At 43.0% G+C, this 121896-nt stretch overlaps 2 protein-coding genes and 2 long non-coding RNA genes across 7 annotated transcripts; 2 read left to right on the top strand and 2 right to left on the bottom strand.

Moving 5' to 3' along the window:
* Window positions 1–901: 901 nt before the first annotated feature.
* ARL14EPL (ARF like GTPase 14 effector protein like) lies at window positions 902–16916 on the bottom strand. 2 transcript variants are annotated; one of them, XM_082725074.1, is made up of 6 exons: window positions 16748–16836; window positions 9233–9357; window positions 8148–8266; window positions 7757–7861; window positions 4928–5067; window positions 902–1656 (listed from the first exon to the last, which is right to left on the bottom strand). In XM_082725074.1, exons 4-6 carry the CDS (start codon window positions 7850–7852, stop codon window positions 1434–1436), a joined length of 459 nt encoding a protein of 152 aa, XP_082581200.1. In that variant the 5' UTR covers window positions 7853–7861; window positions 8148–8266; window positions 9233–9357; window positions 16748–16836; the 3' UTR covers window positions 902–1433. The 2 variants fall into 2 exon arrangements, with proteins under 2 accessions (XP_082581200.1, XP_082581201.1); XM_082725075.1 differs by lacking the exon at window positions 9233–9357 and having other exon boundaries at window positions 16748–16916.
* Window positions 16144–29757, top strand: LOC309861814. 3 transcript variants are annotated; one of them, XR_014310216.1, is made up of 4 exons: window positions 16144–16378; window positions 23875–24088; window positions 26700–27960; window positions 28571–29757. It is a non-coding gene; the product is annotated as an uncharacterized lncRNA (long non-coding RNA). The 3 variants fall into 3 exon arrangements; XR_014310217.1 differs by having other exon boundaries at window positions 28568–29757; XR_014310218.1 differs by lacking the exon at window positions 28571–29757 and having other exon boundaries at window positions 26700–28198.
* Window positions 29758–32811: 3054 nt separating this feature from the next.
* On the bottom strand, window positions 32812–101709 carry LVRN (laeverin). Its single transcript, XM_082725073.1, has 20 exons — window positions 98187–101709; window positions 82404–82546; window positions 80166–80305; window positions 75567–75693; window positions 67362–67516; window positions 65818–65931; window positions 60617–60760; window positions 59991–60056; window positions 59812–59877; window positions 59408–59580; window positions 56951–57027; window positions 56449–56588; window positions 54206–54261; window positions 51221–51374; window positions 49393–49487; window positions 47254–47361; window positions 46006–46173; window positions 45457–45594; window positions 40370–40445; window positions 32812–34411 (listed from the first exon to the last, which is right to left on the bottom strand). Exons 1-20 carry the CDS (start codon window positions 98882–98884, stop codon window positions 34271–34273), a joined length of 2979 nt encoding a protein of 992 aa, XP_082581199.1. The 5' UTR covers window positions 98885–101709; the 3' UTR covers window positions 32812–34270.
* On the top strand, window positions 34105–39510 carry LOC309861815. The gene is made up of 5 exons (XR_014310219.1): window positions 34105–34192; window positions 34328–34434; window positions 37929–38124; window positions 38401–38567; window positions 39120–39510. It is a non-coding gene; the product is annotated as an uncharacterized lncRNA (long non-coding RNA).
* Window positions 101710–121896: the final 20187 nt, after the last annotated feature.

The following is a 121896-nucleotide window of genomic DNA, read 5'->3' as shown; positions in this document are numbered from 1 at the left end:
TCCCTTTGCAAGTGTAAAAATTATATGATTCTAAAAATAAGTTTTTTTAAAAAAGGCACCTATTTATTTGGTCAGCCACGGACAAAACCATAGTTATTCTTAAACCCAAACAAAATAGAAACCAAAAAAAAAAAAAAAAAAAGCACCCACTCCTTTCTCCCAGCACATTGCTGGTAAGCGTTTCAAAGGATCAGACTTGGGTAACTTGATCTCATGCCTTCTTTGCAGGGTAATGAACGGGAGGTCCTGAGCATCTCTGTTGGCTCACAAAGGTCAGTAGAGGCTCAGCAGAAGTGAGTTGAACCTAGAAAACCCAGAAAATTATGCAGAAAACAGAGTAAGTGCTCCTGCTACACATACAGGAAAACTGTAGTCATAGGAGGTCTTTTAGGATTTTTGTGACTTTAGCCCCAAAACCTACAGTCACGTAACAAGTCAAGAATTATTAGGAACCTTGCCTGACACCTAGGGACTGTGCAGAAATAAATAGTTTTGGAACTAAAGAACAGGGGTGCCTGGCTTAGTCAGTGAAGCATGAAAATCTTGATCTCAGGCTTGGGAGTTCGAGCCCCACATTGGGTCTATAGATTACTTAAAAATAAAAACCTTAAAAAAAAAAAAGGAAATCCAAAGAAGTCTTAGCTCAAATTTCTGTATACCTCCTACAATGTATCAGCATTGAAAAAAAAAATCACAACATGTGTCTAGTAAACTGCATATCAACTGCATACCGTCCCTGAACTAACATACAACAGTACATTTTTATATAATAACTCATTTCCTCCTTTAAAAAAAAAAACTGATCCTGAGATGGGGGGCAGGAAATGAAACTACTAGCTTTTAGGACATTCAAGTCCTAATTTCTCAATTTTACAAGTAAAACACAAGTTGTTCATAAAAATTTTGCCAAGTGTGACCAGATTTACTCTGAATATTATCAAAACAGTAATAAGAAAATAAGATATGCACATACGGTACAAAATCACAAGGTGTGAGACTATTTTTCATTCAGAGAGCACTTCCGACTTGGAACTGGGGTAAGGGTCAGCAGGTCTGATAAGCTCAGGATTTTGTGTCCTACGTAAGAAAAGCTCCCAGCTGCAGAATTCTGAAAATCATAAAACCACCTGGTCGCAGGTAGTAAAAGATGCAAGAGATTGTTCACCGAGAGCAGAGATAGGGGTGTCCCAGGGAGGCGATGCTGAGATCACGCACTGTCATTCTCTGGGTACAAGGTGAAGGTGTGCAGGATGACACAGGAGACGGGACAGCGTGACTGCCCCTGCTACATTGTTCTAACAGCTTCAGAGAACATAAGTCTTCGATATGCTTTCGCAGGAACTTCCCTACATCCTAAAATATAACCCCCCAGGAGAAAGAGGATGGCTTAGCTGTCAGGAAGGAGAACCAAGCCAGCCCGTGTGCAACAGCCCCTAGTCCGGGACCGGATAGGGCAGCGAGCTGACGACCTCCCCGGCTTCGGTGACAATGGCATCATAGACCCAGCGTCGGTTGCAACGGCACTCGGGCCCGCACTTGTTGGAGTTGCACTTGGGGCAAGGGTAGAAGCACCCCAGACAGTTCTTCTCCAGGCAGTCACACAGATCGGCGTCATTACAGATCAGCCTGCCACTCTTGTCATACTTCTTCCTAACTCTGCCGAGAGAACAGAAGACAGTACCAGTGTCCCCATCGGGAAGAATGAACCATTCGCCAGCCTCCTCCATAAATCCGATCCCTTTATTCCGAGGAACCAGTACCCGAAGGATTACCCAGCCACGTTTCCAAATAGTAGATGGCAGCCTTGTCCTAGGAAACTCAGCCCACGTGCCACATTTTCCAACACAGCTGAGCTAGTCACTGATGGGACCCTTTGTTTTGCCAGCACCCTGGGGAATGTGATATTCTATTGAAACCAATCAAAAAGAAGAGCTGAATAAAAGCTTCTTCCTATAAATTCCGGCCCTCCCCCCATCTTTCTTTATAAATATAATCATTCTTGATGGGGTTTTCCCTGATAAATTACACTCTTTTCTCTTTCTACCGAAAAGCACTCTAGTGAACACGATTATGGTTTTTAACGACTCAAGATAAACATGAGAATGGTCTGTGATTATGCTGTCATCATTAACAGAAGAACACACACACACACACACACACACACACCCAGAGACACACACACACTCCTTTGGTAAGAGTCTCCAGGCGCCATGCTTCTTCTGCTCCTTTCTGATTCTGTTTGCTACCCAGCGTGGAGCGACAGGGCAGGTGACCAAGATGGCGGGCTCCCTCAGACGCTCTAGGTGAAGGCAAGAAGTTCTGTACCAGAGGGTCGCACCAGAGCCTACACCCCACTTGAGTCCCCACCCTTTCTGTGTCAGCCCCTACAACGTGTCCGGGAGACGAAAGCTGTCACAAGAATTCTACCACCCTCTCACATTCGGGCCCTTTTGAAATAAACCTTTCAGAATTGAGCGGCTTGAAAGTCTGAGGAGGACCAAAGCGTCTCTAGACAGTTTGTATCCTTTATTAACAACTGGGAGTTTAAAAAAAGGGGAGGGGGGTTGCCCCTCAGCTGGTGTGGTGAGATTATGAACTTCTCCACCCTTCATCTTGAGACAGGTGTTCACGTCTCCCCCCAGGTCCATTTAAGTAACGCTGTTCCCTCTTCTTCCCTCTCCTCACAGAGCAGGGCAGGCTGAGGAACCCTATGGAAACTTGCTGCCTGACTTTCTCACATGGGCAGGATTTATATTTGACGCATTTCATCTGTGGGAAGAGGGCTCCCCACTCCCTCCCAAACCCACCAGGAAATGCAGGTGTCCACAGACAGGAGACTTAAAATCCACAATGGAAATCATAGTCTTGAAGCCATGAAATTGCCCCATCAGATTTTGTCCTTGTCCCTTTGTCTTAACCCAAATATTCTCTCGCCTTAACTCAGACATCAAGAGGCAAATGTTATCATTTCCTGCCCACCGTAGGTCATCTTTTATAAAATTTTGAATTATCATACACACAAGAGTGCAAAATGTACATGTACAGAAAAAACAATAAAGCCAACCTCCACATTCTCACCATCCAACTTAATAAAAGTTGGGTGCCTTGCCCACTGCATCTCTCAACCCTGCCTTCCAAGAGGAACCACAGCTTGTTCTTATAAAAACCATCTCCTTCTGGGCCCTGGCTGGCTCGGTCCGTTGATCTCAGGGTGCTGGGGCTTAGAGTCATGAGTTCAAGCCCCATGTTGGGTGTAAAAAAAAAAAAAAAAAAAAAATTTCACCTCCCGGTCCTAGCCACATTTGTGTGAATTCCCAAGCACACTGCATTTCCCTACATCGTTATCTGTGATTCAACCATGATGGTACATTTAGCTGTTACTGAAATATTTTCACTTCTATATGCATTCTGCTGTAAGAATATACAAGTTTCTCATCTTTTTTTCATTGTGGATGGGCATTTTAATTATTACTATCTTATTTTCTTTACTATCATAGCAATGCTATGAGACTTTTGAACGTGACTCCTGGTGTACCTCTACAGGAGCTTTTCTGGGATACATATCCAGGAGTGAAGATGTTAGGTCCTAAGGAAAACAGGTAATACCAGGCTTTTTAGAGGGGTTGTACCATATTACGCTCAACCCATGTCCAGTGGCTTCATCAACATTGATATCATCGGACTAAATGCTGTCTTTCTGCCTCTCATCATACTGACGAAATGCTATTTTCGAATGTTTATTAGCCTTCTCTACGAAATGCCTATTCATTGAGTGGTTCATTTTTTTCTTTGAATGCTTATCTTTTTCTTGTTGACTTGTGTATATTTTGGACACTGATCTTTCAAGTTATAAATAGCTTCTCCTGTCTTGTGATTGCCTTTCATTGTTTTTAATGAAATTTATGCCCATCTCTTTATGATCAAGAGATAAATACTTAATTTTCATTTTGTCAAATTCATCAGCCTTCTCCTTCATGGGTTGCTTATACTTGGGATGTGCCAGCAACGGATGTGGGAAACAAAGGCAAAAGAAAATTATTAAATTTCCTTACTGCCGACAGCCCATTGACAAGTCTTTGAAACAGGCAGAGTGACCTTCCTCTAGCGACCCAACTGCCTCCATGTTGATACTTTGCTAAGGGCAAAAGGCAATCTAAGCCCAATCCCCAGGACCCTGTTAGTCTACTTTCACATATAAAAATTCCTTTGGAAACTTCCTTTATCTCTACCACTTAAGATACGCTGGCAGTCACCCCCTAAGCATATGACCCACCAACAGACATCTGAAGGATCTCATGACTAAGGTTTGATTAGATGGTAATAAATGACCTTATCCCAACAATAGCTAGCTTCCTCAAGTCCTGAATACCTTACTTCCAAAATTCCTTAGAGACTCACTCTATCCCTAACCCCCTCCCAACTTGAAAGTATATAATGGACCTCTCCTCGTGACCCCAGTATAGCTCCTTCTGCCCACAGATCCTGTCCCCGTGTTTTCTTTCATAAAACCACCTTTGTGCACCAAAGACATCTCAAGAATTCTTTCTTGGCCATTGGCTCCAAACCCCAACATCTTTCCTACATCAGTTATCATTGTACTTATGACATATCTGTACACATTCGACACTGAATCCATTCCCACAGTTATTATTTCTCCTTCAAGTGAAAACATTTTTCTTACTTTTAATCATCTTTCTTACTGAAGCTATTACTCTAACCAAAGGGCTTCTGAAGCCTTTAAAAAAAATTGATTCCCAGCTTGGGATTATTGTCTATTTCTTGAAGTGCTAACTTCCAAACACACAGGACGATATTATACTTTAGAAAAGAGATTTTTAAAACATAAAAAAGGGGCAACTCTTCCTTTGCCAAGAACTCGTGTGTTTTGTAATCCCACAAATCAAATGTAATAAATCATGAATCTTACTTGTATTTTACAGAAAAATACTCATTCATCTTTGACATCCGAGCTTTCTTTTTCTGCTGCCTTGTTTCAGGATTAAAGTCGGCTACCTGTGGTCCCGGGTTTTGAAACGCCAAGCATTTTAACTGCCGCTCTATCTGTTGCTATGAAACAGACAACGTATTCAGAGTAAGAACAGGATAATTTTGTTTTATGTTGTATGAAAGTAAACGTTCCATAACTTTTGCCATAATGTCATGGAAGTACAGATGTTTCACCTACAGAAATAAACAGCTTAATTTGATTTTTAAAAGATGCTGTGAATTTCCTCAAATTAGATGATTCTGAATCAAGAAATCCATGGTATAAAATTTATATAATAAATATATATATAAGGGTAACTGGTATAAGTGAGGTAACAGTACCTAATATATATATAAGGTACTGAGTAGCTCAGTCAGTGAGCCTCTGACTCCTGATCTTAGCTTGGGACTTTCTGGATTGTTGTTGTTGTTGTTTTTAAAAAATTTTATTAATTTATTTTAGAGACAGGGAGGGGCAGAGGGAGAGGAAGAGACAGTTCTTTTTTTGTTTTGTTTTTAGATTTTATTTATTTATTTGACTGACAGAGATCACAAGCAGGCAGAAAGGCAGGCAGAGAGAGAGGAGGAAGCAGGCTCCCTGCTGAGCAGAGAGCCCGATACGGGGCTCAATCCCAGAACCCTGAGATCATGACCTGAGCCAAAGGCAGAGGCTTTAACCCACTGAGCCACCCAGGCACCCCAAGAAGAGACAGTCTTAAGCAGACTCCACACTGAGCGCAGAGCCCCACACAGGGCTCAGTGTCATCACCGAGATTGTGACCTGAGCCAAGATCAAGAGTTGGATGCTTAACCGTCTGTGCCACCCAGGTGCCCCTCAACCTGGGTATTGATGAGTATGTTGTATTGATGTTGTATTGGTGCAAGTTCAAGCCCCATGTTGGGCTTCATTCTAGGCATGGGCCTACTTTAAAACAAATACATATAAATATATATTTAGGCTTAAAAATATAAATATATATAAATATATAATATATACAAATATACATATACAATATTAAAAACAACCAAGCAGGGACACCTGGGTGGCTCAGTGGGTTAAAGTCAGGTCATGATCCCAGGGTCCCCGCGCTCGGGCTCTCTGCTCAGCAGGGAGCCTGCTTCCCACCCCACCCCCTAACCCCCCCACCTGTCTCTCTGCCTACTTGTGATCTCTGTCAAATAAATAAACAAAGTCTTAAAAAAAAAAAAAAACCAAGCTGGAACAGAATTCCCTTTATACTTGCAAAATACCAGTTGGCTTCTGAAATCTGATGGGGATGAAAGTCCCAATTAGCGTTTATGGAGGACAGGAACAAGGGAGTAAAACCTTTCTGCAGCTGTTGGCTGGACATTCTCAGGTGGATTGTCTGAAATGTCTCAAGGCACAGTGAGAATCCAGGGGGCACACAGCCCCCTCCCCCGCCCCTGCCTTGGGTGTTCTGAGGTTCAGTTTCAGAACAATCACGCCCCTGGGCGTGTAGACCCATCAGGGCTTTGCAGCTACCTGAAAGCTCTACTCTCAGTAAAAGCCAGATTTGAAAAGGAGAATTTTCCCAGAATGGCTTTCAAGAGCGTTAGTGGAACATTTCAAAAGACTTGACCTGGAGACATTTGCCATTGGAAAAGAAAGGGAGTGTAATGGAGAAGACAAGCCGCAAAGTAAACCCTGATAACTTATTTTAAAACTGTAGCACATGTATCAGGAGGGAAAAGAAGGTTCTTCTGAAAGATTTTAGAAGAATATAATCTGAAGGGCCCCCAAACACACAGGCTGACATACAAATGAAATACTTCACCTGGAAACAAAACTTTCAAAGTGTGAATTTCAGTGTAACAGATTAGTAACAGAATCTCAGCCTCATATGCTGTTTATTTAGCTTAATAATAGTCCAGGCTGTCCAAAATAATATAAATACATTTCTTTAAATTTTCACCTTGGTGTGAGGGCGGGGCGGCGGGGGTAATAAACTTAACCTTACGAGACAATTCAACTTTGTACCGTCTGTTACCATTTTCGGTTCCCATGGCAAAAGTTCAGGAACAGAGACACGAGGGTAAGCCTTTCTGTGTCCAGATCTTGGCTCTGCCACTTGCTAGTGGTCGGCCTTGAGCAAGCTCTTACTTCTCTCAGACTTAGTGTCCCCTTTTTGCAAAACGGGGTAACAGGATTATCTTGGGAGAAGGATTTGGTGGATTAATATATGCAAAGATTTAGAATTACAGGGCGCCTGCGTGGCTCAGTCAGTTGAGTGCCTGCCTTGGGCTCAGGCCATGATCTCAGACTCCTGGGTTCGAATCCTACGTGGGGCTCCCTGCTCAGCGGGGAGTCTGCTTCTCCTTCTGCCTCTGCTCCTCCCCCCCTGCTCAAGCTCATGCTCTCTCTCCTTCGAATAAATATAAAATCTTTAAAAACACAGGGGAGAAAAGTTAGGTTTTTTTAAAAAAATAAAAACACTGGACCCTATAAAAACACTATATTCTCCACAAATATTCTTCTCCAGGGGCAGGATTTTACTGCACAGAACACTGGGCTATAAAATCAAGGGAGGTGAGTGACAGAGAGAAGATGTGTGAAGTGTGACCAGCCCTGCAGGAGAAGAGTGAAAAGTAGTAGGGGGGTAGGGGAGCCCCATCATCACAGAGCAGCAGAGAACCTTCCCCGTGAAATCCTGAGGGGACCCACATTCCACCCAAGTCCAGGCTCACCTCAGAGATCCCCAAGTTGAGCCCTCTCCAAATACCATGAACCCCTAAGATCCATTTGCCATACCAGTTGCTTTTGTCCAATCTGACAGTTTTTCTCAGGAGAACTTTGACCTGTGTGTCCCTCGTGAGTGGAACTGTTTTTGTCTGGTTGTTCATTCATTTCTGTTCACTGAAAAAAATTAACCGGAGGGGGCAGGTCGGGTAGAGGGGAAGTAGGACGTATTAATAGCATATGTCCGCGGTAACTTCATCCTATAACTTTCTGGCTCTTTCCCTGTAGCTTTCTCTCTTGCAAAGCCAGGTTTCCTGAAAAAGCCATCAGCCCTGCTGGTTGCTTTTTTGCCACTCACTCTAAGATCTGGCATACCCCGCTCCCTCCCAACCCCGCCTTGCTCACACAACCACTTGACTGACATTCTTCTCTTCTGGGTGTCCCAGGAGCAAATCAAACGTACCTTTTACAGTTCTTGGCATTGAAGACCTTGCTGGAACAGGCAACACAGGGACCATCCACTTCTCTTGAAGAGGAGTATGAATTCTTAGACCTCCGTTCTTTCCCCCTTATGCTCAGTCCCTTGAAAAAAAGGAAGGTGCACTGATGTCCGACATCCCCGGTAACACTGTGAAAATCTTATCCACTCCGGTGGTTTCGGTGTCACCCTTTTGCAGACAGAGTTTCCCAGGGGGTCTCAAAAATCCCTGACCTCCTCACTCACATTTTCTGACAAATTTCTAGTACAGTGGGAGCTCAAGGGAAGGCATCGATTTTCCATAAAACCCAGCTGCGGACACGCCTGGAATTTACTTTGTTGTACACACAGGACACCAAGACGTGTGTGTGACTCACATGAGGTCAGCACAAGATGCTAATCTCAAATTCACGGCCCAGGCTGCTCTGCAGTGCTCTCTCAGAAAGGACCAAGACCCACAGCCCTCTGATATTCTTCTCCCATATCCGCTACTGGTGCCGACCTCAGGGCACTGTTTCTACCAAAGGAGCCTGAGTTGTGATTTACCAAGGAGGCCTGGGTCATATGGTGCCCCACTTGCCTGTCCGCTTGACGTTCCTTCTCTGTACTCCCAGGTTTGGGTCAGTCGACATTGACCGCCCACTCTCCAGTTTCCAGTATTAGGTCAAGAAGCTGATTTTTCTGGCTAAAATTAACAAGTCAGGAAATGACAGGTGTTGGCGAGGATGCGGAGAAAGGGGAACCCTCCTACACTGCTGGTGGGAATGCAAGCTGGTGCAGCCACTCTGGAAAACAGCATGGAGGTTCCTCAGAGAGTTGAAAATGGAGCTATTAGAGCAATTGCACTACTGGGTATTTACCCTAAAGATACAAATGCAGTGATCTGAAGGGGCACGTGCACCCGAATGTTTATAGCAGCAATGTCCACAATAGCCAAACTATGGAAAGAACCTAGATGTCCATCAACAGATGAATGCATAAAGAAGAAGTTTTATAAACACACACACACACACACACACACATACACAGGAATACTAAGCAGCCATCAAAAAATAAAATCTTGGGGGCACCTGGGTGGCTCAGTGGGTTAGGCCGCTGCCTTTGGCTCACGTCTTGAGCTCAGGGTCTGCTCAGCAGGGAGCCTGCTTCCTCCTCTCTCTCTCTGCCTGCCTCTCTGCCTGCTTGTGATCTCTCTCTGTCAAATAAATAAATAAAATCTTAAAAAAAAAAAAAAACTTGCCATTTCCAATGACATACATGGAACTAGAGGGTATTATGCTCAGCAAAATAAGTCAGTCAGAGAAAGACAATTATCATATGATCTCACGGATATGATGAATTTGAGAAGCAAGACAAGAGGATCATAGGGGAGGGAGGGAAGAATGAGATAGGACGAAACCAGAGAGGGAGACAAGAGAGGGAGACAAACCATAAGAGATTCTTAATCTCAGGGAACAAACTGAGGGTTGCTGGAGGGGAGGGGTGTGGAGAGATGGGGTGGCTGGGTGATGGACACTGGGGAGCGTATATGCTATGGTGAGCGCTGTGAATTTTGTAAGACTGATGAATCACAGACCTGTACCCCTGAAACAAATAATACAATATATGTTAATAAAAAAAGAAGAAGAAAAGGAAGCTGATTTTTCTTTCCTAGCATCCCTAACATTGATTTTCCTTGTCTTCTGCATGGGACAAAATCCACCCTCCAGATAGGATAGTAGAATTAACATTACTTACCCTTGACAAGGACAGCCTTAATGTTCCTGTCAGCTCGACAAAACCCCAGCCCAGGCTTCTCTTCCTGACTCTTGGCCCTGACCTCCTTTTCCTTAGAGCTTTTACTTGAGAAGACTCATCCCTGAGAATTCTTTCTCTGTCCCATTGAGATGTAAATCTTCTCTGAGCCTCTTGGCAGGTTTACAACCCAGGAATGTCTTCCTCAAAGATGAGGAGGCGTCCCTTTCTAATGTAATCCGTCAGAAAAATGGTGCCTAAGTTCACCAGTCTCTGTGGGAAAGGCAGAAGCCTAACTTGCTAATTGGTGGGTGCCAATTAGCACACACAGGTGGCTTAATCACAGAGAACAACATTTGCAAACTTGGGAACAACTCCATGTGCTCCACACGTCCCATGATCTATCTCCCTCAAGTCCCTCAGCATTTTCCTTCCTTATTTTGTTTCACGCTGAGTTCACACGGACTTCTGGTCCCCCCAACCCCCATCATCACTGCCTTGAATAGAGTCTTCTTTGACAAAAGTTTAACTTTGTCTGGTGCAGTTGTGACTTTGATGACCGCCCGTGCCATTTCACATCTGATCAGCCAAACATTCTTGGGGAGCATTTTCCAATATGTCTAGAGATGAAATCACAGGGGGCTGTTTGAAAAATTGGAAATCCCCTGTTCAAGAGGATTTCAAATTGTCTCCAATGTGACCTCTGTCTCGACTTCCTAATTAAGCTCTCTTTTCTAGCTTAACTCTTAACTCAGGCAAAAGACCTGGTGGGCAAGGTGCCCCCTGATGGGAACAATACTACCTCCGTGAGCCAGGAAGACCCTGTGACTGACCCCAAGACAATGACACACTTGACCTCTACTGCCCACGTGCTCTTACCCACTAACCTTTGTCCCCCATTTTCCTCCTATAAAACTAAAAGTATCTCTAGCACTTTGGAGATGGGCTTTGAGATGTTCATCCACTGTCTTCCCGGGGTTTGCCTCACGGAAATAAATCCTTTCTTGTTGGACCACCACCCGTCTCTCTCAACTTTGTACTTGGTCAGCGGAGAGTGGCCAAACCTGGTCTGTTTGGGAACCCCAGAGTCACCTCTAGGGCCCAGTTACCCTGTCAAATTCCAGGCCTGGGGTTATAATGTGAGAGGAGAATCTTGGTAATCTGTATAATTAATGAGCCCCACAGGTGAATCCTCTCCCTAAGCCATGATGGGAGAAGATAGGCTAGGAAAAGTCGGTAGAATTTTCTGCATCCAATCTTGTCATCTGATCCTAAAAGTATTATCTGTGTTTTCTTCCTACACTCAAACACATCTGAACCATTGTAGTTGTGTTAATATTCCTAAATCAGATATTTCTTTATCTCATTCCTATTAGAAGGTCTCAGTGACTTCCTTCTGCTAATAATATCCCACAAGCTCAACAAGGCAGAGAAGGTCCCTCATGGCTACCCCCAACCCATCTGCCTAGGTTCAGCTTCCCTCACACCTCCTCTCGGGCCAACCTTATGGGACCTCACCACTCCCATTAACAAACACACCTCCCATCTCTTACCTAACTCAGCCCTCGGCCTTTGAACCTTCACCTGAGTTCCAGGAAGTCTCTAGAAACCTCCCCTCCCTCTCTAGTCCTTGAAGGCCCCTTCTTCCCTGGGGCTCTCTTTGGTGGTTCCTCAAGAAAATTCCTCCTCAAAGGGACCCTAAACACTCTACCATGTTCATGTAATACATTTTCCTCATTGTGGAAATACATACGACCTTATGACCATCTTTGCAATCTAGAATTTTTCCTAAGACAGCATCCATGTAACCACAAGGGGAGAAATGAATATCTTACGAAAACCTTCCACCTGAGAGGCTTTTTATTTAAGTCCTCTCTGGAATACAGTTCTCCACAAATAGGTTTGTGGGGGATGGATCTTGCCCCTTTATATTCCAAATAAATCAAAAGGAAATTATAATCGAATTTCACTGGGGACTGAAATTTAATTGGATTTTATTATAAGCCCAAATTATCTGTCCCACAAAAAATTAGTAATGAAAATGTGCAGAATTCCCCCCATTTTTCCCTGCTTAGCTTAGCCCCCTTAGCAAGACAGGGGTTCTTAACCAGAGAAGGAATGCAGGGCCCTTGATCTTGGATGAGGAAAGCATACAGTGCATGCTTCTTCCAACTAACCTCTAACTGAAATTCTGGCATTTCCTTCTATTATAAAAGGCAGACAACAAATAAAAACAATGCTAGCAGGACTTGTGAATTTCTTGCCTGAGAAAACGCAGATGTTTTCATCACCCATTAGAGCTGCTGTAGATCTATTTCAAAATGTTATTTACACTTCTCACTTCTTCAGAATGATGGTAGCTCTTAGGCCCGCTGCTCAGATGTATTTGATAGGTTAATAATGAAACACATGCATTACTGCCACAGATTGTTTCTAACCTTTGGTAAGTGTATTTCCAGATAATTGGTTTCCTTTGCAACCTTACCGATTTTATTCCCTATGCTTGAAAATAGCATCCCTGGGGCGCCTGGCTGGCTTAGTCAAGGAGGTTCTTGATCTTGGGGTCATGAGTTTGAGCCTCATGTGGGGTGGAGAGATAATGTATTTATTTTTTTTAAGATTTTTTATTTATTTATCCACTTGACAGTGAGAGAGATTACAAGCAGGCAGAGAGGCAGGGAGGGGTGGGGGGGAAGCAGGTTCTCCGCTGAGCAGAGAACCTGATGCAAGACTCAATCCCAGGACCCTGAGATCATGACCTGAGCTGAAGGCAGAGGCTCAACCCACTGAGCCACCCAGGCACCCTGAGAGATAATTTAAATAAATAAAAAAATTTTTTTAAAAATTTAAAAAGGGCACCTGGGTGGCTCAGTGGTTGAGGGTCTGCCTTCGACTCAGGTTGTGATCAAGTCCCTCACTAGGCTCCCTGCTCAAGGGGAAGTCTCCTTCTCCTTCTCCCTTTGGCCCTCCCCATGCTCCTGTTCTCTCTCTCTCTCAAATAAATACGTTCTTTAAAAAAATAATTAAAAAATAAAAACATTATTCTAAACAAACGAACATTCTCAGAAATTGTCCATAGATGTCACAGTTGATCAAAGGGGTCCAGGACACAAAAGTAACATGAAGAACCCTTGCAGAGATGCAGGGAGGCCCCCCTGCCCCAACTTCCACTGATTATAGAGTCAAAAAACCCCCACAGATTCTGGCCACAGAAGAGGCTCATCTTTAAGCCCAGGGTCGGCAGCAGCATGGTCTAGCCTAGGTTCCTGCAGTCAATAGAACACAAAGTAAAGGACGTCAATTTGACCAGCTCTGTATTTTGTCCTAACAGTACATCTGAATGCATCTGAAAGAACCGAAATACAGCCTAGCACAAAAAGAAGAGGCTCCCCTTAGGGCTGGGGTGGCATAGACTCTGGGAGCAGGGCTCCTACAAGCAGGGCCCAAGGATGAGACAACTCTTTAGTAGCAGGCTTGGGCTGGAATGGGAATCCACTGAGTCACTAAGAACATCAGGTAGAGTAGCAGACATTTTTTTCTTCATAGCAAGCTGGACTTCCTGGAGGAGGCAGTTCACCGGGAATACAAGTTCTGTAATTCACCAGATCAGGGACCTTGAGAAGCTCTGGAGTTCTATGAGGTCTTTAGCTCCAGAAGTAGTCTTGATACCTTTCCTTATCGCCGCCACCGCCCGCCCCCCACCTCCAGCAAGCCTGGAACAAGTACACAAGGCTCAGTAGATACCTCATGAATATTACGCTAGTGGATGCCAATGATTAGAGACCTACTATGTGTCAGGCACGGAGCTAAACATCCTACGTGTACTACTTCATTCAATTCCACGACAGCTGTGAATTAGATGATTTCTCTATCGTTCAGACGACCAAACTGAGGCCCAGAAAGTTCCTTCTGGCCCCGTAGGTACACATAGGCTACATGAGTTTGAAACCCAGATCTGTCTGGCTCTCTAGATGAAACTTTTTTCAGAGGGTTACACAGCGTTAAGGTTTGCTTTAATGGTGGCCATCACGTCTACACAGGACGATGCCAAAGGAGGGGATGCAGTTCATGCCAGCCACACAGAGCCTTTCCAAAGAGAAACGTGGAGAAGGAATAATGGAGGATATACTTCATAGAGCTTCTCAAAGTTGCCCCCACATCTCAAAGGGTGAGCTGAGAAAAGACTCCCACCTTAGGCACAGGAGCCCCACCTGATTTCAGGATGGAATTCTGAAGGCAGCACAAAAGAAGAAAGCCCTGAGGGGTGCCTGGCTGGCTCAGTCAGGAGAACACGCTCCGCTTGACCTTGCGGTCGTGGGTTCTGAGTGTAGAGATGAAGGAGAAGGAGCAGGACGAGGAGGAGGAGGAGAAGAAGAGGAAGAAGAAGAAAGTCACATGCCAACAAAATTACCTTGAAAATGCCTTCAGAAAATGCTACATAGGGAATAGATTGACCACAAATGAAGTAGTTGGCTTTTGCCAAGGAGCCATCACAGATAAACTGTTGACCTTTAAACCTCAGAATCACATCCCCTGGCAAGCTGCTCGCTCTGCAGGGGCTTCGGGTACCGGGTCGCCTCAGAAACAGCTCTGGGTCAGGGTCACTTTCCCGTTCACTCTGGGGCACCAGTCAACGATGAGAACAAGGGCAAAATGGCTCGTGCTTACGAAGCCCCCACCCCCGGCACCATACAGCTGGATTTTTGAGGGCTGATTATATCTTGCATAAAGTGGAAAAAGTATTTTTTTCGACTTTTATCTCTAATGACACTAGCAGATTATCAAAGCAAAGAAAAACCTGCATTTACATCCTCGCTGAAAAGTTGGCCTCTGCTTTTATTCAGGAGCTGATAAAAAGCCATTGATTCTGAGACACTCTCTGTAAGACACTCTGCAGAAAAGATTTAGAAAAGACTCCATGTCGACATCCACGGGCAACATTCAAATGCATCATGCAGTAGTGACTTCATGGAAAAGTTTTCATGAAAATGTGTGAATCAAAGAGCAGATTTAAGCTGTTTTAATCTCATCCGGTCTCCAGCCTTAGTTTCCTCTACTTGCTAAAAATGACAGGTCACTGAGGTAATTGACGGGTGAGATGGACCCCACCAGGGACGCGGGCGGGAGAGAGAAACAGCAGTGGTGCTGCTGATCAATTAAGCCATTCCCCTGCTGCTCCCTCCCAGCTCAGTCAGCTGTTTTCAAAGCCACAAAACCACACAAGAACCTCCCACAAAATCTTCCCGGCTATTTGTCTCTAAGAATGAATGGTAATTTGCATCCAAGCCTTTGGGAGTGCTCTTAAACAATGTAAATGCTTTAGAAACAGCTTGATTTACGAAATAGAAGTATAGATCCTATGCTGTATATTTTCTCTCTCTCTCTCTCTCTCTCTCCACCCCCCCCCCCACCCTTCTGTGGCTCAGTGTAAAATAATGTGAAAACAGGGATAACAGGGATGCCTGGGTTGCTCAGTCAGTGAAGTGTCTGATTCTTGATTTTGGCTCATATCATGATCTCCAGGTCATGAGATGGAGACCCGTGTCTGGCTTCATGCTGGGCAGGGAATTCTCTCCCTTTGTCTCTCCTCTGCTTTCTATCTCCCTCGCCCCGCCAAAAAAAAAATAAATAAATAAATAAAAAATAAAAAGTGAAAACAAGTATCCTGTATTTAAAGTAATTTGAGGGGATGCCCAGCACAGATGGGTAAGTGACAGGAGCACAGAGTGACCGAGAGCTGTTCTTCCTGCTGCCGGAATGTGGCAATCTGCCATTGCTCTGAGACCAAACCCCCTTGCAAAACCCATCGGGGTCACTGAGCAGATCCACAGCCATGAGGGCCTCTCCCCTCACGCCTTCCTCATAACCTGGATCTCCTGAATTATACATTTTCACCGTTCCCTGCAGTTTTAAAGATTATAAAAGCCAGAAACCTGCGTGTGTAGTCGGCCCCGTCAATGCAAAAGAGAGAAGGAAGGCGATTCTTTTAAGGAGATCAGATTAGTCCATTTTCAGCTGTAGGGGCCAAGGGCAGGCCACCCCTAAATGGGCAACTGGATCATGAACATTATTTGAGATAAAAGCCATCAAAACTCAGCAGATTCAAGAAAAGCTCTTTATCTCCCCTGTAACTGCCTGTTTGTACTAGGAAGAGAGCAATTAACAGACACTCCCCTCTACCTAAGAAACATACCTACATAACCAGGCAACCCCTTTGTTTTCCAAACATCTCCTCTCACCTTCCTGCCAATGGTCTTCCTCCTCTTGTATCTTCAGCCGCCTGCCCCTCTCTTAGCTCCTATAAATCTCCCATTGCCTCACTCTCTTTGGAATTCCCATGTCCATGTGAATTCTCTGTTTAAATACTACTACATTTGATTTTCTCCTGTTAATCGGTCTGCTTTCGATTTGATTCTAAGCCCAGCTAGAAGAATCTTGAAGGGTAGAGGAAATTCTTCCTTCCCTGACACAGCATTGTCCTGGTAAGTACACTTCCAACCAGTCCTCCCACATTTTAAGTGCAGAGGTTCTTTGCTCCAGACCCTGAACATTCTCTTAAGCTCATTTCTTTGCTTCCATTTTTATTTCAGTCCATGCTGCCACCAAAGGACCCCAATTCTCTTCCACTCTTAACTACAACACATTAATACGGCAATATATTTTCAGAGTCAACGTCTGGTGGCCACCTTTCGCCTCATCTCTCTCTCCCAGCCTCAGAGGGGATACGGTGTAAATGCACCCTTAGAAAAGGATCGTCTTTGCGAGGACTGATCTCCTGCCTCCGTCACCCCTTCCTAAGGACAGTCGCTCGGCAAGCCCCTTGGCCAGTAGCAGAGAGAAAGTGCACATACCTTTCTGCTGGATGAAAAAGAAGGAAGAAATCCTGGAAACAAGAGAAACTATCCTTCCTTGTTTCCTTTGTTTTGCTGAGAAACCGTAGAGCCCTCTGGGGAGAAAGCCACAAGGCCTCCAAGGTGCTCCTTTTTTAACAATGGCTGAGAGGCGGTGAGGTGGGAAGCCGGAGAGGTGGGGGCTGGTTGGTAGTGTCAACTCTCTCTTCCACTGAGAGCCTATTCTAAAATTATACCACATCAGGGAATGATCGTTCATCTGTTCCTTCTTCTGGTCTCGAGCTTTAGTTTTGACCCTACTTTTGAGTCTCATATGTTGACTTCAAATGTTCAACTAATATTAACACCAATTTCCCGCTGGCTGTAATTATAGTTCAGTGTAAATAGCACACACATCTCCACATAGATACACACACACACAGTATATAGAGAATAGAGTTTACATTATTATATTATTATATAATGTATATTATATAATTATATTAATACACTATCACTGTAAAATTGTATCTCTATATTATCTTTATTATTTATATTATTTATTTTATTATATACCATATATTATTTATATAATTTATATGTAACATATTTATATAATTTATACGATACATAATTATAGCATATATAATTTATATATGATATATTGTTTCTATTACATAATCTTTATGTAATATATTTCATATTATCTATACATTTTTGAAAAGATAAATGAATAAAATAGTGTTCTTGGAAAGAATAAGCAGAGGAAAATCTTCACTTATAAGAGCCTTCAACCCATCTGGCAATGCTATAAAACCTTAAGGTTGTGCCAGGATTAAATATCTTTGATTTAAACCTCACATCCATTAAGCAACTGCTCTGTTTTTGATATTACACAGTAAATTTTGCACATCAAAATTTAAAAATATATACATTTAAGCTAAAAACCATATAGGAAAGAACTGCGTTGTCCCAAGAGAAAATGAAATCATGTTTATAAGTTGTGCCTAAAATACATATTAATCTCTAAATCACAGCCCCCTCACTACTGGCCTCTGCTTCGAGAGCTAGGATATTGTGCTGTGAGTCATTAAAACTACTTCATGGCAGTTTCATACCCACCCCATTCATTTGTGAATTAGAGGGTACAAACAACCATTTCATTCTTAATTACTTTTGGTACAAAGAGCAAGGAAAAGAAACAAAATCTTCAGTTAGAAGAGTTTGTGACCCATCCGGCAATGATACTATTCCTTATATCCGTGAAGTTACGGCTACATTTTTGAGATTGCACAGGCATTTTTGCATATAAAAAGTTTGCCATCTTGCCATTTAAGGATTGCCAATACTATCTTGCAAATTAAGGACTGAAACACCTCAAAGCGGCTAAAAATCCCACCAGGCTTTTTTGCAATCACACCTTACAAATATACATTCTTTGGCCCACATTTGGCTTTGTTCTTACACACCCGACCGGAAAAGGGACTCCTCCCTGATTTTACCACACAAGATGAACACAAAGAACAAACACATTATGGGCCAAATGCAAGGATAGGAATCCTCTGAAAACCAGATGGCAGAAAGTCTTTTAAAGAATAAGGATTTTCACCAACCCAAAGTCCCAACTGAAAATTAAAAAAAAAAAAAAAAAAAAAAATATATATATATATATATACATACATATATATATATATATATAGTTCTAAGAAAGAACAGTGAACCAGAGGATTGAAAATTATTGCTTCCTCTTAGTTCTTCAACTTAAGAAGGAAAACAAATCATACAAAATAATTGTCCTGTATGATTTCCAAGTTTCTCCCGCAAAATCTACTAGCTATTCAGACTAATGGCTCAACTGGCAAATCTTCAGAAGAACTTTACATCATGTTTTCAGAAAGATAAACATTTAATCATAAAAGTTGGAGTATTTTTTAAAGTTAATAATATCTTGCAAATTTGCAACTCCTGAATTTATTGCAATTTTTTTTTTAAAGTAGGCTCTATGCCCGGCATGGGGCTTAAACTCGTGACACTGAGATCAAGACTTGTATCTCCACAGACTGAGCCAGCCAGGCATCCCATTAGTGCAATTTCAACATGACTTCTGCTAAGAAAATATTACTTTTTTTTCCCTTTAGATAATGCTCAGGGTTTTGGGAGTAGAAATGGAAGGTAAAATAAAACTGGTTGCTTTTTTTGAATGAAGGATTCACATACTAAAACTCCCCTCAGTTCACATACTAATTCCCGGGGAGTAAAAATCTTTACGTTTGTGAGTTGTACTACCTTATTATAGTAATTTGTAGCTAGCTGCATGTTAATGTGAAATATACACTGTATTTTACAAGCAACACGGCTCATAAGCTTATTTCTTGTAGTATCTTTTATTGTTGCAAAATATTGGAATGCCTATTTGTAGGCATGGGATACAATGCATCTGTGAGAAAAGAGTGAGGAAGATGTATTCCTATGCAGGGATATATATGCATATATCCCTATGCAAGGATATAGAGTGATTACAGACTATAATAATTAATGAAAATGACAGAGTACGGTAGAATATCTACCCTCCATGTACCTATGCTCTACTAGTATAATACATAAGGATATGAGACAAGTTGTTACTTGTAGCCAAATAATTCCAGTCAACTCAATCTGATGTAGGGTGTGGTTTGGGAAATAATTAAAAAAGCCACCGGCTCTGAGAGTCGTCAGCATCTAGGGAAGGGCTGCCATGGGAAAGGTTCCAGCTTTATCTGGCTAAATGTGTTAGCATCCTCAGCAGCTCCCGAACAACCTCTCATGGGTTTGTTAGCCGACTAATGAAAAAAAAAAAAAAACCAATTGAGAATAATTCTTATTGTCTGGGCACTATCGCGGTAGGTTCACTGTGGCTGGTGTTTGATTAAGTAAGGTGCTGTTACGCTATGAAACCGTGATGGGTTGTGCTTTTGAAAAGGAATCACCCAGGAGGTCCAGTGAGTGCATGGAACTCATAACCTGAGCCAGAAGCCAAGGCCCCCTCTCCCCAGGTGGGGAGGGTGGGAAGTGGTTATCCATTACTGCTACTCATCCCATCATTCACTCAGCAGGCATTGATTAAATACCTGTCATCGGTCAGGAACTGTGTGCAAGATAGCAACACCATTAAGACATGGCTCCTCTCCAGAGAGCTCACAAGTCTAGAAGGAGATATGTAATCAAAGACATACTACATGTGCATCACGATTGCTCAGGACACTGGGTGTTGGGGAGGGGGGGCAGGGGAGGGATTGAAGAGACACATGGCTTACCCTGGGGAGGGAGATGTCAAGGAGGGCTCCCGAGAAGAGGTGGCCATTGAGTGAATCTTGAAAAATGAATAGGGAAGGGGAACATGGGTGGCTCAGTCGGTTGGGTGGCTGTCTTCAGCTCAGATCATGATCCCAGGGTCCTGGGATGGAGCCCTGCTCTCTGCTCCATGGGGAGTCTGCTGCTCCCTCTCCCTCTGCCTGACTCTCTGACTACTTGTGATCTCTCTCTGTCAAATAAATAAAATCTTAAAAAAAAAAAAAAGAGAGAGAGAGAGAAAGAAAAGAAAAGAAAAAAGAAAAAAGAAAAATGAACAGGGAAAACCAGGCAGAGAGAGGGAATTCTAAGCAGATAGAACTGCTTGGAGCAGGAGCTAAATGTAGGAGAAGTCTATGTTTTCTGGAAGGGTCCAGTGGGAGGTGGAGTAGTTATCTGGGCTATGATAAGGCTGAAACCTTATCAGTAGGATCTGTGTATTTATACAGACTCTAATAAATGTCTTTCCCAAGATGAAACTGGAGGGGTTGGCAGGCAGAAGGCAAGGGAAAAGAAAGGAATCGGGGCATGTATGTAGTTCCAAGAGCTCTAGAAGTTCTGTTCTGGAAAACTAGGGAAATGATTTTACACCTTTTTCTTTTTTTTTTAACCTGAACAGAGATCAATGTAAGTTTATATCATGTGCAAGTGAATCATTTTTTCAAAAAAATCATTTTGCTGTTATTAGTGTTAAACTGACTACTATGACTATATATTTACCATTGCTATTAGTGTAACTATTAGGTAAATATTGCTGTGCTAATTTCAGGTGCTAATGTCATAGAACCTGTATTACTTCACGGACTACTTCCTATTCTCCAGACAGTTTGTATTTACCATACCTCAAATTGTTTCTATTCTTTTCTTTTCTAGAAATGCCTTCCCGTCATGCCTTAAAAAGATTATAGACATACGTAGAGCGTAAAACAGCTCTAAAATAGGCAGCTTAGCATCTTGTATTAATTGCTGGGTTAGAGAGTGAGGGAGAGTAAAAATTTAACAATCTTGGGGATGCCTGGATGGCTCAGTTGGTTAAGCAACCAACTTGGTCTCGGCTTAGGATAGTGAGATGAAGCCCTGTGCTGAGCCCTTTGTCATGCTCCAAGCTCCACGTGGAGCCTGTTGGAGATCCTTTCTACCTCCCTCTCCCTCTGCCCCACCTCCTGCTTTTACTCTCTCTCTCTTTCTAAAATAAATAAAATCTTTTTTTAAAAAGATTTTATTTATTTATTTGACAGAGAGAGATCACAAGTAGACAGAGAGGCAGGCAGAGAGAGAGAGAGGGAAGCAGGCTCCCCACTGAGCAGAGAGCCCAATGAGGGTCTCGATCCCAGGACCCTGAGATCATGACTTGAGCTGAAGGCAGCGGCTTAACCCACTGAGCCACCCAGGTGCCCCCAAAATCTTCTTTAAAAAAAAAAAATGTAACAATGTCATTATCAAACGCAGTTATGTAATACAAGGTAGCCATTAAAATGATACAGTGGAAAGGTACTTGTTGGCAGGAAGAAAGATACAGTGTGATTCATTTCAAAATGAAAATCTAGAAGGTATTTCTTTTTTCCTAGAGACAATTTTGGTAAATCACATTTTCTAGGAGTTTAACCATTTTTCCAGATTTTCAAAGTTATTGACATAAATTTGTTCAAAACATCATTATGTTTTCTTTTATGTCTGAAGTATCTGTAGTTATGTCTTCCTTTTTATTCCTATTGCTATATCGTGCCTACTCTTAAACATTTCTCATCCTGTTAAAGGAAAATCTTCCTTCCTTCCTCCCTCTTTCTTTTTTCTTTCCTCTTCTTTTTCTTTCTTTCTTTCTACATTTCTAAATTTCTGTCTGTCTGTCTCATCCTTCCTTCCTTCCTTCTTTTCATTCATTCATTCATTTCATTCTTAATTATTTTTTCTCTTTTATTCTTTCTATTTGGGGTATGTTTGTGTTATTTTTCTATTGTCTTAAGATGTATGCTTACCTTGTTAGTTCTCATTCCTTTTTTTTCCCCTAATAAAAGCATTTGTGGATGTATATCTCATTAGGTCTGCTTCTGCCAGGTCAATTTATTTCTTATCTTTTTCTCTCCTTTTATTTCTTTTGAGTCCTGCGTATAATTTGATCTCTGCTTTCAAAGAAGAAATGTTTTCTGAACTTTTTATTCCATGTCAAAGTTTGTTCCTATTTTCTTTGTCTCTCTGGTATATTTCTTCTCCCATGTGTTCTTTATCAGTTATTTGTTATTTATCTTCCAGTGCCTCTGTGGAGGTACCATACGGATCTTTTCAGATTATCTGGAGTCTCTGCATGGAGGCCATTCATTCTGGCTATTTGATGGAGAACGGGAAGAGGGACAGAGGGACTGGGGAGATGAACCCAGGGGGGAACATAATGGGAGAGGTATGTTCAGTTGGAAATTTTCCCACCGACCCCTTGCTCTGGGCATAAGGCTCTGTACGTACTCCTGGCTTATAGTTAAGCTTGGAATGCCCCTGGTCCTATCACTGATTAAGGCTGGTACTCAGAGGGCTGACTACTGTCTATCCTGCCTCCTACTCCCTACCATTCCAGTAGCAAAGTCGCTTGTCTCTTCATGTCCTATTCTGTTCCATTTTCTCTGTCACTCCTTGATGTCTCTCAGGCCCCAGCGATGCTCAGAAAGCCTGTATGAGGCTTGCAATTCCAAGGGTTTCCAGTTTCCCTCAGGGTGTCCCATGCAATGTGGAAGTGCGTATTGGTAAAGAGCCATAGAACCATACGTTTGCTCTCTGATGTCTTCCACAACTGGGTTCAAATTTGCCTTATTTAGCAGTAATTATTCTTGGACCGTGCTTTTCTGATGGCGTTCTGTTTCCTAGGTGCACAGAATAATGAGTTTTCAACTCTGTTTAATAAACCTGCCTATATCTACCAGCCCAGCTTCAGACTCAAACCCGGTTTCTCTGCCTTCAGTCCTTCAAATCTTCACATAAGCACACCATAGTCATAGCCTCCTAAAATGGGTCCCATTGTGTCCCTTTCCTTCTCTAACACCTCGGTGATGCTCTGTGATCCTCAGCACGTATTTCAGGCTTCTGTGATGTGACCTAAGTCTCCTTTCCTTCCATCAACCCGACTTCCATTATTCATTCCTAAATGCCAGGACTGTCCCCACCTCCAGGACACTTGCGTTTTTCTTGTAGTCCTGCTGCTCGATTAGGATAAGCCCCCCTGCTTCTGTGTTTCCAAGCTTATATTTCTAGTTAGTTCTATACACATGCTTGTCCCCTCCTGGATCTCCAAGGCCCCTATAATATGTGTCTCAGCAACTAGCACATTGGGGCTCAAGATACATCCACTAGCAGAGAAGCATGAGGTCACATTTACCAGTGGGAAGGGTAATGGGGGTGTGTGTGTCTGTTTCCTGTGATTTTGAGCAATATTAGGCACTTTTTCAGGATCTTTTCCACTCCCCTACCTCTATTCCACCTTGCCCAGTTAAATTGGAACCTAAAATTCCTGCCTCAGATAGGACAAGTGAATCACCCAATAGTCCCTCCCCACGAATCTTAGACCCACAGTGCGTCCTCTCCTTTCACCTCTGCCACAACCTAAACCAACACAGCGTTGATCTCAAATTTGTGTTAAAGAAGAAAAACAAACACTGACATAAGGCACAACGAAAAGACAACAGATTCTCATGTGTGTGTGTACAAGGAAATGTCATTAAGAGCAGCAGGTATCTCTGGGTTTTTGTTTTACCCTTTGTTATCTCCTACACGGACCCATTTCCTAGAATAAACGTATATTTTACAATTTTATAAGTAGTAATACGTATTTTTAAAAGGTCTCAGAATAAACGCTGTTCTCACGGGAGGTGCAAAATCAAGATGTCCAGCAGATGGCGCAAAACCTCAACCCAGAAAGAAAACATCCTTAAACCACTTCAAGAATGCGGTCTTGGAGGGCACGTTTCTCAGTGACCAAAGATCAGTCAAGACCGGCTCCAGAATTTTCATGTCCATTAAATATAATTTGTTGGACTGCTTCTACACCCACAGGTGAGTCATTTCATAGGTAAGTGATGGGCCTCTGAGAAGGGCATGTGTAGGACCTATGGATTCTGCAGAGCAAGGCCATGGGCGTAGAAGATCCTTGAGGAATGAACAAGTGAGATGTCAGTGTGAGGCTCTGGAGATCATGGAGTCCATTAGTTCTCAAACATCGTTTTGAGATTTTTCTCTAAATCCACCCCAACGTGTGAAACTGACAAAATGGGACCTGTCCTAATGAAATAGAGTTTGGGGACAAGAGCCATGCTGAGCCTTCCTTTGCCCGAGTCCTCCCACCCCCACTGCTGACTGACATAATCAAGAACTTGCTATACCTCGTCAACAGCTATGGAATCCATAAAATAGTTTCAAGAAGCCCTAGAGAAAATCATTAAGGCAGTGCCATACTTTCAAGTTACTAGCGAGAAAAAGGAGTACTCAGAGGAGGAGACTTCCCAATTAGAAATGGGAAATATAGGGGCGCCTGGGTGGCTCAGTCTGTTAAGTATCTGCCTTCAGCTCAGGTCATGATCTCCAGCATTCTCGGATTGAGCCCTGAATTGGGCTCCCCACTCAACGGGGAGTCTGTTTCTCCCTCTCCCCACCATTCCTGCACTCGCATATTCTGCCTCTCAAATAAACAAATAAAATTTTTAAAAATATATCCGATTCTTGATTGGCTCTTGATTAGGTCTTGATCTCAAGGTTGTGGGTTTGTTAGGTCCCCCAATAATGGGTCCGTGATTAAAGGAGCGAGACTGATACAAAGTGAAGGTCAAGCAAAGCTTTATTTCGCGTCAAGCATCGAGAATCAAACTGAACATTCGGGGCCATGCCTCTTACAGAGAGGGCGACCTTTCTCTGCTTCACAGACTAGCTTTTAAGGGCAAAGGCCATGTGGTTGGGCCTGGCCACGCACAGATGGCCAATGAAATTGTAACACACAGAGAAAGTTGCACAGTCATGTTAGGTTATACATAAGTGACCAATTGAATTACAATTTACCCTAGTGTATATTTGAATTAGCCTATCACCTTGGTCAGAATTGGCACCCAAAAGGCCCCCCAGAGGGCGGGGCCCATATTCCTTGGTAACTAGGGAGACAGTAAGCATCCCCCCACTGATCAGATGTCTCCACCTGGCCTGACCCACCCTTGTATTTGGGCTTTGTTACCCGGGACTGGTTTCCCCAGACTTGTTTTTGAGTAAGTCCCCTGGTGGAAGAAGGGAAGGGACAGTTTAAGGGTTAAACAACAAGGTTATTGCTTAACCTGGATGGAAGTGCTCTGGCTAACATAGGTCCTTACAGGTTTGGGCCCTGCCTTGGGCTCTGTGCTAGGTGTGGAGCCTACTTGAAAAAGAGAAAGAAAGAAAGAAAGAAAGAAAGAAAGAAAGAAAGAAAGAAAGAAAGAAAGAAAGAAAGAAAATATATACAAAGAAAAATATCATTACTAGCTCTCGAAGAAAAACTCAAAAAGGACACTCAAAATGCATCAACAAATTAAGCAGTCATATGTTGCAGGAATTTGACTTCTGCATTTAGAATTGCTATTAAATTAAATTTCTGATATTTTAAACTTTGGATTCACTTAAATCCTTTCTACGGCCGTATGGTTTATGAAAACCGCAGGAACAGAACATTTCAGCTAAAGCTAGCTTTCATGATTAATACGAGTGTATTCATGAGTTATATTTACATTAGTGAAGTTTATTTCTATCAAGAAAGTATCCTCAGGCTATATTTCCTGGATAATCTATAATTTCTTTAAAGTTTTATTTATTTACTTAAATGAATTTACTTAAATCGCTACACCCAGCATGGGGCTTGAACTCTCGACCCCAAGATCAAGAGTCACAGGTTCTTATGACTGAGCCAGCCAGGTGCCTCTGTAATCGACAATTTTCAAATTCACTTGTAAGCCAAAGCAAATCGTGATTTGACAGCATGAAACTTGTTATTTTAGAACTTTGATCATTCCCTAAAAATCTAGGTTAATATTGTTTGCAAAGTAGGTGCAACAACCTATTAAAATACATTTGCCTTAAGCTACTTTTCAATACAAGTCCAAATTTAACTTTCTTACACAAGTAATTCTTGGGAAGCGGTTTTTTTTTGTTTTGCTTTGTTTGTTTTGAATGGCCGCATCTGGGTGAAGCCCTGCCTGTTTTTCTGGGAGCTGACACCCTACTGCAGTTCCGGTCCACAGTAGGTGTGTGCGGATTAAAAGCTTTCAAATAAGGCTTGCCAGCATATAATAGTATCTTAACCGTGTCCTAAATTAAAAGGTAAAAGAAAATCCCAAAGTAAATGAGGGTTGGCAGGAAACAGAGTGGGTTTTCAGTTCTGGCTTCTGCTTCTGAGGGTGCTGAAGCCTTAAGCCTTCCTTCCCCCATGTCTTAAAATCCGAACAATTCCACTGGCCAGAGCCAGTTGTTTCCCCGCTGTATGATGTTAGGACAGGACTCTCCAAACACACCTCGGCTTTGTCATCTCTGCCAGCAGGGGGCGCTGTGGGTCACCAGAAGGCTGCCCTGGGGACAAGGGACTTGCCTGGTCCTCTTTGCTTCCAGCTCTACCAGCATCACCCCAGCAATGACTTTTTCTCTTTTACCTCTTCAGTTCCTTATACGTCAATTTTAAAAAATAATAAGTTCTTTCAGTCCGAAAAAAGCAAAGCCGGTTTGGGTTTTCCTGATTGAACCCTGACTGTTGGCGGCAGACTCCCAGGAAACAGACTGTCAAGGCGGGATTCTGATCATGCCCGTGACTTTGGACAGAGCACTGACACCTCCATCAGTCAGGTTAGTTACAAGGAGGTACCTACTGAACGAAGCAAGTGCCTCCAGGGCCCCAGTGCCTGCTGGGTTTGGCCACTGTCGCTGCAAAGATGTCAGGTGGCTATTTCTGAGTGTGCTGGACGCTTACGAGAAGACAATGACCAGCTCGAGTCTTAGAGAACCAGACACCTTCAAAGGCATTTCTAGAAGCAGCTCGTAATTCTGACGGGACCCAGAGTTTCAGCCCAAGTCTAATTCACAGCCTTCCAAGTCCAGACTGAGAGTCAGGCCACTGATTGAGGAGAACTGAGACCCTGAGATTTGCAATGAGGACACCCAGGGGGACTCCAAGGAAACAAAACTCATATTCCCGGCCCCAGATTCTGCATGCCGCTAACGGCAACCTTTGTCCTTTATCCCCCAGTCCTAGGGGGAGAGCGGATTTCCATGCTCTAACTTGGGGGTCTTTTGCTTTTTGACTTCTCTTAATCTCTAACATTAAAATCACATCTACTGGACACACACCCTCATAGGGTATTTTGAGGAGAAGAGGAAGTGTGTAGGGCACACAGCTCAGTAGCTGGCTCGTGAGGGTACTCACTGAGCAAGTGTTCTCCTGCTGGCCCCAGCTGGCTGTACTGCAAAACGTCACTTCCGGTGAGTGGGTCAAACTTCTCTTTACGTATTTATAATAGGAGTGTATTTTCTGTGAAGTCTGGGGATGTGTTGACCCAGGAGCAGGGAGAGATGAGACCACCCACCTTACAGAAGAAACAAGTACTCTCCCCTTGCCTGGCTTTTGCAGCAGTTCATAAATACTGAAGCCACATTAAGAAGGCTTTCTGCTCGCTGCTGAGGTCCAAGAAACACCTTCTGAAGAAGATCCTGTTTTCTGCTACGGGGCGTTCTTAGGACAATCTCCTAAAGGTGGCCTCACACCCTTGGCATCGCTAAGGATTGTTCAGTTTCATAGGAACCCATGGAACTGTCAGACTGTGTTGATCCCAAGTAAGTGATGATAATGTTGAGGGGCCATTCTAGATCATAGGACGCTCACCACTATGAGGGCAGCAAAGAAGAAACTCATGCAAACACCAAGCTTAGTAAGTACCCTCTTGCTTTACTGACCTGTATCTATGTACTCCCTGGGTACAGGGCGCAGCAAGTCTTCCAAATAGAATACATTCCGCAGCTTGGCATTGTTCGTGGGAGAAAGTAGAGAGAGGTCATCTTGGCCTTATCTCTGTGGCTGTTTCTTTTCTGGGGTGGGGGGGTGTGGGGATGGAATTAACATGCAGTTTAGCCTAGGACAGGCAGGTGTTCACATACACACCAGTTATGCACAAACCCCTACATATGCTGGGTTCCATTATACACACCTACACAAATAACCCTTTTTCACAAAATACGCTTTTAGCAAAGTAAGTTATAATATACTTTTAAGAATACAGTTTGGGGGCACCTGGGTGGCTTGGTGGGTGAAAGCCTGTGCCTTCGGCTCAGGTCCTAATCCCAGGGTCCTGGGATCGAGCCCCATATTGGGCTCCCTGCTCAGCAGGGAGCCTGCTTCCCTCCTGCCCCTCACCAGCCTCTCTGCCTACTTGTGAACTCTCTTGTCAAATAAATAAATAAAATCTTAAAAAAAAAAAAAAGAATACAGTTTGAATATGAAAAGCCTCTTTTTCTTTTTCTTTTTCTTTTTTTTTAAAGCAGGCTCCACGCCCAGCATGAAGCCCAGTGTGGGGCTCTAACTCACGACCCTGAGATCAAGACCGGAGCTGAGATCAAGACTCAGATGCTTAACCAACTGAGTCACCCACCTGCTCCAGGAAAATTTCTATTAAAAAAAAAATACAAAACCTGTCATTATTTAACATTTTAGAAATAAAAAAGAAATTAAAAAAGGATAATTTTATTTTCTAAATAAAATTTAGAAAAAAAACCATTTTAGAAATAAAATAAAAAAAGAGAAATGTTTAAGAAATGTTTATTAATTTTTAGAAAAGCAGCAGTAAATCCAGTATATGATAACATAAATAAATCTTACAAAATACTTTTTTACAAAAATATCCCCCACAAAATAGCAGAATGGCATTGTCTGGCTTCACAGAAGTGGCTGGAGTCTCAGATCTGCTTCTACATTCAATCTGCTCCTACATTCAATATGTGTTCTTTTGGTTGATGTATATGAAGAAAGTGTGACCTTAATTAAGAGTATTTTAATAGCTTTTCTAGATAATTATAGACACTCTTCTTTGAAACTATACCACAACTGGACACCTGTAGTTTTTAAAAGATTGGTTGCAGTGTACAATCTGAAACCATATAAATAAGTGTTTTCATGCTCTGCTACAGTAAAATCCAATGGAAAAATAAAAGCCTGTAATTTATTATTTGGAATATCCTGACCCAAAGATAGGATGATATGAATTTTGAAAATAGAGCAAGAACTCCATTTTTCATTCCCTGCCTCTAAATCCCATTTGGAATTCTTAAGTCATGTTATGGCACCCAAGTCAAACCAGATTTCATTCATCTAGTTCGATATTCTCCAATGAAAGGAATAGGAACCGATGTTTGCACCTTGCAGAGAGATTTTATTAAATCAAGATAGTCCTACTGAAACCTACATAGCTCTATGGCAGGCATCGTGTGCTATAACTTCTAACTGAAGTACCATTTATCAATAGTTGTGTGAAATGGCAATATACAATTTAGGTATTAATGTAGCATAGATTAAGTCAAATTGTTGCCATGGTGGCTTCAAGGTTACATTCATTCATGTATGTAAAAAGGCTTTTCCAAAAGACTCAGTTGAGTCTTAGGTTTTAATAACTTTGCAAGCCTAAGTGCTACATACTTACATACAAGTTTCAAATAAACTGCATTTGAAAATTTAACATTTGCATTTATTTTACATTTACACAGCTTTGTTAACTTTGAGTAACATTGTTTTCTATATTTTAAGGGTTTATTCCCTCTGGATTGTTTTTTATTCATTTGAGAGATGTGGGACTCGATCTCAGTATGCTGGGATCAACACCTGAGCTGAAATCAGACGCTTAATCGACTGAGCCACCCAGGTGCCCCAGTCCCTTTGGTTCAAGATGGAAAATATTGGCTGAAACAAGACATTAAGTCTTTGGGAACAACTTATATTTTCAGTTTGTGCTTATTGAAATGTTTAACAGATTAACTTTAAGACTTGGCTGTTACCAAGTTTAAATGAAAAAATGGTTTGAAAGAAAAATATATTGCAGTTTTGATTAAAAAATAATTCTTGTATTTATTTTTAAATTTAGTTTATTTAATCACACATTTGTAGAAAAGGTGAAATTACAAGAAAAATATTTTTCACCCGGAATCCTTCAAAGTAAGTTGTCCCTTGATGACCCATTCATTCACCTGTCCATTTGGAGAGGAGTGTTATAGTTAGGTAGAAGATATCCCTGACCTACAACCGGGGCTATCTTCTACCTAACTGTAACACACCTGTCCAAGTGGGAAAAGTAACATTGTACATTTCTAGCATCTAACCCTCAGACTCCATCCAAATGTTTCCAGTTGTCCCATTAATGTTGTGTATTATAAAAGGATCCACCTCAGAATTCCATGTTACTTTGTTTTTATGTATCTTTAACTCCTTCAGTCTAAAAATGGTCCTCTCTCTTTCCTATACTTCCGTGACCTTGTGGCTTTTGAAGACTATTTCGTGGCCTGTCCCTTAGTTAGGGCTTGTCTGCTGTTTCCTCGTGGTTAGATTCATGTGATACCAATTTGTCAAGGATCAGGATTTGACATGTTCCCATCAGACCTTGAGTACTTCCTTGTCTTTTGGTACAAAAATACGTTCCCTCTCAAATTGTCCCTTTCCTGCCAAGGCCCTGAGATCAGTCATTTGTCTGAGAAGCTCTGGTTCATATGGCCTTTAGTAGCCAACATCTGGGCTGTGCTCACTGTCAGTAGGAAGTTGCTGCCCCAGGCCCCCTCAGTTGAGAAGGTAAGGTCAATGTTGACATGTATATCTATATCCATTTCTGTACCTACATATATCTGCATCTCTTTGCCTATAGAGAAAGAGTAAGATGTGTCTACACACATTTCCGTCTCTGTGTATGACTCTATCCCTATGTTGAGAACGATGAGGACTGTTCACATCAGTACCTCCAATTCCAGCCCAGTGACGGAAGTTTCATTCCAGATCTCTCTTTTTCAGTGTTTGCTCTGCTCTTCTCCAATGGTGAGATACCCGGGTCCTATGATCATTTGCATATTTTGGTACTTGGTTCCTTCACCTGTGGTAACCGAGCTCCCATCGCTGCTCTGCCGCATCCCATGTGATGCCCTCCTCACCATCCTCAGGCTCTGATACCTCATGCTGGGACACTGCCCTAGCCCGGGAAGTCCTCTTCACCCCACCCCACTAGGACTTGGACTCCCCATTCTCACCCTGTTTGGGCTCTGACTCTCCATGTCATAAGCCCCCTCCCTCTGTGTGCTTATCCTACTCACTTCCTTGGGCTCTGCCATCTTGCACCAAGCTGCTCTCCACTGCGTGGACCCTCTGCTTTGTCCACCCAAGCTCTTCCACCCATTCCAGGTCATGGGGCTCCACAGCTCCCCCTTGGCTCTCCCTGGTGTAGAGACCTGTCTTCTTCTCACCTTAAGGACCAACCTGCTTATGAAAGGAGGAGAGGAGGAAAAGCCCAAGTAATTCCTAGATAATGTGTGTTGTAAAGAATACATTTGCTGAATGTTGTTGGACTCCAGAGAAGAGCTGGCTGGAGGCAATATTATTTCCATAGTCTCCAATGCTGATTCCAGATTCTCTGTGTGGGAAGGAGATAGTTCTACTTACTGCAAGTCCCACATAAGGCTTTGCTTTGGACTTACTATTTCTGCTAGAGTTTGGATGGAGACAAGATGCCATTTATTGAGGTAAAGAGGAAAATAATCAAGATTTCCCTCTTAAATCTCATCTCATTTTCCTTCTTCCTTCATTCCTCAGAATAAAATTGCTGTGCAGCTTGACCCCAGAGCTTTACCTTACCCACGATCTCTCGAGCCTGCAAGACCAAGGCCTTTGTTCTCTCACTTAAGAGTCAATGATGGGAAGTCACCGAATGGGTCTGAGCAGGAAAAAGGCAGGAGATTGTGAGGCAAACGTTTCGTTTCTAATTACTGAGTGGAAAAAAGGCATGACCATGTTGTCCATCTTAACGTTTTTCTAGGGCGAGTGGTTTAAAGCAGACAGTGGATGCATCAGAGAAACTGTTTTATAGTTGGGGCGCTAAATGATAGGCTGGTTCATCGGTTAAGAAATTATTTACACCATTTACACAACTTTGCCTCAGTTTCGCTCCCTGACTTACTGCAATCACTGTCATTAATCAATAATTACTCCATTTTATACTAAATCTAAGTATGATGTAAGAAAACATAATGCCTATCGGGAATAGCCTGCTTCTTCCACGTAAGAAAAAATGTTCATTATGCAAAGTTCTGTTCCCTATTTAGAGGAAGGACTATAAACCAAATATTTGGGCACTTGAGAAACACTTTCAGGGCTGTTAAAATATCACAGAAGCTACTATGTGACCATATTTTGATTTTCAACAGATGGCCTGGAGCTCCAAGCCTAGATGCTTCTCTGGTGGGATCAGTGTTGGCGTCACCCAAATGGGGTGACCACGGTCAGAGCCACTGAGGGCACAGCAGGGTGGCAAGACTGAGGAAGGGGGACACAGACAGCCATGCAGGAGGCAGGCAGGGGTTCTTGGAGAGGGAGAAGGAAGCCCAAGGGAAACAAGGAGGGAGAGGAAGACAAGGAAGAGAAAAGCAAGAGAGAAGGCATGTGGCATGGTTACTGTAAATTGAGACCATGACCGAAGGAATGATAGGAAATAGAGAACAAATGTTCTAGAAAACACCGGAAGATACCTCGCACACAACAGTTCGAAGACATGGTAATATTTTATTGCTTAAGTTTTACATTTCTAAATTTAGAGAAAAAGCTCTCTGACCTATGACCCATGGTCAAAGTCTGAGGGACCGGGGCTTTGGTTGGTTTTCAGGACCACATCCCAGACCTCCAACTCACGCAGGGAGCATCTTCTTGTGAAGGGGATCCAAAAGGCAACTCTGGTTTTTTGCATTTTCATTTGTGGCTGCATCAACTTACACAAGGGGGAGGGGAACCCGAGATCACAGGGCCTTGAGCTTATACAATGTATTTGAAGGTTTTTTTAACCGACATGGTTCTTAATCTTTACATCCCTCTGAGGTAGATCGGAGATCTGTAGTTTCTTCTTACCCCCATTCTATAAAAGCAGAATCCAAATGAAAACAGAATTACATCAAACACACACAAAGTCTAGAGTGGGACGATTTGCCTTGGCCATCCTGATTTAGTCCGGGGTAAGAGAACTCAGCCAATTCCTGATGTGGTAACCGATGAACGCGTTTCAAGTTGTCCCCACCACAAGCAGGTTCAACTTGGCCAAATGAAACCACGTTTCCAACTTCGTCCCCTGAGTGCATAGCTGAAGAGTGTGGTCTGGTTAGCCTTTTTGTTCTCTTTCTCTTTATGTGACCACCTCCCTTTATGTGGAAGTTCAGTCCCCCATGGCTACCATCTGTTGACATCCTTATGTTTGCTCCTAAACTTGGGCTGAGTGAGTGTCCAGCCCACAGGAAGGGATGAGGTCTCTGGCTTTAGGAAGTTTCCTTCTTGTCCATAACCCGAAGGGCACTTTATGGATCCTGCGATCTGGGTTCTTTTAGGGACACCCTAAACTTCAGTGGCCTGTAAGGTGTGGCACAATGTGATAGGCCCTGTGGGAAGAGAGAAATGGGCAGAAGACCCACGTCTGGTCCTTAAGGCACGTCATGTGGCTCCTACAACAATCTGTTCCTTCTTCTTAAAAGGTTTTTGCCTTGGCCTCTCTATGTCCTCGTGAGTATTATTTTTCTGGCTTCTCTTTCTTTGCCCTGTTGTGTTATTGGCTCATGACCCTTTTATATATTGAACTCCGTAAACCCCAGAGCATTACAAGTCTGTGTTTCCCTCGGAGAAGAATGTGTTCCATGGGCCAAGCATCTAATACTCCGCTGGCTTTCCCGACAGAATAAGCAAGGCTTTCTGAGGTGCATTTGGTTTCAGGAGGCACCCTGGAGTCAATTCTGTGGCTTCACAGCCCAGCGTGAAGAGAAATCTTCCCCTGGGTTGGCAGCATCCTCGGGAATCACGGAGTCTCAGGGCTAAACGGGACAGCCTGGGAAGAACAGGAAGGACTGGGAGGAGCGAACGTGACTGACAGAGGAATAACAACACATGTGGGTTTGCAGACTCACGAAGCCCTGGGAGACCCAAGTGGGAGCGGAATCCATCCACGCAGGCTGGAAGGGCGCCCGTTACGCGTTCCTCCGTAGCCATGCCGTCATCCTGGCGCTGCGCCTCTTGTTTTCCAGATTTTTGTTCTTTATTGTCTGTAATTTGGCATGGACCGTGAGCCTCTGGTGCTCTTCCAACATGTTGCCGAAAAACTGCTGTAGCTGCAAGCACCAAGGGATGGCGGGTCAGTGCAAACTCGTGTCTCGTCGACACAGAATAAGGCAATGTTCCCGTGGAGGAGCGATGGGACTTTTGTAAAGGGCGCGCGCAGGGCAGCCAGGGTGGGAAGGAAGGTGCAGTCCCCGGACTGTGGGTTCCTGGGGGAGGCCCTGCCTGAGAACGAGGAATGAAGACCACGCCTACCCTGAAGAATCAGGGGTAGACCAGAAGCCCCGTGAAGAGGGCGCTTCATCTCTTTGCTCCCAGCACTACACCCCGGGAGCCCAGAGCAGGTGCTCGGTAGCGACCCACCGAATGCATCCTGGATGTTACACCGTGTGTGTGGACGGACACACGGGGAGGTCTTCTCTTATCTCCAAAGAAATCCTGCAGCTTCCAGACCTCAAAACTGGCACCTGATATCCATGCCTTCACAAGTGTTATCGTTTATTTAGGAGAACTTAGAGACTGGGCTTGTCCACTGGCCAGAGGCCATCACTGACTCAGCTCTAGCATTTAGTTACAGGAACATCTGCCAGACCCCAGTGAACTAATAAGTCATATTGCACGAAGTCTACTTCTGTGTCACTGGATTCAAACTTATTTTTCTTCCCAATTTTTATTTAAATTCTCATTTGTTAACACATCGTGTAATAGTGATTTTGGGGGTAGATTTAGTGATTCATCACTTATATGTAACACCTTGGGCTCATCACAAGTGCCATCCTTAATGCCCATCCCCCACCTAGCCCACCCCCCACCCACCCACCTCCCTCCATCAACCTTGTTTATTGTCTATTGTTAACAGTCTCTTATGGTTTACTTCCCTCTCTCCTCTTTTTCTTTCCCCTTGTCATGTGCTCATTTGTTTTCTTTCTTAAATTATACATATGTGTGAAATCATATGGTACTGGTCTTTCTTTCTCTGCCCAACTTCTTTTGCTTAGCTGTATGCTCTCTAGCTCCAACCATACTGTTGCAAAAGGCAAGATTTCACTCTTTTTGATGGCTGAGTAATATTCCATTATGTATCTATAGAGACCACATCTTCTTTATCCATTCATCAGTCCATGGGCATCTAGGCTCTTTCCATAGTTTGGCTTTTGTTGATAATGCTGCTGTGAACATCAGGGGGCATGTACCCTTTAGAATCTGTATTTTGTATCCTTTGGGCAAACATCTAGTAGCACAATCGGTGGATTACAGGGTAGTGCTATATTTAACTTTTTGAGGAAACTCCATACTGTGTTCCTGCTTTGGAACTTAGAACATATGAGATGACAGTGTATCTACACCAGCTCACACATGTCACTTAAACCCTAATGTACTTGAAATTGAGGAGTAATAGGGCCATTCAGTCCAATTACCACATAAAAGAAAAGTAAGTTTCTTTTTCTTTCTTTCTTTTTTTTTTTTTTTTGACATTTTCTTTTTTTATTTGAGAGAGAGAGAAAGTGAGATCATGAGCAGAGGGAAAGGGTGGGGAGAGAAGCTGACTCCCCAGGTGAACAGGGAGCCCAATGTGGAACTCGATCCCAGGACTCTGGGATGGTGACTGAGCCGAGGGCAGCCACTTAACCAACTGAGCCAGCCATGTGCCCAAAAAGTAAATTTTGACCAAAAAGTAGTTGAAGGGACCAGAAACAAGTCTCCTGCCCTCTCTCCCACAGCTGCCCACAGCCCTGGACCACCTGTCATGTGGGGGAGGGGAGTCAGTGTTTGTGGGATTGTGGGTGGGGCTTCATGCATGCTGGGAGCATGAGGCCATATTCTCTCTGGGGGGAGTATGAAGACCAGAACAAGAGATGTGGAGAGTGTATAGACCCTGCACTGTTCTAGAAGGAGAAGGCAGGCATGCAACTTCTCATTTCCATCTTAGTCATTATTTTCAAGATGATCCCATCAACAGACAGATGATAGTGGGACTATAATCTATAGGTGATCAACAAGCTTTGACAAGAATATTCATAGTAGCTAATTTACTTGTTTTCAAAATGGCAAAATTTCACTACAGCTCCATGTACAGTTGCTTTTTTTTCTTTCTTTCTTTAAAGAAACTATCAGTGACTCTAGAGTTTTGGAACTCTGAGGACTGCAAAATTTATACGCACTTTGTTCATTCATGAAACGACAACAACAACAAAAATTCCCTGGGTTCTGTAGCTACAAAGATGAACTGAGGCCCTGTAGAAGATGTTGGCACAAACTCAGCCTTCCTTCCGGAGCCTTCCTTCTAGGGTGTCTGGCTGTGTCCTTCCGTCTCCTTTCTAGGGAATCCCTGATAATCCCTGAGGCAGCTCAGCCTCAGGCAGGCCAAAACCCACACAAACAGAATTCCTTCAGGAATTCGTGATTCTTCCTCTCTCATAACAACAACTGTATACTCCTGGGTGGCTCAGTCAGTTAAGTGTCTGCCTTTGGCTCAGGCTGTGATCCCGGAGTCCTGGGACTGAGTCTCACATCAGGCTCCTTGCCCAGCTCCCGGGGAGCCTGCTTCTCCCTCTGCCTGCTGCTCTCCCTGCTTGTGCTCTCTCTCTCTGACAAATAAATAATAATGGTAAAAAAAATAACAACGACATAGCTGACTGCTTCTCTCTCTCTCTTTTTTTTTGGCTCATGATCAAACTTCAGGCCTTTATGACCTACATGTTTATTGGTTTTGCTAGGACAGCATAGCTGACTTTCCTTTTTTTTTTTTTTTTTTCATTTTTCCTTTAAACCAGGTCACTGTGTGGAGTGGACCCAGCAAGCTCCTATTCCATCCATCTCCCTGCTCCAAAAATCCATTTAATATCTTATCCTTGGATAGAGGATACATCCGATATTAACCTGATAGGAACCCATACTCCCCTTGATCTCAGCCAAAAGGCCAAGAAGCGACTGATTTTTCCTTTCTTATTTATACAGGCCCTTTCTGTTTGTATTAAAGTTCCGGGCCATGGTGTTTAATTTGAGCTCAGACTATTTTTCAAAACAATTTACTGAACTCTACCAAGATGAAGCTGATGAACAATAAACTGTGTTCACTTAAAATGTGACAAGGGAACGGGTGGTGATCATCGCATATGCTCGTAACACAGAGCTGGGGTCAAGGTACAGTGAAGCACATTCCCATCATCCACATACTCCTTCAGGCCCTCTCCGATCCAGCTCTCCCTCCCTCCCAGGCAATCCCTGATCTTCTTTTTGTCCCGAGAGATTATATTGCATTTCCTAGAACGTGTCTGTTTTTTTTTTTTTTTTTTAAGATTTTATTTATTTTTTTTGACAGAGAGAGATCCCAAGTACGCAGAGAGGCAGGCAGAGAGAGAGAGAGGAGGAAGCAGGCTCCCTGCTGAGCAGAGAGCCCGATGCGGGACTCGATCCCAGGACCCTGAGATCATGACCCGAGCCGAAGGCAGCAGCTTAACCCACTGAGCCACCCAGGCGCCCCTGGTTTTGTTTTCTTAACGCAGCATCATCATCTTGAGATGTATTCATGTTATTACAAAAACTTATTCTTTTTCTTTTTAATTGCAGGATAGGATAACCTGGTGTGGACGTAGTATGTTTTCCTGATCTATTCACCTCTCGCTGAGTGTTTGGGTGGTTTCCAGTTTTTGGCTGATGTGATTAATGCCGCCATGAACATTTACGTAACAAGTCTTGGTGTGGATATGGGTTTTAGTTCCTCTTGAGTAAACACCCAAAGATGGAATTGTTAGGTCCTACGTGTGTAAGTAACACTTTAAAGACGGCCTGTTTTCCAAAGTAGTTGTACCATGTTAATGTCTCACCAGCAGAAAACGAGAGCTCTAAGTGTTTCACATCTTTGCCGGTGTTTGGTGTTGTAAGTCTTTCTAATTTCACCTATGCTACTAGATGTGTAGAGGTTGTATTAATAGATTACCCTTGTTTTAGTGTGTGTGTGTGTGTGTGTGTGTGTGTGTGTCTGTGTGTGTGTGTTAGAAGGGTATTTGCTTTGGCCCCTAAGTTTACTTTCTGGTTACAGGATCCCCTCTTCTTTCCGGAACTACTCCTCCCCTGAATCCCATGGCTATGGGTTCCAAATGGAGGCACACAACCCAGGCTGAGCCACTGGAGTATTTCATTCCACACCCCCAACCCCTACGGTCACTGGTGCATGTGGACCCGAGGAGGACCAACTAGAGTCATTCTGTGAGGCTGGAACTTGAAGCTGGGGGGTGGGGTGGCGGGCAGGGACTCCTCCTCCCGCAAGTAAGAGGGCTAAGGATGACAGAAACCTGGAGCTACGTTTACCTCCTGTGGAGAAAGTCCACCTAAGTAAGAAGAAATTCAGGCCGGGAGGGAGCAGAGCCCCAAAATGACAATTAGGGGTGGTTGGCTGGTTCAGGCAGTAGAGTGTGTGACTCTTGATCTCAGGTTTGTGAGTTCAAGCCCTACACTGGGTGGAGAGATTACTTTAAAAGTAAAATCTTCAAAAAAGAAAAAGAAATAGCCAGGTCTCTTCTAGGGTCTAGAATACAGGTCTGACTCAATTGTGATCTCCCTCCTCAGGGAGCTCCTGAGAAGTCTCAGGGAGCAGACCTATTTATACCCTAATTAGAGTATAAGGTGGTTAGTGCTATGATACAGGTACTCATAAGATAACTGAAGAGGGGTGGTTGGGTTTTGGACACTGGGGATGAAAGACCGCCTCTCCCCTTGCTAAAGGCTTGTTTAAGTAACCTGAACCTGATGTCCCCACAGCACCCCCTCTCCCCTTGCTGAAGGCTTGATTGTCCCCATAGCCGGATGGCAACACATACCAGGATGTCTATTGTCTGTGATCACCCGGTCTGTCAAAAGAAAAGACAAATGAGGAATAGAGTGTACCTGGGACTTTCCAGAGTGCTGAGCCAAGGCCCACCAGAACAAACCGTTGTGTCCTTGCCTTAAACCCAGTGCCTGACAATGCTTGATTTAAGTTAACCAATCAGATCCCTGTAACCAAGCATCTGCTTCTGTAAGCTCGCTTCCCGCCACCCCAACCCTGCCCTATATAATCTGCTCCCCAACTTAGCCCAGCGCGCTCAGCCCACAAAGGCTGATGCGTCCACAGGCGCCTGTGTAACCAATAAACCTCTTGCAACTTGCATCCAGTGGAGGCTTGGTGTCTGCTTCTTGGGTGCGAATCGAGGGTCTTTCAGGGAGGGTATGTGCTATGAAGTGCTGTGAAGTGTGTAAGCCTGACAATTTACAGGAGCAAATAATACATTATATGTTAATAAAAATAATTAATGAAAAAAAGAGTTTTACAAATACAAAACACAAACAAACAAACAAAAATCACTGAAGAGCACGCAGGAGGAGAGAATATAAATCAGTTAACTGAAAAATTCCTAGACTAGGTGGTTGGAGCAGGGCCTTAAGGGATAACTAGGAATTATCCAGCCAAAGACAGGCACGGGGAAGTCACCCAAAGCAGAAGATAGAATGTTTCCAAAACCCGGAAAATATGAAACAAGAATAATTTAAGAAAATCTAGAGGCAAAGTGTTGGGGAGCATCTGACACTCTCATTCTCCTACACTCGGTGGTGAGGTGGACAAAAAATGAAGCCAGAGAGGCAGGCGGGGTTATTATGAAAAGAGTAAAAATGTCTTCTCAACACTGTGATGAGTTCTGGAAGCTTCCACAGTGGGGCAAGGACTGGCGGCTATATGAGGGCTGGGGTGCAGGGAGGAGCTGCCCCAGGCAGACAGTGCTCACCAGAGTTCACTGCAAATCCAGGGAGGTGAGGAAGGATGGGGTCCAATCCTCTAGAAGCAAGAATGGTCTCTATTTCAGGAGCAAGATGGAATTAAAAACCATTTCCTGCACACAGTGAAAACCATCCCAATGGGAGCAGAGAGTATCATCATTCAAATAAGCCTGTTGCTTTCAGTTTTAGCAACTCCCAATTACATGAACAATGGCTTCTAAATTATCATTGTAATTCAAAATACCTACAGTACTCACCTCTGTAATCTGCAAGTCTGTACTGATGGTTCTCCCTATTATATTCATGAGAGTAACCAGTGATTGTGTTCCATACCTGCAAAGCAACAAGATGCTAGTCAGAGGTGGAGAATGGTTTGCAAGACAAAGCTGTGTTTTATTGGGGGGGAGGGGGCGGTTATATGCTAAGTGCACAGCCCCTGTTGATTCCTACCTCCCAAATCAAAGCAAAAATACATATGAACTAGTTTAGCTTCATCATTTAATAAGATATCTATTATACAGAAGATTTTATCAGCACTAAGTAAATAAAATAGAGGTAAATATTGATTTGTGTCCATAGAGTTCTGAAAGCTTTCTTTAAATATGAAAAGCTCCTCTTCAAAACTGCAACTGTTCTTAACTTTTTAAATGAGGTGTTCAAACAGAGGTCACGTACCTCAAACTAAGACAACTTACAAGGGGTAAGTAAATATGGAAATTACGCCCCTTAAAAAATAGTAATTAATATGGGATCAGTTTCAGAAACTCAGGCTAACCTACCCTGAGAACTTATGTAAAATTTTGCATTTGTATATGCTTTTTTGAAGAAAGGATCTACGTCCTTGAAGATTCTCAACATGTTGGTGATCACGGAAGGGCTAAGTACTCCAGCTTTACTTTCCCTCAAACACGCACCATGATTGAAACTTCCCCTCTAGTTTCATGCCCTTGAATGTCCAACAAAGATCATGCAGGAAAAAACAAAACAAAACAAAACAACAACAGAACAAAACAAAAGAAAACAACAACAACAAAACCATAAGAAATATTGTTGCGGAAAAACAACAGATACATACCCGCCCGAAGCCTTGCTGTGGTTAAAAAGGTAAATAAAGACTTTGGGATGCATTAAAGAAGAAAGAAAATTAAAATAGGGTTAATGTTTTGGACTGAACAAGAAAGGGTTGCCATTCTGTTCTACTGATAGACAGTTAATACACACGATTGACTGACTTCAAAAACGTACACTTGAAATTAAAAACTGCAACAGTTGATGTTGGCATAACACCTAAAGGTAAGAGAAAACGGTGTTTTTGGTCTTTTTTAAGTTCTCCACAGTAACTTAAGCTGTGTCCCTTGAGCAAAGGGAAGGATGAGGCAGTCTCCATATAAACACTGCTGTTTCCATAGGCAGAGAGGACATACTTCTTAGCTCTCCATTTTAATTGACCACGTATTAAAAGCCTGTGGAATGAGTCAGGAAATCTGGCAAAATTTGGAAAGAAAGGAAGGAAGGAAGGAGGGAGTGAGGGAAGAAAGAAAAAGAAAGGAAAGGAAAGGAGAAAGGGAAAGGGAAAGAAAGGAAAGAAAACTACTCAGGGCCCTAAACGTGTGATTTGCTACCAGACGGAGGAGGAAGACTACCCAGAGAGACAGGACTGGGTTTGAAATGACCTTGGGCAATTTGTAAAGGGACTAAGATATAGTGAGAAGAATCGTTCTGGAGAGGAAAGGGGATGCTGTGTGTTGAAGCACCGATCAGGGTCCCTGGCACACTTCATCTCTTCCTGTTTTGCAAATTGCAAGAAGAGGTATTTAAGATTTTATTTATTCATTTGAGAGTGCGAGTGAGAGAGAGAGAGAGAGAGAGAGAAAGCACGGGCGGGGGTGGGGGAGAGGCAGAGGAAGAAACAGGCCCCCCACTGAACAGAGAGCCCAATGCAGGGCTCCATCCCAGGACCCTAGGATCATGACCTGAACAGAAGGCAGACGCTTAACCAATGGAGCCGCCCAGGCGCCCCAAGAAGAGGTATTTTTGACACAGAGAAGATTTGTCCCTCTTGTTGAGAGAGCAATCTCTGAAATACTACTGCATAAAAATAGGCACATTTCAAATAGTTTATCTGCCAGTGGTCAGATACACGCTAATTCATATAGAGACCAGAGCCAACCTGTGTCAGTAGAGTTACTGTTTTAAAAATCTGGTAACATTCCATGCCAGTGTGGTTACAGGGATTTTGGGCCACTCTCCTCTGGCTCACCTTCTGTCTCTTTCCTCTCTCAAATTTCCCCTCCCTTGTGATCCCTTTCCCTGCCACGTCGTTTTTCCTGGGACAACCATAGCCACTAGGCAAGTATAAGGCCAAGGCATCCAGCCTGATCTAGGGACAGATGGTGGGCACCGGCCCCTTTGAGCTTGGGTTCACCTCTCCGTAACATCTGACTTTTCTCTGCTCGTGTTCCTATTTCTCTGTTCAGCTATATGCTCCCCATTAGGAAACCCAACAGAGAGGAAGCGGGAATGTGTGCAAGTTTTCATGCTTAGGACTCTCGCCAATATAGCTCTTGCATCTGAAGAAGAAATCAACGGTTTGGTGAAGAGGAAGGGGGTAAGATTCCTTTTGGGTCAGTTGAGTTTGAAAATGATCATACTTTATTCTACACTCAGGTAAAGCTGGGTTTTCCTGGAGACTGTGAAGCCTACATGGTTTTAAGAAAACCAGAAGCATGGGATGCCCGGGTGGCTCAGCTGGTTGGGCATCTGCCTTCAGCTCAGGTCATGATCCCGGGGTCATGGGATCGAATCCCATGTTGGGCTCCCTGCTCAGCAGAGAGCATGCTTCTTCCTCTGCCTGCTGCTCCCCTTGCTTCGGCTCTCTTTCTCTGACACATAAATAAATAAAATATTTGGGGGAAAAAAAAGCCAAAAGCACTTGACCAGATGATGGGACACAAACACCGTTTCTACCGTCTACAGTAACAATTCATACAAGTCCAATGCTTCCTCTCTATCCACACATTTTTCCATGAGACCCATCCACAGCTATGAGGCCAGACACATTTTTCCCTCAACTGCAAGATGTCTTTGAGCTCAATGAAGTTTCCCTCCCTAGGATCAGGACTCAAAAGGTCATCTTTGGCCCAACAAGGACCTTAGATACTCCATAGCAACCAGTGCAGGGGCAGGACCAAACCGAAGTTGTTTGCCTCCATACAAGTATTTCCAACCACAGTTTCAGATCAGGCTTCCTGAGAAGAAGGCGGAGCCTGGGTGAGGCGAGCAGATGTTCTTGCACTGTTGAGGACCAGTGTCTACGGCTCAAACACTTGACCAGCCCCGTTCCCTCTGTTCCAGAGCCCCAAGTTCCAGCCACCTCCTGTGACTGGTCCCAAGTCAGACACTCAGTCCTCCCCCACCCCCAGCCCCGGCATTTCCTAGCACCCTCATGGATGCAGAAGCTCATTTTTTCCCACTGCTTGTTCAAATCCCACTCAAGTCCCAGTTTTCTCTTTGGGACCCTACCCCTTCTCCAGCTCTTCTCTTATCGAATTTATCAGATAGCATACCTTCATCACTTTATACCCCCGACGAGAGCTTAAACTACCTGGATCTTGGCATGGAAAGACGAGAACTTTTTATAGGTGAAGGAACCTTGGGAACTGATCAAATATGCTACCTCTCAGCTTATACGAAGGGAAACCAAGGCCGACGTGTTAGCTAACAGGAAAACAACAAACAGTTGTTCTAGTTACATTCCAGATGGGAGTACTGGAGAATTTGGTTTCTCATCTGCTTCTCTCGCAGGACAACTGATCTCCTGGCAAAATGACCCTCCGTTTACAGGACACAGATGATAAGTAGCAGGATTACAGCCCTGAGGGGCAGGAAAAAGCATATGAAAAACTCTATAGATTTCGTTCTGCGGGGTTTCTTGGGGTCTTTATGATGCTAGCATATACTGTGAATTTGCAAAAAGTGGAGGTTAATACAAACTGCTCCCAAACTGATGGGGCTACTGTCTTTCTTGTTTCTAGAAAGCTTATCAGCGTGTTTTATGAATGAGGCTCGGTGGAATATACCAGAGCAACACGAATTTCATAGCTAACTTGCTAGTAATCAGTCACATTTCAGGAAGTTCAGAATGCCTTTTTCACATAATTAATGTAAAATGTAATTTGTCAGAGCCATTTGTGTATTTATCCTTTATGTTATCTTTATTAATATATGAAGACTGATAACATGCTAGTCTTCACATCAAATATAACTGTTCAAATAAGTGATGATTTAAATGTTCTGATTTCAAAGCACTTTTTTTTGGCGTTGTAAAGGAGTTCAATACATTTACAAAAGAAAAACATTTTGTTCTATAAGAAAGTCCTATTCATATATATATATTTTTTAGAGATGGGGGGCTGGGTACATGGTGGGAGAGAGAGAGAGGGTGGGGGAGGGAGAAAGAAAAAAACATAAGCAGGCTCCACCCCCAGCACGTAGCCCTACAAGGGGCTTGATCTTATGACCCTGAGACCATGATCTGAGCCAAAACCAAGAGTGGGAATGCTTAACCAATAGAGCCACCCAGGAACCACCCCCTGCATTCTCATTCTTAAACATTTGCATTCTAAATATACATTCTCTTCCAAAAGGATCAACTTATTTATAAAATTTATCTCCCCAGTTTACAGGTGTTTGGACCTGATAACAGACCCTTTCTACCTGCTAACTCTAGGATATGTAAGGACTTGGAGGATGCATTATTCTTTCCAGAATGTAGGATTAAGTCATGCTCTGGAAAGATCAGCCATCAGAGAAAGGCATGCTGTCGGATTTTTACATGTTCATGTATATTTCACCCAACAGGGGGCTATGAAGCAAGCAGATTTAATCTTAAAAGGTGAGAGATATGGCCAGTTCAAGAATATGGAACCCAGATATGTGAAAGGTCTCTGATAGGTAAGACAGAGCCACAGCCAGGCGGATGTAGTCATGAACACTGCTGTTTCTTGAAACACAGTGGTCTACCTCAGAAAATAAGTGAGTGGTTGGTGAGCACTCATGCCAATAAAACATGACTTGCTCTACTCTATGTCTCTGATGACAAACTTCTTAAGGGGCACAGTGGGGAAACTGAGGTAGGTATAATCCCAGGCAAACTCATTTTCATACAGAAAGCTGAAACTGAGGGTAAGTGTCCTTCTCTTCCACAGATGAGATGAAATGCAAGAAATAGCATCACTTCTCTGGTCAAGGCAAAGGACTTTTGTGAACTAGCCCAACTAAGGCTGAGCGCCTAGCACAGAACCAATGACCTGTACGAAAGAGAGGTCTCGTATTTCCTTCTTACCTTTCACTCACAGCTTGCCAATTGTTGACTAGAAAGTCCTTTGCAATGTACCGGCCCACTTCCGCCGCCGCCACCACTTCAATGACATTTGTCTCATTAAAAGCGAAAGGCGATGCAGTAATGGCATACTCCATGTACCTGCAAGGAAGCATTTGCAGAAAATAAATGTGCAGGGATGCCTGGGTGGCTCAGTGGGTTAAGCATCTGCCTTGGGCTTAGGTCATGATCCCAGGGTCCTGGGATTGAGTCCCACATCGGGCTCCTTGCTCCACAGGGAGCCTGCTTCTCCCTCTGCCTCTGCCTGACTATACTCTCTCTTTCTTGCTGACAAATAAATAAATAAATAAATAAAATCTTTAAATAAAGAAAATAAATGGGCAAACACTATTCAATAGAAAGAGTGAATTTCCGCAAGTTGACCTAAAATTCTATGTGGTGCCAACTCAGTAAGGCACAGACAGGTATTTTCTGAGTTCCTGTTTTTCTCCCTTTGGTTCATTAATTCCATTCCTCTACCAGGAACTTCCAAGACCAGTTGATCGTAATCACCTGTTGAGTATCCTTGGGTCTCTACTGCAGCTCATTGCATAAGCGAGTTGAATCCTTTCCTCTTCCCTTGTTTTATTCGCATACATGTTCAACAGGAAGTCCCATTCTTCCTCGCTTCCCAAGGCAATGCCATAACATAAGATGACACTTTTAATCGGAGAAGGTATTCTGTAAGGTAGAACATGCAATGATATTTCTCATAGTCGTTATGTTATGTATTTACTTAGGGTGTTCTACTTTTGGAAGGATATATCCAGAAAAAAATGTTGAGATCTCAGGTACGAAGATCAAAAGTAGGGCTCGAGAAAGTCAACTGCAGAAACGTCATGAGCATTAATATTGCGAGAAAAGAACATCAGATTGGTTTAGAAGCTAAGGGGTTCTAAGAAAGAAGGAAATTATCAGAGTTCGATCAATGTACGTTGATAATTCAGCTTGGGTGCATATCTTTTTTTTTTTTTTTTGAAGTAATTTCCATACCCAACACAGGGTTTGAACTCACAACCTTGAGATCAAGAGTCAGAGGCTCTACCAAGGGAGCCAGCCTGGAATGCGTCATCTCAGGTGTTACGATCACATTTCCTAAAAGTCCACCTGAGGTCATGCATTAAAGGTAATAGAGTAAAACCAGAAAGACAGTCTTCGTGTCAGCTGTCCGTGGGAATACAAACTCATAGAGAATGCGCTCCTTGGACACACTTACATATACATCACAGTAGTAAACCATCAAAGAACCACCAAAATAAGACTCCAGACACACGCAGCTGCTTCTTAGGGGATGTACTGACGATGAGTAGCCCAGGGTACAACTCACTGTGTAAATTCGAATCTGCTGTCATGTGCAGACCTACCGTAGGCAATGCCAAAAAAAGGGGGTGGGGTGGGGCTATTGGAAAACAAATAGGAGACAGACTACCCAAGAGAAAATGAAACCATCACTCCCAGAAAGAGAACATCAAAAAGGTAGAGAAATTATTGCTGTTGAAATAGGACAGAACCGGGACGCCTGGGTGGCTCAGTGGGTTAAGCCTCTGCCTTCGGCTCAGGTCATGATCTCAGGGTCCAGGGATCGAGTCCCATATCGGGCTCTCTGCTCAGCGGGGAGCCTGCTTCCCCCCCACCTCCGCCTGCCTCTTTGCCTACTTGTGATCTCTCTCTGTCAAATAAATAAATAAAATCTTTAAAAAAAAAAAAAAAAAGAAAGAAAGAACTAGGACAGAACCAAGGGCAAGCCAATGTGCGTCTTACTCATTCTCTGGCTGGTTCGTCCAGTCTTTGAAGAGTTCCCTTGATAGCTGAAGACAGTCTTCAAGGCCCAACCAGCATGCCGTTTCAAAAAGCTTCTCCAGGGCTACTCTTAAAGGAAAGCACAGAGAAAAACATTTTGTTTTGCTACGTTTACTGCACTTATTTTTTTTTTTCCTTTCTCCAACTGCGTGTGTTTCGTGAGAGGATGGGTTTATTTTAAAATATCCTTCTAATAACACCGGGTTTGTGAAAAAAAAAATTAGCTTTTGTGGATGGCAGACTTATTTAGGGCTCAGAGAAATATTTGCTGAGAAGCTCTCAGGCACCAAATAAACTCCAAAGACTGGTTTTTTTTTGAAAGTCGGAAATAAATTATCGCCATCCTCCATCTCCCTCAAACACACGCAGGAGTACACACAGTCCGCATCTGCTGTCAATTTATTTTTCCTCCCTTTTTACAATAATTGTCTTATGAAGAGAAAGAAAAAAGACTTGAGAGCATTTGATCTAATACCCTGAAAAATGAAGTTCTTTCTCTTTACACGGAAAGGAGAGGGAAGGGTTTCTTTTCTTTCCACAATGCGCTTTCCCTCGCTAGAACTTTTGTTCCTTCCTCTGCTCTGTCTGGCGAGTTATGTTCATGTCCAGATAAAGAATAAAGATTTCTGTTTTGTTTTGTTTGTTGTTTTGACAGCTGAGAAATGGTATACATTTTCTTTCGGAACAAAGTAAGTTCAAAAGGATACAGTGAAAAACGGTAATTGATCCAGAGAAGCGATGTCTGGAGGCATCGCTCTTCATAATCCTGAGTCTCTCCAACTTGGATTCAGAGGTAAAGGAATTCAAACCGGCCATAAGTTTCCAGAAAATGCAAGAGCCAAATGGGGTTGCTCCACCCTCCATTTGCAACCTCGGCCCCGCCTGACCTTCCGATAAGGAGAAGGAAGGATGGCCAAGGGTGGAGGACCTCCGAAAGACGGTTCTGAGCATTTCTACACCCTCCCTCTCTCTCCCTCCCCACCCCAAGTTGGATGCAGCAAGACGGGATTCTCTACAAGTACACAATTCTCCAAGGTTCCTCGGAAGACAAATGGCCCTGGGAAGCTACCAAAAGTAGGTCACTTGAGTCCAGTTCAGGGGAGCTAAGGATATGGCTGGCTAACATCTGTGGTGCCTGAGTGAGCACACTTCTGCCTTCCTGTTCAGGCACCCAACCCGACTGCCCACAGACTGTCCCACTAGTCCTCACTGTCTCCCATTTACATGTCTAGTCAACCCTGTGTCCTTCTAGTCACGTGCCTGAGCACGCAAATGTCTCCCTTCTCGGAAGGATACTCTTGAGAGAGAATAATCTCATTTTGTCTATTTTGTATTTTTTGCTCGGTCTGGTTGATTTCAGCCTGATTTTGATCAGAGCTGTAAATAGAATTCCTGTACCGTCGCAGATAACAAATTCCCTCCCTAAATCTAGAAGTTCTCCTCCAGTACCTCCCACTCCCTACAGATCTTGGGTCACGGGAAGGTCAGGGGTACCGCAGACCGATTTTTACCTTTCACCTCCTTCCCAGACCACTAGGACAACATGCTTACTGCCCTCACCAAACCAATCACATGGAAATTATTTGCAATACTTACTCGTGCTCACACACAAGTGACTGAAATATTCCAGGCAACTCCTCTCATATTTGTATAAGGAATGATAGAATTTTTGTCATTAATAACAAACAGAAGGGACTTTTTTCTCTGGTGGCCTTCCCATGCCTTCAGTTCATTGGTATCGGCTGGTTTTACTTAGTATAACCCCCTCACCAATGGCAGGACACACTCAAAATCTCAACCAGAAGCCTAAGAATTGAGAGGACAGAGCTATAGATTCCTGTGTGTCCAGGTGTGAGCCCTGCAGGTAAACTAAGATCCCAAACTATTATCTCTGAGTAGGAAACTTGTAGCTCACTCATCCCAAAGCCACTGGTCTCAAGGAGCATACAAAATCTCCCAGTTAAATCATAGGTATCGAGATCTTCCTAATATACATCTGGAAACCCACCTCTTAACATGGACCATTTTATTCAGTTATAAATTGAAATGAATAAATGGAATATACATATTCAATAGAGAGAAATTAAAAAAAATACTTACAGGGCTAAATAGTTGTCTTGTAACACTGCTGCGTTTTCACGGATAATAGTTGAATATACATTCCATATCGAGGTAAGTCTCTTCAACAGATACTTCTATGAACAATAAGGAAAATCTATGGTTAGCTTTGGCTCGCATCACTGAATTTGCACTGTATTGCCCTCTCTCTGAAAGGACAGGAATACAGGAGTGACAGGTGTCTCCTGAGAAGTTGTCTTTCTTTGTTACTAAACGTGTAACTGGTTGATTTTGTTGTAGCCTCCCTTCATTCAGGTTCCTCTTTGGTACAATGAAATTGCCGAGAATACCAATATAACCTTTTGATGAGGACAAAACAATATTACGTACGTGAGTACACTCCATAGTAGGTAGGAACTTGATAAATCATGGCTCTTATTACCATTTCATATCACCTGGAACATTTTCAGGTGTGTTCAAAATAGAGAAAGAAACGATGAATGTTAAAACTGTTGAACATTCTACCTTAGCATTCCCATGCTTTGTATCTATACCTCCAAGAAAAATAAGGATGACTGATCTATGCTTCAGGCAATTTTACGCCGTGAGTCGGAAATAAAGTTTCTTTGATTGAGCTCTCAGCTGGTGAACAGCAAGGTTATAAAAGTTATCCATTTATAATACATCCCTAAGAACAAAGTAGATATTATTCATTGACATTCCTTAAAAACAAATCCTAGGGCACCTGGGTGGCTCAGTCGGTTAAGCATCTGCCTTCAGCTCAGGTCATGATCCCAGGGTCCTGGGATCCATGTTCAGCAGGGAGCCTGTTTCTCCTTCTCCCTCTGCTACTCCCCTGCCCCACTTGTGTGTTCTCTCTCTCTCTCTCAAATAAATAAAAAAATTTAAATGAAGACAAACAAAAGCAAATCCTAGTTATTACTTCTTTATCCAGAAGCAGGAATCAGAGTTTATCAATGAGCCACCTCAATCCCACACTTAAGTGTCTTCTTTTCTGGGTCACCATCCCCACAGTCAAGGACATTTGGACCGGCACTCTGGACAGCTGAGGAAAGAAGTCTGGACCCATGAGGTATTTGTGATCTAGCCCTCCATCAGCCCCAGAAGCTCACTTGTAATTATCATCTGGACCACTCTATGGTTTGTTTCTGGTCCCTTGCTCTCTGGGTCCCTTACTCCCAGCTGTTCCTTTGGTTTGCCCTTGAGCCATCTTTCTTATGATCACTGTTTAAGATCTAATGAAGGAAGTATGATGATGTCCCATTGCTTGATGAATTCCTATTTCCCTCTGTCACTTGCCAGCAGCAAAAGCAGCTTCCAAGTGTTTACTTTTCCTGGAACATACCTCTCTGGTGAAGCCCTAGTCCTGTAGACCAGAGTACTTCAATGATGATGTTAAAAGTCTTTCTGTTTGATGTTAGACAATGTTAACAATGTTAAAAGTCTTAACTTTTCCTGGAACATACCTCTCTGGTGAAGCCCTAGTCCTGTAGACCAGAGTACTTCAATGATGACTATAGGGTTGCTAAAAGTCTTTCTGTTTGACTAACAATCAGAAGAGTGGCTGTTAGACAAAAAGCATACCATTTCCATCCACTTCTGGGTTCTTAGGGCACACTGTCGCTTCACCAAGAACTAAAGACTTTTCCAAACTTCTCTCATACTCATTTCCTAGACCAGGCCATGACTAAAGTATGACTAAGAGTAACCAGCCCTTCCTAAGAAAATGAATACATATTTAAAACTAATAGACTATGACTTGGGGAAGGATGTGTTCCACAGATGCTGTCTAGATATGGAAAGAGGAAGACAGGACTTTTTAAAACCACATAACAAAGAAGGAAATTACCTTTAATAACGGGTACATATCATAGCTGTTCGCATCAAAAACAAGATCCTTGGTTACCAGGTTCACCAAGACCGCATACCAGACTATGATTTCATCTTCTTCAGCAAGGTACTTGGTTAAATCAAGGGCTGTTTCAATCTCAATATAATTGTTTCTGTTTGGTTCAAAAAAATACACACTCAAAAAACCTCCACTCGCTAAATGATTTGCACACTTTCCATATTTGTTCCATGCTTCGATGCCTGACTTTAATAAAGTTTGTGGAATCAGATGAGGAAGTTGAGAAGCAACACGGAAAGTTTGGGGGAGTAGAAAAAGAATAAATGAAACAAGATGGGATCAGAAGGGAGACAAACCATAAGAGACTCTTGATCTCTCAAAATAAACTGAGGGGTGCCGGGGGTAGGGGGGTAGGGAGAGGGTTATTGGGATATGGACACTGGGGAGGGTATGTGCTATGGTGAGTGCTGTGAAGTGTGTAAGCCTGATGAATCACAGACCTGTACCCCTGGGGCTAATAATACATTGTATGTTAATAAAATAAATAAAATAAACATAAAATTTAAAAAAAAAGTTTGTGGAATCAGGAAGCTAGAGGTCTTACTTAGCTCCTTGATAAGATGGGAGCCAAGAAATGTGGAGAGGCCCTCCATTACAGTTTGGTACATTCAAGTGTCCCAATTTTTGGAGACTAGAGGAAAATCCAGGCCAACTGTTGGACTGCTCGTAGGGCAAAAAAAATCCTTGTGAATTTCATACATATTGTTATGGGAGTACAATTTCCATTCAACAAGTACTGATTATGAGTAACTGCTCTACCAGTTACTCGCGGGAACGTGAACTAGAATGTAGGCCACGACTCTTGCTTTCCACTGAGGAGTTTATTCCTTCAGTGAGGAGTGGAGCCTTATGCATGAGAAGCTGTTCATGAGTCTGAGAAAAGCCAACGAACACAATAAAAGTAGTGAAGAAGGAAAACCCATGCGTGTGATGGTGAAGTCAGGGAAGGCCTCCTGGGAGGAGGATGGGGAGAAGGGTAGTGAACGCTGGGTAAGATGGAAATGGATAGAGACAAAGAGGAAGGACACTTAAAACAAAGAAGATAAAGTGGGAATTTGTGTGAGAGCAGACCAAGCAGCTGAGGCACCGGATTTCTTCAGAGTGGAGTTGAGAGGTGGAGCTTGGGAAATACGTGGGATCAACACCGTAGAAAGCCTTGAATGCCAAGATGAAGAGTTTTCATGGAGTGGGAAGGTGTTTAAATAATGGCGGGGGAGTGACATTACGAAGTCGATGCTGAAAAATTTTATTGCCACTGTGCTGAAGAAGACAGAATGGAAATGAAAGGAACGGAAGGCTGGAAGCTAACGCAACAGGCAAAGTAAAAGATGAGGGACACTTGGCTTAGCATGGAAGCAGTGAAGGTGGTACGTAAGGTGGGAATCCAAAAGACATCCTCAAGAAAGAAGAGATAAGATAGGTTGGCTGGACGGCAGATGGAGAGCGAGAAAGAGAGGAGTCAAAGGGGTCTCGAGTTTGGGTTATGGAAAGAATTGTGGCACTCTTGACAGACAGAGAGAAACTGACAGCAGAAACAATTCAGAGACAGAAAAAAAATCCGCTGTGGAAGATCCTGAATTTAAATGACCACAGGATATGCAGAAGGCAGAAGGGGACAGGTGGAGATGTAGACTTAGAAGTCATAAACGTTTCCTTTCCTGAAGTTTTACTGATTAGCTTGTATCTGTGGGGCATTCTACGTGCCCATAATAAAACCATCCCTAAAACCATAAGAAGGCATGAGCCATCCAAAGGAAAGAGAGAAGAAAATGAGAGAAGATAAGAAAGGTTTCCCGGAGGATGTGGTCAATAGTTTGAAAGTCATGGTGGTCCTGGAGAGGGGTTTCAGCAAAGCGGTGGGGTGAGCAAATGTGCCGCAGGTCACAGAGGGAGAAGTGATACAGGAACAAAGGACAAAATAAAACAGACATTCCTTTGAGAAGCAGGACGGGGAAAGACAGAGAGAACACACTAGGTAGTTTACTATACAAACTCTTTAATTTTATTGTCTAAAATTTAAATTCTAGATACATATGAATTACCTGAATGAAAACATAGCACAGTTTCTACTGAATAAATGTAATAGAAATAAAATCTAGACTTCTATAGTATAGTAAAATACAGGCCATATCTCATTAAAATTTTACCTATAGCCATCACCCTAGAGTAACAAAAATCACTTCAAAATCTCAATAGATAGTCTAATTCTAGCAATTCTTTTTTTTTATATATATGTCAGCTATTTCCTTAATTTACAATATCACAGAAAAATACAAATGCATCTACAACCTTCCCAAATGTATCTGTTAATATTTAGGAACCTTTATAAATGCAAGCCCAAATCACCTTTATTTTCTCCTAAGTTCTTCTTGATGGAAATTTAAAAAAAAATAACAATTCTAATACTTTCTGTGATAGTCCCCTAAATATTTAAACATGATGACCTTTTCCTCAGTATATCTTCTCTACTGCATCTTTTTAAAACTTCTCCTTTAAAGGGATTCCTTTTAAGATGCTGACTTACGCTTTCATCTTATAAAACTGAAACTCAGTCCAGCATTAAACTAACTGCCTTACTCTGCACCCCCCAATCCCAACCCCCAACTACCACCCTTCCCTTTTGTCTCTCCAGGATTCTGACTACTCCAAGGAACTCATGTAAATGGAATCACATAATATTTGTCTTTTTGTGACTGGCTTCCCTTGTGCAGCACAATGCCCTCAAAGTACACCCATGGTGATGTCCATTCCAGCAACTTCTATGTTCTAAAATTCCACTGTGCCCACAGAACTTGATCCTAATCCGAATAACCTGGACCCTGTGTATACTAAAGAAGCAATTTCACTGCACAGTGACTAGGCTGTAACGTTTTATTACGTTCTCAATGTACTCTTAAAAGCCAGCGGTGAAGACAACATACTCACTTAGACAAGGAAAAGGCATCGTCAATCACCTGCAGCCTGTGGATAACAGGAATGGCCTGCAAATTAGATCCAAATTTGTGCAGGAAAAGATGAGAGCATTTCTTAGCCACAAAATAATTTGCAAAATCATAACAGTGTTTCAAAATCATGGTCGCTTATGAAGCCCCCTCGTGTGAATTGTCACACGAGCAGAGAAATGGTGATCACTGAGGATAGTCCCCATGATTTATTTATTATACATCTGTTTTTGGTAAATGGTCCCTCTGGACATCAATCATAAGCCTTTCATCTGGCAGAGAGTTTTGCCAAAAGACTGCCTGAAATAAAAAACGGCATGGTGACAACGAAAACGGGATGTCATGTTGAAAAGGCTCTCCAAGACAAGGAGTGTGTGCTCAATTGTGTTGCACTGTCCATATTGCTGTCAGGAGAAGTTTTGTCATGGGAAACCTTAAGTACTCATTATTTAGCCCTATTTTGATAATACTGAAGTCCTCTGAGCAGTGTCTGTCTTGTCAAGATTTTACTAATTTGACCCAATGCCACCAAGAGAGTCCTGAGAATCATGGAAAGGCAGCAGTCCATTGCCAACCCAACTGCTTAAGCCTGGGCTACAGCCCCATGGCATGGCCAGGCTACAGGAACCTGTCTCGGCTGGAGGGGACTCAAGGGGCTCAGAGGCTCCTATCCCCTTCCTTCAACACCTCACACATTTTCACAGGTTTGGTCTCAGAAAATCCATCATTTTGAGCCTCTCAGCAAGCTTCAATCTTTCCTTGGTCTCATTTCTTCTCTGGCAGTAATAACACTTCCATTTTTCTAAGTTAATACTAATAACAGACATCCCAGTCATGTATTAGGAATAACTGACCTCAGTTTTTCAATAAGTAAGTCTACAGTGGTTGCAAGAAAATCATTGCTAGAATGGCATGGCCTTACTTCCATGGCTTACAGTGCCCTCAGAAACCAGTAAGAGGGTAGCTACTCTGAAAAAAAATTGAAAATAAAATGTTACGATGTGTGGATTTTGCAACCTTATTCAAAAGCCTTATAATAATTTTTTTAAATTACTGAATATGTCCTGACAGACTGATCTGTGTCCAACCTCTGCTAAAGAGGATACATAGGGGCCCCTGGGTGGCTCAGTGGTTAAAGCCTCTGCCTTCGGCTCAGGTCATGATCCCAGGGTCCTGGGATCGAGCCTCACATAGGTCTCTCTGCTCAGCAGGGAGCCTGCCTCCTCCTCCTCTCTCTCTCTGCCTACTTATGATCTGTCAAATAAATAAAAATCTTTAAAAAAAGAAAAGAGGATACATATATCACCTTATCTAGTCTTCACAATTCTTTATTTAATGATGGTCTATCAAAGCATCATCATATAGATGCGAAAACCAAGGCATGAACACAAGGGTACCAGACACAGAAGCCAAGCTTTGGACTGATATACCATAGGTCATCTTCTGCTAGAGAGGCTGCTAGATACTTCCAGAGAACGCTCGAAGACAGAGACACCAAAGATATCTTTCAGTTCAACATTCTAGCTTAAAGAATGGTGCCTCCATGAACTAACTGTCCAGAGTTTCATGGCAGAGCCAACTCTAGAGACACCAACGCCAGCATCCTTCTCCAATAACGGAGATTTGGTTGAATTCAACCAATCAAAATCTGACTGACCAAAGCCAGCCAACATTTTAATTTTTCTATATGGCAGAATGACTTATGTTTGGTGATAAAGTAGTATTAGAGTCTATTGATATTTTGTGGCTTAAATTCTCCAAGGGAGAGTAAGAACATAATTTTTTAAAAATTCACACTTTCTAGTATAGACTGGGTACCCTTGATGGGCTTAGAAATTGCATGCGTATGATTACCTACATTGTATCTAATCCTCATGGTAAGTAACAAAGCTGTATATTATTCCCATCTAAAGTGAAGACAGGGAAACAGAATATTCAGGTAACTTGTCTGAGATCATAAAACTAATGGTGAGTAGGAAAATGTATTCTGATTTTTACCCAGAAAGGTAAAACGGCTGAAGGAAAATGATATTAATGCTCAAAAGCACAATACATTGTGCTAAATCTGCCCTTTCTAAGAATGAGGGGGGGAAAAAATCCAGTATGGTTTAGGGTGAGAGCTGGCAGTGAGGGCAAAGTCTCTTCTCACCAGCGGGGTTTATGAAAGCTTGACTCAAGAGTGCATTATGAATGACATTTAGTAACAGGTATAAAAAGCCATCTTACCTTAGGATCTTTTTCAAGCTGTTGATTGAGCTTCTTCCAACCTAATTGATCATAGTTAACTCTGTAATATCCAGTCATATTCAAATTTAGAATCACCCAGTCATGATCGGAAGCCGAAACTTGCATTTCAGGGAATATTTCTACAAAGGGATATGGGAAAGGTGTGAAATGGTGCACCTAAAAAATTTTTCCAGTTCATATTTACACTATATCCTCTTAATCCTCAACAATGAACCTAATCATCCAAAAAAAGTAGAAGAATTCTAAAATAGATACTGATCACACCATATAATTGTATTTTTTCACATATAATGGTTTTCGATTAGAAATTTTTCTTTAAAGCTCTATGTTAGGTAAGACAACAATGATATAATATTTTAGTTTTAAGCAAGACAGCTTTTCAAAGGCTATCTGCTCCAACATTTTATTCTCTGCCTTTATATATGTGTGTATTATATATTCATGCATATATGTGAAGATATTTTAAAAATCTGTTACTTACTGCTGCTTTTATCTAGCCAGACTAGAGACTGTGTAATTCCATTTTTTATCCAAAGAATAGGTACAATCCATGTGTCACTTATTAGGAAGAAACCAAAAATTCAATTAATTTTCAAACATAAGATATAAACTCTGAACCCCTATTAACTGAGATGATAAAATGACAGACAGGACTCAAATTCTTTGGTTTTTCACTCTGGATAGGCAAGGGTTTGCTCTTAGGATTATTCATTGTTGTTTTTTTCTTTCTTTTTTTCTTTTCTTTTCTTTTTTTTTTTTTTTTTTACAGATTTTATTTATTTATTTAGAAGAGAAAGCGGGGTGGGGGAGAGAAAGAGTCCAAGAGTGGGGTGAGAGACAAAGGGAGAAGCAGGCTCCCTGCTGATCAAGGAGCCCAGTGCTGGACTCGATCCCAGAACCCTGAGGTCATGACCTGGGCTGAAGGCAGATGCTTCACCAACTGAGCCACCCAGGAGCCTTTCACTATTGTTTTCATAAGCCAGTTTCTCTTTGGCCATTTGTTTACTCTCTATTAGTCTTTCTTCTTCTTTACTTTTTTTATAACTTAAGGTAGCTACGAAGAGAATGTTGTATCTGAATTCCTTCCTTCCTTCCTTTCATTCTTTCTTTTTCTTTCGTCTTTCTCCTTCCTTTCCTTTCCTTTCTTTCTTTTAACTCTCTCTCTCTCTTTCTTTCTTTTTTTTTTTTTAAGATTTTATTTCTTTGTCAGCGAGAGAGAGAGGGAGAGCAAGCGAGCACAGGCAGACAGAATGGCAGGCAGAGACACAGGGAGAAGCAGGCTCCCTGCCAAGCAAGGAGCCCGATGTGGGACTCGATCCCAGAACGCTGGGATCATGACCTGAGCCAAAGGCAGCTGCTTAACCAACTGAGCCACCCAGGAGTCCCTCTCTCTTTCTTTCAATCTTTCTTTCTTTCTGTATCTGAAACTCTCAAGACCTGTTTATATTTCAAGACCTGTTTATATTAAATTATAGCCACTTGGCCTCACTTGGGGGTTGTTCGAATGTTGCAGACAGACCTAAACCCCTCTGTGCCAAGAGAGGCAAAAAGTAATTTCAGAAGAAAAAGCTTGCAAACATTTCAAAATGCCTCTCTGCCTCAAGCTTTCTCCCCATCTGAAAAGCGTTCCGCATGGATCAGATGATTCACATTTACTGAATGCCGACATTCTTCCCACATTGGTGGACGTGACCTGGAAGATCCAGACGACCACAGGAGGACATTAGTCATCGGAAGAGGTACAGTCCTTGGAGTTTGGACCAGATTTGCAATCTTGCTCAAATGCTCACAAGTCTGGTTTCTCAAGGCCTTTGAATGGGGGGTCTGTGTTGATCTAATCGCTAAGGCACCCATCTTCGCAAAAGTCACGGAATCGTGATGAGCACATGGTGCCGCATGGAAGTGTTGAATCACAACATCGTATACTTGAAACTAACAGGACACCGTATGTTAACTAACTGGAATTAAAATAAAAACTTTTATTTAAAAAAATCACGGAATAGCAAAGTGAGTAGGGATGTTCCGTTCTGTTCCTTTTCTCTGGGGTTTTAAGGAAAGAGCAGTATGTCCTCCGTATTTGGGTGATACTCTTGGAAAATTACTCCCTTGTCTGTGCTAATACTTCACCGCAGTGCGATGCGAACATCACAACGCTATCCAATACTCTTGAACATCGTCTGACGAGTTAAGAAAGGGAAGGGAAGGAGAGAGGAAGCGATGAACACTAAGCTGCTTTAGGCTCAGCTTTTCATTTCCTTGTGACAACAATCCACTGGGACAGACGTTGTTGCATTTACGTTACTGATAAAGCAGCTAAAACTGAGAGATTTTCAATTAGACTTACCAAAGGTTTGAATTTTGGTGAGGTTGATATTTAAGCCCAGGTATGAGAGACTCTAAAGGCCATAATTCTAATCTGATAGGCACGGCTAGCAATACACACACACGCGTACCTTCGGACACGTGCGGAACTATTCCTCCGGGGCTGGTGACCATTCAGTTCCATTTCTACTGAAAAAAGACAACTGTGCACCAGGAACCCCTTTTCTCTTACCTGACAGGAGGCCAACCTGGTTCTATTTGACTGCCTCTCACTCAGGCTTCTGCTTGAGAGGCAGTCAAATAGAACAAAAGTACACTTCTGTCTGAAGGACAAAGAGTGTACATAACCCCCAAAGCTTTGGTTGCTTGATGTCCTGCTAATGCGGGGGATAGGGCACTGTCTCGAATCCCTCAGTGCGCGTCTCTGGCCTCGTTCAGGACATCGGGGGCTCTGCCTCATGTCAGCACCCCAGGAATACCCCTCGCAGAGCACAGAGCCCACTGCAGAAGAGTGTGTACCCAGCCTGCCATTATGCTTCCTCACCCACAGGCTGCTTTCCATTGGATCGAAGCTCAACCCCAGGGAAGGCAAGGACAGAGCAGCAAATGTACCTACTTGTGGGTTAGGAGAGTCCCGTTTTTAACCTTTCCAAGATAAAACGGCTCCTGTTTGACGGTGCCGGTGGATACATTTAAGGTGACCACTGGAAAGCCACTCTGGTGGGTCCAACTGTCCATTATGCTTTTCACTGTGGCTGGCAAAAGGGTTTTATTCTGGTCATCGATGACCTGTTTTTAAAAAGTATCACAGGAGCAAATATTGACCATCAAAATCTTTTCAGGGGCAGTCTCCCAAAAGAAACTACATGGCTGGCTATTCTATTTTTCATTTTTGATATTCTGGGCCTAATTCAGAACTCTGCTCAACTCTCTATGGGAATGAGTCCTTAGTTCATTCATTCATTGACTCACTCACTCATTCCTTCACTGAATGTGCATGTCAGGAAGTAGGACAATTACCATTTGAAAATGCCTCCATAGATCATCTTGCTCAGCATTTGAGTAAGAAAATGTCTTCAAATAGGACTGCAAAGAATGAAGAAGTTAAAAAAATGGAAAAGTTAAGGTTAAAATAAATAACATGTCCTAAACAATTTATGTTTCCTGCCTTCTATGTCACAACAATTTTGTAAACTCACCTTGAGTGCATTGATAAATAAATTCTCATTCAGGAAGCTAGAAAGCATTCGGGCCAAAGACGCCCCCTAGGACAAGAAACAGTCCATTGTTTGAGCAAATTCAATACATTCCATTTTGATAAGCAATATCACATTCCATTTTGACACATTCCATTTTGATAAGCAATATTCTGGGCTTTTCTTCCAATTACATTGCGTACTTCATTTGAATGTTTGGGTTATCCCCAAATATGTTGATAAAATAGTAGACTGTCATTAACTAATAGGTAAAAGTTGAACACATGCTTTATATATAAAGAATTCAGGACACACAAAATATTTTAAGCCGAGATGTTTACATGGTCAGAATAAATTTCCACCAAGCAGAAGGGTTCACCCTAAAAGTAACAAGTTGTCTCAGTGTTTTATAATGATGGGTGGTACTGAGCACCTAACATGGGCTTGAATAATATTTGCTAGATGAGAACTGATTTAACCGTAATTTCTGAAATCCATCTGCTGAACAAAATTACGATTATTTGTATCAAAGCCTGTGTGGTGTCATATTAGCCTACTATCCTTTGAATCCATTTTATGCACCTTATTGCAAGAGTGCAAAATAAAAGGCAATATACAACTGATTTTACCTTGTTGTAAGTAAACAAGTCAAAGAGCTCATTTATTTCACTGGTTTCTGTGAAATTTTCCGCCTTCAAGGACACAGCTCTAGACACCAGGACGTGATCTTCACTGAGGACATTACGTAAAATGTTAGAAAAAAAGATCTCATTCTAAAAGGAAAAGATTGAGCAACATTAATTTCTTCAGTGTCACAGAAGCACAAAATTCAAATACTCTCAAAATACTTTCAAAAACGGACACTGAAGAGGGGAAAAATCATTCAGATGTGCTCAGGAATAACTGAATAACTCAGGATTCCTTGAATAACAAAATATCTAAGATACTTCCCTTCCCATTTAATACCCTTCTTATTTCCATTTTTAAAAACCCCATTACAGAAGTCAACATGTTTTCCAAGAGAGCTGTCTACATTTCCCCAAACAAGGTCCTCAGTCACACAGACAGGACCCTCTAGGAACTAGCATCTCTAGGTGATTTTAATCCTGTAGAACTGTATTGATAATTTTATTAGTAACCCCTTAAAATGGGTCAGCCTCTCTTCAATGAACATTTACAGACCAAAACGCACCAGATTTACCATTTTGATGATGCTGTCCTAGTCTGTAATTGGAAATAAATTCATGGGCTGGATATGACAGTTTCTAGATCATGCATTAGGAAAAGGAAGTTTATTATATTTGAGTAAATACAGAACTCTCCAGAAAACTAGACCTCTCTCAGACACAGGACAAGGGCCATTTCTTTTTTGAAGAAAAGAGAGAAGGAAGACCAACATACAGCCAAAGAGGTGTGGGGCATGGCAGAGCCAAAGAAAGGATCCTGGCAAAGAAGCCACAGAGACAGCTGGCTCCTGCCCAGCAGAGCTGGGCAAACCCTCTCATAATCCAAAAGCAGCCTCACCTCCCTAGTGGTCATTTCTGGGGTCCCCCAGTTGACTCCTTCAAATTCTGCCCACTTCCATTGGCCAACATTCCAACCAACCCTCTCCTCCTCACATATTATTTTTCGATTTATTAACACCATTGATTAGGCTACTGTCCAACTTGGCTCTTCTAGAAACAAGACAGCCTTTCATCTAGAGCAACACATCTCCAACTGTAATGAGAATAGGGATCCTCTGGGGGTTTGATCGATTCATACATGAACGCAGTTGGTCTCAGGTGGGGTTCTGTACTTCTAATCGATTACCTGGAGATGCTAATGTTGTTAGTTTGATAGTCCCGCTTTGAGAAGCTAGGAGTGAGAGGAGACATCTGTGCAAGTCTGACCTGATTCATTCAGCATAGCTTTTATTAATTTAACCTTCAAGCATTCTTCAGAGTGCCTCACAGTTGACCCATGTATCCTCTAAGCCCAACGAGGAAAACAGAGGAGATAAAGAACACCCATATTCCTCCATCTCCAAGACAGTCACCATTAGAACATTAGCGCTCTGTTTTTCCAATCTCTTTCCCTATGTATTTATTTAGATGTAAACACTTCTATCCTTCTTACTCATTACGACATACGTTTCAAAATTCTGATACCTCATCTTCATAACTATCCCTAAAAAAGGCCACTGCATTATAAATGAAACATACATAAGTTGGATATAATAAGCCAAAGACTTAATAAGCCAAAACATAATAGTGAAGATCACAGTGTGGTCAAATCACATATGACATCGTTCTTCTCAAAGCAGAGCATAGAACAACACTCTGCAAAAGCAAAACATTAAAATAAATAAATGCGGGGCTGCGGAATGGCGCACTGAGGCCATGAACCATTACTGACTTCATCATTTCCCTATTAGCCAGGAATTTAAATTGCTTCCAGCTTCTTACTGTTTTAAACAATATTTTAACGAACACCTTTAGGCATCGCCTTTTCCATATTTTGTGAATTTCCCCTATCTCCCTCGGAATGGATAGTCTGTCTCTCTTCTCCCTGCCTGGTGTAAGATCTTTTATTGTCTTCTTGGTGTCACTGTCCTCACACAAGTTAACTGTGATGAATAGGACAGACACCTCCTCCTCAAGATCCCCAAGGTCTTTCTCCTCTGGGCCTCCCATGAGGTGACTCTTCTCCCCACCTGTTCCAGTCCTGCTGGAGGGAAACACTTATATGAAAAGTGATATTAGCCTTTTTAAAAATCGTATTTGGGCACTGAATACAATGGTTGGAGAAAGTGAGTCTGCATACCCACCATTACTTTCTTCCTGCAAGCTGCAAGATTCTAGAGAAAAATATCTATTCTTATTAAATGTATTATTATCCTAAGAAATATAACAGTATTCATCATAATAAATTTACAAGGCATATCACTGTGGTTAAAAGCACAGACTTTGGGGTGCCTGGGGGGCTCTGTCAGTGAAGCACCTGCCTTTGGCTCAGGTCATGATCCCAGGGTCCGAGGATTGAGCCCCGCGTTGGACTCCCTGCTCTACAGAGCATCGGTTTCTCTCTCTCCCTCGGTGTGTGTTCTCTTTCTCTATCTCTCACTCTTTCTCAACTAAATAAACTCTTCAAAGAAAAAAGGAAAGAGCAATTGAGAAACCGAAGATCAAAAGAAATAAACTGGTACAAAAAGCGGTTAATCTTATCATCTTTGCTTCAAAATCACTAGTAATATATCTCCATCAAATTTCCCCAGATACAATAATACCTTAGCCAATTTCAGTAGTATTAAGAGGTAACTGATGGGGGTGCCTGGGTGGCTCAGTGTGTTAAAGCCTCTGTCTTCGGCTCAGGTTATAATCCCAGGGTCCTGGGATCGAGCCCCACATCGGGTTCTCTGCTCAGCAGGGAGCCTACTTCCCCCTCTCTCTGCCTGCCTCTCTGCCTACTTGTGATCTCTGTCTGTCAAATAAATAAAATCTTAAAAAGAAAAAAAAAAGAGGTAACTTATGGCTGTTAATGATATATTCCATTCAACTGAAAAAATAAAGGGTGAATCTAATTGTTTCATGGGAATGAACTGGTTTTTTTATTGAACCCAAGCAGAGTTATTTTGGGATACAACCGAATTCTTTTATAAACAATTATAGATGACATGAACCGTGCATAGGTTCTATCTTATAAAACAGAGATACAAACAATTTTGTTGCTACAAAGTATATGGAGAGAACTTTTAAAAACAACTAATGCTTTCTCTATGTATATAAAATTCATGTAAATGAAGAGTCATATAATGAACTCCTCCACACACCCCATTAACTCTTGAGGGACAAGAACACTCCTATGTGTGTTTTCCGCAGAGCACAGTTAGGTGAAGGCATGATTGTAGAGTCAGAGACATCTGGAACTGAACCTCATCTCCAACACAGAGTAGCCATGAGACCTTGAACAACTTACTTAAAGCTCCTACACCTGTTTCCTCAACTAGAAGACAGAGTGACAACTACACTCAGATGATTGTTTTGGGAATCGAGTAAGATGATGTACGTACAAGACTCACACTACGTGGAACATAGGTCCTGAGTGCTCAGAGAACAGGAAACGCAGTATTACTGTTGTTACTATGGTTATTACCTTCATCATCAGACAAGACCTGGACAAATGGGCTATAATCACAGTTCTGTCCCTATCACGCAGATGACTTGGGCAAGTCACCCAACCATCCAGGACTTCCGTCTCCTCATCCACATAATGATGCCCAACCCAGGGGAAGAGGAGGGGCTGGACTGCAGGGGGCATGGACCATCTATGGGAACCCCGCAAAGCACAGTGTGGGGGTCATGGAACTGGGGTATGAAGAGGCTGCGACTTGACTGCTTCCCACAAACTACAATTTCACCAACACATTAAAAAAAGAGGATTTTTCGAGAATGTTTCAGAGGGGCCAAGTTAGGTTTGCCAACAGTGAATTCTGCCAAATAATCAACAAAACTGAAGTATCATGTATCTACCATCTTCATCCTTTCCTAAAGGGGAAATTTTATTGCCAGTGGAATAGGAAAAATATTGTCTTAGAATCTCCTTCAAACTGGGTGGTATTACATTTTGCCTGTGATAAAGATCTGGCCAGTGGAGATCAATCAGTCGTTCAAATATTAATATACTGAGCAATAATGGGGAAAGAAAAAAAAACAGCTCAAGAACCAAGCTTGGGGGGCACCTGGGTGGCTCAGTGGGTTAAAGCCTCTGCCTTTGGCTCAGGTCATGATCTCAGGGTCCTAGGATCGAGCCCCACATCGGGCTCTCTGCTCAGCGGGGAGCCTGCTTCCCCTCTGTCTCTGGCTGCTGCTCTGCCTACTTGTGATCTCTCTCTCTCTGTCAAATAAATAAATAAAATCTTAAAAAAGAAAAAAAAAAAAAAAGAACCAAGCTTGTAAACACAGGTGGGATGAGGCACAGCCAGGGAGCCGCAGGCTGAACAGCCTTGAGCATCAGAAAGGTGGAGAGAGGCAGGGACAGAGTGAAAGCAAGGATCTTGGGCTTGTTATCAAGAAGTGAGGTACACGTCAAAGAATGATGTTACCCCTAAACATTTAAATTTTTTAAGTCAAATAAAACCAATTCTGTTTCATCATGCTATCTTGAAAAGCACTGGTTAATCTACATAAATGACCAGAAATAGAACTTATAGTTGAAACCATCAGATTTGCATATTCATGAATTGATATTTTCATATTGCTATTTATTCAACATAGCAAAATGGCGTTGGGTATAATATATAAGATATCAGTTACCCAGCTGATCTATATTATATAATATTTTATAATATATAAATTAGCATATTACTTATCATTAAAATCATAGGCTACTGATTACAGTGGCTTTAGAATTGAGTCTAGGCAGGAATATGGGAAAATGACCTAAAATCCAGTAGTAGGGAAAGATAATAGGTATACACCTTATAAGGTGATAAGCTGATAAAAGGTGATAACACCTTTTAAGGGCTGCCTAAAATATTAGGCAACCCTTAAAAATCTTGTTTTCAAAAATGACTTAATGATTTGCAGATATGCTCTTGATATAATATGAAGTACACAAGGCATTACATGTTTCTGTGTAAAAAAGTAATACCCACTTTTATGAATATTTAATGAGTAAAAGCCTGAAAAAAGAAAACATTAAAAAAAAAGATAACACTGATCACCTCTAGTATTACAGGTAATTTAATATTCCTTCTATTTTTCTGTATTGTACACATATGAAACAGCAAAATGTACCCGTTTCATAATTAGAAGAAACAATTATAAGTAAATGTAACAGACATACTTACTCTTGGGAATTTAGGATTGAAGTAGTTAATTACTCCAAATTCAAAGTAAGATGCAAAACCCTCTTTGAGCCAGACATCATTCCACCAGTTCATGGTAACCAAATTTCCAAACCACTTTTGGAGATGGGAGAAAAAAAGAGCTTTCTTAAGTTTAATTTTAGGAATTCATTGTAATTGCATGTTTCAATATGTATAAAGTCAAAGACATAATGAAACTGTAATCCCTCAATAACAGAACTGGAAACAGGGCTCCAAAAAGCATATTGTGGCTTTCACGTGAAGAGATACCAGTCATGCATTTCTTTGAAAGAAGAATTTCACATCCAACAATTGAAAGCAATTTTTGTTTTTGAACGGTCATGCTCAAAGATAAAGGTAAGCTGGAGTAGCAGGTCTGAAACTGTCCGCTTCCCCAAGAGTTATATTAATTTAAATAAAGCAGAAGTCTGGAATGTTCACTTAACACCTACTGATTACAGCATCTTAGACTCTAGACTACATTAGAATTTTGCTGGAAGCAGTTGTGTTAAGAGCATGTTTTGATCTGTGTCATGTCCAAGGCACTCGTGCGTTCTGCTATAATTATTTTCTATTTGGGCTTAACAAAGTGTCAAATGGATGATGAATGGAATCAGGAAAAAAAAAACCAATAATTTCTAACACCAACTAATCTGTGCCCTAGTATTTAATCAAATTCTTGCAACAGCTGTCACACGTTAATAGCTAGCAGCTGGTCTTCCAGAACTATGGGCCGCTTGAGCAATCCTAAAAAATGGCATTGCTGGGCGGGGCAGGGACTGATCGAAACTTATCAAAGTTTGTGTTTACGCAACACGGTATTATTCTCTCCCAGTAAGTCGTTCTTTCCCAAAACTTATTGTGGATCCACGTAACAAGAAGAGAACAATTTCCTAGTTTAGATCACTTCTTTCCGAACAAACCTGTATTAACGAAGTCAAGGTCAAAAAGCAGATGTGAGAACCTCCATAAAACAAAACTAAAGTTCTAAAATCACATTATGGAAGCACAGATCTAATGAAATAAATCCTTGTTTACGTCCCTTTTGGGTATGTGGCTTGAGGACTAATGACTGCTCATCTCACTGACATGTTAACCAGTTCCCTGTATCCCTTGAGTTCCTCTTCAAACAAAGCAAAAACAAAGTTCATAACAATCTCCTGAGGAAAGGTGGGCATCTGTCAGTGGCCTTTTTGGACATCCCTTATGTTAAGATGGAATGAAAACAATCATAGCTCTGGTTGGCGTACTTCCCCTGAAGAGGGTTCTGGGGAGTGGCTTACTTTTGGATGTAAATACCTGACCTCCCAATGGGCCTGGAAGGTCTGATCCAACACCAACAGTTCACGTTCACGCAAGATCTGACTACACAGAACCTGCCTTCACTGTCCGACTTCTCGAATAGTTTTTTAAAATCAGGTGTACCATCGAGGTGTTGTTTAGTTTTTTTGCTCTCCTGGGCAGAGCAGCTGGGGATTCTCTTCATGGGAAATAAGTGAAGTAAGAAAGACCATTTTACCACGTGCCTGATGTCCGATCTCGTGGGAGAGAATGAAGGAGATCACAGCCTTTTTGTCTGTTACTTGATCGTTCGGTGGCATCAACAATAATGACTCATCGAATATCAATAGTCCCCAGTTTTCCATGGCGCTGTTGTCAAAAGTAGGCAAGGCAATTATATCTAAGTGGATTTAAATGGAGGGAAAAATGAAATCATCTCTTCCAAAAAAGTCTGAGATTCCCAGATATAATGATCTCCAAATGAAATCATAAAATTACTAAAAGAACATACAAGTGAATATTTATATTGTGAGGGAGAGGAGACGGATACCAAAGACAGAAGCCAGAAGACAAATGGTTTAGACTGTCTGAAAAGCGAATACTTTTGATAAAGGACCTGGAGAGAGAAATCTTAAAACGTCACCATAAAAAATAAGCTTTAGGGGCACCTGGGTGGCTCAGTGGGTTAAAGCCTCTGCCTTCAGCTCGGGTCATGATCCCAGGGTCCTGGGATCAAGTCCCGCATAGGCTCTCTGCTCAGCGGGGAGCCTGCTTCCTCCTCTCTCTCTGCCTGCCTTTCTGCCTACTTGTGATCTCAGTCAAATAAATAATAAATAAATCTTAAAAAAAAAATAAGCTTTACAAAATTGGCAAACAATCAATCTGGAGAGACATTTCTTTGCATAAGATAGGCAGCTGGCAAATACACGTGTGAAAAGATGTTCTGCATCCTGTGTCCTTGGAATATTGCAGATTAAAACAATGAGATACTAGTATACACCTATTTGGGTGGTTTAAATCCAAAGCACACTCCCGAAGGCTGGAAAAGATCTGGACTGGCAGGAACTCTCTCATTGATGGTGGGAAGGCAAAATGGTAACGGCCACACCAGAAGACAGTCTGCCAGTTTCTTATGAAATTTATAAATAAAGGCTGGCCCACATTCTAGCAATTGAGGTTATTTGCCCAAATGAGCTGGAAACTTAAGTCCACACAAAAACTGGCACAAGAATGTTTATAGCAGGGGCGCCTGGGTGGCTCGATGGGTTAAGCCTCTGCCTTCAGCTCAGGTCATGATCTTGGGATCAAGCCTCACATGGGGCTCTCTGCTCAGCAGGGAGCCTGCTTCCCACGCTCTCTCTCTCTGCCTGCCTCTCTGCCTACTTGTTATCCCTGTCAAATAAATAAGTAAAATCTTAAAAAAAAAAAAGAATTGCCTATATTTGCTGTGTCATTTTCCTTGAACCTACAAGTAGCTCTAAAAAAGAGTCTCGTTAATTTTTTAAAATATTTTATTTATTTGAGAGAGAGATAGTTTGAAAGAGCGTGAGCAGGAGGAGGGGTTAGAGAGAGAGAAGTAGGCTCCCCACTGAGCTGACAGGGAACCCCAACAATGCAGGGCTGGATCCTGGGACCCCAGGATCATGACCTGGGCCAAAGGTAGACACTTAACCAACTGACTGAGCCACCTAGGTGCCCCAGAAGTAGTCTAGTTAAAATTGAAATATTTAAGTTTACCAAAAGACACCATAAACAAATTTGAAAGGCAAATCACACACTGGTAAAAATATCTGAAGTGTTAGGGCCAATTTAATGTTAAAACCTGTTTAACTATTAGGGCCTGCTTAGCCAGAGCGACTCCATATTGCCTAGGTAGCCATATTGTTGTTTACATCCACGGACTTCATTCCAGGAGTAAATGCCCCAGTAGTTCCTGGTACTGGTTCCAGGTATCGATTCCTGGAGTAAACGTCCTAACAATAGAAGCCACGTGCCTTGAGGTCTACTGTTATGCTCTATAAAACCAGCCTGTGAGATCAGGATGGGGTCGCTCTCTTCAGAGGCGGCCCTGGCCAGTCAGTCTGACTTCTAATGCTTGGCACAGAATAAAGCTTTACATAACTTTCACTTTGTCTCAGTCTTGTTTCTTTGATAACAGACCCCAATAGAAGCATATATCACAAGTAACTAGATAACTTTTCTCATATCTAAAAAACTTTAACCTGTCAAAGAAAAACAAAAATGTGAACAATTCACTAAAGAAAGAATTCAAGTAGCCAAAAATCTTACTTACAATGTTCTGCTTCATTATCAGAAACATCAATTAAAGCAATGATATAACTTAATCTTTCAAATGGGTAAGAGGATTAAAAATTAGTACTGCTAATATTAATCTTAATAATGAGGTACAGGAAAATTGGCATATCACCTGTTGGTTACAGTGTGATTGCTACAATCTTTCTGGAGTGAGCAGAAAAACCCTTCATAATTTTTAAAAATGTTCCTACCTTTGACTAACTCACTCAACTTTGGGGATTTATAAGACAAATAGCATGGATATTTATAAACATTCTCTGCGCTTTTCTTTGGTGTTCTTAAAGTAGCCCCAAAATGGGAGAGGGTATGCAATTAGTCCAAATGTTTAACCAGAGGATTTAAATAAATTATTTTGCCAAATTGATATGTAGGCATTCTGTGTTTTAAATATGACAGTATAGGGGGACCTGGGTGGCTCAGTCAGTTGAGTGTCTAGACTCCTGGTTTTAGCTTAGGTCATATTCTCGGGGTCCTGCCATTGAGCCCCATGTCAGGCTCCCTGCTCACTGTGGAGTCTTTGGGACTCTCCCACTCCCTCTTCCCATCCCCTTGCTTACAAACACACACACACACACACACACACACACACACACACACACACACACACACTCTGTCTTTCTCTCTCTCTCTTGGAATAAATGAATACATCTGTTAAAAATATAAAAAAATAAAATGACAATACAAAAGAACAGTTATCTGCATCATGTTGCCACTTACAGTTACCTTTTAAAACAAAACAAAACAAAACAAAAGGCCATTAAAGAACAGTCTCGATACTATGGTTCCATTTTTGTTAAAAACGAAGACGCATATATAGAGATTGAGATTACTACAGACAGCAGGAAAACAGACACCAAAACATTAGCTGCCTTATCTCTGAGTGGTAGCCTTATCTCTGAGCCTGTACTCCATTATTAAGACTAATATTAGCAGTAGTAATTTTTAACCCTCTTACCCATTTGAAAGATTAAGTTATATCATTGCTTTAATTTGTGTTTCTGATAATGAAGCAGAGCATTTTAAATAAGATTTTTGGCTACTTGAATTATTTCTTTAGTGAATGGTTCACGTTTTTGTTTTTCTTATTTTGATGTGTTAGAGGTTTTTTTAGATATGAGAAAAGTTATCTAGTTACTTGTGATATATGCTTCAGATATTTTTACCAGCTTGTGATTTGCCTTTCAAATTTGTTTATGGTTTCTTTGGTAAACTTAAATATTTTGGGATATTTTTATCCTTTTTTGTGCGTTTTCTGATTTTTCCAAATTTTCTATGGTGTGATCGTTTATTAGTTTTAAAACTAGAAGAAGAGAGGCACCTGGGTGGCTCAGTTGGTTAAGCATCCATTTCTTGACTTTGGCTCAGGTTGTGATCTCAGGGTTGTGAGATCGATCGCAGCAATAAGCTGGGTATGGAGCCTGCTTCAGATTCTCTCTCCCTCTCCTTTTGCCCCTCCCCCACCCAAAATAAACCTAGAAGAACAAGAAAACATTTTAACTTGTTTTGCTAATAGAAGAAATTCCATTTTCATAGTGCACGCTAGGTTTGCCACAGGAGTGCTCTGTGCTGTGTTCGATATATTACGTTTATTTATACATGGTTGAAGTTGGTGTGTGCAGTAAAAGGTATCCAAGCCCTTACCTAGCCTCCTCTATCTAGTTCATGCTCTATTATCCTTGGGTGTACTTCATTGCTAAGCCTAGGTTGGCACTCTTCTACCTCCCTTTTCCTTAACAGGCAGCCACCCCCCTACTCCATGAACCCACCCACTTTCCTCGCAAACACCGCGGGCCTCCACTCAAGCCAATGCTTTTTGCTCTCTATTACAGCCGAACCATTCTCTGCTTGAGTTGTTTGGGACCCACACGCAACCTCCGTTTAATCTATGAATGCCCCCAGCCTCGCGGTCCAATCTTAACCAACTCTAAAAAAGATATTCCTTATTAAATCCTGATAATGTTTACAAAAAAAAAAAAAAAAAAGGTGGGGGGGGGGTTTACCTTCAATGCACAATTCTGGGAGTAAGCAAATTCTTGTTTCTTGATCAACTAGCAATGCTGGCTCACAGAAGGCCCTATTTTATTTTATTTTAATGATTACCTCATTATTTTAAAATAATGACACAGGGGCACCTGGGTGGCTCAGTCGGTTAAGAGCCTGCCTTTGGCTCGGGTCATGATCTCAGGGTCCTGGGATTGAGCCCCGCATTGGGCTCCCTGCTCGTGGGGAACCTGCTTCTCCCTCTCCTTCCCTGTTTATGCTGTCTCTCACTATCTCTTTCTCTAATAAATAAAATCTCAAATATAAAATAAAATAAAAAGTAAAATAATGATATAAATACCCATGAATCTGCCTCTCTCCCTTTAGAGTAAGGGCTGGCTAACCCTCTTTTAAAGAGCCAGATAGGAAATATTTCCAGCTTTGTGGGCCATATGTTTTCTGTCACATCTTTAACTCGAGCATTGCAGAGCAAAAACATCTGTAGACACTATGTAGGCAAATAGGTATGCTGTGTCCCAATAAAACTTTATTTATGGACCTTGAGATTTGAATTTCATATAGTTTCCATGTGTCACAAAATATTCTCCTTTTGATTTTTTTTTTTTTTTTTTTTTTTTTTTTTGCCATTTAAGAAACATGAACACCGCTCTGAGTTCGTGGGCCATCCAGAAAAGGGCAGTGGGCCAGATCTGATCGCTCGCCAACCCCTAATTGAGAATGCTGCCAAGAACTCATACTGTGACTCCCAGACCAGCAGCATCAGCACCACCTGGGAACTTAATAGTGATAAGAATTCTGAGGCCAACCACAGATCTCCTGAAACAGAAATTCTTGGGTCAGCATCTGTGTTTTAACAAGTCTTCTGGATGATTCCAAAGCTGCCGAACTTTGAGAAGAGCAGACTTACATCTCTCTTTGAGCTCCTTTTCAACTCACGCTATAGTGTCTTCTTCCAGCAGCTAAGTCATTATCCTCAAGGTTGGGGGGTTTTGTTTTTAAACTTTGGGAAAAAAAATGTTTCATTTTCATTGTTATAGAGGTTTTTTTTGTTATTGTTGTGTGAATGAAACATAATTTATCTACCCATTCTCCTAACGATAGCCATTTTGGTGGCTTTCTGTCTGGGGCTATATTATAAAAAGTATAGCTATGAATATTCTTGTACATGTCTTCGGGTACATGTGTGCTCAAATTCTTCTTGGAGATAAACTTAGAAATGGAATTACTGAGATTTAAGGTATTCTAATGATCAACATCACAAGATAATAAATACATTTCAAAGTTGTGACAATTGATACTCCTTTCAACAAGGCCATTTTTCTACCATTTGGCATTTGTTAGATGCCTTTTTAACAAGCGAGTAGACATAAAATGGTGCATCGCCGTGGCCTTGGGCATTCATTTCTTAGATTACTAATGGGGTTAAATAATCTGTATAAGTTTATTAGCCACATGTGTTCCTTCTTCCATAAAACATAAATTTGTGTGTCTTTTCCTTATTTTTTCTTCTGTATTTTTTTATTTATTTGCAGGGGATCTTTATATATTTAGGCTACTCCCATTACCACTTCTTAATCTTCTTTCTCTTAAGACTTTTATTTAGCCAGCCTATTGTCTCGTGCTTGGTGATTCGTGGCTTTTGCTTCTACATCCTGAAGCTACCACCCTCAACTCAGCTACTCAGAGTCCCAGTCACCTGCTTCTCTTGTACTAAAAAAGCACCAAGATGGGTTCCCTAGGTGGCTCAGACGGTCAAGCACTGGACTCTTGATTTTTGGCTCATGTCATCATCTCAGTGACCTGAGGTCGAGCCCTGTGTCAGGCTCCTCACTCAGTGGGGAGTCTGCTTGTCTCTCTCCCTCTGCCTCTCCCCCTGGCTCTCATGGATACACACACTGTCTCTCCCTCTCTCTCTCAAGTAAATAAATAAATCTTAAAAAAAAAACTAAAATAGTCTGAAAATCTTAAGAGCCCATATTTATTATTATTTTTTAAAGTATTTATTCATTTGAGAGAGAACAAGAGAGAGAGCCCGAGCAAGGCAGCAGTAGGCAGAGGGGAAGCCGATTCCCTCACTGTTTTGTGTTTTTTTAAATGGCTCGACCAAGAGTTAAAATAACTAGAAAACATTCATTTATGTTTCTCTTAAAGATCCAGTAATAGAAAATCTCCTTATTTTAATCACCTGTCATTTTGATGGTTGTGATCAAGGGCCACCTGTGTGTCACGTCGGTTGAGAGGCTATGAAGGATATAGAAATGTGCCAACTATAACCCTGATTTCCAGAAGCTGACAATCTAGTCAGAATTTACATGGAATTACTGAACAAATTGCACATATTTATTCCCTTCACACACACACACACACACACACACACACACAGAGTTTACTGTTTACTATTCTGAAAGAAGAATTATCCATAGACTCTGAGGGTACCAAAAAAAAAAAAAAAGAGTCAGATCCCAAGCCCAGGTTACTCTTGATCTAATGGAGAGCAGGCAAGGCTGGGGGTGGGGGTCGGAGTGACAATTAGGATCCAGTTAAGTCAAGAGCTCGAATAGAGAAGTGCACAGGATTCTGTGGAAGCATGAGGAAAAGGGAGTCAGGGAAAGCTGCCTGGAGGAGGAGGTGCTGAGTGGAGAAATATACGAATTAACCAGCTGGGGAGACTTCATCGCTGGATGTTCAAAGTGCCCATGTAAGAGAGCCTGGGAGAGAGGAGAAGAGGAAGGTGGAGGAGGGGACGGGGCGGGGGGTGGGGCATGGGGTGGGGGGAGGTGGGCACAGCCTCCTTCCAACTCTGAAGAATTGCTGAAAGCCCTGAGAGTGTGGCAAGAGATCCATGTTGTAAAGACAGAGTAGAGTCTGGACTTGATCTTCAGGCCAATGGGAAGCCAGGGAGAGGTTTTAATGAGGACAGTGATATGGTCGTTGGATTTCATTAGGGAAAGATCCCCTGGGCCTCAGGGTGGGAGGTGGAAATGAGGGGGCAGGAGCGAGCGTAACCCAGTGAGGGCTGCTGGGCGAAGACGGTGGTGGTACAAACTAGGGAGCACAGGGGACACAGGGAGGTGGGGATGGAGGTAAATGGAGGGGCTAGTTGGATGGAGGGGGTGCTTTACGGAGCAGAGTGTGGAACTTTTCTTGCCTAGACAAGGGTCATCTTGAGATCCTCCGGCCTCAGAAGCCTCCAAGGCTAGGCTTCTGATGCCCCCAACTCCCAAAAGGACAGATTTCACTTCTGGGATCCCTGCCTGGGCCAAGCCGGCCTCATGCCCCATTGCTCCTGAGCCAGCAGTGCCCTCAGCTCGCCGGACAGAGTTCAGGAGGCTGGACTTCCCAGACAGGGACTTCCTACCTTCTTCCACCCTCTGCCTGTGTTGATAGGGCACACGTTTCCCAAGACTTCACATAATATGTCAGAGGAATTAAATATATTTGCACGATATACTCTCACCGTAGACAGAGAAAACACTGGGCGACTTTCTAAGCTGAGTGACTCACACAATTTGAAAGACACACACTGTCGATCTATAACCAATAAAGCATTTCCGTGTTTCCTCCAGGATCCTAGTGTTCACACGTGATTCCAATTTTACACAGCAAACGTTGACAGACAGGACCTCACGTCCTCACCCCATGACTCACAGCTAAAAAGTAGGAATAAAAACAAACAGAACCCAAACAAACCCCACCCCGCAGAAAACCACCACCACCCCAAAACCCTCATTCATGGGAACGGGAGGAACCCACGTAGGCCCGCTAAAAGGGTCCAGAATATCACCTCACTCCCGTGTATGGGAAGAGGAAAGGACAGAATGGAAGAGAGGGAGCCGGGGCTGGGGGCTGGGAGGCTGGCAGTGACTACCCAGGAGGGATCTAAATTCTGAGGACACAAAGGAATCTAAATCCTGAGGACTGGGCACACAGCATTGTACAGAGAAATAGCAGACAGGCCCCTCCGTGTTCAGGAAGGTGTAGGACACGAGGCTGGGAGGCAGGCAGGGCTGCCCCCAAAAGAGCAGTTAAATGGAGACAGTGGGCCCTGGGAGGCGCCTCTGTGTACCCTTTGACCTTAACCTGGGGCCCCCATAATAGGAAACCCATTGCATCGGAAAAGGAAGACGACTCACCTGTTTTGGGAAGAGGGTAACTAATGTTAAATAAATCTTCTAGGAAAGAGAAGATGGGACCTGTGATGTTCAGAGCAAAGTCTGCATTTCCATTCTCGATGGCGTCTTTCCGGGCCCAGATGCGTATCTAAATCAAAACAATTCAGTGGCGATTAGGAAAAGCAGTCGTGACTTTGGCAATGGGGGGCCTGCCTGCACCAGTTCCCTGAATGCTCTAGAGTCCAAGCCTTACCTTTCCAGAAGAAGCTATGGAACAGAACATTGGCAAGTCACCCCTGAACAGCATTGGGGGGGGGGTTAGAGGAGTGCCGACCTTATGCAGTCAAAAACCCACAGATCGAGACGCCTGGGTGGCTCAGTTGGTTAAGCAGCTGCCTTCGGCTCAGGTCATGATCCCAGCGTCCTGGGATCGAGTCCCACATCGGGCTCCTTGCTCTGCAGGGAGCCTGCTTCTCCCTCTGACTCTTCCTTCCACTCTGTCTGCCTGTGCTCGCTCTCACTCACTCTCTCTCTGACAAATAAATAAAATTTAAAAAAAAAAACAAACCCACAGATCACTCTTGGGTCTCCAAAAACTTAACTGTTAATAGAGCTGCTATCAGTAAGACTGAAAGCCTTACTGATCACGGGAACAGTCACTTAACACATATTTCATCTCTCTGTTACACACTGCTTCTTACAAGAAAGTAAGCTACAGAAAAGACATTATTAAGGAAATCGTAAGGAAGAGAAAATACACTTACAGGGCTGAACTAGACACAAAATCTGTGTATAAGCGGTCCTGCTGGGCTCCAATCTGTGTTGTTCCAGAGTCAACCAGAAACGTGTACATGTAGCCCTGGAGAAGATCCAGAAGGCTGTTGGCTACGATGTGAGCAGTGATTCTCTGGAAACGGTCATTTCAATGTTTCCCAGTAACACGTCTAACTTCGAGAACTCGAAGTGGTCCTTGTACCCGTATCTACCCCGACAAGAAGTGTAGACTCTGTCTTTGAATGAAAGGGCATCTTGGACCCTTGCTTCCCCTTTTTAGGACCTATTTCCAGTGTTCCCAAACAGAACTGTGCAGTTAGCAGGGCTTATACAGTGTGGTACGGGTTGCAGGTGTCCGCATCGTGCAAAATTTTTTTTAAAGATTTTATTTATTTATTTGACAGAGAGATCACAAGTAGGCAGAGAGGCAGGCAGAGAGAGAGAGAGGGAAGCAGGCTCCCTGCTGAGCGGAGAGCCCGATGCAGGGCTCGATCCCAGGACACTGAGATCATGATCCAAGCTGAAGGCAGAGGCTTAACCCACTGAGCCACCCAGGCGCCCCCACATCGTGCAAATTTAAAATGGCTTCTTCATGCTTGTTAATGCTAAGGTCGTGAAGAGGGCGCGCCTCAAAGTTTAAAATAAGGCTATAATTCCCTTCATTCAAAGAAGTTCACCAGGAGTTTTATGATTTTACAGCCGTGGTGTAACTGAATCACAGTCTCTGTTTATGATATTTCCTCTTTCGTAGGTAAAGAGACAACCCTGCCTTGGTTTGTTAGTTTAATGTGATTGAGCTATTGTTGGGGCCTTTGGGAACTGATTTTGCCACTCTGGTGGCTCCTTTGTTTCTGTTTTATTATTGGCATTCATTATTATTATTTATAAAATATTGTAATTATTTGAGAGAGCAAGCACAAGCAGGGAGAAAGGCAGAGGAAGAGGGAGAAGCGGGCTCCCCGCTGAGCAGGGAGCCTGATGAGGGACTGCATCCCAGGACCCTGAGATCATGACCTGAGCCAAAGGCAGATGCTTAACGACTGAGCCACCCAGGTGCCCCTCGTTATTATTTCAATATGCAATCATTATCTATGCCACGACAATAGCATTGATGGGGTTGCTAGCATCAATGCCAGGGAACACACACGAAACTCAACAAACCCTGGAATGAAAGTTAGAAATGAGGGGGTGCCTGTGTGGCTCAGTGGGTTAAGCCTCCACCTTCGGCTCAGGTCATGATCCCAGGGTTCTGGGATTGAGCCCCGCATCAGGCTCTCTGCTTGGTGGGGAGCCTGCTTCCTCCTCTCTCTCCCTCTGCCTACTTGTGACCTCTGTCAAATAAATAAATAAAATCTTTTAAAAAAAAAGAAAGAAAGAAAGAAAGAAAGTTATAAATGAGGGAATTAAGGTAATTGTCCTGACATGAATACCGTCAATTTGAGAAGGAGTTCTCTGCTGAACACCAGAGAAAACGCTAGAAAGATGAAAAGTAGGACAGCAATATTTGCAGAATGCTGAGCTCCAAGAACACATTCACCTTCCTCTGCTTGTATTTCTGCTGGGAAATTTGTCTTGAACTATGTGAATTTGGAATTATGTGAGGTCTTCAGGAATGTTCCCTTTTCACAGAATGCAACTACCTGCTTCTGGGGCTTCTGACCTCGTGCTTTTCGGCCTCCCCCACGCTGCAGAGGCCTCCTTCTCCTGGGAAGGAGGCCCCAGGATTCAGCCCTGCCCCTACACTGCGCTCACCCCACCCCCACGTCTAGTTCCAGGCCAGGGGAAGATGGCGGCACCCAAGCCCACACCCAAGCTCAGTGGAAAGAACACACCTTCCCCCTGCATTCAAGGTGGATGCATTTTTCACTGCAACATTTGGGGAAATAACTGAACCTCTGTAGGATCGACTTTCAGTTTCAAAAGCTCCTCCCCTAAACTACCATCTTATAAGCTGAAGGGGAGGCTGACAATGGAGACTTCAACCTGCATGGGGGCGGGACTAACACCAAACAGTGAGGAATACTTGGGAGATACAGCTGTAAAGCTCCTTCAAAATCACAGCTCGCCACCCCCCAGTGTGATCTTGGGGTCCTCCCTGCACCCAGCAGACCTCAACACCTTAGAGAATTTGAAAATTTTTACACGTGCCTGTGTGCACTAAGGTCTACTCAACCTTAGGTCAGTGTTTCCACGTGTCAAGGATTAACCGCCTTTTCAATCTCACTAAATTTTTATCTCTTCCTTGACAAGCAATTGTTTGTATCATCCGGACCTCTTCCAAGAGAACATTCTGGTTCCCCTGTAGGATAGACGGCGGACTCCTTCCCTTTGTAGAGAGCTGAGCCTGCGCCAAATGCAGCATTCCACTGATAAATTCATCCCAAGTTTCAATGTTCTGGCGAAGAACATGCTTCTCTTAGGCCCGTTCCATTTCCTCTTTGCTTCAGTGACAGCTGGTTTTCTTTGCAGGGCTATCTTTCACCAAGAAGTGGACGGGCCCCTTTTTCTCAGACTTTCTGTGAAAGGGCAGCCCCGAGAGCCACAAGCCACTTGAGCTGCGGAAGCTGACACACCCCCTTGGGTAACTCCGTCATGCCAGGTCCGAAGCGGGTGTTTCACATCATGCCTGAGGAGATTTGTCAGGAGGGGTCTTGAAGGTTTCATGTGGCCTGTGTTCCACCTGTGAATCTGAAGGTCCCACCAGTGTCCCTTTGGGAAGAAAGAAATCAGGCTGCAGCCAAGAGCTGAGGAGAAGCTGCAGTTTGCCTGGGAGTCGGTACAGTTCATTCAACCTTCGGAGGAGTAGCTGGGAGGGAGTGATTTTCTCCCTGGCCAGAGGCTTGTCCACTCCACAGTACAAGGCCAGGTGTGCAGGAGAGGAAGAGGTATTATTTCTATCTCAATGGTCAGGTTATAGCCACTAGGAACATGCCTGGAAAATGCTGGCCCAGGACAGAGTCTCCGCCCACTCTGGGGGCTTGATTGTCCTCAGCTCTGGGAGGTGGACGCCAGGAGAAAGAGCACAGCTCGCAGAATTGGCCTTACTTCCCTCCCTGCTCCAGGGTGAGCCGTGAGCCAGCAGGTGAAGGACTGCTGCAGGTACCCGGATTATTTGCCCCCAAGGTGACTACAGAGGGCAGGCATAACTGGGCAGAAACAAGGTGTTGGGACAGGGCACCTCCGTCACCCAGCTCCGGAGAAGTGCCGGGTGCCCCTGAGTTGAGCCAGCCCACAGCCCTGATTCATCACTTGCAGGCACCGTTTCCCCCACGGGGGTTGTTCCCGGCTGGGACCTGGGGCTGTTGGGGATGCCGGACACACTGTCACCCCCCTTCAAGGCTGCAGTCACCTCATGGACTAAACGGCCGGCATACCTGAGCTTCGAGGCGCTGGTGTGGGGGAGCCGTGGCATCCCGTCTGTGAAGTTTCCTTTCCTTTTCCGTTTCCCTGCCTTTGCCCTTGTCTTGCCCTCCCTTCCCTTCCTTCAGTTCTTTTGTTCTTCTTTTCTTGATGTTATTTATTCATTCGGGAGAGAGGGAGCCAGCATGATCAGGAACAGGGGCAGAGGGAGAAGCAGACCCCGCCCCCCGGAACATGGATCCCAATGGGGAACTCAATCCCAAGACTCCGAGATCATGACCGGAGCTACAGGCAGATGCTTAACTGACTGAGCCCCTCAGAGGCTCCCCAAACTAAGAGTTTCAACAGAGCTTGCAAACAGCCAAAGGGGCCGCCAGGAGGGGACGATGGGAGATGGAGGTGTGACCCTCGCGGATGCAGAAGGAACGGCCCAACCATCGCAGCCAGGACGGAGGCACCCTTACCTGGATGGTCTTCCTCACTCACCTCCTTGCCCCTTTCGCTTCTGTCCACGTAGGCATAGTCACATACGGCCAAAGCCACTAAGTAAGTCGGCATGTGGGGCGTCGTGGAAAAGGTACTGACGGTCCACGCGCTTCCGTTCGTGTCTCTCCTCACAGACTGACCTATGGAAACCAATTTCAGTCCAGATCACTGCAAACCGAAGCACTAACAGCCACCTTTGAAACGATGTGTCCGGGCGTGTGTCACCCAGTGACTTCCTCCCAGCCAGTCCCCAGAGTCTGAGCCGTTTGGCTTTCTCCATCCCAAACTCATCAAAACCATATGAAGTGAAACAAGTCAGAGAAAGACGAACACCATATGATTTCACTGATGTGTGAAATTTTAAAAGCAAAACACATGAACCAACCAACCAACAAGCAAAAAAACTGGAAACAGGCTCATAAATACAGAGAATAAAATGGCGGTGGCCAGTGGGACAGGGTTTGGGGAAGTGGGCAAAAGGGGTGAAGGTGGGGGCGCCTGGGTGGCTCAGTGGGTTAAAGCCCCTGCCTTCAGCTCGGGTCATGATCTCAGCATCCTGGGATTGAGCCCTGCATGGGGCTCTCTGCTCAGGAAGGAGCCTGCTTCTCTGCCTGCTTGTGATCTCTGTCTATCAAGTGAATGAATAAAATCTTTAAAAGAAAAAAGGGGGGGGTGAAGGTGATCCACAGCTACAGACTTCCAGTGATAAAATCAATGCCACGGAGGGGCGCCTGGGTGGCTCGGTAGGTTAAGCGTCTGACTCTTGGTTTTGGCTCAGGTCATGACCTCAGGGTTGTGAGATCGAACCCTGCCTTGAGCTCTGTGCTCAGCATGGAGCCTGCTTGAGATTCTCCAGCTCCCTCTGCCTCTACCCCTCCCCCTGCTAGCATGCTCTCTCTTTTCTCTCTCTTAAAATAAATAATCTTAAAAATATATATTAATGCCATGGTGATAGATTGTACAGCATAGAGAATGTCATCAAGAATCCTAACTTTGTATGGTGACAGAAGGTGACTACACTTATCATGATGAACAGTTCTTAATGTCACATATTCGTCAAATCTCTATGACGTACCTCTGAAACTCATGTAATTGCTTATGTCCATGATACTTCAATTAAAAACAAATGAAGAAACAGCATTAGGAAGATCTAAGGACAGCATCTTTCCTCTGAATCAGTATCTTGAACAATACTGATGGAGTGCTAAATCCACGGGAACTAGGAGGCAACTAAGAGACAACCCACCTCTTCTCTTTTCCACCATTTTGTTTCCTAGACCCGTCCAGCTCTCAGAACACTTCATCTAGAGCCTCCCAGGCCCACAGAAGGTCAAGGAAGGGCAATCTGACCATCGTCAGGTTTCAGCAAAGTCTTCTGTGGAGGCAGTCTTGGTCTTTAAAGCCGGGGACCGGATATCTGGTGTGAATGGGGCTGGCATACAGTCAGTCACAGGGAGTGGTGGGGACCACAGTGGTGGGGACTGGGGGGCCATCCGCAGCCGACAGCCTCTCGTGAGCTCTAACTATTGCTCTCACGAAGGACCTGCATGCCTGGGGTCCTTGGATCTTCTAAGTTTACAAGGAAGGAAAAGATCTTGATTTTTATGAGAAATCTCTGGATTTTTAGAAGTTCAATCCGAAGAGGGGAAAAATCATGTGAGCCAAATGAAACACATCTGTGCACCAGATTCAGACCAAGTCTGCTGGCCTGTTATCACTGATGATCGATATGGAAGGCCAAATTTGCAGGCAGACGGGCCGCCAAGGAATAAGAACAACGTGGTGTCCCCAGTTTGCAATGCAGAAAGAATCGAGATTTACCATCATTGAGATGCTGGTGCTGATATGGACCCTAAGTGCCCGCTTTCCCTAATTATAATACCCTGCCAATGCATGGTCTAGAAAAGCTGTTGATAAAGGTATTACAGGGGCGCCTGGGTGGTTCAGTGGGTTAAAGCCTCTGCCTTCAGCTCGGGTCATGATCTCAGGGTCCTAGGATCGAGCCTTGCATCGGGCTCTCTGCTCAGCGGGGAGCCTGCTTCCTCCTCTCTCTCTCTGCCTGCCTCTCTGCCTACTTGTGATCTCTCTCTCTGTGTCAAATAAATAAATAAAATCTTTTTTTAAAAAGGTATTAGAGAGTTAAATATATATACGTACACAAATATAGGCCTGTATACATACACATACCTATGTATCATTAATATACACGTATACACGAGGACAGGAAACATTACTTACCCAGCTTTGGCATGTTGGAAAGGGCCACATAGCTCGGATCATGAATAATTGTAACATTAAAAGTTGCCTTTAGAGCTGGCTCATCAAAACAAGGAAACACACTCCTGGCAAACGTGGGTTCCATCTGAGATGCCAAAAGGGCCCTGCAATACATTTTTGGGAAAAATCTATTTATTTTTGTTTCAAATTAGGGGAAACAAAAAAAAAATACGGAGGGATGACGGCTTATAATTATATTCAGTAAGGATCTAGAATGTTTCCCTTCATCTTCCTCGCTGCCCTTCCAGTTAAAACACACACATTTTCCTTCTCACCACACCTTGGAATTCTTGTAAGACCTAAAATACAAAGGACCTATTTAATTTTTGACCACAAAACACTATTTACTTCATTACATCATATGCCTTTAAAACCCTGTGCAAACAAAATAGGAACAAATATAGCAAATACGCAATGACAGGCTTTTGAGAACCAAGTTATTTTTTAAACGAGGGTGACTTTTTGGGGCACGGACTATTGCTCTCATCTTCCACTGCAGTGCAAGCAACGTCTGCTGCAGAACGTCTACATTTTTATCTTTTTGTCCCATGGTCCCTCTTCTTCCTGGTTGAAAATTTAGAAAAGGTTTTATTCTGCACCCACTGGGGTAAGTGATCTAAGTCCATGCCAAACGAAAGAAAAAATAACTTTCATTTACATTTGAGTGGATTTATCAAATCCCTACTGCTCCATCCCCCATCTCCATGGAAAATTACAAAAAGTGACATTACCCCACAGCACACTGGTGATTTACTAGGAAAAGCTTAGAGACAAGAGTGCCCTGGGCTAATGAAGAGATCTGCAGGTTCTGCCTCTGTAACACGGTCTGAATCTAAGAGATGGGTCCTCGCTACCAACTTTCTTCTCAAAATAAACCCACAGTCTCATTAAGACTTGGCCACCTGGGGCCCTGATTTGGAATGACAACTGTGGATGCTAATTCCTTTTTTTTTTTTCCCTAAGGTCCTGGGGCTTGGTGTCCCAGATGCATTTACCCTTGTTTCAGGCCCAGCTCTTAGATAAATAACAGGGGAATTCAACAGGTATGGAGGAATATGGGCCCCCCATTATCACACTCATCTCCACTCAGGGCAAGGCCCCCCCACTGACATGAAAATTCACATGCAACAGTCATGCCTCTCCAGGAAGCCAGCTGGATGTGTTCATAACCTCACCGTGACAAAACAGTAATTTTCTTTTTTTTTTTTGCAGATGTAATTAATTTTATTTTTCTTTCACATGTTTGTTATTAACATATAATGTATTATTAGCCCCAGGGGCACAGGTCTGTGAATCACCTTGTTTACACACTTCACAGCACTCACCGTAGCACATACCTTCCCCAATGTCCCAAAACACGGTAATTTTCAACAAGCCTGTCTTGCCCTATATGTTTCCTCCCACTTAATTTTGCCCCAGCTCGCAGGGACTGGAAGGTGGCCCGTGACCTCTGACCTCTGTGAACTCTAACCTCAGCCACTTTGGGGCAAGACTTTGCTCCGAGTCCTGCTAGCTGAGCACCCCTTAACAACGAGTCACGCCTTCCTGCTCCTCCACCCAGAAAGTAATGGCACTATCGACCTTTTACTGCTGTTTGAACTTTCACCTTATTCGTGACTGAATCTATCAATGAACAACCTACAGATTCCCTATATTCCTTTCAGTCTCCCAGATTGCTCTCCATATAGCTGAACTGTAGCAGACTTCAAGGAGGGATAAGTTAACGGCGTCGGGGTGGAGAGTTGGAAGTCACCAATTACAAAGGATTTAGCAGATGTCAAAGGTCACAGTTGAGGTCAAGCTGAAGACAACCGTAGTTGTCTTCCTAATAAAGTTCAAACTACCGGAAGTTAGGGGTCATGTATTTCCTCTTTGTATCATTTTTAACACTTGGTGAAAACATGGGTTTGTAGCAACTTAGTAAGTATTTTCTCAGCTTCGGAGGGACTATAAAATAAAGGCACCTTGATCTGATAGCTGTATATTTATAAGTACACAGTAATTTTACGGAGTCTGTTGCCCTGGTATTTGTTTTGTAGTATTGGTTGCTATCTTTAAAAGACAGGTGATGAAGTAGAAAAAAGTCAAATGATTGACAATGTAATGGGAAGAATATTGAGCAGGAAGGCGGGTCTGGGTGGCGCAGAAGGTTAAGCGGCTGCCTTCAGCTCAGGTCATGATCTCAGGGTCCTGGGATAGAGCTCTGTATTGATCAGGGCTCCTTGCTCAGCAGGGAGCCTGCTTCTTCCTCTGCCTGCTGCTCCCCATGCTTGTGCTCACTCTCACTCTCTCTCTGACAAATAAATAAATTAAATAAGTAAAGCTTGGGAACACCTCCACTGCTGTGACTGCACAAAGCATATGACTCTTGAGTAAGTTGTGAGGTGAGAATATCAGACTCTTCAGGCAAGTGGGAAAGTTGTATGCTCTTCAAAAGGGGCTACTCTACCTCTGAACCAAATAATATACTGTATGTTAATTAACTGATTTTAAATTAAAAAGGCAGGGGGGGAGGGGAGCTACAGGTTCAAAAAGGCTAAGCAGAGACAACCAGCTCAGAGTCACGGCTTTAACAAACAACAAGCACATGCCTTCCCATTTTGTGATTTAGGCCTCTAGAAAAGTGCAATAAAAGAAACTCTTGGATTTTACTCAACTATTTCCTCCCTGGTTTTCTGCAAACAAACAAAACGGGAAAGATCCCTATAACACACAGCCTTTTTGGCATGTAGTCTTCACTCCCAAGGTCAGGACCAGCCAGCAGCACACACGATCTGGTTATGCCACATCTGGGAACTGAAGGCTGGTATTAGTTCCCCTGCTCTCTCTGCTTTGGACTCAAGCAACCCTGTAAGGATATCCTGACCTCAGAAAAGAGAACCATCCATCCTCTGGTGCCCTCAGAGCTCATCGAAACATGCTATTACAGTGCCTGTGAAGTCCGGGTTGAAAGCGGTCAGCTGGGGCGAGGGGTAGTTAATTTGGGAGAGTTTGTCTCGTAGGGGCTTGGTATTTCAAAGCCACTCTCCTGCCCTCTGGAGAGGTATTTCAAAGCCACTCTCCTGTCCCACAGAGAGTCCTGGACTCGCCATGTTCTTGTGTCGGAGGAGGTCTTGGGGTCAAGACCACATGATGTCCTTGGGCGGTCCATCTCCTGCCACATTAGAAATATACACTCAGTAAGGTATTTCATTCCAAGGCATTTATGGCCACCATATGCCTACAGATCAAGCTACCAAGTGCTGAGTAACATAACTGGCCAAGGGTTAAGTAAGACCTGAAAGTGGTCCCCACTGAGTTGTTTTTGTACAACGACACACTCAGAAATCCAAATGTTTAGTAAAGACGGATGTTACACCACTGGTCTGCGGTTCAAGGCTTGGCCCATGAATCATGTTTGTTTATTACTTGTGTAACACGATCTTAAAACTGAAGTTTCCACCAGGCAACAAGGCATAATAGAGGTACAATTCCAGAAGAAGGTGCCAAACCATGTTATGAAGATTTTCGAAGTGGATGGCCTCGAGAATCTACAGGGCCTTCTTGGGCTTCTCAACTCCATCAAAGATAGATGCGAGAGGGAGTCTGGGTGGCTCAGTCGGATAAGCCTCTGCCTTCAGCTCAGGTCATGATCCCAGGGTCCTGGGATCGAGCCCTCCATTGGGCTCCTTGCTCGGCAGGGAGCCTGCTTCTCCCTCTGCCTCTGCCCCTCTCCCCTCTGTTTATGCATGCTCACTCTCAAATAAATAAATAAATATAATCATTTTTTAAAAAGATATAAGGAAAGAAGTTCAGGGAATGGAGACAAGAGATGGGAAGAGAGATTTCTGTGGCATAGTTACCCAAGCCCTCTTGATCTCAGGGTGCTAGGAGGAGGGCAGTCCGTAACCAGGAGGAACTAGAAGGGGAGAAGTTCTCTCAGTGAGTAGAGGGTGTTTCCTGAGGCTGAGAGACTTGGAGGCTGGTACCCAGCATCCTGGAGGGAAAGCCAAAATGGACACTGGTCCGAGTCTAACTCCTACCAGGAGGGACTCTGAAAGACAGGAGGACTGATTGCTTTGAAGGCAGAACCAGAAGAAGAGGGCTACTGTCTTGAGACCCATGTCAACCCCAGGTCAGGGATACATGCATGTATGTATGTGTGTATATATATATTTATTTCTTGGGAGAGTTATGTGCCCTGAGACATGGAGTGAGCCAGTACAGGGCCTTGGGTTCTGTCCAACAGGGCCACCATCAGGAAGCTGGAGAGGCACCCCTGCACATCCCGGGGTGGCACTGAGGAAGGATTCATGAATGACCATAAGAACAAACAGAGGAAGCAGCCTTCAGGGTCAAGAAAACTGTAGGAGAAAGAGGAAAAGTGAGAAAACAACATTTGAGGGGAAAATGTATGTGCAAAGCCAGAGTCAGACCAAATGGCGAGGTAAGACCTGCTCTATGGGTCACCTCTCCCCGTCTCCCCTAGTCCCACAGGACCTGCTGTGGGACCAACCAGCAGCTCTCAGGATGGAAGAAGGGGCGATGAGAACCATGAGGTGGAGAAATGGAAACATCACTGCCCCCTACCTCACTGCAGGCTTCTAACCCAAAGCCCCCAGCCCCGGCTTGGGGAAGTACGCACGGAGTGAGAGAAAGGGAGATTCCCCAGCAAATGAAGTTTAAGGCTTCTAGTATGACCCAGGACTGAATTCTCTAATTTTCGCATCTGGACAGTGTTTGTGACTTCATGTACATAGGTCATCTGTCACCGAAGAATGAGCAGTAAATTATGGGCTGTTAGAGTATTTAGGCAGGAGCAGGAAAGAAGATCTCAGAGACTAAATCATAAAGGACAGTGGGAGAAACGCAGTTGCACTTTTACTGAGCTGTGAGGTGTGCTTTCTCGATAGACTGGCTACACTGGTTTGCAAAACATACAGGATCTGAATCTTGGATGAGCAAAATCATCCCCTAGAGAAGACGGCTCGGCCCCATGAAGCATGTGTGTTCAACGTCTCTATAGGATAATGAAATGACCTCTTTTCTCTGTGACACCAACGACATCATGTGCTTGGCTCTGGAGCTCGCTGCTTGTTTTGATACTTCTAAATTCTTTCCTAATATTGCTCAAATTTCTCCCTTGTGTGTCATACCCTGAGGAAGGTGCCAGATTTCCTAGCATAAACAGCAACTGGAAGGAAAACTTTTTCAATTCTCCGTTCGCTCTTTCTACACCTGCACACACCGATTCGTGCCGATCCTACTGTTCTCCCCTTCATTTGTCCCTGATCAAAGACCCAAATTTTCTCCAGCCATTTCACACCAGTGAGCCCACCCTCCTCCCCTGAGGATCCTAGTCTCGTTTCTCTCAATACCTCCCTATTCTGTCTAATATTTTATTAAAGACATGGCAGGGTCAGAAAAGCAAGATGTATTTCCTAACGGACACTGTGAACGAGAATGGAATTATACATTCTTCCACCGAATTTCAAAAGTGAAAGAAAACTTGGGAAAGTCCCACCATCTTACTTTATAGATGTGAAAGCTGGTACGCTGGGAACTTCTACAACTGGGGAGACAATGAGTTAAGTAGCAGGGGTAGTACCAGAACCAGGGCTCTGGGTCCCCAGCCTATGGTCCTTCCCAGCTCTCTTTCCTGGGGCCCTTTTTCATGCTTTTTAGAACATAATGTAATAAAAACTACAAGCCAACTAAGAGATTGTGAAGGAGACTGAGGATTAACTTTATGGTTAATAACATTACCAAATCTAGAGATGATCAGACTTCTGTTTTCCACCCTGGTGGAGGAACATAGGCTAGAATTAGCCCTCTGTTGAACACAACTACAAACTCTTATAAAATATATAGAACCACTGTTCTCAGACATGGTAACAGAAAGCACAGGACTGTGATTCCCAAGAGAAGAGAAACTAATGAAGTAAACTCTACAATGACCTTGTCTACCCATAAGCAATTTCTCAAATGCAGCACAGGGACAGGGAACAGAAACTGAGTTTAGGGATCTTACCCAGAGGAGGAGACTATGACTGATGCCCGGAGAGATCTAGATAGCTAAAATCTGCAGGGCAAAAATCTGCACAGAATCCGCTCCTCCTCCCCGTCCCCATTGCCGAGTCTTTGGTGAAATATTAATCTGTACTTTAGGAGGTCAAGTAAAGAAATGCTGTTGGGGGAAAGAACAGATACCACAGAGAGGGAAAACCAAACAATTCCTAGAGCTCACACGGTGCTTGGAGTTGTTCAAATTCCCACAAGCCGGAGTACAGAAATCTCCAGAATGATTGGATTTTTCAACAGAGACCAGGAAGGTAATGCCTAAGCAATGAATTAAAGTAGGTCTAGAGTAAAGACGACTTTTGATTCACTCTCAAAGGACTTAAAAACAAGCCATGGGAGATCAGGCAAGGATTGAGAAGGTCACCATATAACTTATGTACCTATCTAGAAAAGACAGCATTCATTAAAGCAACATAACAAAATATTGCATTCAGCAACATAAACTTTGAAATGTCAGGCACTCACTAAAAAATGAGAAAATGCCCAAATATTTGGAAACTAGGCAGCACGAGTTGTAAATAACCCTTGAGTCAAAGAAGAAGTCAAAAGGGAAAATATAAATATGTTGAACTGAACAAAAATCTTAAAAACATGAAATTATTTGTGGCATGCCACTAATTCAGTAGTTAGTGGAAAATTTATACCCCTAAACACCTATGTTACAGAAGAAAAATAGCTTAAATCAATTACCTCACACCCATCTGAAGAAAAGAGAAAAAGAAAAAGGGGTGGCTCAGTCAGTTGAGAATGTGGCTCTTGATTTTGGCTCAGGTCATGATCTCAGGGTTGTGAGACTGAACCCTGCATGGTGCTCTGCGCTCAGTGGAGACTCGGCTTGTGAATTCTCTCCCTCCTTCTCCCTCTGTCCCTCCCTCCCTCCCTCTCTCGCTCTCTAAAATAAATAATAAATCTTAAAAAAAGAAAATAGAAAAAGAAAAGGGAGCCCAAAATAAGAAGAAGAAAGGAAATAATAAAGAATAATATGTGAATCACTGGAATGAAAAACGATAGAGAAAATCACTGAAACTAAAAATTGATTCTACAAAAAGATTAATAAATTATATAAATCTCAAGGCACACTTATCAAACTTATTGTCTATCAGAAGTAGAAGAGACCTTGGAGAACCCCACCCTTTTAACTTTCAAAAAGCTGAGAACCCTGGCGTATAAGTCACTGTTTAGACAATAAGTAAGTGCCAGAGGTGATATCAGAACCAGGACTTAAGCTCCCACAAGAGAGAAGACACAAATGACCAATGTCAGGAGTGAGAGAGGTAACATCACTACAAATTCTACAGATATTAAAATAATAATAAAGGAATGGTTTAGAAACATTAATTATACTTAAATTTGACAACTTTGACTAAATGGGCAAATTTCTTGCACAATCCAAACTCCTAAAGCTTACTCATAAAGAAATAGATAAGTAAAATAGCCTTTTATTCATTAAAGAGGTTTAATTTGTAGTTAAAAACCATCCCCCCCAAAACTGTCAGGTCCACGTGGCTTCATTAGTGAAAGTTAATCAAGAATTTAAGAAAAAGTTTATACCAATTCCATATAAATTCTTCCAAAAAATTAAAGAAGAAAAACTTCTAAATTATTTGAAGCCAGTGTTATTCTGATACCAAAGATACCAAGACACTGATACCAAAGCAAAGGGAAAGAAAACTCATGAATGTGGATACAAAAGTTAAAAACAAAATTTTAGTAAATCAAATGCAACAAAACATAAAAGGATAATATATCAAGGCCAAGTGGGATTTATCTTTCAAGTACAGTATTAATTTATCATTAGAAAAATCAATCAATGTAATTTACCATATTAACAGACTAAAAAAGAAAAACCATATGATCATCTCAAAGATGCAAAAAAAAGCATTTGGCAAAATCCAGCATCCAATCTGATAAAAATTCTCAGAAAATTAAAACCCAGAAGGGAACTTCCTTAATTTGTTATAGGGCATCTACAACAGGGAGGATGAGGAGGAAGGGGAAGACAAAGAGGAGTAAAAAGAGGGGAGGAAGAGGAGGAAGAAGAAGAAAAACTACAGGAAAAAATAGTAATAGTGTAAGAATGAATGCTTTCACCTTAAGAAAAGGAACAAAACAAGGGTATCTGCAACTAAGCACTTTTGTCCAACACTGCAATAGACACTCTAGGCATGGAAGTAAGGCAAGGAAAAGCAACAAAAGGCACCTAAAGTAACAAAGATGTAAAACTGTCTTTATTTGAGATGATTTTTCTATATAACTATTTATATAGAAAAACTATGGAATTGTCAATTTAGTTAAGCTATATTCATAGATTGGCACAACTTAGGGAAGAAAGGCAGAAAAGGAGTTGAAGACAGAAATAGGAACAAAGAACAATAGCAATAAGCAGAAAACAATAGTACACATGATAAATTTTAATTCAACTATATTCAACTATGATATTAGAAATGAAAGAGGAGTCATCAGAGGAGATCCCATGGACATTAAAAAGATAATAAGTACTATGAACTGCTCTATGCTTACACATTTGATCTTCTAGATAAAATGGACCAATTCCTTAAAATACATAATGTGCCAAATAAAAAAAAGGAGAGAAATGATTCCTAACACATTCTGTGTGGACGGCACTACCAATACCAAAACCAGACAAAACATTACAAAAAATATATAAAACTATTGACCACTATCTCTTATGACCACAGATACAAAACTTGTTAAAATATTAGCAAACCAAATGCAACAATGTATAAAAAGAGTTATAAACCACAAGCAAGTGGGACTTACCTCAGGTATACAAGACTGGTTCAACACATGAAAATTAATAATGTAATCCATCACATTAACAGACTACATAAGAAAAATCACACAATCTTATCAATAGATGCAGAAAAAGCATTTTCTATCATTCATGATAAAGACTCTCAGTAAAATGGGAATAGAGGGGAGCATCCTCACCCTGATAAAGACTATGAAAAGTCTACAGCTAACTTCATACGTAATAGTGAGAACTGAAATCTTTCCACTAAGGTCAGGTATAAGCAAGGATGTCCCCTCTCACCACTCCTCTTCAACATTGTGCTGAACACCTTACTAATGCAATAAGTCAAGACAACCAAATAAAAGATGTATAGATTGCGAAGAAAGAAACACTTTTTAGTCACAGATGACATGATTGTCTATGCAGAAAATTCAAAAGAATAGACCAAAAAACTCCTACAACTAATAAGAAATTACAGCAGTTTACACCATACAAGACTAAGATACAAAAGCTGATTGCTAGGGCACCTGGGTGTCTGGATAAAAGTCAGATTATCAAGATGTCAGTTCTTCCCAACTTGGTCTGTAAATGAAATGCAATCCCAATAAAAATCCCAGCAAGTTAAGTTTGTGGAGATCAACAAACCAATTCTAAAGTTTATATGGGGAGACAAAACACGCAGAACAGCCAACACGATATTCAAGGAGAAGAACAAACTAGGAAGATTGACACTATCTGCCTTCAAGACTTACTATAAAGCTATGGTAATCAAGAGAGTGTGATATTGGTCAAAGAATAAACAAATAGATCAATGGAACAGAATAGAGAACTCAGAAAGAGACCCATACAGATACAGCCAACTGATCTTTGACAAAGGAGCAAAGGCAATGCAAGCAGTAATGATAGTCTCTTCAACAAATATTGCTGGAACTACTAGACATCCATGTGCAAAAAAATTGAATCTAGACACAAACCTTACACCCCTCACAAAAATTAATTCATAATGGGTCAAATTAACTTACAATGGGTCACTTTAAAATGTAAAATTCAATAACATAAAATTCCTACTAGAAACATAAGAGAAAACCTAAATGACCTTGAGTATGGGTAAGTCTTTTTAGATACTACACCAAAGACATGACCCATGACAGAAATAACTGATAAAGTGGACTTCTTTAAAACTGAAATATTCTGCTCTGCAAAAAATAGTATAAAGAGAAAGAGAAGACAAGCCACAGACTAGGAAAAAAATATTTGCAAAAGACATATCAAATAAAGGATGGTTATCCAAACTATACAAAGAACTCTTAAAACTCAGCAATAAGAAAAAAAACAACTGAATTGAAAAATGGGCCAAAAACCTCAACAGACAACTCACCAAAGAAATTATACAGATGGCAAATGAACATATTAAAAAGTGCTCCACATCACAGATCACCAGTGAAATGCAAATTAAAACCACAATGAGATAAAACTGAACACCTACTAGAATGGCCAAAATCCAGAACACTAACAACACCAAATGCTGTTGAGGATGTGGAGCAACAGGAACCCTCATATATTGTTGGTGGGAATGCAAAATGGTACAGACTCTTTGGAAGTCAGTTTTGTGGCTTCTTACAAAACAAAACATATTCTTACCATATGACTCAGCAATTATGATCCTTGATATTTACCTAAAGAAGCTAAAATTTCAGGTCTGCACAAAAACCTACATAAAGAGTTGAGAGCACCTTTTTCCATAATTGTCAACATTTGGAAGCAAACCAAGGTATTTTTCAGTAGGGGAATGGATAAGTAAACTATGGTACATCCAGACAATGGAATATTATTCAGTGTTGGAAAGGTATGAACTATCAAGACATGAAAAGACATGAAGGCATCTTATTTGTATATTACCAAGTTAAAGAAGCCAGGCCTGAAAAGGCTATGTACATATAGTATGATGCCAGATATAAGATTCTAGAAAAGGCAAAAACATGGGAACAAGAAGATCAACGATTGGAGCAAGGGATGAATAGGCAAATAACAGGATTTTTAGGTCAGTTAAAATACTCTGTATGATCTTATAATAATAGATATATGTCATTATACATCTGTCCAAACATATAGAATGTACAACATCAAAAGTGAGCCATAGGGTAAACCATGGACTTTGGGTGGTTATAGTGTATTGATATATTCATCTTTCATATTCATCTTTCATAAAATATTGATATATTTCATCTTTCATTGATATATTCATATTTCATTCATTCTGGTGAGTGATTTTGATAACGGGCAACATGATGCATGTCCAGGTTCAGGGGTTAAATGGGAAGTCTCTGTACTACCCTTTAGTTTTGTTGTAAACCTAAAACTTCTCTACAACAGTCCTTTTAAGGAAACATTCCTAAACATGATATCAAAAGCATCGTCTATTTTAAAAATTGGTAAACTGGGGTGCCTGAGTGGCTCAGTGGGTTAAAGCCTCTGCCTTTGGCTCAGGTCATGATCCCAAGGTCCTGGGATCGAGTCCCACATTGGGCTCTCTGCTCCGCGGGGAGCCTGCTTCCTCCTCTCTCTGCCTTCCTCTCTGCCTACTTGTGATCTCTGTCTGTCAAATAAATAAATAAAATCTTTAAGTAAATAAATAAATAAATAAAAATAAAAACTGGTAAACTGGAAAAAAATAAAAATAAAAATTGATAAATTGGACCTCATTAAAATTAAAAAACTTTTGCCCCCTGAAAGACCTTAGCAAGAGCATGAAGAAACAAGCTACAATCCAGGAAAACCAATTTGTAAACCACATGTCTCACAACAGACTCCGATCTAGAATATATAATGAACTCTCAGGACTCAACGGTAAAAACAGCTCAATTAGAAAATGGGGGGGGGGGGGCGCCTGGGTGGCTCAGTGGGTTAAAGCCTCTGCCTTCTGCTCGGGTCATGATCCCAGGGTCCTGGGATCAAGCCCCACATCAGGCTCTCTGCTCAGCAGGGAGCCTGCTTCCTCCTCCTCTCTCTCTGCCTACCACTAATCTCTGTCTGTCAAATTAATTAATTAATTAATTAATTTTTTAAAAAAAAGAAAAGAAAATGGACAAAAGCCATGAGGAGGAGACATTTCATCAAAGGCGATATGTGGATGCCAAAAAAGCATGAGAAGGTGCTGAGTGTGATTAGCCATTAGGAAAATGCAAATTAAGTGCGGGTAAGGGATAGTATGTCTGACTAAGGATGAGAAAAATGCAAATTAAGACCACAATGAGATATCATTATATGTGCGTCATAACAGCTAGAATAAAAAAGTGGTAAAAACAAATGGTGGTTAAGATGCAGCAAAACTACCATTGACACATTGTTGGTGGGAATGAAAAATAGTACAGACACTTTGGGAAACACGTTAGCATTTTCTTAAAAACTGAACATGAAACAACCATGTGACCTACCAATTGTACTCCTTTCCTGAGCATTTATTCCAGAAAAATAAAAACTCATGTTCAACCAAAACCTCACACAATTGCTCCTGGAACCTTTATTTGTAGTAGACAAAAACTGGAAACAACTGAATGTTCCCATTCAACAGCAACAGCCCACTCCCCCAGCTCCTAGCCACCAACATTCTACTTTCTATTTCTGAATTTAACCGCTCTAAATAGTAGTTAAATACAATGTCCTCAAACTTCATCTACGTTGCAGCATGTGTCAGAATGTCCTTCCTTTTTTTTTTTTTTTTTTTTTTTTAAGTAGGCTCCATGCCCAGTATGAAGCCCAACACAGGGCTTGAACTCAACACCCTGAGATGGAGACCTGAGCTGAGATCGAGAGCCAGCCACTTAACTGACTGAGCCACCCATGTGCCCCAGAACGTCCTTCCTTTTTAAGGCTGAGTAATATTCCCGCGTATATATAAGCTACCTTTTATTTGCCCATTTGTCCCCACCGATGACCATGTGTTCCGCCCACCTTGTGGCTATTCTGACTATGGATATGAGTATATCATCTGGAAGTTTTGAGGGTGTGCCCCCGGAACTCTCTGTTTGATAAACTCCCCTGGGGATTCTAATATACATTCAAGGTTTGTGAACCACAACTTGAATTCAGGATTTCCCCAAGGATAGATGAAGAAGGATTTCGGGTAGCTCTCAGACACACTATTATAGAGAGCTGACTCACATATGAGAAAGTCAGTCTTTTTCACATTTTATGAATCTTTCTGGTAAGGTCAAGAGAAAAATCTTGGTTTGATGTTATTTATCTTGAACACTGGCTTCTAATTTCTCCTTTTAACAAAGCGAGAGCAGCCCTCAGATGTGGAGCTCCAGATCCTTCAGCAGATAATCCCTAACAGGTGAACTTAATAACATCGTTTTTTCATCGTATTAATGACTCTACAGCACCACGCCTATAAGTTCTATATGATAGAGTTGCTTTTTAATAGATCTACTTAATATTTTTGTTTAAATTGAGTGATATTTTTTAACAAGAGAATATGGCCAGAGGTATGTGAATATGGCAAAACCCGGAAGAGTGATGTGCCAGAAAGTGAAGTCCGGGAAATACTGCTTTTAGGAACATCAGCATTTGGATTTTTCTCTCAACTTCCTGCACATAGAACAAGAGAGGCGGACCCACAGAGAAGCACACATCTAAGGCATCCAATAGATGTCTCCTCTGTGGCAGAAATGGAATGGCACCTGCCAGAGGGGGAAAGGCAGAGAACATTTGGGAAGCATCCCCAGCAATCTCTCAAGCCAGAAAATCGGGGACCTAAGCCTTAGAAGAGTGAGAGCGCGACGCTCTTCGAATATGCTGGAATGATTTTCTTTTCTTTTCTTTTTTTTTTTTTTTTTTGCCTTAATGTTGAGTAAAATTTTCTAAAAACTGCAGCCTGTCCAGACTGTGATAAGGGGTCACCAACGAAGAGAAGTAAACACGTTCGGCAATCAGCTCAGAGACATGGAGGGCCTGACTCAAGTCACACAGCTCAAACTCAGGCCTGGTGGGCTTCCAAAATCGGCTTCACCGCACTGATCCTGTCGCCCAAGTTCTTTGTGACCTTGGCTTCAAACTCAACTGGAGGTTTCTTTCCCTTGTGGTTTCCAAGGCAGGGAGGCAGAAAAGCAATTTCCAAGCATCAGCTCCTCTAAGATGCGGCGAGTCTGGAACTCTGCAGTGGTCTATGAACATCTGGGGGACCTTATTCGGATTTCTGCTTGTTTGAATTTTAATGTTCTCAAAATACGGTTTCTAGTTACCACTAGTGCTGGCAACACAATAGAAAAATGGAAAGGGAATTTCATTTCCCATATTTGTGAGGGCAGGCTCTCCAGGCCATGGACCTCATTAAGAAGAGATGGTTTAGCAAACGATTTACTGACTCGACAGAAGAAAATACTGTCCCATGTGAGGGCAGTGTCCTTTTTCCCCCTCTGAAAAATCCTGCACTCTGAACCACCCGCACAGTAATTACAAAAGGTTTCCTGTGCCCTTAAATCTGGTAACACAACAGCCTAATGAGAAAATTTCCAAAACTATTTTTCAAGCCTTGATGCATGTTCGAAAGAAAAAGAAAAAAAAATCATACAGTCCTTAAAAACAAAAGTTACAGATTACACACCCAGCTGAGGGAGCTTATTAAACTTACTTTCAAAGCCCTGCCATTTTCAAAAATAATGCAGGAGATGATTTGGGGGGGGGGGCACTGAGTAGGTTCCTTTCCCTCCAGGAACATCTGAGAACATTTTCTCTAATAATAAAAAGGGAGAGTACATGCACTTGTGTAAACCGCAAATGGTCCACCAGTGCGTGAGCGAAGAAGAGCGCCAGTGTGAAGAAAGATCCTTTCCAGTATCTTCCACACACACATGGTTTCCCCGGCGCCCGCCTGGGGTCAGTAACGTGGTCCAGGGCGTGGAAAGAGGCAGTTCTTGAGATGGAAACGTTCCGTGTGGAAAGTATTATCCCAGATGAGCGTAAAGAGAACACATGCATGCTACGTGAGCTTGCAAACTCGGGGAGGTCTTGTCTCCGCTATTATTACTATTACTACCATTACTACTGCTACTCCTACTCCTACTCCTACTGCTATTATTTTCTTCTTCCCGGGGAAGGAATCCTGAAAGCGCCAGCTTCCCCATCCTCTGCAGAGATGTTCAGAAGGCTTGGCAGGGGTGGGGGAAGCTGCGGCACACGCACAATACATGACTCGCTCTCTAGGCAGAGGATGCGAGGGGATGAATTGAAGAGGAGTCTTAAGTTTTGGAGAACCTCAGCAAAAAAAAAAGGGGGGGGGATGAGAATAGCACCGACGTGAGGGTATTTGTCGCAAGAGCAGCAGCTCCAGATCGCGCGGAAGAAGAGAGCAGGGAGCTGAGCGCGGAGGCCCGCTCGGGAAGGGAAACTCCGCGACAGCCCCAAGCTTCTCCAAGGTTAAATGCCAGACACCACCCGGCGATCTGCTTAAAACACAGATTCCGATCCTTTGGTCGAGGGTGGGGAATTTGTAGTCTCGAACAAGATTGACAGCTCCTGCCGGCCCCCGGGCCAAACTTGGAGGAGCAAGGGATTTGCTCACGGCGGCGAAGCCCTTCTGGGTTAGAGCAAAGGTGGGGAGCAGGGGGCTTTCTGAAGACGACGGTAAACGTCTCGGGGAGCAGCGACCTTAGAAGGGCGACGGCAGAAACGAACTGGATGCTGGACGGGCCCGGGATGGTGCTTCGTTCGAATGAGCCAGAGGAAGGACCGCAGTCTGGTAACCGCTGTACAAGCAGGGTTTCTGAAGGGAAGGGGAGCAAGGAGGGCTCTACAAGAAAGCAGCGCCAGCGATGGGGTTTGGGGGGAGGGGCAGAAGACGCGCACCTGGACGCAGGCAGGCCGCTGGACTCTCGGGCGGGAGCCCGGGGACGCGGGAGCGGAGGGGACGCGGGCCGGCCTGCGCTTACCTGCGCTCCCCCTGGTCTGCGTAGACGCTGAAGAAGAGCCCCTCCCTGAGGTCCTGGTACACCAGGCCGGAGAAGCTGAGCTGCAGCTCATACCGCCCCCCGGGCTGCAGCGGGCCGCCCAGCTCCAGCACCATATACTGCATGTCGAACGCGAACCACACGTCGTCCACCGGCACGCGGCCCACCGTGCCGTCTCCGGCGTCGGAGGCGAGAGGACCCCGCACCTCCGCGCTCTCGCAGTCCAGGAAGAGGCTGTGCAGCAGCAGCCGCCTGGTGGCCGCGGTGCAGCGCACCGTGATGTTCACGCGGCCCGTGAAGGTCAACGTCGGAGCCCAGGACTCTTGGGGCCGCAGCCGGGGCCACAGCTCCAGCTCGTAGTGCAGGGGCACGAGCCACGGCGGCAGGCGCAGCTGGTCCCAGGGTCCTGGGGGGCGCCCGTGGCCCGTGGTGGCGGTCACCACCGGCTCCCGAGTGGGGCGGGTGCGCCCGGGGGGCAGCGGCTCTTCTGACGTGCCGGGAGGGGAGGGCGCGGTGTCCGGGCCGGCGCGGTGGGGAAGATCCGACGGCGGCACGCGCGCGCAGCGGCCGTACAGGGCGGCGAGCGCGGCCAGCGCCAGCAGAAGCGCGGCCGCCAGCCCGGCCAGCAGCAGGGCTACCGCGCGGCTCAAGTAGAAGCCGGAGCTGGAAGGGGGCCCCATGCTTGGACCCAGGGCGAGGGCTAGGCGAGAGCCGGAAGACGGCGGCGGCACCAACCTTGCTCCGGGTGCTCAGTGATGGGACCCCTGCTCTTCCTCTCTGTAACGTCCCTCCCCCAATTCGTCGTCCTCCTCCTCCCCGAGAAACTTGGGAGACGCGAGCGAGCGGTTGGGACCAGGGCTTCCCCCTCCCAGCTAATCAGATCCAGGTCCCTGCCTACCCACCCCCGCCCCGCCAGAGCCTGGGGAAAGAGGCGGATCCCGCGCACCGACGCGCGCGCCTCTTTGGGTCGGAAGGGAAAGCCCAAGTGGATGAGGCTTCCAGAGTCGACGCCGGAAGGGGACGGTCGGAGCAAACTCGAATTTGGGACACCTTGGACGAGGATGTTTGAATTCGTGAGATTTGCTGGATGCGCCCCTCGGCAGTTTCAAGGGTTGTCGGAAAAGACACGAACGCATAGCACACCCCGCTTCTTGACTGCAGGATGGTATGCGAATAGCACACCTGTCGGCCGCTACTGGGGATGCGAGTGCTAGGGGGTACGGTGCGGGGCTTAAGGATCTGGACTTTTGGAGACGCACTCTGAAATGACCCTGGATAGGTGGGGGGCTTCCTCTCTATCAGAATTCCCCAAGGCAGATCGTGGGACCCTAAATTCGCCACCTAAATAAGCTCGGGAATCACGCAACCCAGACAGCGAGTGTAACGATGGAAACCAGGAGTCCCGCCTGGTTTCGGTGCTTGGGACGTGGGGCTGCGGGAGTGGTCGACAGAAAGGCAGGGAGAGGGGACGTCTCCGGGAAAGGGATAGGACGGTTCTGCTTTCAAAACCGGCTCGTTTCATGCAGCAGTCGTGCGGCCAGCCTTTCCTCCGCCCAGAAACTGCCGGGCCAGGAGTCCCAGGCGATGCCCTAGTCGGTGAGATCTTTGGCATGCCGGGCATGTGTGTGCTATTTAATGGGTGCTCCCGGGGTAGTTCTCCAGCCTCTGCGCCCAGCCCCGAGTTTGCACGCACGCACTCACCTGCATTGGGAATGGGGTTGCAAGTATTCAGCGGGCGCTGGGGAAGAGGAGAGAGCGGTTAAATATTCACCTGCCGGCCGAAGACTTCCTTGAGCGTGTATCCCGTCTTCCAGAAGGAAGATAATTTTTCCATCTCGGCCAGGAAATGGTCTTGGCTTTCCTGATTTGAACTGTAGGTCCCATCCAATAAGGAGATCTTTCCACCTGAGTCCAGAGACGGGTAAACCAAAGGGATTCTCCCGGGAAATGTGATCCACCCTGCTCCTCCAGCTGAAATTAATTACGTTAAAAACAAACCTCCAGCCAAGCTCACGCATTCACTGTGCTGTAACTGGCGGACCAGTGTCCTGATTACAGGTTTGATTGGCTTTCTTCAGAAAAGGAACGATCGTGTTTAAAAATAATTATGGCCACCTGCCTCCCTCCCAAAAGATCCTAGGTAGAGCTGAGGGAGAAAAAGCTCCTTCTGTTTCTCCTACTGCAAGTCAGGCTGCCACAACTATGAGCTACTGAGCTATATAGCAGGGGCCTCTGAGTGTAGGTTATTGTGAGATGGGGATTGCCACAGATGCAGAGCTAATGAATTATCGTCTTTGCCTCCCAGTGGTCCATTTCTGGAAGGATTCCAGACTCCCAAGGAAAGGTTAAAGAAAGAAAAAGAGTCCCTAACAGAGTGACTTGAAGTTCATATTAGAGGGGCCCCTCCCCTTGATTTTGCCTAAGAAACTCTACAGAGGTGTATAAGCAGACAGAGTTGTTAAATTCTATTTGCCTAATATCATTAGACAAGTAGAAATTGGCTACCACACAAAAAGGTGCAAAGTAATAAAATGACATCCAATGACTCTCAATTTAAGTATCTTATTTAAAGGGAAAATATTTGATAAATCGTTAAACCACTCAGAAGTTGCTAAATAATACACTCACTGAATCATGCTTATGTTAATAATTTTTAAAAAGAACTGGAAAATACTATCATATGAAATTTTTGACATTTCAGTGAAAGACTAGTTCCGGGAAACAGATCAGTTGCCAGGAAAACATTCACTAAAAGTTTTGGTTGTTTTTTTTTTAATTTCTTAATGAGATCTCAGAAATTCCCCTTCCTATTTAGACCAGCTAGAACAGTGATTCTCAGCAGGAAGTGCTTTGGGCTGCTCCCCTCCCCTGGACATTGGCCAATGCATGGAGTCTTTTAGTTGGTGGCTCTGTGGGGTGGGGGTGAGGCTTTGCTACTCATATCTAGGGAGTAAAGGCCAGGGATACCGCTAAACATCCTCCAGTGCACAGGACAGCCACCTGCAACAAAGAAATACCTTGCCCAGAAATGTCATCATTGCTACTGTTCAGAAATCCTAAACTAAAGCAATAACCCAAGGCTTTTTATGCTAGCCCAATGGGACTTGGCCTTTGTATCTTTGTACCTATTTAGTTTTGTTGCTTATGCTTATGTTTCGGCAGGTCTATTATCCCTCCATCATTATATCTTAGTACTTACTATGAGCCTCTATAATACTTTATTCTTCCCCTTGGGCCATATGATTTAATTTTTCTTTTCTCTTTTTCTTCATTTACTTTGCAAATTTAACTTTTTTTTTTGAATGGGTGATATATTCATAAGGCTCAAAAATATAAAGAGTGTGGAAATTTATGTTGAGATATCTGGCTTCCACTGCTTTCATAGTTAATAATTTTTGATAATATTTTTGTGTATGTATCCTGTGTTTCTTTACACAAATCATGCAAATACAGTTATCTACTCTTGCATTTCTCCCCTTTCTTAAGTTAAAAAATAGTGTACTAAAACATGCTTCTGACCCTTGCATTTTTTTTCATTTAACAATATATTCTGTGTATCTTTCTGTAAGGACCTATTTAGAAACTGTCCCTGCTCCCCTTCTCCCAGGTGATTTACAGGTAACAAAGCCCAGATACAAAGGTGGGTCAGGCCAGGTAGAGACATCAGATCAGTGGGGGGGGGGGGGTGCATACTGTCTCCCTGGTTACCAAGGAGTATGGGCCCCGCCCTTTGGGAGCCCTTTTGGCGCCAATCCCAATCAAGGTGTAATAGGCTGGTTCAAATGTCTACTAGCATAAATTGTAACTCAGTTGGTCACCTAGCATCACTGTGGAGTTTCCTCTGTGTGTTACAATCTCATTGGTCACCTGTGCGTGGCCAGGCCCGACCGCATGGCCTTTGCCCTTAAAAGCTAGCCTGTGAAACAGAGAAGGGTCGCCCTCTCTTGGAAGAGGTGCGGCCCCGAATGTTCGGTTAGATTCTTGATGCTTGGCACGAAATAAAGCTTTGTTTAACCTTCGCTTTGTATCAGTCTCACTCCTTGAATCACAGACCCATTATTGGAGCATAACACTTTCCATATCAGTCCACCTAGATCTTTCACATTCTTTTCTACAGCTGCTTTGTATGGATATACCTTGGCAAAGATTTGGTTCTGTGAAAGGATTCACCAGACTCCACAGGGGATCTTCACATAGGCTTTTATTTAAAGCCAAAGAATATGGTACAGCAAGAAAAAGAGAATACAGGCAAGTATTGGAGGTCAGAGAGACATCCCCTTTGCCCTTATTTGCATAAATATGGGTCACACTGTGTCACCAACTCAAACTGCCAACATCTTTGAGAGGAATCTTGTTTACAGAAAGGAGCTCAAGTTGCTCAAAGGGGAAGCTCTTAGAGAACCCCCTTAAATAATCAAGCCAGATTTGTCAGACCTAGAAATCCAGTTGCCAACCATCAGTAAAGCAATTAACCTGGGTCTCCAGGGAGAATTTCAGACTCAAGTCAGCACATCATAAACTAATCAAGAGTCAAAACTCAAATATCCAAAAGTAAGACAGAGTAAGGAACACTGAAAATCCTCTCCTCTATGAAAGCAATGTGAACTCTGAAAAAATGGTCAGAATTAACTATTTCAGAACTCTGGAAAATAATCAAAATCTTGTAGCAATCCAGGGAGTGTTTGTTTAAAAAAAAAAAAGCCAAATATCAGTTAAGAAAAATAATAATAACCTGAGCTTTATAATATTTTAACTTGCTTTATTCTCATTTCCTCCTTTTCAGCTCTGCAGTAGGTTTAAAAATCAATAAACCATAAGTGACTCTTAATCTCACAAAACAAACTGAGGGTTGCTGGGGAGAGGGGGGGTTGGGAGAAGGGGGTGGGGTTATGGACATTGGGGAGGGTATGTGCTATGGTGAGTGCTGTGAAATGTGTAAACCTGGTGATTCACAGACCTGTACCCCTGGGGATAAAAATATATGTTTATAAAAAATAAAAAAAATTTAAAAAAAAATCAATAGTCCCCATCAAGGTGCAAACCAGTTGCCTGGCCGCCACTGGAAGGAGCATGAATTCCTTTGAAAGCCTCATTCTCAAGAGAGCTGTCATTATTGGAACTATCTGGTGATTCCCTGAAAGACTTCCCTGGAAGACTGTCCTCTCAAGACTATCTTTATTGGACTTGATTTCACAGGTCAGCCTGGGGTGAACGGCCTTTCCTCAGGCGCACGGGTTGAAAATAACATAGGCAATTGTTTGATAATGCAACTGCCTGGGGTGGGTGAACACTTGACCCAAACATTAAGCCCATCAGAAGGTTTAAAAGAGGAAGCTCAGGAATTAAGTATCTATGTGGGGGGGGGGGGCTTTGAAAAGCTCCAACATGTTTCTGAAAATCTTAAAGGCCATATGCATTCTATGGGCTATGGACAGGACTAAGGGTGCACTGCATGGAAAAGACCCAAGAAAGCCCTAAGCACCTCTAGCTTACCTTGAGGCATTGCTCAAGCTGGTCTCAAGCCTAAAACAGCATTGTCAACTGCCTGGTTGAGTACTGAAGGGATATCTCAACACCCACACAGACCCACAAAAACTGACAAATTCAGGTATTCAAGGGAATCTCTGTCTAACCATTAGCTGACCACTAGGCTAACTGAGCAAACCCCTAAGTGGTCACCAAAAAAAAAAATCCCCCCAAAAAACACTTTACTGAATTAGTTCAGATCAGAAAAGTCTCTAAGCAAACAAATGATGACAACAACAATGAGCAACAATAAACCCTGAAGGGGCCAGAGATATTAGACTTGTCACATTATTTAAAATATCATGTTTTCAACAACAAACAACAAAAGTTATGAGACGTGAAAAGAAACAAAAGTGTGCCTATACACAGAGAAAAGTCATCTATAGAAAATGTCCCCGAGGACTTTCAAACACTGGGCTTACTAGATAAATATTTTAAATCAGCCATTTTAAATATGTTAAATGAACCAAGAAAACCATGTCTAAAGAATTTAAAAGAAAGTATGGAAATAATATCTCATCAAATACAAAGTATCAATGAAAAGTTTAAGTTTTTAGGGACGCCTGGGTGGCTCAGAGGGTTAGAGCCTCTGCTTTTGGCTCAGGTCATGATCTCAGGGTCTTGGGATTGAGCCGCACATCGGGCTCTGCTCGTGGGGAGCCTGCTTCCTCCTCTCTCTCTGCCTGCCTCTCTGCCTACTTGTGATCTGTCTGTCAAATAAATAAATAAAATCTTAAAAAAAAAAAAAAAAAAAAGGTGGGGCACCTGGGTGGCTCAGTGGGTTAAGCCGCTGCCTTCGGCTCAGGTCATGATCTCAGGGTCCTGGGATCGAGTCCCGCGTCGGGGTCTCTGCTCAGCGGGGAGCCTGCTTCCCTCTCTCTCACTCTCTGCCTGCCTCTCTGCCTACTTGTGATCTCTCTCTGTCAAATAAATAAATAAAATCTTTAAAAAAAAAAAAAGGTTAAGTTTTTTAAAAAGAATCAAATAGAAATCCTGGAGCTGAAAGTACATTAACTGAAATTTAAAAATCACTAAAGGGGCTTGACAACAGTTTTTTTATCCGGAAGGACAAATAATCAATGAAATTGAAGATAGGCTCCATGAGTTTATTCAGTCTGGGTAACATAAAGAAAAAAAGAATGAAGAAAAATGAACAAAACTTAAGAGAACTGTGAGACACTATCAAGCAGACCAATGTATAGATGTGGAAGTTCCACCAAGAGTGAAGGGCAGAGAGATTATTTGAAGAAATAATATCCAAAAATTCCCCCAAGTTTTTGCAAGATATGAATCTACAAATCTAATGAGCTCAATAAATTGCACATAGGATAAATTCAAAGAAATCCATACCAAGACACACAATCATACTGTTAACATTCAAGACAAAGAAAGGATCTTACAAGCAGCCAGAAATGTGATTTTTCATGTAAAAGGGATTCCCATTAAGACTACTAGCTGAGGGGTGCCTGGGTGGCTCAGTGGATTAAGCCTCTCTGCCTTCAGCTCAGGTCATGATCCCAGGGTCCTGGGATCAAGCCCCACATCTGGCTCTCTGCTCAGCAGGGAGTCTGCTCCCCCCCCCCACCCTACTCTCTCTCTGCCTGCCTCTCTGCCTACTTGTGATCTCTGTCTGTCAAATAAATAAATAAATAAAATCTTAAAAAAAAAAAATAAAGACTACCAGCTGATTTCTCATCAGAAACCTTGGAGATGAGAAGGGTGATCTATGCAGTGCTGAAACCCAACCAACCAACCAAACAAGCAAACCCTATCAGCTGATAATTCTATATCCAGCAAAAGTGTTCCTCAAAATGAGGGAGAAAAGGAGATAGTCCCAGATAAATAAAAGCTAAGCATGTCCATAACCATTACATTGAGAAATACTGAGTCCAGGTTAAAATGAAAGGACATTAAGCAGTAACTCAAAGAAGAAATAGGGATCTCTGATAAAGGTAAATAGATGGGCAATTATAAAAGCTAATATTTTTGTGGGGCGCCTGGGTGGCTCAGTCAGTAGGCACCTGCCTTTGGCTCGGGTTATGATCCCAGGGTCCTGGGATCAAGCCCCATATCAGGTTCCCTGCTCAGCAGGAAGCCTGCTTCTCCTTTCCCCACTGGTCTGCTTATGTTCTCTCTCACTTGCTGTGTCTCTCTCTGTTAAATAAATAAATAAAATCTTAAAAAAAAAAAAAAGCTAGTATTTTTGTGATTTTTGTTTGTAACTCCACTTTTTATTTTCTATGTGTTGTAAAAGACAAATGCATAAAAACAAATATTAATTTACATTATTGAACACACCATGTATAAAGATTTAATCTGGGGCACCTGGGTGGCTCAGTGGGTTAAAACCTCTGCCTTCAGCTTGGGTCATGATCCTGGGGTTCTGGGATTGAGCTCTGCATTGGGCTCTCTGCTCAGTGGGGAGCCTGCTTCCCCCTCTCTCTGTCTCTGCCTGCCTCTCTGCCCACTTGTGATCTGTCTGTCAAATAAATTAATTTTTAAAAAAAAGATTTAATCTGTGACATCAGTAACAGAAAGGGGAAGGATCAAGCTGTATGGGAACAGAGTCTTTGAATGTTATTGAAGTTAAATTTGTATAAATTCAAATTAAATTGATATAATTTTAGAGTGTTAAATGTAATCACCGTGGAAACCACGAAAAAAATGTTTAGATCATACACATAAATGAAAAGGGAATCAAAATGTTTCAATCAAGTATCAAGTAAACACAAAAGGAGGCAGCAATAGGGGAAATGAAAAAAATTATAAGGCATATAGAAAACAAAGCAAAATGGCAGAACTAAATCCCTCCTTATTGGAATTTTTTTTTTTAAGATTTTATTTATTTATTTGACAGACAAGAGATCACAAGTAGGCAGAAAGGCAGGCAGAGAGGAAGGGAAGCAGGCTCTCTGCTTGGCAGAGAGCCCAATGTGGGGTTTGATCCCAGGACCCTGGGACCTGAGCCAAAGGCAGAGGCTTTAACCCACTAAGCCACACAGGAGCCCCCTTATTGGAATTATTTTTTTTAAAAAGATTTTATTTATCTACTTGACCGAGAGAGCACACAAGCAGGGGAAGCAGGAGAGGGAGGTGCAGGCTCCCCAGTGAACAGGGAGCCCAATTCAGGACTTGACCCCAGGACCCTGGGATCATAACCTGAGTCAAAGGCAGATGCTTAACTGACTGAGCCACCTAGGTGCCCCTTGAGTAATTATTTTAAAAGTAAATTAGTTAAACTCTGCAACCAAAAGACAGAGATTGGCAGAATGAATTTTTTAAAACATGACTTAGTTCTCTGTTGTCTACAAAGAGACATATTCTAGATCCAAAGTCACAGGTTCAAAGTGAAAGAAGGGAAAACAATATTTCATGCATATAAGTAACCAACAAAAGAATTGACCTGCCAATACTAATATCAGACAAAATAGATTTTAAATAGAAAAATATTATAAGAGACAAAGGACATTATATATCAGTAAAAGGTTCAATACAGTTAGATGTAATAATTATTAACATTTACACATCTATAACATATCCTCAAAATACATAAAGCAAAAACTGACAGAGTTGAAGGGAGAACTCGACAGTTCCACAAAAATAGTTGGAGACTTCAGCATCCCACTATCAGTAATGGATAGACCAACCAGACAGATAATAAGGAAGGAAATAGAAGATTTGAACAACACAAGAAACCACCCAGGCCTAAAAGTCCATACACAACACTCCACCTAAACAACTGCAGAATACCCATTCTTCCCAAGCACACCTAAGATTTCTCTATGGATAGACCACATGTTAGACCAGAAAACACGTCCCAATTAACTTAAAAGAAAGACATTATTCAAAGCATCTTTTCTGAACATAGTGAGATGAAGTCAGAAATTAATAAAGAAAATTGAAAAGCTCACAAATATGTGGAAATTAACACAAATCTTAAACAGTGAATGGGTCAATGCTCAGGGGGAAATTTATAGTTATAAATGTCTACATTAAGAAAGAAGAAAGTCCTCAAATCAGTAACCTAAATTTATACCTTAAGGCATTAGAAATAGAAGAGGAAACTAAAGTTGATGATAAAAAAGAATAAAGATTAGAATGGAGATTAAGAAAATAGAGAATAGAAAAATAATAAAGAAAATCAATTCTGTTCTTAGACCAACAAAACTGGCAAACCATTAGTTACATGAACAAAGAAAAAGAGAAGATGCAAATAAATAAAATCAGAAATGAAAGTAGGGACATTACTATCAGCTTCACAGAGATGAAAAGGAATATAACAGAAAATATAAGTAATCATATTCCAACGAATTAGTTAACCCAAAGAAATGGATACATTTTATGAAACAGAAATTAGTTAAACTGACTCGAGAAGAGATTTTTTTTAAAAATCTCAACAGCCTGTAACAAGTAAAGAGATTGAATACACAATGAAAAGCCTCCCCCAAAACAAAAGTTCTAGACCACATGGTTCCCCCCAGGGAATTCTACCAAAGTTTAAAGAAGAATTAAAACCAATCTTACTCAACGCTTCAGAAAAAGTAAAGAAGAATAAACAATTTATAATGGCATTATTCTGATTTTTTTTAAAGCCACATAAAGACATCATAAGAAAAGAAAATTAAAAACCAGTATCTTTATGAATATAGAGTAAGTATAAGCAAATAAAACCCAGTAGAGTATTAAAAGGATTATTCACCAGGACCAAGTGAATTTATCCCAAGAACGGAAGAGGGGGTGGCACCTGAATGGTGCCCTCCGTGGGTTAAGCATCTGACTCTTGGTTTCAGCTCAGGCATGATCTCAGGGTTGTGCGATAGAGCACCCTATCGGGCTCTGCACTCAGTGTGGAGTCTGATTGAGACTCTCTCCCTCACCCTCTGCCCCTCCCACTCGTGTGCTATCTCTCTCTCTGTGAAATAAATACATAAATCTTTAAAAAAAGAAAAGAAAAAAAAAGAGTGGAAGAGTCGTTCAACATAAAAAAATCCATTGATGTAATACAACACATTAATAGAGCAATGGAAATAAAGAACATGATCACCTCAATTGATACAACTGATACACAAAAAGGCATTTGACAGAATACAGGCTTTTATTTATAAAAAAATTTTATCCACAAAACCTCCCAGAACACTAGGAATCCTGGGTGGGTCAGTCTGTTAAGCGTCTGCCTTTGATTTGGTTCAAGTCATGATCCCTGGGTCCTGTGATCAAATCTCACATCTGGCTCCCCGCTCAGCGGGAAGCCTGCTTCTCCCTCTCCCACTCCCCTTGGTTGTGTTCCCTCCCACGCTGTGTCTCTCTCTGTCAAATAAATAAATAAAATCTTAAAAAAATATATAGATATATAAAAGAAGACTAGGAATAGAAGGAAAATTACTCAACATGATGAAGAGTATTTATGAAAAACCCACAGTTCACAACATATTCAATGGTGAAAGACTCATTGCTTTTCCCCCTTAAGGTCAGGAATAAGACAAAGGTGTTTGCTTTCATTGCTTGTTAGGAATGATGAAAAAGCTTTATGGATAGGAAGTGATGGTGGTTACACAAGGGTATGAATGTATTTAATGCCACGGAATCGTATACCTAGAAATTATTAGAATGATAAAGATTATGTTACATATATATCTCTCACCTTAATAAAAACATATTATAAACCTAAGCATAATAATATTTTATTATTAATAGTGACCAATATCCACTACTTAGTAAAATCCAGGAACATGTGGGTATGCCTGGATGGCTCAGTCAGTTAACCATTTGACTCTTGATTTTGGCTCGGGTCATGATCTCAGGGTCTGCGCTCATAAGGGAGTCTCTTTGAGATTCTTTCTCCCCCTCTGCCTGCACCTCCCCTCCGCTCAATCTCTCAAATAAAAAAAATAAGTCTTAAAAAAAAAAATCGAGGAATATGCAGACATTAGGTTAAAAGTTATTGTTGCTAGGTGTGTCTGGGTGGTTTGGTCAGTTAAATGTCTGCCTTCAGCTCAGGTCATGATCCCAGGGTCCTGCAATGGAGCCCCACATGGGCTCCTTGTTTGGCAGCGAGGCTGCTTCTCTGTCTCCCCTCCCCTCTGCTGCATTCTCTCTCTGTCTCTGATGCTATCTGTGTCTCTGTCTCTCAAATAAATAAATAAATAAATAAAACCTTTAACAAATTATCATCGCTCTCTGGGTGTTTTAGGCCAGCTGGGAAATTTAACAGTTTATCTGCTTGGGGGAAAAAATATGAATCTTTTTGAAAAAACAAATAAATATTGTGTTGGAATAAAAGATTAGAAGAAGTAAGAAAAAAGAAAGAAGACATTATGAGCACAGCCCCCTCAGAAATCTGGCTGTGTTCCCTCCTGCTAGTAAACTCTCCTCATCCCCCCCAAAAACTACCGTCCTCTAGCTTTATGACATTCACTGCCTTGGTCCTCTTCGTTTTCTGACAATGTATATGTGCATTCCTAATTCTTATATATTAGCTTTTAGTATTTTGGGACTTCATGTAGAAAAGAACCTTAATATGTATTCTTTGATGTCTGGCTTTTTTGGTTCAACATTACGTTTGTAAGATTTACGTATGATGCTGCATTCAACTTTTGATTTATTCTTACCAATTTATAATATCCCTTATGTGCTTATTCCGTGATTTATCCATTCCATGGCTGATAGCTATTTGGGCTATTTTTAGTGTGTGACTATTATAAAAATGATGCTGTAAATAATACTCTTGTTTGGATGTCTTCTGCAATACATTTTTGTTGAATATATACCTAGGAATGAAATTATTAAACATAGACTATGTGCATAGTTTCAGCAGAAGTAGATGACCCAAAGCTACCGGTGGTACCAATTTCTGTTCTTAACAGCTGTGTGTAAGAGTTCCCACTGTTCCATGACTGGACTAATTCTCAATATCAATAGTCTTGTAAATTTTAGCTATTTTGTTAAGTGTGTGGCTTTGACTTGCACTTCTTTGATTTACAACAAAGCTGAAGACTTTTTCACATAATCATGAGGTCTTTGGATTTCCTCTTTGTAAAGTGTTTATTCACAGGGTCTGCATGGTTTTTTGTTGGTTGTCAGTCTTTTTCTTACCGCCTGTATATTTTTTAGATACGAGTCCTTTCTTGGATATATATATATCGCAAATACCTTCTCTGATATTAAAGCAGGAAAGAGATAGCTGCAGAGAGAACGGTGGTCTTCCAGGAACAGAGACTGTATTCAAGTATTTTCTTTGTAAATTCCAAATTGTAGCCTTTTCTTATAGAGCCTGGTTGGGGTCCCTAGGCTACTTTTGAGGCCACTAAGTTAGGTCTACGGCCCTGCCCCCCAACCTGCGTCTGCTCTGAGGCCACGCCTCCCTGGGCTCCGCCCCACCAATGAATGACAGAGCGGAGCGGAGACTTTAATGAAGATCCTGGGAAGGACTGGGCTGATAGGCAGTTTTGGCTGGAAAACTTCCCAGTGGTCTGCCAGAAACTTTCTTTTTTTATTTTTTAAGATTTTATTTATTTATTTGACAGACAAGAGATCAGAAGTAGGCTGAGAAGCAGGCAGAGAGAGAGGAGGAAGCAGGCTCCCTGCTGAGCAAAGAGCCAGATACGGGGCTTGATCTCTGGGATCATAACCTGAGCTGAAGGCAGAGGCTTTAACCCACTGAGCCACCCAGGCGCCCCTGCCAGAAACTTTCTTAACCCTGCACAGCAGTCTGAGACTCTTCTTATCCCGCCCTCCTCCTCCCTCCCTCCAATCAGAAAGTCTGACTAGCATCACACCCAGACGCCTGACTCACCTTCTGTGGCTCCCTGCCCTTCTCCCCCCAAGACACCTTTCCACATCTAACCCTATCTTGGAGTCTGCTTCTTGGAAGGTCCACACTAACACACGATAGTAAAAGCCCTATGTAAAATTGTGTTACTTTTGTCAGGAAACGTACAGAATTTTTTTTTCCCCTTTATCTTCCTAATTCAAAATTTAAGAGCAAGTTTCTTTCACTGATTTTTTTTTTAATTACAACATCATGTTGTTATTTTGAGATTATTTGGAATTTATTTTTAAGTATAAGAAAACTTTTCAGACTTATATTAATTATTGCTTTTTCCATGTCAATTGCTTTTGTTTCTTCATCGGAAGCATCCACAATTCTTAGGTTGAATGTCGTTTGTCTTCTTTATCTATTAGTTCTTTCTCCTTATTTTTTTTAAGATTTTATTTATTTATCTATCTATTTATTTATTTATTTGATAGACAGAAATCACAAGTACGCAGAGAGGCAGAAGCAGGCTTTCTGCTGAGCAGAGAGCCCAATGCGGGGCTCAATCCCAGCACCCTGGGATCGTGACCTGAGCTGAAGGCAGAGGCTTTAACCCACTGAGCCACCCAGGTGCCCCTTTCTCCTTATTTTTATCGGAGCCGGACACCCTCAGAGCATAATATGTTCAACAAGTGCCGGTTGAATCAGCGATGGGATTCAGACAATGAGTTCCCAAGGATTTAGTTTCTCTTGCTCTGTCATATGGTATATATTGTCATTACTCTCACTAAGTTAATGTGTTTAAAATGAAGACCAACTGTGGCTAAATCAAACCTCTTTCCTAAATTAGAAAACACGCTGCCTGCCTTTGGCGGTTCATGTATAATAATTGAAAACAAACTGTAAAGAAAAGAAGGGGGAAATCGTGAATGTGTTTTTCTCTCTAGTGTCTTGGACACGGTTTGGCGTGGGAACGATAAGGGCAGAAAACCGTCACTAAGGGAAAAAGGAGAGGAAGAAAAACACATGAAGGAGAAAACCCATCTACTAAAAAACATACATTAAAACTTAGGCTCACTTCTTTTTTTTTCCAGTTACCCACTTAATTACACAAAATCAAACAAGCATGCTTTTCAATAATATATTGTGCTTGGTCACCTGTTTAGTTAGATGGGAAGCCGGGGGTACAGGACTTCTCAGACATATTGGCACAAAACGGCCAGTTGTCACATGTTACTTCCAGATGAGCCCTAGTGTGTTAGTGAAGGGTTAGGCCAAAGGGTTGTAACAAAGGGATCCAGAACAGCAATGACTCCAGCAAAACAGAAGCTTACTTTTTCACAGGGTAGCCCAGAGGGAAGTGGAGAAACCAAGATGGGCAAGTGGCTCCCTTCCATGATGTCATCCGTCCCCCAAGCTGGTGGTCCTTGTCTGTGTGCTCAGCCCAGACTCGCCAGCACCACATCTGCAGCCCGGCCCCCTGAAGCGAAGCGATGGAAAGTGGAGGGCAAACGTTTTCTCTTAGGATATAAGTGTGTGACTGTGGGACTGGGCAGCTCACATATTTGAAGAGCACACGAACATCCTCCTTTCTGGGATGATTACTCACTCGGATTTTTACCAGCCTAGGATGGATTGCAGATAGAAAGTAAGGGGTTGAGAGATGGAGTGCCTGTAGGATTTAGCTCTCATGGTGCCCGTGGTGAGTAGGAGGATTATGGATTATTGTGGCTTCTTCTGACTGCCCTGGAGAGAGCCAAAAAGCAAAAGATACAATTCCTCTTTCACAGTAGAAGTGAACAGTCAGAAAACTTCTTTGGGGTTACCTTAAAGAAGTCCCTTATCTCATCTAACTGCAAGACCAGCAGAGATTGGGTTAGACCCAGAGCTACAACATCAGTTAAATGTGCAATGCTGCTGGGTCTGTAATGTTAAGGTAAGGGCGCCATTTTGGAAAGGAGTGGGTTGTTGAGAGTGGGGATGGGGGTATTTAGGCAAAGAGAAAACTGAAAATTTCAAACCATCGGTTCCCTCTGACTTTTCTTTACCAGCAAAGACACCCTCCACTCTGACTGAACAAACATCTCCTCTTGCAGAAACGCTTCCCTGCCTCATCGGGAGCAGTTGCCTTGTAGAGGGATACTCACTCTCAAGGCTTCACCCATCCATTCCTCATTGCCTCCAGGCTGCCAACGAGCCCCTCAAAGAGCTCAGACAAAGGTGTGCTCTATTTCTTCTCTAGGACGAGAGTCTACACATCTAGGATCTTTTGATTTTGTATCAACAGAAGCCTGGGGAGCACATATGGGAATCAATTCTAAGGGTGTTACACCAAATACAAGTTTGAATCAGGTCACATTTATGGATATCGGTGTTCTCACTGAAGACTCCATGTTTATTATGTTAGCTCGAAGATCTGGACTGGAAGTAACTGAATCCTAAACTCAGCAGTAGCCTACAGCCAGTGGGCCTGATGTACCAGAATTAGAGCAGCAGTTTCAACCCCGGCTACACATTAGAATCACCTCAAAGTTTTCAAAATAATGATACTAAGGACCCCATGCCCGGCAATTCTTTTCATAAAAGAAAAGAGGTGGGACCTCTGAGGTGGGACCCAACCACTGATTATTTTTTTAAACTCCCCGAGTGACCCCCATGGTGAGAACCACTGCTCTAGGGGAAGGAATCAAGAAGCCCCTGATTATAGAAATATTGGAATGGGTCTGTGTGACCCACACTTCTCCTCCTAAACATACTAATAAAAGTGCCCACTGACATTGCAGAACAATGGTCTCAAAAACTCTCAAACACCTGTGGAAGACTCCCTAACCCATGGCGCAGAGCCTGTGGGGGGGTGAGGAGATTGCCCTTGGGTACCCATGACAGGGGCAGGAAGGGTATGGGACACACCCCCTTTGGAGTCTTGGACCCATTGGAATATGAACATGAGAGCAGCTGCATGAGCCTATGTATGTGAATAAAGCCCGAGGGTCAGTGGCAACAGAACAGTAATAGACCAGAAAATGGAATGGACTGTGTCCCGCCTGAGGCAGCTGTCCAAATTCAACGTGCGAGCGCCTTTCTTGTGAGGTTCGCCTCACAGAATCTTGTGAAAGAAACTAGAAGCATGGGGCACCTGGGTGGCTCAGTGGGTTGAGGCCTCTGCCTTCAGCTCGGGTCGTGATCTCAGGCTCTCTGTTGGGCGGGGAACCTGCTTCCTCCTCTCTCCCTGCCTGCCTCTCTGCCTACTTGTGTTCTCCGTCTGTCAAATAAATAAATAAAATATTTTTTTAAAAAAAGAAACAGGAAGCAATGGACTCATGAAGCCACACATCTGCTTCTGAGCTCCTCAGGACTTCTGGTTAACCCATTTGCGGTTGAAGGTTCAAGAGCACCCAGAAGGAAAGAAATGGGGACTGGGGCCCATGTAGGCCCCAACCTGGACTTGGGACACCCCAGCAGATGGTTGGGCTGGTCCCAAGCTGGTCTCTGACACCAGGGGCAGAGTGAACTTGAAAATTCAAATGAAATATTCTAAAGCACGGCACCTTCAGAGGCACCACCCAGAGTGTAAGCTCCATCCACTTGGGTGGAAAGGAACACTGGTGCTGGTGCTGGGATGCCACCCCCAGCCATCATAAAGCAACTAGAACCAGATCTGCCCTCTTGCAGTAACCGCCACCGCCCCGTCCCCCCAGGAATCAATTCGAAAACTGGATCACATTTAGGAAGCAACTCTTTTCCGACATTAAACAACAACCAGTCCAGGATTGTGATTCCTTTCTAAGAGAAGAGACACAGATGAAGTAATACTCATGATTATGCCGTCTTCCTACCCATAAACGTTTTCTAGACTGAGTTCTGGGAGACTAAAGTGTCTAGCATTGACAGAGCAGAGCATCAGAGAGGAGGGAGTTATGCAGAGAGATTTTGCTCAGGGCTCCCTTGAACCAATGGCTGCATACTTAGCTGTATGTGCGTAGAATAAAATGCCACAAAGCCAGGCAAAGAACAACCAGGATGCTCTAAGATGAATAATTCCAGAGGCCACGAAAGGCCAGGAAATACTTGTGTTCCAACCAGCCACCGAGGAGAGTCCTTGGTGAGCATTGGGGCATTTCATCAGAAACCCCCGAAAGGAAACTCCTCAGCTTAAAGGCTGGTTGAACTGCTAGGGAGAAGCTGTTGTAGGTCTGGCCCACCTACCGTGGCCTAACGACAAGCCTCGGAAGCACCAAGCTGACCCCCAGTGAGTTAACTCTCTGGCAGAACAAAGTCACAGCTCTCTGGGAGTCTGGATCTTCCCAGAAGCAGATGCCAAGCATGAAGATGAGATGAAAACGTGCTGAGGATTTTATTAAGGAAGATGCCTGTGGGGAAGGAAGTAGGCAGAAGGCCAGGGGAGAATGGAGCGTCATCAGACCTCAGTGTCAGTCTGACCTCAAGCTAGAAGAGAGGGAGGGGAGGGGAAGCACCCTACATAGGTGCTTCTTGAAGTCTTTTTTTTTTTTTTAAGATTTTATTCATTTGAGAGAGAGCCTGAAAGAGAGCACAAGCAAGGGAGCGGCAGAGGGTGAGGGAGAGGCAGGCTCCCCGCTGAGCAGGGAGCCAGCTGCAAGATTTGATCCCAGGACCCTGAGATCATGACCTGAGCCTAAGGCAGGAGTGTAACCCACTGAGCCACCCAGGCACCCCATGGTCCTGAAATCTTTGGCAGGGTTGATGAAGCTGTTGGGGAGTCCTTGAGCCTAGAGCCTGCCACCAGAGAGTTCTGTGTCTCCCTCGCTCACTCATGGCCACCTTCCATGATGGCTGGTAAGCCCTGCAGCTTGGGCCCTCCTCCAGGGATATGCCCTGAGGTTCAGCTGGGTGACCCCTCATGCCTGCCATTGACCACTGAGAAGATTACTGCTCCACACGGGCTGCGGGAGTGGCTTACCTGTCATTTCCTGTGGGCTTCTCTTCCTGAGGGGAAACTTAGAAAAGGGAGCACTTTAGCGGAAGGTACTACAGACCCTCAACAGGGCAGTCAATCCCAAGGCACAACTGGTACTCATCCCCTCCCCTCTTCGCTCTCTGTTCTAAATCCCCTTCCCCCTCAGCAGGCCTAGTGGCTTATCTGAGGGTATGAATCACACCTTCCCTCCTTCGGGGGCCAGTCCCTTGATGGTCCCACATTCCTCAGTTTGGGGTTGGTGCACGCGTCTGCTCCTAGGAAGTACTCAGAGGTGCCCAAGTGGATCCCATCGCGGTGGCCCTTGTATAAGAGCAGTCCTACTCTTCTTGCTGATCCCCCAGCCCTGCCAGAACATTGCTTCTTTCTTTGCCTGCCTGTCCCTGAGCACAGGAGTCCAAAGAGCCCTGGGGCAGCCATGACGTGGAATCCACTGGCAAGGTGGCTGTGTCCCCTCGGGAGAGTAGATCCTTAGGGCGCCGGAACTTTCAACCACACAGAGCCCAGAGTTGCACAGAGGCGAAAGACATTTCCCAGTGAGTCACTGGAAGGAATAGTAGGGTGGGGCATTCTTGTCTATCTGTTGTACCCTCAAAAATGGAGAAAGAGTAGCACAGTAGAGGTCTCCGATTTAATAAACACACTGCCTTCTAAATGACCACACCCCATCTTGTCACGGTATTTCCCTCAAACTGGCAACTAAGTTATGCACCTATAGAAGGCTTTGCCAGCATTCTCAAGGTCAGCTGCCTCTAGATGGTGTGTTATGTGCCACAAGCAGTGACCCCCCATAATCACAGATTCTTCTCCCACAACTTTGTCCCTGTGAAGTGGGTCCCCGAGTCAATTGCTCTGTTGTGTGCGATTCCATGTCTATGGATCAGGCACCATGAAAGCCCCCAGATAATGATGCTGACTGAGACCGTGGGCAGCAAAGGCAAACCCACACCTCACATAGGTCATCTGTCCTCATCAGAATGGACCGCTGGCCCTGTAGAAACAGCCAGTCATTCACAAAAGCAACTGGAGCTACATCGTCATATCCTCAATAGTCTACAAACCATTCTCTGAGATTCACCTGGTTTCTGTGGAAGCCAGACTGGAATTAAAGGGAGGTATGATAGGAACCACCATCCCTGTCTTTAACACAGGCACTGATCTCTGTCATCCTCCTGGGATCCAATACTGTTTTAGAAGTACTGTCTAACTAGAAAAAGCAGGTCTGGATTCAGAGGTTTCCATCTGGTCTTCCCCTCTATGATGCTTTTACTTCACAGGTAAGAACCCAGTACTGGGGTGTCTCCAACTACCAAGCATATTGATTCCAAATGGGCACTCGAGCACTGTGAGCCTGACCTTAGCCGGGACTCTACTTATCCTCTGGCCTCAATGCCCCAAGTTTTACAAGGAAAGGTCCATGATGACATTTTGGGTCTCTGGGTATCATGTCCTCTCAGATCTTGTGACCAATACTCCTCAGGATATTTGATAATTCCCCCTTTCTGCATGGTGAAGTCCCCCAAGGAAGTGGCTATAGGTCTCTTTGTGGAAACACTAGCAGCAGCAGTATCTGCCTAAGTACTAGTCCGTGGCTTTGAAAAGTATTTCCTTTTATGGACCATTCACTTCTTCAGTCCTTGGTTTCCTGATCTGAGAACTGGCTCGAACCCAGAAACACGACAAGGGATCATGAGTTGTTAATGGGATGACCACCCTCAGGCTCCTGCTCTTCCATTCTTGCTTTTTGTTTCATGCTTTGTTCATTTCAATAAATGCTAAGAAGCAACTTTATTGGCCGCCAGCGTATTTTGTTCCTAGAGACATCATGTTCTAATAGCAATCTCTACAACTCCTGGTGGGTTAATCCCGCTCATTTATACACATGAAGGAATTATGGTCCCGTGGAGACTCAGCTGGAGTCATCAGGAGCAAGGTTTTCATGGGAGCACTCCTTAGAGGGAACAGAAGGGCAAGTGGAACTCAGAAAAGGGGGTTGGCTCTGACCTCCACACAGCGCCCGTGTGGTCAAGCTTCCATCTGCATTCCAGAAAAACAAATCATGAAGTCAAACAAATATAAAGCATCAGGAACAAGAGAAGAGATCTAAAAGTTGACAGGTGGAAAAGGCTTAAAAATTGATTAAAAATTCAGAATAAAAATAAGTTTAAAAGAAAAAGGAGATAAGATCGAGTTGTATTCAAAGAAAAGAGTCCTGTCAGTTTCCATATAAAATAATGGAAACTTAAAATACATATACTAATGATAAAGTTCCCTATGACAAAAAGTGAAAAAAGGAAAAGGAGTTTACAAAGAATAAAAATCACAAAATAAGCATTTAAAATAATCATTAGCAGGACGGAAGTAAAAATATATTTTAAGAATATAAGAATAAAAATGGAAAAATGTTTTCACAATAGAAATAAAGAATAAGCATAGAAAAATTAAGTCAAACAAGACAGAAGCATGAAGACAGACATCAAGGAGATAGAGATTAAGCTAAGAAAGGAATACGTAGAGGGGAGGGAGTGACCTGTATAAATTATCACAAACCCTTGGGGGTCAAAATAGACATGGTTTTCCCCCAGTCAGTTTCAACAGCAAGAAATCTCTTACTGCCATAATCAAGCATTCTTCTACCTGGCACTCTCAAATGGTCCCCCACTGCCAAAGAATGCAAGAACTCTTATGGCCTTTATCCAGTCAAAGGATACCTTATTTTTTAAAACTCTTTCAAAAGACCATGTCTCCAGTCAGCTTCTTCTGAAAGCTCACTATGCCTGAAGGTAGGTGGGGAAGATGCACTTCAGGAGGAGATAGAACAGGGTCTAGTTAATTCTCCCTGCGGCATTGCTTTTTGTTGTTACGTGGAGGTTGCTGTTAAAAATTGGTCCTCCTGTTTTGATCTCCATTCTCCAGCGATGACTGATTTAGCCAAATCCTTGCAGAGGTCACTCTGGTTCTTTGAGGGTGGAGTAGTTCGGCCAGGGCCCACCCTGGGGACCCCAATGTGACCACTCTGAGAGGTCAGCTTTTTAGTTTCCCCACAAGGCGCCTCCAAGTGCACCATGCAGACTCCAAGAGCACTGGGTCCAGCAGTCAGTGACTCCAAGGAGCTATCCCTGAAGGGTAGAGGAGGCCACCCTGCTTGATTCCCAGATGTCACCCTATCCTTCCAGAGGTGCTACCCTCATGACTAGCTAGATGTTCTGGCACTTGTCTTTCTGGAGAAGAGAGCACAAAATCACAAGTGCTTTGATAGAACAGCCATTCCTCTCCTGAAGCTGTTGAGACATACAACAGGTAAGTCCCTTATACAAGAAGAAAACAAAGCAGAATGGAAAGAGAAGAACTAAAACAAAATTAATGAAACCTGGCTGTTTCAGGCCAGGAGTCTAGACTCTTCTGGAATCCCTACTATACTACTTCTCCCTGAGACTATCCTGCCCAGGATGGAAGAGCCAGAAAGAGAAAGCCATGTTCACTGGAGCCAGGGTTGAGGGCCAGAGTCATGTCAAAATGAGTCACTGCTCTTCAGAACCAGGAGTTCCTATGACTAGCATTGTTGGGACCATGCCCTGTCTACACACAACTCAATGTCATTAGATGGACATATCTTCCTACCACAGAGTCCAAAGTCAGGAAATAATCCACCACTGGAGTTATTTGCTGAGATGGTGATTATCACAAACCAGCTAAGTGGCAGAAAACCAGTGTTGTGTCCTGTGCCTCACAAGGGGCTGCTATTTCCTACTGACCGCACTTAGACACACTAGGATTTTGAGGAAAGGATGAATGGGTTCTTCCTCCCATCCTTGTTGAGCGTAATAGAATTATTTTGTATCTACATTATGCATATTAAAAAGACTACAATGAACTATTTCCTTCAATAATTAAACATGCAGAGTGACGCCTGTATGGCTAAGTCAGTTGAGGGCCCAACTATTGGTTTCAGCTCAGGTCATGATCTGAGAGTCCTGGGACAGAGCCTCATGTCGGGCTCCATGCTCAGCACAGTGTCTGCTTGTCCCTCTCCTCCCCTCTCTGCTCCTCTCCCCACTCACACGTGCACTCTTGCTCCCTCTCTCAAATAAACAAATAAAATCTTTCCAAAAAAATAAACATACAGAGTTTGCTGGGAATTCTATTTACTTGCCATTTTGGATTCTACGAAGAAGTACAGCAAAGAACTGATTTAGAGATAGCCTATTTTTCTTTAATAACTTTTTTCTAGGGTCACCTGGGTGGCTCAGGTGTTAAGCGTCTGCCTTTGATTGAGGCCATGATCCCAGGGTCCTGTGAATGCACCCCTCATCAGGCTCTCTTCTCAGCAGGAAGCCTGCTTCTCCCCCTCCCACTCCCCTTGCTGTGTTCCCTCTCTCACTGTCTCGCTCCCTGTCAAATAAATAAATAAAACCTTGAAAAGATTTTTTGTGTGTCATTAAAAATTAGAAAACAAAACAGGAAAAAAGACTATCATACAAACATAAATCACTATAAACATTATCGGGTGTTTCCTTCCAACTGTGTTCCTATCTATCCATTTACAAAAAAAACCTGTTGAACATAATCATAGTATATACAGGATATAGGGTCCCTTTTTATTTCATTCAAATCATATCAAGAGCATTTCCTCCTGTTACTATTTTCACAAGGATTATTTTATGTTTAATATCTGTATAATAGATTTGTTTGTTCACTTAACCATTCTGTTACTTTTACACATTTACATTATTTCTAAATGTTTGCTATTACAGTTAATGTAATATGTAATGGGTGTTAAATGGGAATATATCTCCACTTGAAAACTGTATTACTTCCTAGGGAATGAGAGGAGTAGAATTACAGAGTACCACCATGTGACCATTTGTATGCTTCTAAGTAAATAACACCAAATTACTTTCCAGCTGGGGTTGGAATTCAAAATATTTACCACCAGGTATGGACACAGGCCCATCAGAGCAGACCTCTGAAGTCAATAAACAGTCAAAGAGCTTTGGAAAACAGCAGCAGAATAGAAGCCCGCTTAGATTTATTTACAGGGCTACCAAATTGCATATTTATCACATTAACACCATTATCACCACTCATTTTACCAAAAAAAAAAGAACCTCTAATGGTTAAGGAGATGAACTCCCTCCCGGTAAAATGAGAACTCCCTCATCTTTTATTTATTTATTTATTGGGGAGGGGGTGACACTGCTATTTTATTTATTTGTTTGTTTGCTTATTTTTTTATTTATCTTTTTTTGGCCCTGTCCTGCCACTACTATTTCACTCAATTTTACTATTTTACTCAACATTACTAGTAAGGCTGAAATTTGTTTGTTTCCCTTATACTCCTTGGATTCTTTTCCAAACTGAGCTCTTTCCTTTCCTTTGCACATTTATGTAGCCAAGCCCTAATGCTTTATTTACACATCAAAGAGGCACACATTGCACAGTAGTTAAGGGAGCAGGGG

Source organism: Mustela nivalis (genome assembly GCF_964662115.1).
Source record: "Mustela nivalis genome assembly, chromosome: 3".
Classification (NCBI taxonomy): domain Eukaryota; kingdom Metazoa; phylum Chordata; class Mammalia; order Carnivora; family Mustelidae; genus Mustela; species Mustela nivalis.
This window is presented reverse-complemented; position numbering and strand designations above follow the sequence as displayed.

What these genes read in the sequence shown, in the direction of transcription:
- LVRN (XM_082725073.1), bottom strand. Translation starts at nt 98,884, where the DNA reads ATGGGGCCCCCTTCCAGCTCCGGCTTCTACTTGAGCCGCGCGGTAGCC. An exon ending in GCAGACCAGGGGGAGCGCAG is followed by an intron (nt 82,547 to 98,186) that starts GTAAGCGCAGGC and finishes AATGTATTGCAG; the next exon opens with GGCCCTTTTGGCATCTCAGA. An exon ending in AGCTTGAAAAAGATCCTAAG is followed by an intron (nt 54,262 to 56,448) that starts GTAAGATGGCTT and finishes TCTAATTTGCAG; the next exon opens with GCCATTCCTGTTATCCACAG.
- ARL14EPL (XM_082725075.1), bottom strand. Translation starts at nt 7,852, where the DNA reads ATGAATGAACAACCAGACAAAAACAGTTCCACTCACGAGGGACACACA. An exon ending in AGATTGGACAAAAGCAACTG is followed by an intron (nt 5,068 to 7,756) that starts GTATGGCAAATG and finishes TCTGTTTCATAG; the next exon opens with CAACAGATAGAGCGGCAGTT. An exon ending in TATTTTTCTGTAAAATACAA is followed by an intron (nt 1,657 to 4,927) that starts GTAAGATTCATG and finishes TTCTCTCGGCAG; the next exon opens with AGTTAGGAAGAAGTATGACA.